Raw genomic sequence first — 142599 nt, forward strand, 5'->3', positions numbered from 1 at the left:
AGGGAAGGACAGTGGTCAGCAACTCAGCAGAAGTAGCATTTCACTTTTTGCCAGTTTGATCCATCCTCCCTTGACAGTGCTGCAAAATTCATCTGTACTTTCACTCAGGCCCTGTTCTGTGTTTCAGTTCAGAATGAATGACCCAAGAATGCTTTCAGGCACTGAATTCTGAGTTTGCTAAGTTGTGAACCCCCATACACAAACTTCCAGTAAGACATTGTCTTTAAACAGTGTGCTAATAATGTATGACTTAAAACTTAGCCAAAACAACTTTGCTCCTAAAAAGGATTTCATGGCCAGGAGTGGTGATTTTAATGCTGTGAGCCCATGATAGTCTTAGCCAATACAACTTTGCTCCTAAAAAGGATTTCACGGCCAGGAGTGGTGATTTTAATGCTGTGAGCTCATGATAGTCTTGGCCAAAACTTAGCCAAAACAACTTTGCTCCTAAAAAGGATTCCATGGCCAGGAGTGGTGATTTTAATGCTGTGAGCCCATGACAGTCTGCATAACATCAACAATTTTGCTTGGTTCAATGAAGAGAAGGTAACAGTTAAAACCCCCACAAAACAAGATTTACAAAGTAATTAATATGTTGTTTTATTTAATTTCACAGGTGCACTGTCAATGCAGCCTTCACCAAGAAAAGGTCCTTTGAGCTCTCACAGCTCCTGAGACAGAAAGTAATTTACTACAACCACTGAGATGACTCCCATAGTAGCTAGCTTTCTGCATACTGAACGTTGTAGGGTTCAGAAATTCCTGTAATTCCTCCAGGACCTTTTACCTGGAATATGATTTTTTTTCTTTATACTTTTGAAAATGGTTGAAAGCTTTACTCCTCTGCAGAAGTATTTTCCTTCTTCTGGTTTCTGCTCTCAGTACAATGGAAAATGTTTTCATAGTTACATGCATTCCCATTTCTTAGCAATACATTTGTATTATCTTAGTTTGGTTTAATTTATTTTGCTGCATTTTGATTCCTGAAAAAATAATGAAGATGGTGGTCTTGAAGATGAGGGCCCTTCATTGGTTATGGAAGCATAGCTCTTTGGCCAGGCTTCATAGATCTATTTGTCTTTTCTATTGCTCTCAGATATTCACCTCTCTTTGTTCCAAAACAGGAGTTATATACTTGATGTGAATTAGGAAAGATAGCAAATTCTATGCAGGTTGTCAGATTCTCACTGCAATCTCTCCAGTGGAGGCAGCCCTGGTTCAGATGGAATGCAATAAATATTAGTGGCTTTGCTGTCACTTGGTGAAATTACTGCAGGTTTGGAATACTTGCATATGTATCATCAGACCAAGAATGCAGACTGGCTGAGATGTGTGAATTACTGCCAGTGAGGGGCTCTTGTCTTTGCAAAATATTGATCATATTTGCCCAAGTACTCTAAAAATTTTCTGACACATTCATAGAGCATCTCTGGTTTACGTCTGATGTGCCAGATTTTCCCCTGGAGCTATTGGGGGTGGGGGGGGGAGGGGGCTTTGCTGCACTTCAGAACCATAAAGTGGCCCAAAAATCTGTCTGCTGGCCAGGTTTGCTATGGATAATAAGAGCTGGCAAAGGGGGTTGTTCCCCAGCTCTGCAACAACTTTATTTAAAGGGATGATTGAGCTCTGTGTTTACATACTCATTAGTTTCTCTTCTTGAGAGTAGTCAGGCTAATTTTACAGAGACTTGTGCAGCTATAAACCACAATCAAGATTTATCTTCAGTAATGTTGGTGTATGACCATATTGCTGCTGTCTGCCCCTGAAAACTGTTTGTGTGATGACAGATGTACAGAAGTGATTTAGCTCCCTCAAATGATTAGCTGCAAGTCTTTTATATGTTTCTGTATGCTTCTTAGGAGTAGTGAATCACTTGGGTGAATTCTTTGTGCTTAATACACATGGTAGAGGCAGGTAGGATGCTGGTCCCTGGCCTATGCTGTTCTAGGAGAAGCTTCTCTCATGGGTGGTGAACCTGCATCCTACATTGTTGACCCTGGGTTGAGTGAGGAACTGAAAATGTTTGTGGCAGTTTGGCAGCAGACAGCAAATAAAGTGCAAACTGTAACAGCCTCCAATGTTTCAAACTCTTGGCAATTTTTTGCCATCAGCTGAAAGTAGGCTTTGTAGCTCTGATATGGTAGGGGAAGTGGAGAGGTGTGTGTGAAGCTACAGACTTCAGTCAGTACTTAATTCATGGGGTTATCATTTTGTGATCCTAGTAATATTGTTTGTCTAAGATTCTTCAGTCCATTTACTGTTTGTTTCTTAGTTGAACCAATTGGATAACCAAGAAGGAAGAAAAATGGAGCAATAAGTGCATGGCAGCTGCATGTTTACAAGCCAGTAACAGCTGCTAAATGCTGCAGTGTGAACTTAAGCCTCTAAGTGAAAACTTATGCCAATGGAGATGTGTGTATGGCAATGCAAAGTGAGGTTTCAGGTAAATAAAACTACCACAGAAGGAAAGTTTGCTCTGAGGCCAGCTGCAGGCTGGAAAAATCCACCTCTGTTCCCTCTTCTGCCAATGCCTGTTGGGAGAACAGCTTTTCAGAGTCGTTCAGCCTCTTCCTGCTGCTGATCCTTGGGGTGTAGCAGTCTGCCCTGGTGTGACTAGAGAGCAAAGTGCATCAGAGACTTCTTTCTCCTGCTCATGCAAAAGCTACAGAATACTTTTGCTGAGCTTCGTTAGTGCTTGTCCACCTAAATATCTTAACTCACTGACTGCATGCTTGGAACAGTATCCTATGTGCATTATTCCCCCCATTTAATTTCTTGGTTGAGAAAAGACTGGAGCTGGGTGAGCAGAGGGAGCCCAGTCCACGGCACCAGGTTCTTTAGCTCTGAGATTATGCTTCAGAGTGCACTGAAATAGTTTAGAGACACCCCTGATTACCAGGTGATAGCACTGTGAGCTTTTGACCATCAAGAGAAGTTCAAAACATCTCAGCTTGTTTTAATGGTTGTGTTTTCAGCAGCAGACCTTTAGTTACAGTATCTACCTGTTTTGTCTTGGGCTTTTGAAGACCAGAGGCTTTGTGATTTTCCTCTGTTGCTCGAAGTCTGTGTTTGGATTAGACACTTCTGCCCTCCAGAGCTGGATGTACTTTTTCCTTGCATGCTCATCTACTGTGGTGCCAATTAAAACAGAATGGTGGGAGAGTGCTTGAATTAGTGGGATGGCCAAATATGCCTAGAGTGGGTGAGTAAAAGATTGTAGAAGGTTGTCCAGCAGCACACAGGATATCTGTTTTTTGCAAGGAGAGCAAACTGGGATCTCCCAGGAGTCACTGTGAATATCACAGTAATAGAAATTACTCTTTCCAATGTGAGTAAGTTAAAGGCAGAATAAAACTAGATTACCTTATACTGGTGAGTGTCAGATTTAGGAGTAAGATTGTCTGATTGGATCGGAGTAGCAGTAGTAAAATCCTCCTTGTATTTGCCAGTGCTTCAACAACTTTCTACTGAATTAGATTAATAGGTGTTATTTTAGAACTGTTTCATTATTATCTGATTCATTAAAACCTTATTATTTATTCCCACAAGCATTTCCTTATACTCCTGGCTTTTTAATAGTGCTGTTGATTGCACAAATTAGCTGCAGCATTGGTATCAGTTTCTGCAGCACATTGGCAGCAGGTGGGACAGAAGCATTGCTGTTCTCTTACAAATAACTTGCAACTATTGTTTCCTGCACCTTCCTATAATTATGCCTGTCTTCATGATTAATTGGTGAGTAATCCTGCCTTTTCTTGCTGCTGTGTATCAGCTTTTCCTCTGTGCCCTCCCTTAAAAGGAAAGTATGACACAGATAAAAAAGGTGGGGCTTTGCAAGCTGAAGTATATCAAAACCTTCTTCTTTGAGTAATGATTTCATTAAGATTGCTGGAGCATATTCTGGAGACTTTGGTAAGTCCACCACAGTGGTACATGATTCGGAGTTGATTTTTCTGTACTTATTTTAACATGCTGAAATTGAGGGAGCTGTGCAGTTTCATATACAGCCAGCTGCTACAATTATCTTAATACAAATAGTGGTTGGATTTATCTGAAAGCTTTCTGAAAATGGAAGCTGGTCTTGCTTTTTCAGTTGCAGGGAAGATTTTTAAAGGCCTATGTATCAAAATCTCTTTAGAACTAGTTATTTTTTGGTCGCTCCTTTTTTTTGTAGTGACTTCTTTGCTTGAAGATTTCCTTGGAATATGATCTTTCAAGTGCCCTGGAAGTCACAGTATTAGTCTTATACTTCAGAGGATTAACCTGGTGTTTATCTAATGGTTATTACTCTCAAAATATGTTAGTTTAAGACAGCCTTAATGTACTAATCTGTGCTTTTAAAATGTTTTCCTATGCATTTAATGGGCTGGAAATGTGATAGAAAATGAACTGCGTTTGCCTGTTATGTAGACTGCAGCTGTGTCACATCTTTTAAAGCATGTGAAATGGCTCTGTTTTTTCTAACACCCATGGAGTTGATGAGCTTTGCTCACAAATATCAGCTAAACACTGTGTTGTCAATGCACTTCTTCAGAACTAAAATTTAAAGGTTCTTGGTTGGTACCAGAACTGGCAATTCACAGTAGCAGGATGACTGCTTTGAGGACGTAGCCATCTAAATTCCTCTGGCATCATGTTTTTGCAGAAGAGTTGCTGCTGGAGTTTTGATAATTGCTTTTCTGCTTGTATCTCATGCCTGGAAACCATTCTTGCACTAAGCAAAATGTGCAAAGCTCATGTCTTCCTTAGGGACATGAATTGTCTTGTAGCTTGCTTGCTTCTTTGGAAATGCGGTGCAAGAGCAACTACTCTTTTATTTACCAGGATTTCCCTGCTCTGCTCTGAAGTGAGGGTCACACAGGGGAGGCAGCTGTTACTTCCAGGACTCTGAACTTGTTTGGAGGGTTTGTAAAAAGCCAGGGAGACCCAGAGACAGACAACAAATGATCACATACCATTTGTAAGGTAAAGCCAGGCTGCATTTGACCAGACTGCATAACCAGACTATATAGCCAGAATCACTGTTCTTGGTCTTGCACCTGCCAGTGATACCAGTAATTCCAGCTAACTCTCTAAATGATTCACAGGTGCTTCCTTAGTCCTCACTTCATGGGTGCCCAGCATGAGGCTCCACTGGCTCTGAAATAGTCTCAGGAATGTAACGAAAAGAAACAGTAGTTTGGCTGCTCTTGACAAGCTGCTAGTGCTTCATATTCCTTTAGTGGAGCCCTTCCCATTGGGCCAGCTGTGACAGGAGGTTACTATTGCAAGCACACACACCATACACTTTGAGGGTTCAGTAGCACACACATATTCAAAGATCCCTCGAGCATCAGTGTGGCTTCTTTTTATTTGGCTTTTGTTCAAGAAAAGACTGGATGAGGCACTTAGTGCCATGGTCATGGTTGATTGGATAGGACTGGGTGATAGGTTGGAGTGGATGATCTTGGAGGTCTCTTCCAACCTGGTCGATTCTATGATTCTCTGTTTTCCCAGCAACCCTGTCTGGAAAGTTAAAAGATAATTTAAGGTAGGAGACTGCAGGGATCCGGGGCAGGGTTTGGACAGACATGCTCATAGCCCCTTTCATACCCCTTTCTGCCTATCCCTCATTCGTTGCTCTCTGCCTGTCTTCCCCTCCTCAGCTAGCAAAGTTCCACTGCCTCCCCTTCTTTGCATGAAGCCTTTTGCTAATCCATCAATGTCTATGACTGACTAAGTTTTTTTCTCTTGTCCTTGTCTCCATGATGCTTGATTGCCACATTTGAGCTTCTGTATATTTTGTGCACGGCTTCCTTCTTTTCCTTAGTATCCCATCTGAGAAGCCCACCCCACATACCCTTACCAATTAGTGTGTTTGCCCAGATTTGGGTTTCATCCCTCCCTCATTGTCTTTCGGCCAGGTTTTTCTCTCTGCATGCTCTTTCCTTATGACTTTCTCTTTTTCTTAGTCCTCTTTGCATTGAAAGGGCCCTTAAGCAGATACCCTTGAAGGAGTAGGTGCTCTCTCCTTCCACACACCCTCGCAGTTTCTGTATAAATAAAGACACATTTCTGGAGATCTGAAGAAGAGCATGACCAGACCAATGGCCTCTTTGGATGTCAGTTACAGTTCTGGAGTTTTGTTGTCATAAACTATATTAATGAGTTTGCCACAAAGTCTTTTCCTAAATCTGGACCAAAGCTTGCCAGGCTTCTATCCTTGCTCTGAAGATGGCAAGAGCTAAGTTTAACACAAAGGAGGTTATGAATATCAAAGCAGGAGTATACTCTCTTTTCTTCTGCTGCTTCTTTTGAGAAACAGCATAGCACCTTTCTGCAATGCTGAAAGAGGAAATAAATTGCTCTGAGGTAGATCTACTGTCTGAAACCTTGAGCAAGTATATACAGTCTGACCTTTATCTGCAGCTGGAAATAATTCCTGTGATGAAGGCTTAGACAAGCACAACTGTAGCTCTTAAAGGCACACATTTTGAGTAGTCAGTTTTGGATCAGAATTTGAGAGAGTGATTGTGACAGTAGATGAGGCACGAAGAGTTGATACACCCGTTTGGTTTCAAAGGAGAGCGGAGTTTTGTTGTTATTTCTCTGGGCTGAGAATCCCAAATACCTGAGGTGGGGGTCTGAGAAAAGTGACGAAGTGCTCAGATGCCTGTGGAGTAGCCATGAAGTGTAACCAAATAGCCAGACTGTGTGCCAGGTTTTCAGGTTTGTGCTGAGTTGCAGTGTTACCTGATTCTCAGATGGCATGTGAATGCACTCAGTGGGGTCTCGGGAGGCCTGAGACGAGGTTTTATCTATTTGCACTGGTTTATGTTTTGTAGAGGCTGCGTAGCCTACTGTTCTTCTTTATCTGCAGGGAGCCATGCCTTTGGAATAGACTTTTTTTCTCTGTGAACAATGATGCCACCTGTCTTTGATATGCTGAGCACTTGGCTAGCTTTGAGAGAGAGCATTGCTGTTTCCTTATTGCACCCACATGCTCTTCAAAGCATCAGAGATGAACACTGATGAACACTGGCTTTCCATGGGTGCTGCTTCTAGGTGGTGGAAGTAAGACCTGTGCCTGCCTTGAGTGCAGGTGCCTGCTTTCATACAACGCTAAAGCAGTGACTTGTCCCCACCTGTAGTTCCACCATCTGCTCCTCAGACTTCTGCTCCAGACCTATCACTGCCTTTGTTATTCTTCGGATGTGCTTCAGTATCTCCAAGTCTTCTTATAGTGAGGGGTCCAAAACTGGACCCAATGTTCAAGGTGAGGCCTCATCAGTGCCGAGTACAGGACAATTGCTTCCCTACACCTGCTGCCCACACTATTCCTGATACAGGTGAGGATGCTACTGGCCTTTGTGGCTATCTGAGCACCCTGCTAGTTCATGTTCAGTCAGCTGTCAGTCAACATCTCCAGGTCCCTTTTTAATGGGCAACTTTTCAGCTGCTCTTCACCAAGCTTGTATGGGACTGTTGCAATTCAAGTGCTGGACCCAGCACTTGATTTTGTTGACCTCATACCGCTGGCCTTGGCCCATCGATCCAGCCTGTCCAGATCCTCCTGTAGAGCCTCCCCACCCTCAAGCAGATCAACATACCTGCCTAACCTAGTGTTATCTGCAAACTAACTGAGGGTGCCCTTGATCTCCTGCTGCAGACTATTGATAAAGATGCTGAACAGAACAGGGCTCAGCACTGAGCCCTGGGGACCTCACTCGTAACTGGTCTCCAGCACTCTTTGGCCCTGACCATACAGCCACGATGAATGCTGTGATGGTTTGGGTGTTACCTGCCCCCCGTACGCTTTGGAAATCACTCAGACTAGGCTCAGCCAGCTCTGGAAATTGAATGAAGCTTGTATTTACATCTTAGCACAAGATACAAGCAGATATTTACAGTATATACAATTATATACAGAAATATACAAGGTATAAGGTAATAGAGAGACACAGCAGCCCTCCCAGAAACATGAGTTCCCAGGAGGGGCTCTCAACTGCCTTTCCACCTTCTCCCACTCCTCTCTACCTTACCCCAGATGTTGCCTTGTGCCCAAGGAAGAATGGAGGGTCAGCCAGGGGGGTTAGGAAGCAGATGGATTAATCAGGTTAGGTTAGAGAGGAAAAGGCAGCCCGCAGCCTGGACAGAGAGCAACTCCTCTATACTCTTGTTCTTATACATCTCAGCAAGCCTATGAGTGACGTAGACATCACTATTGTTTCTCTTTCACAGCCTGTAATCTGTTTCTTCTCACCAAAACATTCTAGCTAGCTTCAAACGAGCACAAATGAACTTTCTCATTTTCTTGGGTTTAAGTCATTCTTTTTTTCAGCAGAAAATGGAAAGTGTGAAAAGGACTTTTCCTTGCTCTTCCATCATCTAACAGTGATAAATACAATGCTAGAGATCTCAGGGATGATGAGGAATTTAGGGGAAATAGCTGTGGACTTCTGCTACACACAATAAACAACACTGAATCAACCTTGCTCACCCTCAACATGAGATGTGTTTCAAAGTATTTTTGAAATGGCTGTGAAGTATAAATATCCATGGATTTTTTGGGGAAAAGTGCCTTTTCCTTCCCTCTTTGGGGGTTGCTTGCATCATGCTCTGTCATTTGTGTACAATTCCCACTGCCTGTGCCATCCTCACTTTGAATGCCTCAGGTAAATTACTTTATACTTGCTAGTTTTTTTACCTTCTAAATTATATATTTACACCAGCATTCTGCATCAGAGCTGGAGCATGAGTGTTGCTGTGACTGGGAAGGATGCTTTTTTGCCATGCAGTGGTGGTGTCACCTGAGAGGCAAGCCCAGTGCATGCATCAGAATGAAAAAGCAGGACAGGTTCAACAAGGTTCATTCAGCTTCACCAAGCTGAAGTGAAAGATCCTGCACCTCTCTTGGGACAATCCTTGATGTCAATACAGAGTGGGGGATGACAAAATTGAGAGCAGCCTTGCAGAAAAGGGGCTGGGGCTGCCAGTGGATGAGAAGCTGGACATGAGTGAACAATGTGTACTCGCAGCCCAGAAGACAAATTGCATCTTGGGCTGAATCAAAAGAAGTGTGGACAGCAAATTGAGAGTGGTGATTCTGCCACTCTGCTCTGGGGAGACTGCACCTGGAGTTCTGTGATCAGCTCTGGGACCTGCAATACAAGAGAGACGTGGAACTCTTGGAGCAGGAGGGCTTTAAACCTGAGCAGGGTATGTTTAAGTTGGACATAAAGAGGAAGATCTTTACAATGAGAATGGTAAAATACTGGAACAAGCTGGCTAGAGATGGCCCCATTTCTGGAAACATTCAAGATATGGCCCTGAGCAGCCTCATCTAGTGGGGGGTATCCTTGTTCACTGTAGTGGGGTTGGACAAGATGACCGTTGAGGGTCTCTTCCAACCCTATACAATCTGTGAATTTGTGAGAAAATGTCATTGGGAAGAGAAGTAGAATTTGAGCTCACCTGATTAGCTAACTCCCAACCTTCCTTTCAGGGAAAGGCCTTTTCCAGTGAGGTTTGGAAAAGTAACATAAAGAGAATTGAAGTAGTGCTGCTACATAAGGAAAATGATCTTCTATTCTTTGGTGCAAAAGAAATGATGCTCCTTCAGAGACAGTGAGGTCAATACAGAGGAAGCCTGAAGTGTGTTTGGTTACGAGAGTGACTTGCTAGCTTTTTGGATCCAATAGAATTTAAATGTGCTTCCTCCTCAGATCTCACACATGGATTATCCTTGTTATAGGAGTGGACAGAGACCTGAGGGATCAGTGTTCAGGTGTTGCACCTACAGTAAGCTACTGATGTGTTGACAGACCAATTGCTTTTTATGCTGCATTTTGTTTTCCCTGTGATTGAAATGTCTCTTCTTAATATCCCTTTAAATTTATTAATACTGGATTAGGAATTTCTTATTACATATAAAAGCTAAACAGTACAAGTCCTAAGCATGCCTGTCAGATGGGAAGGGAAAGAGAGCTAAGATACGACAGTGAATTGAATGGGATGACTCATAAGCTGTGCTCCTTTCTCAAAACATGTTGACATGGAGTTCTTTTTGGAGTGGGGAAAGAAAGAGGAAAGTCTCTGTGGTATGAAATAAGAGAAAATATTTTCTTTGAAAGTTATCTTCACATCTCAGGAATAAATCCACTTCCTAATTATTTGAGCTGGATTTGAATGTCTCTCTGTTGCCTTTCCATGGCACTAAGTCATCTCACTGTTCTTTATCTAGTGAAGAAAATGACCATTGCTTCTCTCCTCCATCTCCTCCTCTGCCATGCTCTTTCAGGTTCCCATGGGCACTATGAGACACCGAAGAAATGGCAATTTTGAGAGTTCCAGACTCCTCTATTCTAGCATGTCTCGAAGCATCGATGTGTCCTGCAGTGATGCTGTGAGTATCTGGTACATCCTTGGTCAGCTCGGGTCTTGTCTTGGGAGTGGGCTACAGTGGTTATATATTGAGTCATGTCAGGAGCAGGATGATTTATTTGTCAGTTTTCCCTTTATGGAGAAGCTTTCCTAGCCAGTGATCCTTGAAGGGGTAGTGGTGTTTTGTTGGCATGGTGGAAGTGTAAAGATGTGTTTCATTCCTTTTGATCTCTGTAAGTTGTTATTGTCTATCCTTAGTCACTCCTGACTTTATATATTTTTAAGTCTCAACCTCTACAGGGAGCTTGATGGCAAAGGTAGACACCATGTAATTATGGCAAACTTCCCTTTAAAAGATCTGTTGATCACAAGAGTTGTCTGGCAGATTTCTTGCTTCTGATGGGCTTCAACAGGCCTAAAAATTAGCTCTTGGGTCTTTAGCAAGTGGTTCCCTCCCGTTATTACTTTTTTGTCTTTCATCACTGTGGCTTTTACTGGTTAATTAAATCCTCTTCCACTTTCTTTTGGACATTACACTTTAAAATGTTTTTCTAATTGGAATAGCTTCCTCTAAGTGCTGTTTAACTACAAGTGTCCTGTCAAAATGCTAAACTATAGCTGTGTATCTTCCCTTTTCATCTCAAGCTAAATCTTGGATTGCAAATACAAGCTGTGCTTAAAACCGAACAAACCCCCCAAGCCCTCAAAACTTTTACCAGCAAGTGAGGCATTTTTTTCATTGTTTGCCTTACCTACTGAGGCAGATTAGGAATTAATCTGCATTCCCCAAGTTTGAAAGCTTCCCCTGCTTGTGGAGTTTCAGGGTTAATACAAAAGTCAATGATTAAACAAGCTGGGGAGATTTTGCATTGCACTGAGCTCACACGAAGCATGACTTTAAGTTGTTTAGGTCTCTTGCTGGGGTCTTTTTTATGTTAAATTAAAGTAGTCTCTGTCAGAGGAGTTTTTGGTTCTATTTCTATGGTTTTTTTTCCCTTGGGAAGAAACATTAATTTGCCCTAGTCTTTTATGCCTTCACCTATTGTGAAAGCTGTAAATTATTGGAAATCTGGGAACACTTTGTAGTCTACACCTCTACCTGTGTTGTGCCACTGAATTCAAGTAAGGTGTTTTCTATGCGAGTCTTTCTGATTAAAAACTGCCATAAAAATACTCTCCAGCAACTTTCATAATCTCACTAGCTGTTTATGTCCATCATAGAATCAACCAGGTTGGAAAAGACTTCCAAGATCATCCAGTCCAACCTATCCCCCAGCCCTATCCAGTCAACTAGACCATGGCACTAAGTGCCTCATCCAGGCTTTTCTTGAACACCTCCAGGGACGGTGCCTCCACCACCTCCCTGAGCAGCCCATTCCAATGGCAAACTCTTGGGGTATCCAATCTATTTTGACATTCAAGATATACTTTTTTCCTGAGAGGGAATCCATACCTTTCATCTCTTTAGTATATATAAAAATAGAGGTATATGGATACCTATTTGTGATTTTAAGTAGTCTTTTCTGTCCTGTCAATGCCCATCAGTGCTTCCTAGCTGCCTCCCATCATTTGCTTTGAGAAAGGAGACTTAGGAATTTGCACTAGGTTTCTTTTCACTTATAAACTGACTATGCTGTTGCTGTTTCTTCTGGTTAATGAGTTTCCAAAAGTAAACTTGTTTTAAATTTATTTTCAAGGACTTGGTCAGCTTCATCCAAGAAAACTTTAAGAAGAGAGAATGTGTTTTTTTTACAAAAGACACCAAGTCAATGTAAGCAGACATTTTTCTCTTGTTTTACAGGTGTGGGAGGCTGGTAGCTGAAGGTATTTCTGTCAGCTGAGCCATGTGGCTGGGATTGGGTGGGGAACAAACTTTGCACTTTTGTTTTGCCTGCTTGGTTTTTGTTTGTTTGTTTGCTAAGAGTCTGAACTTTGCAGTGCGACCTCACCTCAGTCTGTCTTGTACAACTGATAATCAGTGACTGCTAATCGTTCACACGTGCCTGGGGTTTTCTGCACTTGTGGCCAAATAAGATGGAAGTGTTATGGTCTGACAGGCACCCAGACTGCATCTTTGGAGTCCTGGTGGATAACAAGTTAACCATGGCACAGCAATGTGCCCTTGTGGCCAAGAAGGCCAATGGGATCCTGGGGTGTACTAGGAGTGTGTCCAGCAGATCAAGGGAGGTTCTCCTCCCCCTCTACTGTGCCCTGGTGAGACCTCATCTTGAATACTCTGATCAGTTTTGGGCTCTCCAGTTGATGAGGGACAGGGATCTGCTGGAGAGGGTCCAGCAGAAGGCTACAAGGATGATTAGGGGACAGGAGGGCATGGCTTATGAAGAGAGGCTGAAGGACCTGGGGCTTTTTAGACTGGAGAAAAGAAGACTGAGAGGGGATTTGATAAATGCTTATAAGTATCTGAAGCTGGCCAGGAGCCATGAGCGGGGGAACAGGCTCTGCTCACTTGCTCCCTGGGATAGGACAAGGAGCAACAGCTGTAAGTTGCAGCACAAGAGGTTCCACCTCAAGACAAGGGGGAACTTCTTTACTGTAAGGGTCACAGAGCACTGGAACAGGCTCCCCAGGGAGGTTGTGGAGTCTCCTTCTCTGGAGACTTTTAAGGCCTGTCTGGATGTGTTCCTCTGTGATCTGTGTCAGATAGTATTGTCCTGCTCTGGCAGGGGGTGTTGGACTCGATGATCTCTCTGTGTCCCTTCCAACCCCTAACATCCTATGATCCTATGATCTCCCAGCTCTAAGCTAGTGCACTCCAAACTATTTTGATTGCATGCTCCATCAATAAAATTTTTTTGAGCCTACCCCTTAATCTATATTTATGTTTTAATCTATATGCATCTACTACTGTTAATAATTTATACATTACAAAGTGTACACAAAAAAAGCAACTACACAAAGATGAGACCAAAAAAAGGAAATAAACACAACTTCTAATATTTTAAATTAAAAAAATATGCCCCACTTTTGAAACTACTGCTTTATACTGTCTGGAATTCAGGTTAAAACTGGAAATGTAGCACTTCTGAGGTATCCTACACGTAACGTGATGCAAAACTGGGGGCCTGACCCTCATGCTAACTCTGTCAGCATGCTCCCAGCAGCTCTGTTAAATCTTCAGTAACAAATTCCCTATTTGAAACATAATTGTGGCACTACACAGGTGCTTTTAGGGATGTAGAATTGTGACACTACATAGGTGCTTTTAGGGATGCAGAACCTGCACTGTTATTGGTGTGTAAAAATATATGTATCAGAGAGTTGCACACTTGAAATTTTCCTTCTAAACCCACATTACAAATTCCATGCATAAGACTTTGAAGCAGAGACAGGCAGTCGGGAGGTTGTGCTCACACTGATGGTCTCTTTAAGATATGCTTGCTTCATTTTCAGGCACAAGTACCTGTGCAATGCAAGCTTGAGGACCATAACATTGCTCTCGTTTTCTTTTCTATAATCTCCAGAGAAAAGTGATCAAACTAATGCAGCTGCAGAAGTTGTAATGTAAAGCTCTCAGTAACCCCATTCTCCTCTGAAGCTAAGAGGAAAAATACTTTGGAGAGAGGAGGCAGGGAGGGAGGGAAATTAGTCTAATTTCAGAAAGTCTTACTTAGGGTCCTCTTCTGCCATCTAAAATGGGATGTCTGGCAAAGGGCCAGCAAAGAATGGGAGAGCTGGTTCTTATCAGCTTTCTTCCTGCAAGCCCATTGGGAAAGGTTTGCAAGTCATACTCAATACTCGCTGGGGTTTTTTTTGTGTGCCTGTTTTTAAGATAGGTTTAATTCAAAGTTACAGTGGAGTAGAAGAAACCATGTACATTTTCTCTCCTTCTGAGAGGCAAGCTTTGACTTACCTTTAAAATAATCTTTACAGGAGGGCATTACTCAATCTCATGTTTGCAGTCTGCAGACTGACTGTAAAGGTTACTGTAAGCACACAAATTAATGCTCTCATCTTAATCCTTTTGGTCAATGCATTTATTATTTCTATCTCTCTATCTCTCCTCTCCCTATGTTGTTACCCTGCACATTAAGCAATAGCATTGTTCCTCTTATTTTGTCTCCCCACCTACTTTTATTGTGCTGCTATCAAAATGAGTACTGGGCAACTGTTTACCTGCTGTTGCTTGTTAACTTAAGAGTGTAGGGGCCGCATTTGCTCCAGCTTATTGCTGTTGACATTGCTTACTGCACTTGGCTGACTGCAGTCGTCAGTCAGTCCTCCCGTTCATGAATTTTGGCCCCTTCTCCATGCCATTTGAAGAAGCAGGAATATAGGCTATGCAGAAAATTCTGTGGATTGTGCTGCAGCTTGTCCTGGGAAAAGAGTTTTCCTGGCTTCCCTAACTAGCCCTAGATAACCAAAGCACAGATTCTTTCTTCTCTTCATGCTGTGGCACTGTTGGTGAGGAGTGCACTATTAGTGACTGCACACCATGCCCATGTGTGGTGGTGGTGGTGAAAATGTGCTAGGGACATAGCCAACTGCCTGCAAAATCCCAGAGATTCATGGGTTCATAGACTGTCTCCTGAGTTTAGTCAGATCCATTCTCTTTTCAAGTGAATGTCTTGGGTGCAATTAGGCACCAGTCAGGCCCTGGGTTTGGAATGGAAAGTGATTACGCTTGGCAATCATCTTAGTGATCTCTTCACATCTGGTAAAGAGCACAAAAAGGCCAAGAAACCACTTGCATGCATCAAGTTAACAGTAGATAAGGTCACATCTGGTAGCATCTGATGCCACATTCTGGTTAATATTCGTCATTTCTGTGCATAGTTGTAGGGTTTCAGCTTCAGCTGCTGGTGATCTAACTTGATTTGTGATAATGAAATACATTACACAGATAAGGTCCATTCCAGCAGTGTCAGCTCCTCTCTCAGCACAGCCTGGATCCTGAGATGTATGCCATCAGGAGGCATAGAATCAAAGAATTGTTTTGATTGGAAGGGACCTTTAAAGGTCATCTAGTGCAACCTCCCATACAGTAAGCAGGGACATCTTCAGCTTTCTCAGAGCCCAGTCCAATCTGACCTGGAATGTTTCCAGGGATGAGGCATCTACCACCTCTCTCGTCAACCTGTGCCAGTGTTTGACCACATGCCTGATAAAAAATGTCTTCCTTCCATCCAGTCTAAATCTTCCCTCTTTTAGTTTAAAACCATCACCACTTGTCTTGTCACAGCAGGTTTTGCTTAAAAACACTGTCCCCAGCTATCTTATCAGCGCCTTTAACAATTAAAGTGCTACAATAAATTCTTCCAGAGCCTTCTTTCCTATAGGCTGAGCAGCCACAATTCTCAGACTGTAGAGGTGTTATAGTCCCCTGATCATCTTCATAGCCCTCCTCTGGACCCATTTTAACATGAGGAGGTGCTGGTCACAGCTGAGAGTTGGCTCATTTGTCCTGCAGTAAATGCAAGTGTAGCCTTGTCCATCTGTTCCATAGCTCTGTCTGCTGCTTGGCTTGTTGTGTTGGTACAAACCTGCTTCAAGACTTTGCACTTGCTGTGACTGCTGCTGTAGACACCAGGTGTTCTACAAGCTCCAAGCTTGCTGCAGAATAACACTTCTTGGAAATGTCCTTATTGAGCAGAAGTTATTGAGCAGTGACATCAGCACTGAAAAGTTTCTTTTTGTTGTTGATAAATGTATCAGAGTTTGCTGTCCTTGGGATGATAACTGAGTGGTTTCATATCTATTCATTCTTCTTTCAGGGGTAACTTATGCAAATGTGGATACCCTGAAAATCAACACATAGAGGGCACTCAGATTAATACCAATGAGAAATGGAACTACAAGAAGCACACCAAGGAACTTCCCACTGATGCCTTTGGGGACATTCAGTTTGAAAATCTGGGGAAAAGAGGAAAGGTAAGTGACTGTGTGAAAGGTATACCTCAGGTTCCTGTTGGGTGCACTGTATTCAGAGTACTGAACTCAGTGCCCATGGAAGCCCATGAAAAGCAGGCAAGGTGAAACTGAAGTTGATTTTATTCTGATGACAATGGAAGTTCTTAGCCTAAAAAGGAGACAAACTCGTTTCTCAAGCTCTGAAAATAGGTAATAAAAAATAATTTCTGCTGTGTTATTTGTTTCATAGGCTGATGGTGGGAATGAAAAGATGTTGTCTGTTTCCAAGCACGGCAGAAGAATGGGTGAATGAGGGTGATGCTCAATTATAGTTTTTCTTGTTCCATTATAACAAGCCTGTAACACAATTCTGAAACCTTGTGCAAGGAAGAAATCATTTTAAAAGAGGTGCATGATGTCTCATGGGGACTCTGTGCCCTCACTGTGTCAGAGTGCAGTTAGTGGCCATTTTGAGTTCCCTGTTTATATAGAAATGTTATGGTGCTGAGGAGCAGCTTAGTACCCTTTCATCCATCTTTAATGGTGAGCTCAACCTGGTAAGCTTCAGTGCCTGAATAAACAAGATCTTGGTAGAGATTCCTTGTTTCTGATTTTAATGACAAGGCAAGGCTGCTTTTGGAACATTGCATCTTTTCAGTGTGGACTAACTTCTGCTTTGGAAAGAAAATGACGTGAGGATGAGGTCCAGTGCAACTTTTGAGACAGGAGCATGTGTTCCCTGCTTTATCTTTGAAGGTGCAGCAGGATCTACGACGTCATAACTGTAGGGGCTTTGCCTTTGAAGGTGCAGCAGGATCTATGACATCATAACTGTAGGGATTTCATATCTTTTGGGATGAAAGGCCTTTCTTCAGTGCAGAAGCTGCACATTCCTTATCACAATTCCATAAAATCATCACTTGTGCTTTGTAATGTCTTTAACATGTCATCCAGTATCTGCCTACAAAGCTTGCTGACCTACTCTGCCTTCCTCACTAGCTGCTCTGTTTGCAGACCGTTGCAGTTTGTGGATACACACTCTCCTTCACATCCAGTTTTATCTCAGGCTTTAGGCTGAGGATGTTGTGGCATGTGGGAATGAAGCTTTTGTGGCCTACACTCTCAAAGAATAATGTTGTTTGGAAGAGCTCTCCAGAGTTTTCTAGCCAAAACCCTTCCTCAAAGCACATCCACAGAGCTCAGCTTGTTCAGGCCCATAACTAATTGAATATTATTTCCCAAGGAGGAAATCCTACAGTGATAGTAAATTCACTGAGGCTAGAACTTCATAGGGATTATTTTGTATGTTTTCTGCTTTCCTGTGTTTTCCCTTGGTGTGGGGACAGTGGAGGAGTGGAAATAAGCAAATAGTTAGTGTTGCTGTTTCTGATGATTTACACTGACACTATGTGAGGAGTCAGATGTGGCAGAGATTATCTGCCTCTTCTGAATGACTGACATTTACCACCAGAGCAGCTTCCTTGAGACCATCAAAACAAATAAGGAAAACCAGAGCATGCTGTATAAATTAATCTGGCTTTATGCCAAGTAGCAGAAACAAGGCACTTGGGTAGGAAAAAAGACTGAAGGTTTTGAGTAGTGTTTAAATAGATCCAAGTACTCCATCTATTTCTTGAAGCTTCGTACTACTTTGCTGTAAGCTCTTGCACACCTTTACTGAAAGAAGAAATAGTTCACTGTGTTGGAACATAGCTGAGTTCTAAAAGCTTAAATGTTCTTTCCTTAGCCTGTGCCCCACTTCCCATCTCGGAAGTCAGTTTTTGTGCTCGTAGTTGTTTTTTGAGGACTTTCAAGGCCACTATGTGGTTTCAGCATACTGCTTATAAGTCTCCTAATTCATCCCATCAGCACACTAGCTGGAGTTGCATCTCCATTGTGCCTTCTTATTTCCTATACCACAAGGCACTGGCTGATCCTAAATACAGCAAAATATTTCCTCTTGATATCATGCACAACGAGGAAGACTTCAAGCCCAAGGTAACCTAAGAATTGCTGGCTCTTACCAGTGAGAGATGGGAAGTTTTATATCCTGTGTCGTTCTTCTAAGAACAGATGAGTCCTAAAAGGTTTGGTGAAGAAATATTAGATGTGAACAGACCAATAAAATCTCTACGCTTCCTACGTCCTGCTTGCTTATTCTATTTTTTTCCTGCAGTGTTGCTCAGATCTTGTAACATCCAAGAACACTGCAGTTGCTTTATTTTATGTTCTGGTAGCCATCCGCATGAAAAACGCTTCTCTGAATACCTCTCTGAGTTCAGCTGCTGGAACGCCTTGGCGCAGTCGCCTGCGTGGCAGTTGTATGGGTCGCGGCTGTGGTGCACTGCTGGGCTGTACCAGGAGATGGCGCCGTTGTACCTCGCAGACGAGAAAAGGCTGAGCTGGGGCTTCCACCCGCTTGGGTAGAGCTTTGCCAACGACTCGAGGTGGCAATTGCCACTCGTTTTCGCGGCTTGAAACCTAAGTGTTTGGAGTTCTGCACGGCAAGGATGCATGAGCACAAAATGTGCTGTGTGGGTGCTTCAGCATCTTTTGTGCGGTACTTGCTTTACACAGGCAAAACCAACTTGTGTAGATGAAAGCAAGTCATCCAAGTAGAAACCTTGATGGAACAAGGGTTGTCATTCAGGTACAAGGTACTCAGTGTTTAGGGAAAATGAGGGATTTTAGGAGTTTAGGGGTTTAGGAGAAATGCCTTCTAACTGCAGAACTAACAAGATTTGCTGTGGAACAGTTAATTTTGCTGGCAGACTCCCCCTCTTCTATGCAGAACCCACTCAGAAAACCACCCAGGTCTTCACTCATGCGGCTGATGCTTTGGAGCAGAAGCTGTGGGAGATCCTTAGCCCTCCTGCGTAGTGGTTTGAGCTCATTAGACTTGGGTTTGCCCTTCTGAAATACTGGGCAATCTACACAAAGTCACCTATGATTCAGGTCCAAGCTACTCCTTTCTATCCCTGGTATGGGTTGTACAGCCATGACCGTCTTCCAAAAAGTCTGTTAGACTAAACTACTCACAGCAATGCAAAAAGACTATTGAGTAGCACAGCAAGAAAAACCCAGAGAGCCTTTTAGCAGAATGGAGACCTACTGGTTCCACCTGAGGTCACATTATCCATCTAAGGTGTTTTTTTGACATACTCATACAACATTCAAGCTTTACTACATGTTTAATAAGATTATATGTTATGTTTAAGATGCTTTTATGGCTGTGTCTTATGATAGGGACACCATGCCCACAAAGCCTAGACTTTCTAGTTCATCAAGGCTGTAGCAGCCTTATCAAAATACAACTGTACTTGTTATTATGAGTTTCCATACAACAGTGCTATCACTGATCCACGATCTAAGCTATAAATAACATTGTTACCAGAAACTTCTTTGGTGGTGTGTTCATCCTTTCAATGGTCCTCTGAAAACCAAGGTTAGTGCTCTTGTTTTCCTCCAGTGGAAGGGGAGTTGGGTGCCTTGTTGTAGGGGGAGAATAAAGGTGCTTCAGAGGGAGGAAGACTTCATCACTTCATCTTAACAAGGCCAAGTGCAGGGTTCTGCACTTTGGCCACAACAACCCCAAGCAGCGCTACAGGCTGGGGACTGAGTGGCTGGAGAGCAGTCAGGAGGAAAGGGACCTGGGGGTACTGATAGATAGTAAGCTGAAGATGAGCCAGCAGTGTGCCCAGGTGGCCAAGAGAGCCAATGGCATCCTGGCCTGCATCAGGAAAAGTGTGGCCAGTAGGACAAGGGAGGTTATTCTGCCCCTGTACTCAACACTGGTCAGGCCACATCTTGAGTGCTGTGTCCAGTTCTGGGCCCCTCAATTCACGAAAGATGTTGAGGTGCTGGAACATGTCCAGAGAAGGGCAACAAAGCTGGTGAGGGGCCTGGAGCACAAATCCTATGAGGAGAGGTTGAGGGAGCTGGGCCTGTTTAGCCTGGAGAAGAGGAGGCTCAGGGGTGATCTTATTACTGTCTACAACTACCTGAAGGGGCATTGTAGCCAGGTGGGGGGTGGCCTCTTCTCCCAGGTAACCAGCAATAGAACAAGGGGACACAGTCTCAAGTTGTGACAGGGTAGGTATAGGCTGGATGTTAGGAGGAAGTTCTTCCCAGAGAGAGTGATTGGCATTGGAATGGGCTGCCCAGGGAGGTGGTGGAGGCACTGTCCCTGGGGGTCTTCAAGAGAAGACTGGATGAGGCACTTAGTGCCATGGTCTATTTGACTGGCTAGGGCTGGGTGCTAGGTTGGACTGGATGATCTTGGAGGTCTCTTCCAACCTGGTTGATTCTATGATTCTATGACCTTTTGTCTGCTGGCTGTTGGGATAGGACTGAGCGTACCTTAGCAAAAAAGATGAGCTGGCTGAGAGCAGACCTGAACTGCTATTTATCTCTTGCTGCGCTTGTTCTCTCGTTTTCTCTCGCCCAAGTACATCCGTTTGTCGTGCGACACAGACTCCGAAACCCTCTACGACCTGATGACCCAGCACTGGCACCTGAAAACCCCTAACCTTGTCATCTCCGTCACCGGGGGCGCAAAGAACTTTGCGCTCAAGCCCCGCATGCGCAAGATATTCAGCAGGCTCATCTACATTGCCCAGTCCAAAGGTAAAGGCCTGCACACGTGTCTGTACTGCTCAGAACGCTATGGGAGTGGTAGCAGCTCAAAGGGCTGGCAGGGAAGCAGATGATTTGGGTTGTTTCTGCTTCTGGAGTCGTCTCCTTCTCTGGAGACTTTCAAAACCTGCCTGGATGCATTCCTGTGCAAACTACTCTAGGGGGTCCTGCTTTGGCAGGAGCTCGTTGATCTCTGGAGATCTCTTCCAACCTCTGATATTCTGTGATTCTGGCTGGTGCACTTGAGGCAAGTGTGACCTAACAGGTCTGAGAGACAGCCATCAGATGCCAGTGGTAAAGCAAGATAAGCTGTGTAGCATCTTTTGTGCATAGCTGAAGGACATGTGTTTCTTCTGATGTGAGGTCTTGGGAGGGGATTTTGCTGTTTTGTCTTAACAGGAATGCATTAGGAGGATGGATGTTCCATGGCATTCCCCTCAGTTTATTGGATGTTGTCCCCAGGGGCCTGGATTTTCACAGGAGGCACACATTACGGGCTGATGAAGTACATCGGGGAAGTGGTCAGAGACAACACCATCAGTCGGAGCTCAGAGGAGAATGTGGTGGCTATTGGCATAGCAGCCTGGGGCATGGTTTCCAACCGAGAAAGTCTGATTCGCAGTGGAGATAATGATGTAAGAAATATGCATGGGTTTCTGGGGAAGAACAGAGGAGGCTTGGCTGTCAGTTGTACAGGTTATGCCCATGACTGGCTGCTGCTGTGCTACGCTGATGCTGTCAGCCATATGATGACTGAGTGGTCAGCCAAGCTCTGCTTGTATGCCAGGCAAAGCAGACCTCAGCAAAAACTTTGGAGCAATACTAGAAGTGGGTAGATTCAGATTGGATGTTATGAAGAAGTTCTTTACCACAAGGGTGGTGAGACACTGGAAAAGGTTGCCCAAGGAGGTGGTGGAAGCCTGACTTCTGGAAGTCTTTAGGGCCAGGCTGGATGGGGCTCTGAGGAACCTGATCTAGTGTGAGGTGTATTTGCCCATGGCAGGGGGCTTGGAACTAGATGATCCTTGAGGTCCCTTCCAGCCCTGACAATTCTATGAAAATGCTTTCCAATGAAATACTTGCATAGAAGTAAATCTATCTGCTAAGCCTGACGGCAGCTTTTCTCCACCTTACATAGCACTGAAACAAACCACCAGATGCTCTTCCCCAGAACAGGAGGAGGCTGCTCTGGTGTTCAAGATATTCTTACACATCAGGCCTGTTGGGGAAAATTTTGCTTGTGGGGCTAGCATGACTATGTGGAAGTTCAGCTGCTCCAATTTCATACCTGGCAGACCATTAAGGAGTAACTTCTTCCACGATTACTCCAGCTGCTGTGAAATCCCTACATGCTTGTCCATAGTGAGGATTCCTGTGAGTTAAGACATGTCAAACCTGCTGGTGCTGTTATGGATCCTGCTCATTGATATCGTTGTCCCATGTGTCAGATACACTGGCATAGCTCCTCATCTCTCTTTTCCACTACATACTATGTAACATGTCTGAAAGCCATCCTGCTAGATAAATAAAAGCAGTTTTCTGAGGACTAAAGAGGTTTGAAGGTGGAACTAGATGACTTCAGGAGGTTCCTTCCAACCTAAACAATTCTGTGAAGACTTGAAATTAAGCTTGCTACAGATTTCGTGTGGCTGAAGGAAGCATGCACCAGTTAACAGGATTTCTGGAAGGACTAAACTGTTGCAAATAACTTCCACTGTTCCACTGACTGCAGTGAAGTTAAGGGAGGATCGTTGTAAATGAGGCCACTTTTAGAATGCATTCAGTTAGAAGAGACCTTTAAAGGTCATCTACTCCAACCCTGCTGCAGTAAGCAGGGACGCCTTTAACTAGATTGGGTTGCTCAGAGCCCCATCAAGATTGACTGTGAATGTCTCCAGGGATGAGGCCTCCAGCATCCTGCTTCAGTGCCCTCACAGTAAAGAACTTCTGCCTAACATCCAATCTAAGCCTACCCTGCCCTAGTTTAAAGCCATTGCCCCTTGTAAACAGTCCCTCCCCACCTTTCTCATAAGCCCCCTGCAGGTAATGGAAGGCTGTGCTAATGTCTTCCCAGAGCCCTCTCTTCTCCAGGCTGAACAACCCCAACTCTCTCAGCCTGTCTTTGCAAGAGATGTACTTCAGCTCTCTGATCATTTTTGTGGCCTTCCTATGGACCTGCTTCAGCAGGTCTCTGTTCTTCTTGTGCTGAGGGCCTTAAAGCTGGAAAGAAACATTTTCTCTGCAAATAATTATGCTGTGTACAGGATTTCTCTTGCTGTGTTCTGCTGCTGTTGGAACTAAGAATGACTCCTGAGTAACAAGGAGCAGCTGGTGGCAGATGTCATTGGCTTGTCCTTCAAGGCTTGTGCATGCTCTGTCCTTGGACCTCTGTTAAACACTGTGCTTGTGTTTCTAGGGGTATTACTTGGCCCACTACATAATGGATGATCTCAAGAGAGACCCTCTCTATTGTCTGGATAATAACCACACCCATCTCTTGCTGGTTGATAATGGCACCCATGGGCACCCAACAATAGAGGCAAAAGTCCGTACTCAGTTAGAAAAGTACATTTCAGAGCGAGTTATCCCAGGTAGGTGTGGGCATCAGGTGGCACACTGCTTTTCCCTTAGTCCTTACATGTTTTGGGGCTTATGTACAGTGAACAAAAGTGTAGTGGTAGCATCCCCTGGATACTGAACTGGAGAGGAAGTGTTAACTAAGCTGCATCTTGAGAACTTTCAGGAGCAATCAGCCCTCTTTAGAGCAATACCACTCCCTTCTCCTTCTTTTCTTTATATGACAGCAATCCTTTGTCAAACACAGCAAATGATCAGGTTTCAGCCATTCCTCACAGCCCTTCCCTCCCTTCCTGCTGGGCTATCTGTTGGAAACTAACTCTTCTACATACTTCCCTCCTGGCACTGAAGTCCACATAGCTGAAGCACAGCTACACAGGCTTTCACCAAAATAAGGATTTCTGAGGCTAATCAATCCATCTGCAGCCTGATCCAAAACAATTTCTCTTTCAAGCCCCTTCTTTGTCAAAAGGGAAAAAAAATAAAAGCCTTGACAGAAAAGTCTTAGTTAAAGAGGATTTTTTTTGGGGGGGAAGGGGGCTACTGTGGGATTTTGGGTTATTTTATCCATTTGGTTTTTTTCTTTGTTTCTTTCTGTTTTTTTTACTGGTTACTTAAGATGAAACATACTTGCTGTTAGTCATGATGGAGAACCCAGAATCATTACGGAGCTTGATATATCTCTCAAACACTAGCTCTAGGGGTTATGGGATTTTTAAGTCAGAGCTCTGAATCTTCAACTTGTGCTAAGAGCCTTGCACCTGGAGTCAGAGGTCAGGGGAATACAGAAAAATTGCATTTGGGAACTTGGGCACTAGTAAAAATTCTGATTGCTGTGAGGGGAAAAAAGCATCTGTTAGAGAAAGTTGCCTGAAGCCAACTGTGCAGAATGTTTTCATGAAAGCTGATTTTCCACTAAAACCAGGAAGAGCTGGTAATAGATTAAAAAAAAAATCAACAATGAACTAGAGTCAGAAAGTTTGGATGAGCTGTGTGGAAATTCTTTCATTGGACCCAGGAAAAAGTAGTTGTTCAAACTGCTCTAATCAGTTGAATATTTTTCTTCTTTTTTCCCCCCCTTTTTATTTTTTCCTCTTTTATTTTTATTAAACCTTTTGGCATGTTTCACAGAATCTAATTACGGTGGGAAGATTCCAATTGTCTGTTTTGCCCAAGGTGGAGGAAAAGAGACTTTGAAAGTAAGTTTGTTTCTTTTACCTATTTCCAGGAGCAACACTAGGGACGTTTGTCATATTTAAAACAGACTACTCCACGAGCAACTTGACAAAAGTAGCCAGACCTGCAGTCCTATTATTTACTACAGCTTGCCTAGCACTTGCTATGTAGAGACCTTGCTTGCAATTGCATTGAAGCATATAAGTTTTGTTTTGGTTAATGTTTTCCATGCAAAGATTCTACCTCTGACTGACATCCTGAGAAACTGTTGGCTGTAGCAGCTCTGTTATTCCAGTTCTTCTATAACAAATCCAGCACAAAAATGTTTGGTTCTCTTAAGACTCTTAAGTCTTTGCCAGTCATGCAGTTCTTGTTCCTTCTTATACGAATATGCCTAAACTGTGGTTTGGGAAAACTTGTCTTGCCTCTGCTCAGTGAGGATTAGTGCTTTCTTGTAACACAGAGGGATGATCAGCTGTACTGGAGATGCTTTTGCTCAGAGCTTGCTTGAACTGACTTGTGATTGCTTCTCCTGAGAACTGTGGCCTTCAACTTGTTTAAATCTAGGCAGCTGAGCAAGGCAGGAGGGCTCTGCTGATTCTGCTCCTTCAAAGCCTTGAAGGTGAGGGAGCAGGCATCATCTTCAAATAAATGACAAATGGGAAGAGGATGTATAGACTGGAGAGTGCAGAAAGAAATGGGAAGAGGATGTATAGACTAGAGAATGCAGAAAGAAGTTGCTTGAAACAAGATGTTTAAGTGATGCTTAGGGAGGGTCTTCTGGATGTGCCTCAGTGTTAAACCCCAGGATTGTTACTTCCCTGCCCATCTTGCAAGAGTGAAGATGAGTGGCCTGAGTGAGGAGAGCATGACTAAAGAAGCAAAGGGACCTGGCACCAGAGAATTTAAAGTGAGTGGGACGTGCAATCAGGCTGTGTGGAATAGGAACAGTGAGAAAAGAGTGACTTGAACAGCCAGAAGAGCTGATGTAGTCTGGGCTGAAGGACCTTGAGAAAAAGGGGCTGGATTTTGCGAGAGATTCATGTGTGATGAAGTGATTATGTCAGTGTTTGCATCAGTAAAATTGAAGCAGGAAGAAGGATGGTGAAACACTGGCACAGGTTGCCTAAAGAGGTTCTAGAAGCCTCATCCTTGAAAACGTTCATGGTTAGGTAGGATGGGGCTCAGAGCAACCTAATCTGTTTTAAGATGTCCCTGCTTTAAAGGTTCCATCCAACCCAAACCATCACATGATTTCTTTTGAAGAGGTAATCTTGGTGCTACCTGACCAAAACAGTGCTGTTAATAGTGAGGTGAATCAAACAGACTTAGTAGCTATCTCATCAGAATGAAGAAAAACCTTGTTAAATCTAATGCATAACTCCTAGCAAGAGGTTTCTCTGAAAAGTAACTGGATGACAGTTGAGTTAAGGGTCTCTTGGTTATTTATTGGTCTTAGTAGTACATGGAGATGTTCTTGTCTACCTTCCTGCTTAATTATAGGTGAAGCCATTTTCTGAAGAATAAATTGAGTCACTGATCAGCCCAGAGTGACACAGCAGGTTCCATGCTGTGAGCATCTGTCCTTACCATGCCTTGACCTTAACAGTGTTGGTCAGAGAAGACTTTCTCTTTCTCAGCTTCTCTGACTGATGCATGATGACAGAATTCAGTTTTAGTACAGGAGAAGTTAAAATGTTTTTGAGCTTCTGCTTTAAACCCCCTGTGATGTAAAACATGCCCTTTACTTGGACCCCTCTTAAGAAAACCACTTTGATCTAGCTGGTAGGAAAAAACATCTTCTTTTTGTCGTGTACCCACTATCCAATTGACAGCAATAAAATGTGTTTGTGGGTTTGATGGTTCAAGTTGCAGTTTTGTTGCTGCTGCTGCTGTTGCAAAACTTCAGAGAGCAAATAGATGTTCTGTCTTTCCAGTGCTAGAGGGTAACTTGCATTGACTCCTTCTGTACAATTTGTTAGCAGATGGTTTATATTCTGATGACTCTTTTGTCAATGGTCATGAAGCAAATGAAATGAAGGTTGCCTGTTGTGGTCTTTGCTACAAGAGGACTAATGATCATTTTTCCATCATTATTTCAATACCTTTTATTGTTGTTGGTTTTTGTTTAGTTTCCTTACTAATAAGCTATGTATAGCATTGTTGTGTGAGAAATTACATGAGCATCTACTTGGATGTTCAGTAATGTTGGAGTTTGATGCTCTCCTGATACCACAGAACTCATCCCTATATAAAAGGCTGCTGCTTGTGTGTCCAGCAAGTAAAGCTGGAGTCCTTGTTCTCAGCTGTGCTGTTACTTGAGCAATGCTGCACCACAAACCAGAGATGGCTGAGGCTAGGTAGTGCTGGAATGTGTCCTGAATGCCATTTCCTCTTGGCAATTTTCCTGATCTGCTAATCAGCTCTAAAATTTGATGGGTGGTGATTTCTGTCCCTCAGTTTCTGTGAGGCCCTTTGCAGCCTCCTGTCATTAGATGAATGCTGTTTTAAAGTGTCATCATTAGTAAGGTGTCAGTGGGTAGCAATAAAAATATTGCTCTGGACTGTGAGCTTCTGTTTTTCTCACCTAATCAAACCTTCAGTCTCTAGACTTACATACTGAGTAACACAGTCAGGCTTCAAGTGATCACCTCTTCCTCTCTGACTCCTTAGTCTATCAATGTGGCCATCAAGAGTAAGATTCCCTGTGTTGTGGTGGAAGGCTCTGGCCGAATTGCTGATGTTATTGCTAGCTTGGTGGAGGCAGAAGGCACTCTTGCTTCTTCATGCGTCAAGGAGAGCTTGCTCAGGTATCTGCCTCGTACTATTTCAAGGCTCTCAGAAGAGGAGACTGAAAGCTGGATCAAGTGGGTAAGTGTGTGCTACCATAGGGAACTAGCAGGGCTGGGAGGGGGAGAAGGGTGGAGGAAATTGGAGATGAGAAGCAGATAGTGCCTTCCAAATTATGGATGTTGCTGTTAGGTGGTGCATATAGGATGTGCAGTGCTCCTGGACTTCATATATGTGCATCAGGATTTAAAAAGAAAAATCCCAGACTTTTTTGACTTATATGGACTGGAACAAAGGGAGTGGGCAATGACAGTCCCTTAGAAAGGTAGCACATGTCTAGACACAGCAAAGCCAAGACCAGATGTATGGTGTGCTTCCTGTATGCTTGCAGCTCCTCTGGCTGCTGGCTGTGTCTCTTGGATGATGTGCTGGTGTTGATGTTGCAATTCCTTTGCATGCTTTGTGAAATTGCGGAAATTGGAGATTTGCACTTACAGTGCTAAATCCTGCTGAACTGCTTAGAGACAAAGTGTTATTGCTGCTACCCCAAGAACTTTTAGGTTGTAGTGATTTGACTTCAGGATTCCCCCATTCATTCCAAAAGTTCTTGTCTGTCTTCCTTCACCCCTTAAATTATTTCCCTCTGAGTAGATGTAGGAAGTTTAGGACTAGAGGCTCGGTTGGTGTTTCTCAACAGCAGCCTGCAGTCTCCACTGAGATTCTGTGGCTTGAATTACTAATCCTGTGTACATGGGATACAGTTGAAGGTACAACACTGTGTCTACACCAGCAAATTCTGATTGTGTTCTTTTTTGCCTCTTAGACCAGGCATAGAGCCTTCAGAATGTAGTCACTGTTGTGATGCCATAGGTAACCACTTGTTAGAAGAGTGCTCTCTGGAAACTGGGTCAACTGAAGAAGTGAGGAGAGCATCTGATATCTTGGGTTGCTTGGGTCAGTCTTGGAAAATGGTTGTAACTTTCTGGTTACCTGGCCTTCAGCTGGACCTGGTTTTAGATATACCTTGAGTACTGTGTCCAGTTCTGGGCTCCTCAATTCAAGAGAGATATTGAGATACTGGAACATGTCCAGAGAGGGGTAACGAAGCTGGTGAGAGGCCTGGAACACAGCCCTGTGAGGAGAGGCTGAGGGAGCTGGGGTTGTTTAGCCTGGAGAAGAGGAGGCTCAGGGGTGACCTCATTGCTGTCTACAACTACCTGAAGGGAAGCTGTAGCCAGGTGGAGGTCAGTCTCTTCTCCCAGGCAACCAGCAATAGAGCAAGGGGACATAGTCTCGAGTTGTGCCAGGGTAGCTCTAGGCTGGATGTTAGGAGGAAGTTCTTCCCAGAGAGAGAGATTTGCCATTGGAATGGGCTGCCCAGGGAGGTGGTGGAGTTGCTGTCCCTGGAGGTGTTGAAGAAAAACCTGGATGAGGCACTTAGTGCCATGGTCTAGTTGACTGGCTAGGGCTGGGTGCTAGGTTGGCCTGGATGATCTTGGAGGTTTCTTCCAACCTGGTTGATTCTATGATTCTGCTCTTCTAAATAGAATCACCTGCTTGGAAAAGACCATAAGATCATCAAGTCCAACCATTACATAACATCTCTGTGTGCACAGAAAAAAAAAAACAGCTCCAGTCTTAGTGTTCTGTGATTTTTCATAAGCCTTAGTTGCAAGAACACTTCAGTCCAGTGAACAATTCATCAACTTGAGCTAATTCACTTTCTCAGTTAACTGCCCAATGTTTTATCCTAGGATGTGATTTTGTTATCTGCTCTTGGTAAATTAACTCTTACCTGTGCTCATAGTAGGCAGTGATTACAAGTTCAAGACTCAGTTCAAATCCATAATAAAGGATGGAAAATGTTATATGGTTTCTTCTACACATAAAGCCATTTTTCTCAGCCTTCTGCACCTTGCCCCTGACTTCCAAAGTACCCAAAAAAAATTAATAACTGTTGCAAGTTGTTTGCAGGTCCCAGAGAAAGCTCTCAAACTTTTGTATATATTTTCTTTAATATAAACCAAGTAAAGCTTCTGGTATTAAAGTTTAAGCAGCTGTCGTTTCTGGCAAGGCCTGAGTTAAATCTCTTGGTCTCAGAGCTTGGCAAAGCAAGTCCGTAGGTCAATCTGCAAGTTCCCCTGGGCAACCTTCTCTGCTTGACCCTATTTTGAAGAGTGGGCTTGGACTAGATCTCTAGAGCTACATTTCAATCTCAGTGATTATCTGCTTCTGTAATAAGAAGGTTACAGGAAAAGGGACAGCAATAGGACCTTGCCTTTAGCAGAGACAGTCCTGCAGAAGTCATGAGGGAGCTTGCACTTTGAGCATCGAGCCTGTCACATCCACAAGCAGACCACAAGCCTCTGGTTTCCAGAAGGAGCTCTGCACTGGGGAGCATGTTGCTGCTGAAGGCAATTTTACCTGTGTGGTCACTCCTCACAGCTTCTGCTGAGTGGCTTTGGAGTGTATCACCTGCTGCAGTCAAGAATAGCAAAGATTATTTGTCTTCTGTGCTCCTGAATTAAAGGAAATGCACAAATCTTGGCTGTGTGAGAAATAATCTCCAATTTTGATAAAGCACAAGGAGGTAGAAACTGGTCTCCAGTGAACTGCCAGGCAGTTTTTGGAACTTGTGCTGTCAGAATCTGTTTTTACTTTGAATTATTTCTAATTATTGAGATTACATTTTTTGTTATAATGTTCTGCACAGGGGAATCAGTTATTTGCTGTATGTTCATAGGATAATTAATCCTGTGCTTTGGTGACTTTAAAATAAAACTCATTACTTCTATCTAGACTTGATGAAATTTCAACTGCATGTAGAAAGGAGACTGATGATAAGCAGCTTTGCTATGATATGATGGGAAATTTCTTTGAAAGATGCTCTAGGAAATCAGCTACTAAACAGCCTAAGATGGCTTTGAAATTGAACTTTTCATTTTTGTAGATCAAAGAAGTCCTTGAGAGCCCTCATTTACTGACAGTTATCAAAATAGAAGAGGCTGGAGATGAAATTGTGAGCAATGCCATTTCCTTTGCTCTGTACAAAGGCAAGTGATTGTTTCTTCTGGGGTTTTGGTTTATTTTTAATGGGAAAAGATGCTGATCTTGAACAGGCTGCCTTAGAGCAGTGCCATCTCACTAGAGTTAAGCCTCTGTCACAATGGAATCTTGTCTTCACCTCAAGTGATGCAAACAGGCTACAGCAATGTTTTGGGAGCTGTAAGTGCGAGTGAGATCAAAGGCATTTAGCAGAACTTTGGGGATGGTGGGATAGCATCTCTGAGAGCTACAAGTATGCAGTGCAACCAGGAGCCAGGAAACCAAGCAAAGGATCTTTACTGCGGGTTACTGCAATGTAAAATCAAATATATTTTGGTGTATATCTGGATTATTGAAGAAGACTGACTGACATTCAGCAGGGAGAGAAATATCCAGCTAATTAACTTTCAGTATGCAGGGCTGCTCCTAACTCTTAACTCATTCAAATCCCAGTGACTTGTTACTATGAGTAATTCAGACATGGACTCTACTACTCCGCCAGAGCAGTAGTACTGGTACTCAGTAAAGGTTGCTGTCTTGACCTCATTTTACTGTTTGTACTTGGAGAAAGCCTACACATGTTACAGCTGCTTATGACACTTTTTGTGTAGGGCTCCATTGAGAATCCTGTAGAATTTATTTTGTGTAGACAATGCAGGACACTGAGGAGCCTGAAGAAAATGTTGTGTTTATTTTGCTTGATGAGGTGCTCCTGGTAGCTTGTTTATGACCTATGCTGAACCATAAATATGTGTCTGAGCCTCCATCATCCTCTAAAATCCAGTCAGGAAGATGTACATGAGCCTGGGGAAAGACACTTGAGAGGGGTCTTGTCAAGTAGAGTGCAAAAAGCAGAGATGAATAAATATGCCAAGAAGCTCTTCTCTCTCTGGTCTTTTACCTAGAGGATTGTTCCTTCTCTGCAGCTTTCAGCACCAATGAACATGAGAGAGACAACTGGAATGGGCAGCTGAAGCTGCTGCTGGAGTGGAACCAGTTAGACCTGGCCAACGATGAGATCTTCACCAATGACCGCAACTGGGAGGTACAGACCACTTCTGGGCACAGCAATATGGGACAGGGGAGCAGTGGAAAGAGAGACATTGTAAGAACAGCCACTCTCTTAGCACCCCAACCTCTCTGATGATATGCAGGAGTGCCTACTCTTCCTTGTACTGACATCAGTGATTGTAAAGGTTATCTGCCCATTCCAGAAGTACTCTAAGCTAACCAATAAGGGCAATTGCATACACCTGATTCTGGTGCGAATGTGGCAGCATGAAGGAACATGTGGCAGTTACACACATATGTCAAGGCCTTAGGTAAGCTTTACTTGTTTCCTGTGCCCTAATATTCACTTTTCCATTTCTTCCTAGTCTGCTGACCTACAGGACGTCATGTTCACAGCCCTAGTGAAAGACAGGCCTAAATTCGTCCGTCTCTTCCTGGAAAATGGCTTGAATCTGAGGAAGTTCCTTACCACAGAGGTCCTTAGAGAGCTGTACACAAACAACTTCAGCAGCCTGGTGTTCAAAAACCTGCAGATTGCAAAGAACTCCTATAACGATGCACTTCTCACTTTTGTGTGGAAGATGGTCGAAGACTTCCGAAGAGGTCTCAAAAGAGATGACAAAAACAGCAAGGATGAGACGAAAATACATCTTCCAGTAAGCGACGAGCAGTTCGATTGCACTATGTGTCCTCTGAAAGAAAAAAGATAACCATCATGTTTGGTTTCTGGCATAGCAGAACTTGCTTTAACATCCTCCACCTTGTCTTACATTTCACATACTGCCCCATTTTACAAATGCATGTGAGGGCCATTTCACTACACAAAAAATATGGGAGTTTATTTGGGTGTTGAGTTGAAAATTTTCCTATTAGAGCAATAAATACCCTAATTATGCTTGGAGTGTGCTTGTGAAGTTCAGAGTCCAGTACAGAGGTGCATAAAGCATTTGGACTCTTATATTTTGGTACAGACTCTTGTATATTAACCCTTGCTTGCTGCAAGGATGCCGAGCACTTCCTGGACTTTAATTGCAGGTAAAACCTGACTATAAGAGCTTAGCAGGGCAGAACATCAGATCCAAAGTGAGTTTCAAACCTGAAACATGGGCTTCAGATGGGAAGCTTTTTAAATCAATTGTTGACTTCAGAGATGCAAAACATGGCACTTAGGGGAAGCTTGGCTTGAAAATGCTGATTTGCTGTGAGTTTTCAGCAAAGTTTGTTACTCCCTGAAGGTGCATTGCTCAGGAGTCATTTTGCGATGGCTTCGCCATGGGTAGGTGTGAATAGGTCTAATGCAAAAAAAGGCAGTGCTATAGAAATTCTTTGTTTAAGTTCTTGTGAAGCTCAGGGTCTTCCTTAAAGCCATGTTGGTATAAAGCCAATATTCTCTTCAGAAGAACTTCATCTGTGTTCACTAAACCTAAAGTGTCAAGTCTTTGTCAACTTTGACCCAAACGACTTTCAATGCTGACTCCAGGAGAAAAAGGGAGACTGCTTCCTCCACACCACATAGGATAATGTAAGGCCTAACTTATATTAGTGTGTGCCAAATACCAGACAGCTGAGAGATGATTAGTGGGCTGGTTGTAAAAGGAAGAAAACATGAAAACAGGAGCTTGGCAGGCTAGGATTTGTTGCAGTTGAAAACAGTTTATTGACCCTGGGCCTGAAGAGTTGTTGCTCTATATTTCAGGATGAGTGTCCTATCACAAGACACCCATTACAAGCTCTGTTCATTTGGTCAGTTCTTCAGAACAAGAAAGAGTTGTCTAAAGTAATTTGGGAGCAAGTAAGTTGAATTCTCCTTTGTATCTTCTTGCAAACAGCACAATGTTTCTTGTCTGTGACTTGCAGGCCTTTGAAGGCATTGGGTCTATCTTTATACACAAACCCACAAGAGATAATTGCTATATGACTCTGAAGGAGGTTTAATGTCACCCATTTTGGTTTTGGGTGTGGATTTCATACTTTTGTTTCTAACGTCATGTGAGAGTCTGCAGTCCAAGCTAGCTTTTAGCTTTAGTTGTATGTTCTCCTCTGTGTTCAAGACTGGATGCTGAGTTCCCATCCATTGCACACTATGGATATGTTCTGATCCCACATATTTGACAGAAATCTGTTTCTAACTTTTGGTGCAATCACCAAACACATAATTTGCAGGCTAATGTGAGGCTAATGCAAGCACATCTAATGGATGCCTGGATTCCTATTGATCTTTGTGCCTGAAACAGAATGCTTCTTCCCTGCACATGTAGCTTTTTTGAAAGGAATGCACCAACATAGCCTGGGAAGTTCTGGGTACACTCAGCTGGTTTAGACTGATGGACAGTGAAACTGGTAGTGTAGCTCACGACACCACAGGCTCTCTTTTGTGAATCTTCAGCCTGAGAGACAATGCCCTCTCTATATGCCACATATGTAACTATTAAATATCAGAGCTTTTCAAACTGCTCATAATGTTATTATCAAACCAGTACATTGATGGCTACCATTTATTTTGTGGAAGTGGGTCTTCATTTACCAGTCATGACTGAGAATTGAGTAGCTGTTGCAAAAAGGGACATGATTTTTAAAGAAAAGATCACATTCCTTTTCCAGGTAGCTTTCCATGACTTAACTCTCTCTCCACAGACCAGAGGTTGTACATTGGCAGCCCTCGGAGCCAGCAAGCTTCTGAAGAGCATGGCGAAGGTAAAGAATGATATAAATGCTGCTGGTGAGTCTGAGGAACTCGCTAATGAGTACGAGACAAGAGCAGTAGGTAAGTGTCTTCTTGAAGTCCTTTAGAAATTTAATAGGATGGGTTGGAGACCAGGAATTAGTTTCCTTTCCTGGAACATTACATGTTTCAGTGATCTCCAAGGCTGGGGTGTATCAGTGATTGCACAGTGATGTTTTTATTTTGTGTGAAGCCGAACTGATAACCCTTCTGGTTTTGTTCGGCAAAAGGCAAGGCAAAGTAACTCAATCAGTTTGCCTGAAATGCTGCCCAGACATCCAGCTTGAATTTTAAAGAAGAGAAATGACATCTCAAACAGAAGTGGAAAGCAAGCCTTATTTATAAAACTAGATACTCCACATTAAATGCTTCCTCTTAGTGTCAAAATGTGTTTTTTACTGCTTGGAAATTTCTGCTACACCATCTGCTCCCTGTAGGAACTGTATGTCTTGTCTGAACAGGTTGCCTCCAGAGGTGGATGTTGTGGGGTTCTTTTATGGGGGTAGAAAATTCCATTCCTTGGGAAAAAAAGCTACTTAGCTCTAATGACAGGACTGAATGAAAAAGGAGCCCAGAAACAGCAAGGGCAATACAGGGTAAGGGAAGTTTTCTGCATGAGTGCTGGTAGTAATCAGGTTGAGAAAGGCCACCCTTTAAGTTTACAGGCGTACTTTTGGGGCATGAGAATAAATTGCAGGTAAAAAACAGATTGAATTACTAAATTCTGACTGCAAAATCCTTATTCTTTGACAACGAGCATGCAGTTGCTCATTAGGAGTTTTAGATCTAGCTCAGTTATTTTTCTTGCTTTGTATGGCTTTCAGTTTCTCCTATTGCAAGGACTGTCAGCAACACAGAACTGAGTCCTGCAGTGACCAGTGGTTTCATATTTAATGAGGATAATGGCTGATGGGAAGAGTAGAGGCATGTTCTGATTTTTTAGGACTTCATTTCCTGAGTGATGATGCTAACATGTCTCAGTGACTAGTTATCCTGCCATTTATTCAGAGAAGCATGTAAAAGAAACCCAGCACAGCTGGCAGTAATAAAGCAGAAGTCAATTGGTGGCACCCACAGCTTAGAAAGTCAAGCTTATCTGTCGTGCAGGGCTTTGGCTCCTTAAGTTGGAGGGAAATATAACATGGTGTTATTTCTGGGGCTTCTTGTCTTGCTTGATGCAGAGAACTGTGAGTTTGTAACTGCACTGCTGCACAGAAATCTGCTGTCACCAACATAAATCTAGTCAGTGACAGGTAAAGTTCAGTAGCCCTTAGGTTGAATAGGAGCCCACAGAAATGTTGCAGGAAAGGGCTTCTGTAAGTCTCTAGTCCAGTCTTGCCATTGAAGTGAGGTTACCACCAGGAGTAAATCAGTTCAGTCATGGCTTTGTTTAGCCAAATCTTGAAAATCTCCTCAGATGGCTATTGTTTTGGTGCCCCTAAGAGCAGGCCATGTTTGTCCCTTTTCTGGTGCTCATGGAGGCTAGAATGGCCTCTTGAACCTGAGCCTTATTTTTGTTTGTGTATCTATCAGCAAAGGTATTTCACTGCCTACTAAGGAGTGGAACAAAGCCACGTTGTGAAAATATCTTCTCTGTTACCTGACAGTGTCTCCTATTTTACAAAGTGAAAAATGCTTAATAGAGTTTCTTAGAGGTATTCACATCCCTCAGGCCTGACTATACAGCAAGACACTGAGAAATGAATAGGTCCCATTGAAATCTATCAAGATCTACCTGGAAATTGTAGTCTGTGTATAAGAGCAGCCAAAGGTATTGCTGTATGTGCTCATCCTCCTGTTACCGTAACACAGCTGCTAGTGAAACGCCTGGGGAGGGACCTGCTGGACAGAAGAGATTCTAGTGAAGCCTGGTGGGATTTAGAAGAGGCTGACTTGCTCACCAGGGCAGTTGTTCTCTGTCACAGATACACCAACAGAATGGCCTTTGAGTGGGAAGCTTCCAGAGTGTGAAAAATCTTTGGGCAGAATAAGACGCTTGAGAATCTTCTAAAACAACTCTGCTTGCAACACATTTCCTAGTGAAAAGCATCAGGTTCTGCCCTTGTTACTCAGCTCTACTGTTGATATGGGACTACTGAGACTGATTTATAAGTCATCAGATTGGTGCTAAATAAATAAGATGATATATTGAGTCATGTGATTGGGAGAAGTTAATATTTGCCCTGATGTCTTTTTAGTGCAGAACTTATCTTAATGCTACCTCTCTGTGAGCTGGTTTGCTCTTACAGATTCCTATCCAGGCATGAATTCGGCAGGAAAGCTTAATACATGCAAGTGAGGTTGTGAAGCAACACACATATTGTTTTACTATGCTGAAAATGAGGAAAGAGTTCTTGTGTGTGCATGTTTTGCAATCACAAATGTTATACTTTGGAAGTCATTGAAGACAACTGCACTCAAGTTGGTGGGAAATGGAGTTAGAAGCTGGAGCTCAGTGTCAGGCTGCCTCTCTCCTCCAGAGCTGTTCACAGAGTGCTACAGCAACGACGAAGATCTGGCTGAGCAGCTGCTAACTTATTCCTGTGAAGCCTGGGGAGGATGCAATTGTCTGGAACTTGCAGTGGAAGCTAAAGACCAGCAGTTCATTGCACAGCCAGGGGTGCAGGTAAGGTCAGTGAAAATAAAGTGCACAGATTACTGTAACTACTGTAATTGGAGTCACTTAAATAGAAGTGAATATTCTTGCTGTGAAAATACTACATCCACACGAACAGCCTAGGAAAGGTTGATGCTCAAACACTGTCTTCATGGAAATGAGAGCCCCCAGGTGAGGTTTCCCAGCCCCGTGAACATTGAGCTTTGCGTGGCATCAGCATGGCTGTGTCCTGCAAAACTAGAGTCTGCAGTGCTGTGACATGCATCTCAAAGAGCTGGTGCTGGGAACAGGCTGTGCAGCTCTTCTTTCTCAAAATAAGCAGCGGCTGATCTGTCCACAAATGCTAAGTCACAAGGGGAAGACTTGATTTAGAGCTGTAAATCGTAACGAGCCTGGTGATAAAGACTGCCAGAAGTTGACATAGCTCCCATGTAGGCACAGTGTGAATGTAGTGCCTGGTGTAATGTAAACTGCCTCCTAAACCAGGTCAAGTCCTGCTCAGCCTCACACTGAGCTCCTCATCATGTGGACTGTAGGATGGCTGGACCAAGGAACCTGCAGACTGGTGCAGAAAGCCTTTTGTATTGTTGAAATGGAATCTCATTTGAAATCTAATTTTAGGGTGTTGTTTTTTTAACTACATTAAGTGTCATTTAATAGCATTCCTAGGTTATTGTATTGCTGTTAGAACAAATGAGGATGTTTTCTTCTTCCCTGCAGAATTTTCTTTCCAAGCAGTGGTATGGAGAGATTTCAAGAGATACTAAGAACTGGAAGATTATACTATGTCTGTTCTTTTTCCCTTTATTAGGCTGTGGTTTCATCTCATTCAGGTAATCAACTGGCACCTCATTAGCAGAAGCAAATAAGTTAATCATAGGATCAGGTTGGGAGGGACTACTGGAGATTCACAGAATCAGAGAATGTCAGGGACTGGAAGGGACCTTGAAAGATCATCAGTCCAAACCCCCTGCAGAGTAGGATCACCTATATGAGATCACACAGGAACATGTCCAGGGGGGTTTTGAGTATCCCCAGAAAAGAAGACTCCACAACACCCCATGGCAGCCTGTTCCAGTGTTCTGTCACTCTCAGAGTGAAAAAAATTCTCCTCATGTTTACATGAAACTTCCTATGCCTCAACTTCCACTCATTGCCCCTTATCCTGTCCTCGGGCATCACCAAATAGAGCCTGGCTTCCATCCTCCTGGAACTCACTCTTTACATATTTATAAACATAAACGAGGATGAAGAGGGGATTATTGTAACAAAAGATGAGGAAAATGCTGATCTTTGCCTTGATCTTCAATACTAGGACAGGTTGTCTGCAGGACAACTTGCCTCCTCAGCTAGCAGATGGAGTCAAGGACCAGTATAACCTTCCTGTAATCCACAAGGAAGAAGTAAGGGACATGCAGAGCCACTTGGATCCTCACAAGTCCATGGAACCAAATGGGAGCCATCCTAGGGTGCTGACAGAGCTGGCAGCTGAGCTGGCCAAGCCACTCTCCATCTTTTGTCAGCAGTCCTGGTTCACTGGAGAGGTCCCTGAAGAATGGAAGCTGCCAATGTGATGCCCATGCACAAGAAGGGCCAGAAGGGAAGAACTAGGAAATTCCAGACCTGTCAGCCTGACCTCAGTGCCAGGCAAGGTGATGGAACAGGTCATCTTGAGTGCCATCACAAAGCACCTACAGAATGGCCAAGGGATCAGGCCCAGCCAGCATGGGTTTAGGAAGGGCAGGTCCTGCCTGACCAACCTGATCTCCTTTTATGATCAGGTCACCTGCCTGGTGAATGTGGGGAAGGCTGTGGATGTAGTCTACTTGGACTTCAGCAAAGCTTTTGACACTGTCTGCCACAACAAGCTCCTGGCAAAGCTGGCAGCTCATGGCTTGGACAGATTCACTCTGATATGGGTCAAGAACAGGTTTGAGGGGTGGGCCTAGAGAGTGGTGGTGAATGGTGCCACATCCAGTTGGCAGCCAGTCACTAGTGGTGTGCCCCAGGGATCAGTGCTGGGTCCAGTCCTGTTCAATATCTTTACTGATCATCTGGACCAGGGAATTGAGTCCAGCATCAGTAAGTTTGCAGATGACACCAAGCTAGGAGCAGGTGTGGATCTGTTGGAGGGTAGGAGAGTCCTGCAGAGGGACCCTGACAGGCTGGATGGGTGGGCAGAGGCCAATGGGATGAGATTTAACAAGGCCAAGTGCAGGGTTCTGCATTTTGGCCGCAACAACCCCAAGCAGCACTACAGGCTGGGGACAGAGTGGCTGAGAGCAGCCAGGAGGAAAGGGACCTGGGGGTACTGATAGATAGTAGTTGAAGATGAGGCAGCAGTGTGCCCAGGTGGTCAAGAGAGCCAATGGCATCCTGGCCTGCATCAGGAACAGTGTGGCCAGTAGGACAGTGGAGGTTATTCTTCCCCTGTACTCAGCACTGGTCAGGCCACACCTTGAGTGCTGTGTCCAGTTCTGGGCTCCTCAATTCAAGAGAGATGCTGAGGTGCTGGAATGTGTCCAGAGAAGGGAGATGAAGCTGGTGAGGGGTCTGGAACATAAACCCTGTGAGGAGAGGCTGAGGGAGCTGGGGATGTTTGGCCTGGAGAAGAGGAGGCTCAGGGGTGACCTCATTGCTGTCTACAACTACCTGAAGGGAGGCTGTAGCCAGGTGGGGGTTGGTCTCTTCTGCCAGGCAACCAGCAACAGAACAAGGGGACACAGTCTTAAGTTGTACTGGGGGAGGTATAGGCTGGATGTTAGGAGGAAGTTCTTCCCAGAGAGAGTGACTGGCATTGGAATGGGCTGCCCAGGGAGGTGGTGGAGTTGCTGTGTCTGGAGGTGCTCAGGAGAAGACTGGATGAGGCACTTAGTGCCTTGGTCTAGTTGACTGGCTAGGGCTGTGTGATAGGTTGGACTGGATAATCTTGGAGATCTCTTCCAACCTGGTTGATTCTATGATTACCTCTCAGTCAACCTCTCATCTGGATTGCTCAATCCAACCTTCTGCTCAAAGCAGGGTCAGCTACAGTAGGTTGCTCAGGGCTGCATCTGTGTAGAGTTTGAGTCTCTCCAAGGATGGAGACTCACACCTACTCTGAGGAACCTGTTTGAGTGTTCTCGACTCTCAGATAAATCTATTTAATGACTGAACAAGTTTTTGAGCGATCCTGTCCTCAGCGTGTTCTGGAGCTGTGCCAATTCATGTGCCTGAATTCAGTAGATGTAGGACCCTTTAATGTCTCCTTGCTAAACTTTGCCCCTTTCTCATTTTCATTTTGAAGAGCACAAATCTTTCCAGGTATAAAATCTATGCTTTGAGACATTATCTCTCTTTTAATTCCTCAGGAAAAAGCCTGTGGAGAAGAGTAAGAAGCTCTTCCTGTATTATGTGTCTTTCTTCACCTCTCCCTTTGTGGTCTTCTCCTGGAATGTCATCTTCTACATCGCTTTCCTGTTGCTCTTTGCCTACGTGTTGCTTATGGATTTCCAGAAGGAACCTACTGCCCTGGAGATCATCCTTTACGTCCTGGTCTTCATTCTGCTTTGTGATGAAGTGAGACAAGTAGGCAGCGCTTGCAAACCAAAACCGCTTAGTGCTAGGTTAAAAGCCTTGGGGGTTTTCCCCTTGCAGTAGCATAAGTCAGTGCAGGCTGCTTCTAAATTACAAGGGAACCACTTTTTGGGAGATATATTCAGGCAACTCAAGGCACAATAAATTTTATTTCTCCCATCCTACAATGTTTAATTTCTGCTTACATCCCAGTAACTGCAATGCCTATGCACCAAGAGGAATGTGTAGTGACTTTGAGGCTGTGCAGATACGCTGATGTCAGTAGTGGCATTTCTCAGGACTATTCGGCTTGGATTGCCAAAACAGTTTCAAACAGGAAGTTAGACACAAGGAACTTAGACACAACACATTTCTCTAGGTGCATACTTCTAGATTAAATTATTCCTGCCTCTTTTCCACACACTACCCCCATTTTTTTTAACCAATAAGCACTGTATTATGACGTGCTTCTATTTATCTTTCAGTCATGAATAGAATTCTTGCTATTTTCATGTAGTCCTAAGGACTGGATTTGGACTGCTTGCATTCTTTATGCTGGTGTGGTGTGGGAACAGCATGTGGGGCTGTTTTTTTTTAGCCATCCATGTAGTTGATATTCTTCTCACTTCATATCTAAGGAGACATTTGAAATATGTTGGTTTTCAGGCAAGCTGGTCTCTACCAACCAGCCTTCAAAACAGTGGGAGGATGATGGCGAGGTCAGAAGAGAAATGAGTGTGTGGTTTCAATGCAGTGCTGCTTTCTGATTGTCCTGTATGGCATTAGAGTCCTCATGAGTGTTTGTGGGTGATCTGCTGGACCAGCCCACCCTGCAATAACTTTTCTTGCATGAGCTCAAATTACATTGCCAAATGTTGTTACTGTGCTTAACTTGCTGTGTGATCTTTCTCCTTTTTGATAGTCAAGGTGGTACCCTGTTTTAGGCAACTTTATTTGCTAAGGAAAATGAGGGAAAAGTAAAAGACTTTGTTTCAATGAAAACACTAATGGAGTGTTTGTTTCTGCTGATTTAGGTTCTCGTGTCTCTGGACCTGTCCTTGCACTTCCCGTGCGTACCCAGCAAAAGTCCTGGGGAAAATGTTAGGGAGAGAACCTTTTAACCTTACCCCCACCCCCAATCTCACTATTTCTAACCAACTTGAGCAGGCAGAGCAGCTTTTGGATCCCAGTAATCCCCTTAATAGCTGGAGGCCAGACTGTGCCAGTTTGATTGTGGGAGTGGAGGCAGCTAAAAAAGAGCTATTATTGAAGATTTAAAATTCTCTTAAGTCAGTGTCCTGGCTTCAAACCCATTTTGCTAAGAAGCAGAATACAGGGCAGTGTCCCACTCCTCTGAGCTTCTCAGCAAGTTTCTCTCCATCTTCATCCAAGATAGATTTTTGTGTGCACTGGTGCAAATCTGCAGTCAAAATAGTAGTATCTGTGTCCTTAATACCTGTGTAAAAAAGAGGATGCTTTGTTTTTGCATCAAAGGAGAAGTAGAAGTACTGTTGCCTGAGGTCCCACTGTAGTCAGGTAACTAGTTATGAGGAGTGGTCTCTCTAATTGAGGAGTGGTGTGTCTGTGGAAGTGACAGCTACTCCAAATTGCTCCAAACTTAAAACAGATTGTTTCACTGTTCAGAGCTGAACAGTTACTGTCTCTGGACCATAAAAGACTGTTTCACTTCTGATGGTCTTAGAGGTTTTTAACTACCAGGACCTACTTTCTTACATCCTGTTTAGATCTGTCATGGCAGTAGTGAAATTGGAGATGCCTTTTTCCTGTTATCTTCTTAGCCACATGGATGTAGCCTTCAGTCAGGTGAGTGAGTAGACTTATGGGATGTACCAGAGATCCCGTTTTCTCAAATGGAGGAGTCTAGAGAGAACCTCTGAACATTGACTCATAGTACTGAAAGCCACTTGATCTTTGAAGGACTGAGCTGCCCTGAAGTCTTGATTGTTCTCACTTGTTATAATCATCTGCCTCTGTTGTATCTCTGCTTCTGCTGTGGACCAAAATCTGTTTTCTTTCCTCCATCCACAGTTGTGCCCTTAATGGAAGAGGCATCAGGCTTAAACCTGCTGCATTTAGTACAGCTGCAGTGCTGTGACATGTTTCTTGCTTTGGGAAAGACTTTTGGCCCATGTGTGTCCAGCTGTTCACATGAAACACTCCTTCACTCTCACATATAGCAAGACAATTTATGTTTGATCTGGGGAGTTGCTAGAGAGGAACAGGGTGTCAGATATGTTGTCCCCCATTTGGTCCTCAATGCTTGATACCTAAGTCATAAGAAAAGGTGTATGTGTGTTCCCAGAGACTGAAATAGTGTCTGGTAATATCTTGAGCCTGCCACCCTGGTAACTGCAACAACTGTCCATCTTTAGCAATGCATCCCACCATGTGAAAAAATACAACTGTGCATCTGAAATAGCAAAGTGAGGCTTTCTACTTACAGCTTCTTCTGCATTTAGAAGAAATGTCCCCTGACTCTCTGCTTCCCTTAAAAGCACTGAGAGCAGAACTACCTATCTTGGATGTGCCAGTTATAGAGAGATTCACTGATCTACACTAAGCTGCTAACTTCAATGAAAATTAAAAATAATTTTAATCAAAGACTTAAGCTATTTTTGTCAGACCTGGTGAAGGTTTCTTCTGGTCAAACTATGTGTCCTAATGAGTCACCTCTGAATAGGATCTAGCACAGGCCAGTACAGTACCAGTCAGTCTGGGAACAGGCAGATATTCTCACTAGACTTGAAATTCAGAAAGGAAGAGACAGGTACTTAAAATACCAAATCCTATCTGCATCTTTTGATGAAAGATGCACATGTGTATAGCCAAGGAGAGATTACTGAATAAGCTCTAGGAAGAAAAGGAAGACAGAAGAGTTCAACTGCCCCAAAACAGTGCCTCCCCACAGTGTTTCATCTGCTGTTAGTTTCCCCCATACTCCTTTAACCTGTTGGGCAGCAGACCACTGCATGCTCCAGCAGAGCTACCCTGAGGTCCCCTGGCAGCATAGGAGCACTAAGTATATTGATCTTGGCTCTTGCCATAATGGTTCTTTCCTCTCTCCATGCACAAGGACACATGGTGGAGTTAACTCCTTTGAGCACTGTAACCAATGGGCCAATCTGCTTAACTGGTTCTAGTGAAGAGCATTATCATAAAGACCATCTGGGTGACAGGAGAAAATGTCTTTATGGAGCTGTAGACATAGAAACTCTTGACCCATAGTCCTATTAGAAGTTACTGATAAAAACAGGCAGCCAGTGACGTCTGACATTGTTGGACATATGAAGAGCCCTCTTTTTTGGGACAATTAAAAGCAGTCTGAATTTTTGTGTGTCTATTTGTGTGGGAAAAAAAACTCCAAACTGGGCAGGGAAACAATCCTTACTATCTTAGTGGGTGAAATATTTACCCATGAGGACATCCAATGGGGGGAGATGAGGGGAAGGTGAATGAGCTCCCCAGGTCACTAGCCAGTGCTGTGTGAAAGTTACTTTCTCCTCTTCTTCCTTCCCAGTGGTACATGAATGGCAGTAAGTATTTCTCAGATCTATGGAATGTTATGGATACACTAGCAATCTTCTACTTCATAGCTGGGATTGTGTTCAGGTGAGTAGTGTCTTTTCTTGTGGCCATGTAATGGCTCTTCTTCCTTTCTGGGTTCTGACTACAAAATGTTGGGAAATGATTTGTCCATGAAACTCACTGTCTTCTGAGGAGACTGTCAAGACTTTATTTTGCAAATAGTTCTGAAGCAAATAAAGAAATGGAGTGACATGGGATCATCTGCATGCAATAGTTTCTCTTTTTTGTTTCATGGATGTTGAGTCTATCCTTGGAGTCAAAGGTGGCTTCCCCAAACTCAGATCTTCCTGGGCCAGCAGGGCAGCCCTTCTTAGAGCTTTGGATGGGCAGGTAGAGAAGGTGATGATTGAAACAGGCTTAGGTTTCATGACTATGCTTTCAAGACTGGCCTTAGAGACCACATCAGACAAAGCTGCAGGGTGAAGTGATTAATATCTCGGAGATAGAAGTTCCTTGGGATTTTCCCTGGCTCATATTATTAATTATTTCATGTGGTAACTTGGACCCTGAGCTGTAGTGTCTCGTGTTTAAGAGAATACAGTAGTCTAAATAGAATGTCGTTGGCTCACATGAGCTATTTCACATGAATGAGTGAGGTAATAACCGTGACAATGAAATGATGGGAACACATTTTGCAGTGTAATTGTTCGCCCGGCTGTAGCTTAGTGTTTGTTGCCTCAGTGCAGCAGTGCAGTCATGGCACTGATGTTTTTGGAGGGCTGCGGGAACAGCAGATTTCTCTGCTGCAAATAGTTTAGGAGGGGAAGAGGAGACACAGCTGTGATGTAGCTAAAACAGGAAGGGTGTAAAGAAAGTGTGTATTAAGTAGTTCTGCCACCTATCACCCAGTGGGAATGGGTGGGAGAAGGCATGGAGTCCTGGATAGCTCTATTCTGCTTTCCCCTCTTCATTTCAGTCTTTCACTGTATTTGTACCTGGTTTCTGCTTTACCCAACACTTTTCTTCATTTTCTTTTACTGTCTCCATCAGGCTTCACTCATCTGATGAAAGCTCTTGGTATTCTGGGAGAGTCATTTTCTGTTTGGACTACATAGTTTTTACTCTGAGGCTGATCCATATTTTCACAGTTAGCAGGAATTTAGGACCCAAAATTATTATGCTGCAGAGGATGGTAAGATTCTGGCAGCTACTCAAGAGATACATATAAATGATGTGATGTCTTGTTTTTCAAGTGAAATCACCACCATTCTGATGATGGCAGCATGTTCTCTCCTCTTAAATCTGCTAAACAGGGTTAATTGAGCTTTAAATAGCACCTAATTATAAGAGCAAGGCCTCTTTCTCTCCCTCTGCACAGGGAGAGAATAAAGATCAGGATAAAGGGCAGAAGAGGAAGCTCTTTTCCTGGTAGCTTTTGTTTTCCATGTCTTGAATGTTTCAGTGGTGTATTCTATCAATCTTCTTGCTCCCATGAGCATTCCCCAAACAAGACAATGATGATAAATGGTATAGAAGGAGGATTTTTGTCTTCTACTGCATCCATCACACAGCTAACTGGAGAAGTGGATGCTGAGTGGCTTGGCCAATTCTGTTCCATGTAGCTGGAAGAGATATTTGCTAGCAGACTGGCAAAGGTAGTAGGAAGAGAGTAGGGTTCCATATAATACAGATATGGCTTGCTGAAAATATGGGATAAGGAGCATTTGAGAGCTGGACCATGTCTTCTTGAATCTTCCTTCCAGTGATATCTCTGCACACATGCAGATATACTCTAAAGAACAGAAATTCAATGTGAACTCAACTCATGGAGCATTTGGGGAATGGCACTCCACTTGCCATTGCTAGATATTCTGAGGAGAAATTTCCTCCCCTATTTCTGCAGTATTTGGACTGTCCTGTGCCATAGCAAAGGACTGATAAGTAATTTGAAATCCATCTATGTGGTGACTATAGGAGTAACAATATGGTCTGCAGGTTACCCAGAAAGTCTTTATTTTGCCTTGTACCACTGGTGCAGAGCCAAAGTCTAGAGATTACCAGGTCCTAGAGAGCATTATGATATGGAAGTAACCACACAGGGTTGTTTGCTGTACATCTTTTTCTTGTTTGGCCTTCAAAAGTGATAAGTTTTTGAGTAAGTCTAAAAATAAAGGTGCTTGGAGCTAGTGAAAAGGCAGATCTTGGTGGAAGTGGATCTACAAGAGATAGGGAAGCTCAACTGGGATATTGCCAGTCTTCAGCTATCTGTATATTAAGAGCTAGAAATCCATGAAAAACATTATCCAGAGTGTCTGAACTGTAAATGCTGGATTGAAACCATCCAGGGTGGCATTTTCAGAAGTGGTGGCTGCTTTTACCTCGTCTGCAAGATCTGCAGCTGCCTTTGTTGTGTAGCCTTTGTATGTGGACCTGATTTTCTAGGCAGACTTTGTGTGCTGCCAGGGGGATAACCTGTATTCCGAAAGGTGCCTTGGTTTTATGGTTGCATAATCATTTTTGAAGTGTCCTGAATGGCAATGGTCAATTATTTTTGTGTGTGTATGTCAGCACCTGTAAACTCACAGAGTGCTGATCTCAAAACCTGTGTTACAATGGTGCTAACTTGTGTAGGCTTTTCTAATACTTGTTCTCCACCCTGATATCAAATCAGGGAGTAAAAAAGGCATATGGGACTTGTAACCAGTCATGTAGTGGTGCACTGACTCGTTTGCTTGTTGTCCTTTTTCAGATGATAGATGTATTTTTCTTCCTCTTCCTCTTTGCTGTGTGGATGGTGGCCTTTGGTGTGGCCAGGCAAGGCATCTTGAGGAAGAATGAGCACCGCTGGGAGTGGATATTTCGATCTGTCATCTATGAGCCATATCTGGCTATGTTTGGCCAATACCCTGATGATGTTGATGGTACCTATTTCTTGTAGGAAGCTTTGCTGGGTGGGTGTAAGACCCTGTCCTTTCAGTGGTTGTCCAATCCTATGCTGTCCCCTTTTCTCCGAACAGTAACAAAGCAAGCATTTAGGTCTGATGGGCAGGCAGGGAAGGACACCACATATACTGTGGTCAGTGGTAGTATCTGGAACTGCACTCCACAGGAAGTGTGGGGTAGGGCTCATTGTTTGCTTTCCTCTCTCACCCTCTGAGGTACCACCTACAACTTTGATCGCTGCACCTTTTCTGGGAATGAGTCCAAGCCCTTGTGCGTGGAGCTGGATGCCAACAACCAACCTCGCTTCCCAGAGTGGATTACCATTCCCCTTGTTTGTATTTACATGCTCTCAACTAACATCCTGCTTGTGAACCTGCTTGTGGCCATGTTTGGGTATGTACCAAAGAGGCAATCGTTTGCTTCTGACTTCTGTATCAGTATCCTTCCAAGGAGGTGAACGAAGTCCTGGAAAATGGCATTTATTCTGCACTGGGACACAGCCTGTCTTTTTTGCAGAGTAGTCTGGGCAGGGTTCCTGGCTTGAAACAGACCTCTGAAGTGACAGGTGATGTGGGAAGGTGAACCAGAGGTTATTCAGCTTTTCTCATGGCAGTGTAATCAAAACTGATGCAATGTCCTGGTAATGGGTTGTTGCCTTTTTCTGCTTCTCAAGACATCCTTTGCATGGTGAGCTTAGTACTAATGCCTGTGGCTCATACGGGAGTGATGGACGGGTCATCGCTTCACCAGGTGTGAGTCACTGCACAACTGACCTTCCCAGATTGAATAAATGAGTTATCATCACAGTCTTTTCATGACAATTTGGTTTTATTAACCAGAACTACTGCCTGGTGATGAGTGTGTTACTGCTCTGGTTTACCTGCTCTTTATTGTTCTGACTTCCAGCACAGGCAATGAGCTGTATCTCCTTGGCACATAGCAAAGGACTTTATCTTGAAAAATGCCATCACCTCTGCTTTTAGATAGTAAATTGTCTGTAGTTCTTCCAGTCCTGTTCTGGCATCTCATTAGGTGTTAGTCTATGCAGATGGATCAGTAACTGCTGTCAGTGCCACATAGCCGGCACTGATTTGCCAAATAAAAATGATTGCTGTTGTGTTCACTGACTGCATTGGGACCTGCAAGAGCAAACTCTAACTGATCCTCAGGGAAAGGTTTCCTCAGCTTCTTCCAGAAATCTGTTGTTTACACTGCGAGTTTTGATGTCGAGTTTAGTTAATAATTGAAAGTCCCTCATATCAGACTTCTGGAGTGTGTTGCCCTCCCATCTCACTTCTGGCTTGTGAATACAGTTAGATTGGTGCTGTGGCTCTGCTCTCCTTCCTATTCCTGCTTTTCTGCTTTACACCTACTTGCAGCCCCGAAGCATCCTTCTTGAGGTCTTCTGTGTTTGGTTGTGTTGATGGCACTTTGCAGTGAGACTTGACAGGAATTTGCTTTGGCAAGAAGAGCATTTACAGGAACTGCTAAGGACTCCTGGTTTGCCTCAAGAGGATCACCCTTCTGAATGTCAGTGCCAAATTTTACTGGCCTCATACGAGACATATTACTGTGATGAGTTGAGAATGCCTCACCTTTGGCTTCTCCTCTCTCTTCAGCTCCGAATCTTTTTTTCCCATGCTGATTTAGACTCCAAAGACAGTTAGAAATGTGGGTTTTGGCAAGACAACTAGGCCTGGTGTAGCATCCCTATTTATTGTACCTATGACTTTCCAACCAGCCCACGACCTGAGGACAGGAGACAAGACTTATATACACAAGAAAGAGTGAAAGACAGAAGCCTTTGATCCTTGTTAGAAAGTTTGTTTCAGCAGCACTTCTGGTTTATAAAGTAAAAACCTAGATTTTGCCATTTCGACTTATTTTGTGGAAGGACCCAGCATGAATTCTGTAATGACACTGAGCTGTGCATCGTTCATTTTAACAATGAACTGAACAGCAGGAGCACTGGATTGAACTGAAGTCAGGAAGCCCAGTGAGCAAACAGCAATCTCAGAGGGCTTTTCCTTGATGCAGTTAGAAATGTGTGACATCTGTGATGTTCCCCTTAGGACCAGTGTGTGCACAGTGTTTGTCAATCTTTAATAGTGCTGATGTCTGACACTGGTCCCACAAGTCTCTCTCTATGTTGTAATTACAATGATATATAAATTTTAACAGGCCATCCAACTTTTCTCTGGGCATCTGGTAAGCATTAGCTGGAAAGGGTGAATAATACATATTGGACCCTTCTGAAATGCAGGACTGTGTTTGCCTTCTAAACTAATTTCCACCAGATGAAAGTTCTAGCTTCCCATGTAGTGGTCCATTAGGGTCTCAACACAGATATTGTGCAAGCACCTGCCATTTAATGTTGTCAATGAAAGGTCAGGCAGTCTGTGAGCTGTTTGCTCTTGTGAGTTCTTTTATTTTGCTGGGTTCATACAGTGCTTAGTATAGTAGACTCCTTCCATGCCTGGAGCATTCTTACTGCCTCCACCTAAAATCTCAGGAGCTTTTATTTTTTTCTGGTAAATGTTCCATTTTTGAGGGGTGAGAGGTGCTGCATAGAAAAATGTTAGCTGGTGAAGCAATGAGACAGAGCATCTTGTGAAGAAGCATCCTGTTCTCATGTGTCTGGGCTGAATGACATTTGCCTAGAGCTAAGATAGTGAAGGTATTCGGAATATTAGCTCCCTGTTCCTAACTTTCCCAGTTTGTTTGTAACATTAGGGTTTTTTACTTGTTGTTTTTTCCCCACTGTCTTTGATCTTGCCATTTTCAAGTTTGTCTCTAAAAAGGAAGGCAAATTCACTAACCTCAGTAAAAATTAACAGCTCTGGGATGACTTTACAAAACATGCACTGGTATAATATAGAGAAATGCTGCATTATTTGGCTCTGAGATGGAGTTCTTTGATGAATACCTAATGCTGTATGTATTTTCTTTCTCTTTGCCTGATAGTTACACTGTTGGATCAGTACAAGAGAACAACGACCAGGTGTGGAAGTTCCAGCGTTACTTCTTGGTCCAAGAGTATTGCAGTCGCTTGACTATTCCCTTCCCTTTTGTTATCTTTGCCTACATATACATGGTGATGAGGAAATGTTTCAAATGCTGCTGTAGGAATGAAAGTAAAGAACCATCTATTTGTTGTGAGTTGGACATTTGTTAACTCCATACAAGTCAGCTCTTTGGCAGGTGCATTGCAACTCTTCCATGGCGTGCTTCAGGTGGGCAGTTAGTGTTGCAGTGGGAAGTTTTCAAGAGCAATGCAGACTTTAGAAGATGCAGTCATATTGGAAATGAAGAGCAGCTTATTCATGTTCTCTCTCAAATGCAACTCTCCAGTAACATTACTCTTCAGTAACATTCAAATCAAAGCCTCTGGCTGCTTGCTTCTGAACTGCAACCTTCCTTTGGTACTCAGGGTACTCTTTGGCATGTGGGGAATTGTACTCCTAACTCCTTACGCTAAAACTCCAGCTGAGTACTGTTGGGATCCTTGCCTCCCAATAACTTTGGGTTTGATCTGATTAAAAAGCTTTTACATTCTACCATGAGTCCTACAGAACTGTCCAGCACTTTCTTGTCCAAGCTATTTCAAGGCAGAATTACCTCATGTATGCAGAACACTTAAGTCTTCAAATTAAGTCAATCAGTTTATATCTGCCTGTGCTGCTTCCTAGATTTGAAAGGTGGCGGTTTGGTGTGTCTCTCCCCTCCCCCCCCCCCCCCCCCCCCCCCCCCCCCCCCCCCCCCGCCCTCCATTTTTCTGTTTCATTTTATTTTTCTTTTATTAGAGCACTGACTAAATTAATGCAACTTAAAATCATCTTTGTGGTCTGCATGGAAGATATAAACCATCCAATTTATTGTTAATAGCTGGCAGTGCATCCCTCCTACACTTCTACCCCAGGGCGGAGATCCCTGATCTATGTTTTGAGTGTTTAGGTAACTAGTATAAGAGGTGAACTCAGCCTCTGCTTGTCACTCTACCCTCTGAAGCTGCATTTATTTTTGTCCTTCCTTTCCAATCTTCCAGCTAATACAGCTAGTAGCCGTTAGGGCAGCCTAGCAGATCAGTCAAATTCAGAAGCTCTTCTTCCTGCTAGTGAGTGACTGAAAGAGGATAGAGAGGCTCTTGGCCCTCTGAGCATGGCCAAATGGGCAAACCCCTTCAAAAATGCAGGAGTGGTTGAGTCAGGCTTCTAGCTATTTCCCTCTTATTTACTCTGTCAGAGGGCACAGATATGAATTGTTTTAACAAGCTTTTCCCCTGAACAAATGGAGTGCTTTTTCTTTTAAAGTGCCATTCAGAAGCAGACAAGAGAGGATAAGTTGAGTTAATTGACAGACTTACTCCCATCCATCAACAACCTGACTGTTGCCCTGCAGCACAGCCTAGCTTTGTTACCCGTTTAGAAGGAGGATGCCTGCGGTGGGGTATAACATTCCTTAACACTAACTGAATTGTTTTGGCTGTCCAAATCACGGCTTTGTTTTCTTGCTGGGGAGGTTGTTTAAAGGCAGATATTCTTGCCCATGTGATGCACAGCTGATGCTGCATTTCTGAAAGCAGAGAAGAATTAATTAGAGCCATAACATTATTGTGATTGAACTGGTGACAGGAACTGAGAACTGCATGGAGAAGGCATGCTAAGGCATTGAACGTTGCAAAACCCTGGATTCCCCACTTAGCTTTTATGGATACATCTGGGTTTTGGGTGCTTTAAATGCTTTTGGGTGTGTAAGCACACATTTGGCTGTGTGAAGTTAGAGGAGCAATGAATGGAGGAAATGGGACTTCAATCGTTTGCCAATTGTAGGCTTCTTTTGTCTCAGCAAACCTTTTTCTTTTATTTTTTTTTATGCAGCATTGTTCTTAACAACACATATTACTCTTAATGATCCAATATGACATAATGCAGAAACAAATGGAAAGTTCAGACCTAGACAGGAACTGCCTGGAATGCCCTGTGCTTGTTGAGGCAGCCACTGTTTGACAAAGCACTTGTGCTAGAAAGACTTTTGGAGCTTGGTAGGGGTTTTTGTTCATATTTTCTTTTTTAGCCAACTCTGGTTGTTAGAAGTGTAGAGTAAAATGCATTAATGTCAAAGCTCTGTCACAGGTGGGAAGTGGGGCTGCAAATGCTCTGGACACAGAAAAGGGAGTCATTAGTCTCTGGTTGCAAGCACTAACCCAGCTTTTTTTTGCATCTTAGCATTAGAAAGACAAATTAAGTGAAATTCACTGAATTTAGTGACGTCGTTTTTTCTTCCCATGTATTTCTCAGGCTCAAAAAATGAGGACAATGAAATTCTGGCGTGGGAAGCTGTCATGAAGGAGAACTACCTTGTCAAAATCAATACCAAAGCAAATGATTCATCAGAAGAGTAAGTCTGCCATTCTTTGTCTTCACTCTCTTAGACTTGCTATTGAATATTTTTGGTGGAGACAAGTTTTCAGCAGCTCCAATTGTTTACAAACTAAGGAGCAGATAAATAAACCCAGCCTAAATGTGCCTGTTCGTTTTAAGTAAAATGATGGCTTCTTTGTCAGCTGCCACAGCCTCTTCAGAAATAGTTGTTTTGGGCTGGGTAAATGCTAATGGCAGTAGCTGGGTAGACATATTAAGCACACTTGTTCCAAAAAAGACTTCACCTTCCTCTACTTGAGTCTTTCTATTTTACCATCAGATGAGAAAACGTCTTCCTATAGTGTTTTGAGATTTACATCATAGAAAGCTGTGCTGTAGCTGACTGGTTTTGTGACAGTAGAGCTTTAGACCAGGCATTAGGGAAAACATTTTCACCAAAAGGGTTGTCAAGCAATGGAACAGGCTGCCCAGGGAAGTGGTGGAGTCACCATCCCTGAAGGGATTTAAAAGATGTGTACATGTTGTGCTTAGGGATGTGTCTTAGTGGTGGACTCAGCAGTGCTGGGTTAACAATTGGACTCAATGATTTTAAAGGTGTTTTCCAACCTAAACAATTGTATTATTCTATGACTATGCAGTTAACAGAAGATTTACTGTTAGACCTGGAATATCAAGCATTCTAACAGCATCAATCTGTATGGAGGCCTGAACTTAAAAGCATGAGTAGTAAAGCCTCTGAGGAGGGGAAGATGCTATTTGGAATGATGATATTTGAAGTCTGGTGACTGGAACTACTCTTTCACTGCTAAGTCAGGACACTTGGAGATCTAAGTGTTTGCAGAGTAATAGGGTAGGAAGAAAGCTAGAAACCAGAATAGTAACCTACTGCTTTTAATAGCATAATTTTATAGCTAGCTTCAGCAACTTGAGCACTTTCCTTAATCAAATGTAAGGAGAAAGCTGGTAAAAATGGGAATGAAAGACTAAACTTTTCCATGCCCCTTTGTCTGTGCTATGGACAGTGCTGTCCACAAGTGTTTATGTTAAGGCTACCCAGAGGCACTCAACTCAGCATTGGAAAAGAAGCCAAATGAGCAGAGTTTTTTGCTAGAAGCAGAAGTGTCTTGACAAGAAAAATGAATTAGCACAGCACTATCCCTAATCCATATGTTAATATACCTGTAATAAAAGCTGTGCCAAACCACCTACAGCCCTGCCATCTGGGGAGGACGAAACACTGGTGCCCCCAAGCATGGGGCAGCTGCAGAGGATCTGATTTGTATCTGACCTCTGACTACATGGAAAGAGAGCAGTTCTCTGACAGTGTTGGGATGGGGGATTTCTATTCCTTCCTTATTAGGGGAAGGTGAGAAATTAATTTGAGGCGGTATTAATTTTTTATAAAATTATTTATTAAAATTAATAATGACAAATTTGTACCACCCCCAACCACTATGTAATTAAGTTCTATTGCATGGTTATGAAAACAGTTAGGATATGATATATTTATGTACAGGGATTTGATTATTAAATTGAAATATCAAATTATCAACAACTATAGACAGAGAGAAAGATTCCCTTAGGCTTAATGCCTGCTTAGGAGCTATGCTGTTTGCCCAGCAGGGGCTGAAAGTTGTCTGTGCCCTAAGACAGAGGTAACTTATTTTACAAAGGACTTAAAGCTTGCTTAAATGTGTTGCCCTCAAGTATTAATCATTAATCACCCTCCCGGGATTGTGTCACAGCATGCCCAGAGTGTCTGGGTCTTTGTGAAGCTGGAATCTTCCCAGCTTGCAGAGAATGATAAGCGTTCCCAAGTCACTGGGGTAAACAGGATTTCTCTAACCTTCTCTCCTGGCGTGAAGTGGTCTCTGCCTCGATGCTGCTGGTCTTCTGGATGCTGTGTGTCCAGGGATGGTCAGCTGGTAGGATTTCCAGGTGCAGGAGAAGGATTTGTCCGTGCAGCTTCTGGCACAGTCTTCTCACAGCTAGCAGGCTGTGTTCGTGGGTTTGCAGACAATCTGGAAGGTCTGCGGTCCTGATTCTTCAGTCTATGCTATAGCAGTGGGCACGCAGGGTGTGTCAGGCTGCAGGGAGACTTGAGCTCCATAGATAAATGCAAGATAGCAAGCCAGTATGTACAGCTGCTCTAGGCTTAAGGGGGCTCTCGGCTCCCCATATATGTATGAAATGCAGGCGTGAATGTGATCTGCTTCTCAAAGGGTACGCAGACAGCTTAACTGCGCCTTGAGATCAATGCAAGAGGTCTGAGCCTCAGTGAGTATGCAAGTGAGGGCCTGATCCTTTGTCTAGGCCTTGCAAGCAGGTCAGGGCTGCTATATGGATCAGAGAGCTGAGCTTGAACAGCTAAGTCTGAACCTCTGAACACGTGGTGCTCCTTTGCACGCCTCTTTATAGACTCTGAGCCGAGATTCGTGCCTCTTTTGGCCATCTAAAGTGACCAATCAGGCTGGCAGTAAGCCAAACCTTACCTTAATAGACAGGAGCTGTTTGCCTGGACCCTCCCAAACATGGGGATCACCTGGGCGGACCCCAGAGGTACACAGGCTGGGTGTGTGTGTGTTACACAACCTGTTTACTGCCATGGGTCCTGGCAGAAAAAACATGTCCAGGCATGTAGAGGCATAGGGAAGCCTCGGTTTTGAGGCTTCAGCCCTTCCACCACAGACAGCTTCAGATTCCAGTTGCCTTAGGCCCACACTTTGGCCAAAGGTAAGGACAAGACAGACTTATGCTAGGATAGGTTTGCAAACAGGATGTGGTTAGCCGAAGCTTGTATAACACCTGGACTCATCCTTTTCTTCTCTATCATATTTCCATTTTCAGGATACTGCATCGATTTAGACAACTGGATGCAAAGGTATGCATGTTTCACACTGCTCTGGGTAAAGTACTTCTGGCTGGTATAGCAGTTATTGCACCACAAGGAAAATGAACACCACTGAGAGTCACGTACAGGTTTTCCTGTTGTCACCAGGACCTCATTTTAATTGGGCTTTTTCAATGTGCTCCTTCGCTCCTTTGATTCCATAGGTAGCTTCATTTTGTGCAGGGCAACAAAACAGAAAGACGTGTGTCATGGTATTCTTTGTTGGATGGAATAGAAGTGAAAATAACTTTTGTGTGTTAAAACTGCATTATTCTGCTGTGTAGTGGGCCCATGGAACACATTCCATACATACTGAAAGGTGGAAAGACCTTTGATTACAGTCAAAATGACCAACACTCATCTGATTTACAGAAGCATCCTGTGTTGAAGCTATCTAAAGCTACCAATCTTCTAGAGAGCACAGAAATAACAAGTATGCTTTGTATGGCTGTGATACTGACAAGACCTTCACAATGGGTATTTCCTGGGGGCCGATTGGATTGTGTATTTTGCCTATGAAGTGGGGAGTTGCTTTGGTGTGAAGCACAGAGTTTTTAGAAGTCCATATACACTTCAGAATACTTTGGATTGCCGTCAAATAGTTTAGATTGCAAAATAATAGCCTGCTTTCATGTCTGAAATGGAAATTGTGAGTGACAAAATACATGTCTAGTGATGCTTCTCCTGAAGCTGAAAGGAGATAAGATAACCTTAATCCTCCACTGAAAGGTAACACTCAAGTTGTGCTTCGTGTTCTGTGAGGATTTTCCTTACGGTAAACTGTTATGTCTATTCATGACTTCAGCTTTAGTGACAGAGATGTAGTGAGGCTACTGCTTAGGAATAGCGTCCTTGAGAGCAAAACAGTCCAGGGATATCTTGCTGGCTCTCACTTGAGATGGTGTCTTAAAAACATGCCTGAGAACTTAAGTCCTAGGCATGAACCTCAGGTAAGGGGTAAACTTTTCTCTAAGCTTGATACAGATGTGCAGAGGAATAACAGACATCAGTTATGACATGGGGAAGGTTTGAGGGCAGCTCCAAGTGTTGGAATGACTGCTCCACAAAACTCTACTCGTTTGCTGTCTCCACCCTGAAGGGGCAGAAGGAGATGGAGTCTAGTTTGCAGCTTGTAGCTGTCATGATGCCTACCCATTAACTAAGTGAAATACATATACGTTGGTCCTCACTGCACTAATTGCATTGATGAAAAGTATCCTTTGAAGCACTGTTGTGTGGGGTATAATATTCCGTGAGGCAATGACATGTTCCTCATTACTTACTAGCAATTTCTGTCCTGTGAACTGTTACACTGTAACTGTTAACACTACTTGGTTTGCCACCACAATACGACTGCTGAATACAAAAGCAGCTGGTTATTGCTTTTGAAGTAGTGACTGGTGTCCACAGCGTAGCCAGGGAGGCAGGAGCTCAGACAGGGAGGCTTATGCCTGTTGTTGCTCATGTTGTACGGTATTTCCCAGGGGATGTGCGTTCCAGGGGTGTTTTAAGGTAATTATTACTGCTTGTTTTGTTCCTTTTCCTTCATCCTAGGCTGCAATCATCAGTTGGAATGAATTAGACTTACTTTTTAAAAACAAAGCTGCTTTTTTCCCCCCCTTCTCTCCCTTCTCTCCCTTCTCTCCCTTCTCTCCCTTCTCTCCCTTCTCTCCCTTCTCTCCCTTCTCTCCCTTCTCTCCCTTCTCTCCCTTCTCTCCCTTCTCTCCCTTCTCTCCCTTCTCTCCCTTCTCTCCCTTCTCTCCCTTCTCTCCCTTCTCTCCCTTCTCTCCCTTCTCTCCCTTCTCTCCCTTCTCTCCCTTCTCTCCCTTCTCTCCCTTCTCTCCCTTCTCTCCCTTCTCTCCCTTCTCTCCCTTCTCTCCCTTCTCTCCCTTCTCTCCCTTCTCTCCCTTCTCTCCCTTCTCTCCCTTCTCTCCCTTCTCTCCCTTCTCTCCCCTTCTCTCCCCTTCTCTCCCTTCCTCAGCTCTCTGATTTGAAAGGCCTCCTTAAAGAGATTTCCAGCAAAATCAAATAAAACAGCCAAAATCCAAGAGCAGCTACCTGAGCAGGGTAAGCCATCTTTCATCCATTCTCTAACTTGTATAAGTTATCAGCATTTGTGATGTTAAATGAGTGTATCTCTGGAAGAAATGTTAAATTGTTCATGCTTGCATTGACATGGTCTAATATTGGAGAAGAAAAAAGACCTAAATTCTCTTTTTTTGTTTGTTGTTGTAGGGTTTTTTTTTGTGTGTGTTTTTTTCCTTTTTTTTCCTGAAAGAAGACAATTTTCCATCTGGTGTTGCTAACAATTTTTTACATGTTTTTTACATATCTTGTTTTGCTCCCTTGCCTTTTGAAAAATCTGTGAATAACACAAGGTTATTTCAGTTGTCTTTGTGCTGGAGGCTCCCTCGAAAGTTAATTGCTGCTGGATCCTTTACAGTTAGTTAATTTTAACTCTGGAAAACATGAAAACAAATTCTTCTGCAGAAGAATTGGGCTGGGCTACAGGTTCCAGCAGGATGTGAAAGGCAGACAGAATATTGAAGGATGAAGAAAATGCTATCTTTAAAGACAGCAAATTAAGAAATGTGGCTCTTGACAAGGATAATCTGGAATGACTTGATCAGCCTCAACATTTAGAGCCTGGCTCCCTATCCCATAGAGTCTTTTCCTGCAAGACAACTTATAGCTGTGTTGAACATTCCTGAATCAGTTGTCTTGCCATTTTCTAGGCATAACTTCATATTCACATGACCTGAAGTTCAGTTTAGTGATGAACAACTTGCAACCACCTAATAGCATTTACAAGGATTGCCAGTTACTGGGCTTTATCTCAGGTGCAGTAAACTCCAAGTCACCCATGGAATTCGCTGTATAGTTACGAAACTCTGGAGGTCATCTAGTTCAACCTTGCTTCAAACAGCACTGGTTGGTTCTGTGGGGAAGGCTGTGGATGTAGTCTACCTTGACTTCAGCAAAGCCTTTGACACTGTCTGCCACAAGAAGCTCCTAGCCAAGCTGGCAGCTCATGGTTTGGACAGATTCACTCTGCGCTGGATCAAGAACTGGCTGGATTGCAGAGCTCAGAGAGTGGTGGTGAATGGTGCCACATCCAGTTGGCAGCCAGTCACCAGTGGTGTTCCCCAGGGATCAGTGCTGGGCCCAGTCCTGTTCAATATCTTTATTGATGATCTGGACCAGGGAACTGAGTCCAGCATCAGTAAGTTTGCAGATGACATCAAGATAGGAGCAGGTGTGGATCTGTTGGAGAGTAGGAGAGCCCTGCAGAGGGACCTGGACAGGCTGGATAGGTGTGCAGAGGCCAATGGGATGAGATTTAACAAGGCCAAGTGCAGGGTTCTGCACTTTGGCCACAACAACCCCAAGCAGTGCTACAGTCTGGGGACAGAGTGGCTGGATAGCAGCCAGGAGGAAAGGGACCTGGGGGTACTGATAGATAGTAGGCTGAAGATGAGGCAGCAGTGTGCCCAGGTGGCCAAGAGAGCCAATGGCATCTTGGCCTGCATCAGGAACAGTGTGGCCAGTAGGACAATGGAGGTTATTCTGCCCCTGTACTCAGCACAGGTTAGGCCACACCTTGAGTGCTGTGTCCAGTTCTGGGCTCCTCAGTTCAAGAGAGATATTGAGGTGCTGGAACATGTCCAGAGAAGGGCAACAAAGCTGATGAAAGGCCTGGAGCACAAATCCTATGAGGAGAGGCTGAGGGAGCTGGGCCTGTTTTTCACCTGGAGAAGAGGAGGCTCAGGGGGGACCTCATTGCTGTGTACAACTACCTGAAGGGACGTTGTAGCCAGGTGGAGGTTGGCCTCTTCTTCCAGGCAACCAACGATAGAACAAGGGGACACAGTCTCAAGTTGTGCTGGGGAAAGTATAGGCTGGATGTTAGGAGGAAGTTCTTCACAGAGAGAGTGATTGGCATTGGAATGGGCTGCCCAGGGAGGTGGTGGAGTCACTGTCCCTGGAGGTGTTGAAGAACAGACAGGATGAGGCACTTAGTGCCATGGTCTAGATGACTGGCTAGGGCTGGGGGATAAGTTGGACTGGATAATCTTTGAGGTCTCTTCCAACCTGTTTGATTCTATGATTCTATGAACTGGCTATACAGGAACAAAATGGGGGAAAATCTGACAAGACAACAGTTCTGCAGGAAAGTGTCTGAAATGGAGTATTTCACTTTCTGTGAGATGTATGAATTATTCCTCCTGCTGCTTATAGTGCAGTGATTCCTCTGTTGGGTAGAGCATCCAGTGCTAGCACTAAGCTTCAAGGAAGAGGATAGGGTGGCTGAAGAGTGTTCAAAACACTGACAAGAGGAACTGGAAATCTTAACAACACAATCTGTTGAAAGCAATGAATGAATTTCAGTTGGATAGCCTGGGAAAGAAAGTGCCTTTTTATGATGGAGTCGGTGGAAATGACCTCTCATTGTATAAACAATAAGTGCCTTGAAGAGATAGAGTCACTTTCTAGTAAGCTATCTAAATGACACCCCAGTTGTGATCAAACAGGTTTGCATGTGAGCTGTCCTGAATCTGAAACTGAGCCTTGGCAACCCGCAGTGCTAACGTCAGGGTGTGAACAGAGAGATTAGTGTCTCGCAGGAAGCAGATGTGTACATTATGTTGTTCCCTCTGAACGGGGCCACTTGTATCTGCACTGACCACCTTCAATACGAGGCGCTGCATTGGCCATTCCAGGTGCTTTGCATGCAGACGTTTCTTCAGCATTCACTTCCTGACAGCTAGTTTCTCTGCTGCTCTGATAAGACACTTTGTCCTGGATGGGTGCTGCAAAGAGAACCTTGATCCCAAGTGCTGTGCAAGGCATTCACTTTTCCAAGCTGATAGCATGAGGTTAAAAGCAAAAGGCTGAGGAGAGTTAGAAGCTCTACTCTGATAATTCTTTTTCTTTTGCTCGCACAGGTAGCAATTCATCGGAACAAATTCTCTGAGCTGGCAGTAACCACCAAGCAACTGGTAACTGATCTACCAGTGTCTCAGCAGGAATCACTAGGACTTTTTCTTTTTTGGCTTTTGGATAAAATAGACCTTTCTGCTCAATGCACAATGATGGTAAAACATTAAGATGACTGTTTATCTCCTGGCAGGACTCCCATGTTAGCCAAGCGCTCCTTTTAACTCGTCTCCCCTGATGTTCAATGGCAGCAATTAGTTCTTGTCAGCTGCTGTTAAAAAGCACTCCTAATTCCAAGAGTTCTGCTGCTGCTGCCAAAATCCCTTTGCTTTTCAATTTCACTCAAAGGAGCCTGTTCATGAGTTTCCTTTAGCCACTAATTGCTTGTCTTCATGAATCAATCTCTATTCCCTTTGCTTTGTTAGAGTAGCCAGATCTAGCTTGCTTCTTGTCTGTCTGTCAGACCTTCTGAGGTTGGTATATTTCAGCATCGTTCCCTGCTTTTGATCTAATTCTGCACCCAGTGTGGACTTACTTCTGTGCTACCTAGAACTGTGCAGCAATGCAGAAGCTCAGCTATTAACAACTCCACGTGGGTGAAACTTACTTCACTTAGAAAGTGCTTCCAAAGGCTTTGTGTGCTAATCCTTGCTCGTTTCTTTAACTGCAATTTGTATACTGGGAGCATTGCAATTAATTCAACTTTTTCAAACATCTGTTTGTGGATGTTTGCATTTTGAAATGGAAAAGGCATTATTGGCAAGCCTTAAGCATTGTGATGTTTGCTGTGGTGAGGTTGCTCTTTCTGTCTAACACAACAGCTGAATTTTGTGGCATCTTATGTGGTATAACTGGGTGTGCTACCACTACAAATGACATTTACTTACCTTTCAAAGCACTGTATCCATCTTCATCCCTGCTGTCGAGGAGTCGTCTCCCAAAATACTTCATTTTGAAGGTTCAAGTATTTTCTTTTTCCTTGGCAATGGCTACCATAGTCTGTACACTTTACCTGCTCCTGTGCACAAGAGCATGTTCCACTCCATGCCTGCTGTGAAAAGATGGTTGGCCCCAGCTGGTGAAGACAAGACAAGATCGTTTTGTGTATTTTGGTGTTTGCTTCAGTTCAGGGACATATGAAGCCTTGTTCCACGTGGAGAATTGTTTCTACTTTAGGATGCAGCTGACTGAGGAGGCCAGCACATGCACATCTCACTTGCTGAAACCACTGCTCTGGTGTCTTTATAGCTGAAAACGGAACAGCCAAAACTGTGATGAGGCCTAATCAGAATGGTTGTCTCATTCCTTCTTGCTTCACATGACCCAGCTTTGCTGTATGCCATGCATTACGTGATCCTGGGGGATACAGAACTACCAATGGAAGCATTGCTTGTTTACATGGGGACATATTTGTGTATCCTGTTAAAAAGTTTATAAAGGACTTGGGCTTTCATAGACTTCTATGGCAGTTAGCTTGCATCATACATTATTGACTGTTTCCTTTCTAGAAATCTAATGTCTCCTGTATGTCTTGAATGTGAAAATTGTGCTATTGGTTCATTCCTTTCGTATATAAAGCCTGCAGTGTACTTGCCAGCAGCTCTAGTGATCTGTTCTCTTGTAAAATGTTGAATGCAGCTTTGAACTCTGTACTGAAAACTCAAAACCCCAATGTGTGCCCCTGCACACTGCTGCAGCCCATTGCTGCCAGTGCACACTCCACATGTGCTTCCTTCGCTCAGGCATGTGGACTCTTTCTCCAGGCTTCTCTCCTACCTTGAGCCCAGGAGTACCAACAGAGTCCTGCCCCAATGGGGCTTTGGCAGCAGGTTGGCACCATAACTCCCCAGGTAACTCCCCAGGTAACACCCAGCCCTCTGCTCCCTCCAAACCGAGTTTTGTTTGGCTGCTGCCTGAGCATCCTGGGTGTCCTGGCAGGGAAGGGCAGCTCTGGGTGCAGAGGAGACTCTGCACCAACCCTTCCTTCCATCCCCTTGTGCCCTCTCTCGCTGGCACAGCACTGCAACAGAGCAGATGAGCACCTGCAGGAGTTCCTGCCAGACCTGCAGAGCCCACAGAAGGCCACCCATGAGGCAGTCCTTGGGCTCCTTGGTATGCCATAACGCCGGGGTTCCCTCCCTGCCTGCAGGTCGGCCCCAGCACGCCAGGGCATTTGCCCTGTGGCTGTGGAGCTCCTGACCATCTGCTGGCTGGGCCAGCCGCGGGGCTCCTTTCGCCCTCTGCCACCTCTCGGCCTTGGCTGAGCCCTGCCAAGGGGAGGAAGGCTGGAGGGAGCCGGACTGGTGTGAGAAGCCTTGCTGCCGGGACAGCGGGATTTGTGCCGGGCTGTGGGCCTGGGGCTGTCCGGCTGGCAGAGCACGGCAGAAGCTCCAGGGCTTCCATGAGGGTAAGTGAGAGCAGTGGGTGTCAGCGGGGGCTGGCAAGGAAGAGGAAAGGCCAGGCCAGCTGGGGAGGGTTCTGCCAGAGCAGAGGAAAATGTCGGGGGCACACTGGGGGTTTGTGGCCAGCACTTTCCAGCTATTCCTGTTGGCCTCTGTTCTCTTCTGGCCATGGGAAGGGCTGGGGTGGGGGTGAACCTGGCAAGAGGACAGGTCTCCACAGAGCCGGTGTCTGGCTGGGGGTTTGTTCCTGTCATTTCCAGCCCTCCAAGGCTTGCCAAGTGACTTCAGCCTCTCCACCTCAAACATGTCTGAAACCTTAACCCTGCTAAGAGCTGCAGAGAAATCATTCCTCCAGATTTGGGCTGCAGCTGTATGGAGGAGGCTACCTTTTCTCTGAGGCTATGCTGCTGGAGACCTCTGCAGAGTTGATCCTCTGAGCCTGGGGGGAAGGCTGAATGGTTCCTGGTGTCTCCCTCCCTCCTGTCCATCTCCCTCCCTCCTGTCCATCTCCCTCCCTCAACTCTTCTCTAAGGGTGCTGTGTGCACTGTGTGCAGATGCAGAAACTAAGCATTGAATGGAAAAGAAAACAAAAAAAAGAAGAAAAAAAAAGGTCTGATTTCTAGTTGGAAAGACACTTCCATAAGCTGAAAAGACATTTCTGGCCAGCCATAGTATGTGAGTCTTTGCAGTTTCGAGTCAGCCAGATGCTAAAGCCAAGAGAAGCAAAAGCCAGGGCAGCTGACCCAAGCTGGCCAACAGAAGTATTCTGTACTACAAATGTCACACACACATCATAACCAGGGAATTTTGCTGGGGACAGTCTCTTCTGCTGATGACTGGCATCCCTGGAGCGTCCCTGCCATTCTGCTCCCAAGGCCCACTCCTGTTTTGTTGCCTGCGACAGTTTTGCTGGAGATGTGGTGCTTGCAGTGCCTGACATCCAGCATTCACTGCTGGGAGTGTGCTGCTGGTCACTACTGCCTTTGCTGAGTCCAACTTTGTGTAGTTTCTATTATTTTGTAATTATTTTTAATTTTCATCTCCATTTCACCATCCCCTCAATCCCCTCTATGTCTCCTTTCTCTTTCCCAGTTCTGTTTCCCAGAGGTATGAGGCCACTGGGTGGTAGAAACACATTTTCCAATGCAGGATGTGGCCATCCTTTGGTGGTGGTGAGCAGCACATGAATGGCTGTACATGCAAAGCTTGAACTATTTCTCTTCTGTCCCTCTTTCTTGAAACAGTCAGAGGCTGGACTATAGTTTGGTTCCAGCCCAGTGGTGTCAGAGGCTGGACCATAGTTTGGTTCCAGCCCAGTAGTGTCGCGGCCGCACTATAGTTTGGTTCCAGCCCAGTAGTGTCGGGGCCGGACTATAGTTTGGTTCCAGCCCAGTAGTGTCGCGGCCGCACTATAGTTTGGTTCCAGCCCAGTAGTTTCGGGGCCGCACTATAGTTTGGTTCCAGCCCAGTAGTGTCAGGGGCTGGACTATAGTTTGGTTCCAGCCCAGTAGTGTCAGGGGCTGGACTATAGTTTGGTTCCAGCTCAGTAGTGTCGGGGGCTGGACTATAGTTTGGTTCCAGCCCAATAGTGTCAGGGGCCGCACTATAGTTTGGTTCCAGCCCAGTAGTGTCAGGGGCTGGACTATAGTTTGGTTCCAGCCCAGTAGTGTCAGGGGCTGGACTATAGTTTGGTTCCAGCTCAGTAGTGTCAGGGGCTGGACTCTAGTTTGGTTCCAGCCCAGTAGTGTCAGGGGCCGCACTATAGTTTGGTTCCAGCCCAGTAGTGTCAGGGGCTGGACTATAGTTTGGTTCCAGCCCAGCAGTGTCAGGGGCTGGACTCTAGTTTGGTTCCAGCTCAGTAGTGTCAGGGGCTGTGCTATAGTTTGGTTCCAGCCCAGTAGTGTCAGGGGCCGCACTATAGTTTGGTTCCAGCCCAGTAGTGTCAGGGGCTGGACTATAGTTTGGTTCCAGCCCAGTAGTGTCAGGGGCCGCACTATAGTTTGGTTCCAGCTCAGTAGTGTCAGGGGCCACACTATAGTTTGGTTCCAGCCCAGTAGTGTCAGGGACTGGACTCTAGTTTGGTTCCAGCCCAGTAGTGTCAGGGGCTGGACTATAGTTTGGTTCCAGCCCAGTAGTGTCGGGGGCTGGACTATAGTTTGGTTCGAGCCCAGCAGTGTCAGGGGCTGGACTATAGTTTGGTTCCAGCCCAGTAGTGTCAGGGGCTGGACTATAGTTTGGTTCCAGCCCAGTAGTGTCAGGGGCTGGACTCTAGTTTGGTTCCAGCCCAGTAGTGTCAGGGGCCGCACTATAGTTTGGTTCCAGCCCAGTAGTGTCAGGGGCCGCACTATAGTTTGGTTCCAGCTCAGTAGTGTCAGGGGCTGGACTCTAGTTTGGTTCCAGCCCAGTAGTGTCAGGGGCCGCACTATAGTTTGGTTCCAGCCCAGTAGTGTCAGGGGCCGCACTATAGTTTGGTTCCAGCCCAGTAGTGTCAGGGGCCGGACTATAGTTTGGTTCCAGCCCAGTAGTGTCAGGGGCTGGACTATAATTTGGTTCCAGCCCAGTAGTGTCGGGGGCTGGACTCTAGTTTGGTTCCAGCCCAGTAGTGTCGGGGGCCGGACTATAGTTTGGTTCCAGCCCAGTAGTGCCGGGGGCTGGACTATAGTTTGGTTCCAGCCCAGTAGTGTTTGGGGCTGGACTATAGTTTGGTTCCAGCCCAGTAGTGTCAGGGGCCGCACTATAGTTTGGTTCCAGCCCAGTAGTGTCAGGGGCCGGACTATAGTTTGGTTCCAGCCCAGTAGTGTCAGGGGCTGGACTATAGTTTGGTTCCAGCTCAGTAGTGTCAGGGGCTGGACTATAGTTTGGTTCCAGCCCAGTAGTGTCAGGGGCTGTGCTATAGTTTGGTTGCTGCAGAGGGTGGCGAGCGGATTCAGCAGCAGAGGCAGCTGCTTGGTTTCCCCCCAACCCCTGGTGGAGGGGGGTGCGGGGGGAGTTCTGTAAACACCAGCAGGCCACATTGAGGACCCGGGGGGGGCTGTAACCTGCCTGTGGGCCGTAATTTGAGGACCCCTGCTTCAGAATATACCTGTCCAGCCAGGTTTCCCCTAACGTGGTGGATGCCTTCTATGTTTTGTGGCACAAGTTGCTTTCCTACGGAAATGTCCTGCAAGCACGGGTAGGGAATCTGACACAGGATAGAGAACTGCAGAGATGGGAGGCTGCATCATGACCCGCTGCTGGTATTTGAAGTTCCCAGGGGTTAGGAGAAACGCCTGCGCTGCTGGAGCCCACCCTAGGAATCCTGGCACGAAGCGTGCCCGAGTGCTGCAAATAAGCCAGTCTGCATTTCCTCACAGAGAGGGGTGCCTTACATGGTTTTGCCCCTGGCTGTTTCCTGCTTTTCCATTATTAATTTGATTTAAAACATTGATATGATACTGTCTCAAGGCAACTTTGCATCCAGTTATTTCCCTGCACCCTCAGTGTAAGTGGGTAGTAATTCTTGCTTTATGCCATTCCTATTATTTTCTTGTGTGGAGGATGTTAATGTATTTCCAATAACATTGTAAAACTGTCATCTCAGAAACATATAAAACTAATAATCTCCCTCTTAATTTATGAGCTGAATTTTCAGCTATCAGGAAATCTTCCTCATGAAAAGGAATATTAATGAAGTCGTATAAAATGCTTTTAAAATGTTTTTTTAAAGCATTTGCTTAAAAGATATAAATTTGCTCTTCAAGGTAAGTATCTGAAAAACATTGTCTTTTATCTGCAGTGTGGGCTTGGTCAGGGAGACACTGAAATGATACACAGCTAAAAATAGTGGCTGAAGCAAGGATAGATGAGTAGGCGAAGGTTGAAGGTGTTCTGCTCACCTAGGCTGGTGTTTGGTACACAGGTATTGCAAGTAAAGGATTGATGTAATCTAGATATGAATCACAGGCATAATTAAGCATGGGCTGAAATTAATTTGCTTCCTTGGATTCATAAATACAGGATGGTTTCAGCAGAGGCAAAAAAAAATGCAGAGTGAGGTTGTAACCCCGTGGTTCTAGTGACTGCAGCAGAACTGCAAGAGGTGGAGCACTCCTTGGTTTGTACAGCGTGCCCTGTTTCGGTTGGGGTACCTCCAGTTGCTAAAAGAAAAGGCTAATTTGTAATGAATAATTGATTCACGGGCTTCATTTCTTCCTTTCTCACAGAGAGCAAGTAGACATTATTTCTAAGAGTTGGTTTTGGCATTTTTTTTAATATTAGAAATACTTTTTGCTTAGTGGCTGATGCCAGTGTAGAATTTGAGCCATGAGGTACAGAAGACGCTTGTGCTGTGTTTTGTGCCTGGCTTGTATATGTGGGCTGACGGGGTCCTAAGGCTTGTGCTGGAGTGTAGTCGCTTAATCTCTGCCAAGCACTTGTTGATGGGCTTAGATTTGGAACACCTGATAGCTGACTCCCACAGATGTCTTCCTCAGGGAAACTTAAACAAGGGAAGAGATCCTACCTTGCTGGAGATGTACTTATATAGAATTAGTTGCTTTGGATAACTCTTGCCCTAAGATCTGTAGCAGTGTATTTCACTCAAGGCCTTGCCTCTTGCAGATTGGGAAACTCCACTTAACAGCAATAAAAAAACCATCAAAAACTTGCTGCAAACCTTTTAAATGGCCATCAAGACACAAGCTTGAGCTATAAAACCCACAAATCTGATGACAACAGATTATCCATTCAGAACAATTTTTGCAAGCTTTTGGCTTTCTGAGGTTTGATGCACAAGTACTTGAATGCTAAGAATTGCTGGTGCTGGTGGTGACTTTGATGCTGTCCTAGGCACTGAACCTTCAAGAGGCAGAGAAACTCCTGTGCTATGAGACTGTTGAATTGGGAAGTACTGCAGGAAAGGCTTCAGGAGCATTACTGTGTCACTATTGGGGTTGATGTGTGTATCTTTGCGCTTTCTGCCAGCACCATGTGATTGCATTCTGCTAGGGTGAATGCCCTTAGGATATTTGTTCACGTGCTCAGTGGTGATTGTTGTGTTTCCTTGGAGCTAGCCATTGCTAAAAGGTTTGTCTGCTAATAGAGCCACCCAGGGAACAGAGGCAGTGTCACAGAGTTGGTGATGGATTGCAATAAATGTGTGACTGTGATAGGCTGACTGCAGCTGCAGCTAAGCTTCCAGCCAGTCCCTTGCTCATCCTACTCAAGTGGGATGAGGAAGAGAATGAGAAGGGCAAAAGCAAGAAAAACGTCCAACTTCCAGGTTGAGATAAAGAACTTAGTAAGTGAAAAGTTAAAGAAAAGAAAAGAAAAGAAAAGAAAAGAAAAGAAAAGAAAAGAAAAGAAAAGAAAAGAAAAGAAAAGAAAAGAAAAGAAAAGAAAAGAAAAGAAAAGAAAAGAAAAGAAAAGAAAAGAAAAGTTAAGAAAAGAAAAGTTAAGTTTTCTTTTGGTTCAGTGTATGGAACCCATCTCTGCACAGCCTAGTCTCAGGAGCCAGATTGGTCCCTTTCAACCTTAAAGACTATGGTTTCATGTGTACCCTTTTGAGGCTTGTGAATCTCTTGCTGCTGCCGCCATGCAGGATGTAAGTCAAAACAATGCCTGGAGTAGCCTGCTTGATTAATTCTTGTTTTTGCTGCTCATGACTAAAACAGTTACCTGAGTTACGTGCTGATTTAAAGCTTGAGCGTGCCAGTGACTCTTTATCTCATGTCTAAAGCCTTGTGTAACTATTCAGAGACTCTGAAAGCCAGAGAATCACAGAATCAACCAGGTTGGAAGAGACCTCCTTTTCAAGGCAGGTGCCATGGTCTAGCCTTGAGCTCTGTGGTAAAGGGTTGGACTTGATGATCTATGAGGTCTCTTCCAACCTTGGTGATACTGTGATACTGTCATACTGTGATCAGCCAGTCCAACCTAGCACCCAGCCCTATCCAATCAACTGGACTAAAGATTAAAATGACAAGGTTGGCATGTATAAATCTTTCAGACTTGGCCTTTTGATTTTTCTGGTTATGGATCTCAATGCCTTTGGGAAATTACAGAAACATTTGCAGTTTTTCTGTGGAGAGAAAAATTGTAACTGGAGGAAAGAGGTTTCTCAAAAATGAATTCCTGCTAAAAACTCGTGACCTGTATTGGTCTGAAAGTGCATCTTGTCGTGACCTGTAGCCAGATACAGCCCTTTGTGCATCGAATCACACCAGTGCTGAGGGCTGAGTTTGAAATAGCATTAAGAGCAAGTGCTGGCACCAGGACTGAATGGCAGAAAGGCTGCGCCTCCTTCAGCAGCGCCAGATGCTTCCAATAGATGGCAGCGGAAGGCTTACAAGCGGCAGGGTGTGACACTGGCGGCTGCACTTAGCAGCTGATTGCTTCAGAAGCAGGAGGTAAATGTTTCGCTTGGTTTTGACTAGGATCTCAAATTTGATCAGGATTTGATTTGACTGGTGGTTACGAGCAACCTTTGTTACGAGTGCGAAAAATGCAACAGCGGAACTGAGGTGTCCTAGGGATAGAGAGAAATCCTTGTCAATAATAATAATAATAATAATAATAATAATAATAATAATAAAACCCTAAAAATGTGAAAGGAAATATAGCTCTTAGGCTTTGCAGGTAGCAATCACTGTGTCTGGAGGTGATGTTTGCCTTGCATCAGCTACAAAATTGTGCCAATGGCCCTGTAAGAGCTGTTACTGCTGTCCTGGCAGGGATAGGAAATATAAATATTTAAAGTTTCAAAGGCTGAAAGTTAAGAAGGGAGACCTCTGAGACTGTGCTGCAGCCTGTGATGTTTCAGAACAGTCACTCAATGTGTATGTTATGAGGCTTTGTTTGTTGTAATGTGTGCTTTCTGTTGCTTCACTCTCAAAGTTCACCTCCAGCAACGGCAGTAGAAACTGTGTAGGTTTAGATTGCCATGTATGGTACACCTTGGAAGTGCACCGCAGGAGAGGTTAGGATTTGCCTTTATGTGCCTACTAATGTTTCCCTTAGTCTTTGTATAACCACTGTTAAGTTCTGATGGCTTTCAGTATGGACATAGAAGAACTTCTGAGACTGTAGAGTAGGAAACTGCCATGGTATGAACTCTAGACTTATGAAACACACTTGGTTTCATCCTTAGTGTTGCACGTGTAGAAAGCTGAAGTGTCACTCTATTTGGCTGGTTTCACTTTACTCTGGTTTTGACTATCAAATCTTCAAGGGCTTTACAGTGGAAGGTTCCATGCAGAGTTGGGAAATGCAGCTGTCATGGCTACCATCTTGTTGAATAGTCTTGTTCAATTTCCAGTGACCTGGAAGAAGGGACAAAGTGTATCCTCAGCAAGTTTGCTCATTATGCAAACCAGAGAGGAGTGGCTGACACCCCAGAATGGCAATTCAGAGAGGCTGGAAAGCTGAGCAGAGAGGAAGCTCATAAAATTCAAGGGCAAGTGTGGAGTCCAGCACCTAGGGAAGTGTGGCCCCCTGCACCAGTGCAAATTAGGGGCTGACCTGCTGGAAAGCTGTTGTGCAGAGAAGGACATGAGAGTCCTGGTGGACAAGTTATCCGTGAACTAGCAATGTGTCCTTATGGCCAGGAAGACCAAAGGTATTTCAGGGTGCATTGAGTAGTCAGTGGATGTTCTGCTTCCCCTCTGCTCTGCCCTAGTGAGGTCACATCTGGAGCATTGTTCCCACTTCTTGACTCTCCAGTTCAAGAGAGGCAGTGAACTGGTGGAAACAGTCTAGTGTAGGGATAATAAGACGGTGAAGGGACTGGAGCTTCTCTCTTACGAGGAGAGGCTGACAAACCCAGGGCTGTTTAGTGTGGAGAAGACTGACAGTGGGTCTTATTAATGCTTGTCAAGATATCAAGGGTGGGTGTCAAAAGGTTGGGATCAGATTTCTTTGAGTGGTGCCCAGCAACAGGACAAGGTGCAATAGGCACAAACAGGAACACAGGAGGTTCCATCTGAACACAAGGAAAAACTACTTCGAGGGTGACAGAGTACTAGAACAGGCTGCCCAGAGAGCTTGCAGAGACTTCTCTGGAGATACTCAAAACCTACCTGGACATATTCCTGTGTAAGCTGTTCCAGATAAACCAGCTTTGGTAGGAGTATTGCACTAGGCCATTTCTAGAGGTCACTTCCAATCCCTACCTACCATTGTGTGTTTCTGTGATCTTACACAAGCATGACAGCAGTTAGAGAAACTGGAAGAGGAAAAACTTATTCTCCATCCCAGAACATTCAACAGCCCATGGGCAATGTCTGCACTGGCTGCACAATTGCCTACTAGTTTTTCAACAGGCCTGCTGACAAGATCTGAAGGAAATAAAAGCTGAGCCTTTGCTGGTCTTTATGAACTATGGATCAGGTCTCAAAGCCTCTGTTAACTGAGCAAAATGTAGAAGCCTTTGTATTTGTGAGTTGATGCCAATATACCAGTCGTAGAATCGTAGAATCACAGGATGTTTTGAGTTGGAAGAGACTTTTAAAGATCATCTAGTCCAACACCTCTTGCTATGAGCAGGGAGGTCTTCATCTAGATCAGGTTACTAAGAGCCATTTCCAACCTTTCGTATTTCCAGGAACGTGGCTTCTATGCCTCTCTGGGCAACCTGTTTCAGGTCGTCTGCACTTCTGATGAGGAAGTTACCCACGGAGACAAACTTTTAGGGAGGCTTTTGGTTTTCCAATGTCATGCTGTGAGAGCTAGGGGAAAAAAAGAAGATGATGCTCTGTTGAATTTTATTTTGTTTACTTTTATCTGTGAGGGCATTGTTAATTTTCATCTCTTTTCTGAGTGTCTGGGAAACAAGGGATCAGGAATAGCTTCTCTGTGCCTGGGATGCTGTTTAGACTGTTTTCAGTGTGTAATGATGCTGGAGGATTTACAGCGAAAACTCATCTTGCAATTATCAAACTTTCACTCAAAAAGAGAAATTATTGTTCTCCCAGTTGTCTGGGAACAGAGTTGACTTGATTGCTGGGAGTGAAAGTGATCTCAAAATAGTAAACTAACAGAAGCTTGTTAATTTCCCCTTAAATAGCACAGATCCGTTTGCTGCAGAGATTAATTTGAACACAGCTCCCTCCCTCTGCTCCTTGGTCCTTGGAATCGGGAACTTGCTGATAGTAGAGTAGAAGTCTAGCCAAGTTATGAAGAGTCTTTCTCCATCTCATCCTCTCTCAAGTTTCAAGAGGTTTTGCATTCATATGCTGGTTTGAGGCTAACTGGAATATTTTAATGAGAAAAATTAGATTATAGGCTGTGAAAAAGGAAAAAAATGGTGATGTCTGCTTCACTCATAGGCTTGCTGAGATGTATAAAAGTGTACAGGGTTAACCCTCCTGGGGGGAGTTACCTTGAACCTGACCCCAGGTGGTTTTGACCCCTCCCCAGGAGTGGGTCTGAACACTATCAAGTGATGGTAAGCCCACTCCCCCTTCTTGTCTAAGAACCATAAAAGCAGGGGGACTTCCTATCTGTCTCTCTCTCTCTCCCCTACCTTCCTGCTCACCAGAAATCACCATTCCTGTTTCCTGTTGCTCTTTGTCTTACCACGTGGCCATCACCCACACAGAGACAAACCCATTGCCATCAAATCTGGTTGTATCTTGTTTCCCCTCCCTATATCTTTGTAACTTCCCTACCTCATATACCTTTTATTGTTAAATTTTTCTTCTTTTAACTTCCAAATCACAGTGAGATAATTTATTTGGGTCTGCATACCTCTCCTCTCTCTCCAACTGATTCCTTTTTTCTTTTGGGAAAGAAGGGGGAAGAGGGAAAGGCATCTTATTAAATTGTTATTGGTTCTATCAAATATATTTGAGTCTCTGGGAAATTTAAATTAGAACTGAGGCAAAAATCAAAAACACAAACACAGATGAGACAGAGTGTCTCTGTCTGTCAGAGCGTGTGTTTCTCTTCTGCTTGGATCTGTGTAACCTGACTAATCATTCTCCTTCTAACCTCCCCTTGCCAGTACTCCAAACACAACTTTACATGTAAGGCAGACTCTGGGATAAGGTAAAGGGGTGGAAAGAAGGTGGAAGGGTGATTGGGAGCCACTCCTGGGGACTCTGATTTCTGGGAGGACTGTTGTGTTTCTGTATTACCTTTTAACTTGTATATTTCTGTATATAGCTGTAGATATTTATATTGTATTGTAAATATCTGCTTGTACATTGTGCTAAGCTGTGAATATAAAGCATTGCTCCTTAACTTCCAGCCAGCTGAGTCTAGTCTGGGTGGTTTCATAAGACTTAGGGGGGTGGGTAACTCTCAAACCATCACAATTCATTTGTCCTTTCTAGAAAGACATAGAGGTATGTGCCCATATGCTTTTTCTGTTTGCTCTGCAAACTCTCTCTAGAAGTCTTCTCCAGCTTCTCCAGTCTGGTTAATTGGGAGGGGGGGAATGCTCTGCTGCTGCCCCCAGAAGCCTTCATAAAGCTGCAGATGAAATCTGTAGCTTCTCCACAGTTCTAAGTGGCACAAGAGTTGTCTTCCCATGGAATAGGAAGGGGGTGAGAAAGAAGATCAGGGATGAGAAAGGTGGCAGCAGTAGGGCAGCAGGAACTGTGCCTTAAAGTCTTATTGTTGGGGGTTTTTTTGTGCCTTCTCCATTTTGTTCTGCCCTGGTTTTGATCTGCAGTGAAGGCTTCACCTTTTCATCGCTCTTCCATGTGCCATGCCACTGCTTGGCACAGTAGTACATAGTAATTTGTGTCAGGGTGCTCATTGGCAAATGCCAGGAGACGGTCTCTATGGGAAGGGAAGGATGCTTTGCTCTCACAAGAGCGTGTTTCCCTCTGTCTCTGTGACCATGACTGTTGTTTATTTAGCACAGCTGAAACAACAACTTTCTGTTTTGAATATGCTAGTAACTGAACAGTCTCTTGGGTTCATGAATTTGACCTTGGAGGCCTTCTGCAAACTGTTGAATTTCAGGTTGAATTCCATTTGCTCCTCAGGTTTCTTAACCTGATGCTTCAGTTACAGTCTCCAGTGAAAAGAGAATGTGGAAAGAACCTCAGAAATTAGGAATTCAAGTCACTTTGAGTGGGAAGAACACTCTGCTAGGGTCACAGCTGTCTTTCCTCCCTCCTGCAAAGACTGATCTCTCAACATATCCTCCCTTCTCCCATTCCCCATTCTGCCTACTCCCAGTTTCTACCTCTTCCTGGCTCTTGTCTCTGTTTGGGTTGAGGACCCTCAACCCAAATATGTCCCTGACATAGATGGTGGCTGAAACCAATTTTGTTGTAATAGGAATCTGCTGGAATCTATAACTTATCTGTGGAGAGATAGGAGAAATATTTACCAAGTTGGTTACAGACTTAACAAGCCAGGAATCAGATAGATGCAATACCAAACATCTCTGTTGTCTGGATGCCATAAAGTGAAGCCAGGGCTCTGCAGTGCACCTTAATTTCATGAAATAATTTTATCTTCAAGCCCCACTCAGCATTACTACAGTCCTGCTGGCAGCATGTCCTGGTAGCTGTGCTGAGAGGAAAACTTTCAAACACAGTGTTTGGTTCAATAGTTAAAATCACTACTGGACTGGTTACAATGCTGTGCCTTGGCATTTAAGAAGCAGTTTCAGGTTTGGGTGGAACATTAACTGGTGCTGGCATACAAGAAGCAGATGGTTCCTTTTCTAGGGATGAAGTCAGAAGCTAAATGTTATCCAAACTACTGCAGCAAGCTGGTGCTGAAGCAATAAGGGAAATGATAAGGACCTTGGGGTTTCACCTGCCAAGTTCAAGTGGTTTGAGTGGTCTTGTTTCTTGTGCTTCATTACTGCAACAGCAGCACAATTGATTGCAGAGAAGCCACCATAGGTGCAGGTCAAACAGCATTTCAGAAGATTTTCTCCTTGATCTGAAAGAGTGTAATCTTGGCTCTGGTGGCAGAAAACTTGGGCATGGTGCAACAGATTTTGAGAATCACCAGCTCCTTTTAAATCCTCCCCATTGTGGTGCTCTGGCATGGGCATAGCTGCAGAAGTATATTATTGGCCTCCCAGTGGCACAAGTGGCATTTAAGAAGAACTGAGAAGCAGGAAGGGCAGACCCTGCTACATAGAAGCATATCCAAGAGCCAGGAGAGAGTGTCTTCAACTGCAGCGAACAGGGAGAATGGAGGCACAGAACAGACTCTGGCTTTTGACAGGGCAAAGTTTCAATCAGCATTTTTGATCATGTTCCCAATGCTGAAATCCAAATTGGCTGGTAAAAAGTTCCCACCCCTTTTTTGGAATAGGTACCCACATCCACCACTCTCAAAGCAGTTATTGGGTGTGAATGGCACACACGTGGTGTGGCACCAGCCAGTAATGTGGCCCTGGTGAGGCTTCTGTTTGGGACCATGTTTGCTTGTCCCCTTCAGGCACAGCTTGTTCTTAGCACCGTGTGCTCCTGTACAACTCTACCAGCTGGCTCAGAAACTCTTTCCTGGGGTGTACCATGGCTCAGCAGGTTCCTTTTCTAGAATCTTGCAGCAATGATGGGGAATGAATCCAGTGACCATCAAGGCTCACACCTGGGCAGTTGTTTCTTTTGTCTTGAAGTACTTTTCCTCTATGAGTCTTTGCCTTAAAGTGCTTGCAGCATGAGGGGTGCTCCATCTGTCGTCAGATGGCCCTAGTGTGCAGCCTGCTATCGTGCAATTGGACAGCATAACAATTGAAAGCAACTTTTTCCTCTTCTTTATTAAACAAGAACCCTGTTATTTTGCATGCTTGTCGTTTGGGAAGTCCTTAAAACCTACCCTTCCTACTTCAAGTGAAACTGTGGTTTGAAGAGTATTGGAGGAATTCACAGAGGAGATCCTCAAAATGAACATGGTTAGACACATCTGTGCCTTGTGAATGGTCAGCAATGAGTGAACTTGTTTGAAGGCAACAGTTGCCCTTCCAACTCTTGTTGGAAAAGCAACAAGCACTTAAAAGCCCAGTGCATCTCTGAATCTTACTGGAAGTATTTCAGTGGCTCTGTTGTGGAGTGGCTGTGTTAGAGTGATAACATACATTGCCTCTATCTGGAAAACAAGACTAGCAAGTGGCTTCAGCTTAGCTGAGCTGAGGTGTCGTGTCCAACTCATCGCTGTCATTCCTTATGGTGTTTCCAGTACTGAAGTCAGGCCTAGGTCAAAAAGCCTGTTAATTTCTCTACTTAAAGTGAAGCCTGAACATCAGGGACATCTGACGGGAAATCAAATGTCCACTGCCCCTCACTTTCTTGGTTATGTGAGCTCATGCTTGGTAAGAGTCAGAGCAATGTGAGCACTCTCCTGACATGTGCTGAATCACCGAGGTCCCAGGAGCTTGAATGGCAACCAGAGCAGAGGTGTCCCAAGAGTCTGCTGTGTGTCTGAGAGGCTTCTGTTGAATGCTTTGGCCTGCAGAGTGGTGGTATTTGAAAATCTGCATGGGTGGATTCCCATTCCATGGTGTGGAATCATCTCCTCCTCTGAGAATGCCACCTTCTAAGTGCTTCCAGTTGTTGCTGAGGCACGGTGGTGCTGAGTCTGGTGCCAAGGGAAGAGTTTACTCACCAGCTTTGAAGGGACAACTAATGGCTAAAAGTGAGCAAAAGAGTTAGCTGGTGCCTTTGCCTATGGAGCTATCAAGAATTCATTGCTCTCTTGTTAGTCACAGTGTTGCAAAAAAGACACAGTGGCCCATCTTGTGTCTGGGAATTACTGCTGGATGGAGAAAAGCTGACAGCAAATATTTACTCTGGGATCAATTCTGTTTAAAGTGCAATGTTAGTAGCAGAACATGCGCACAGGAAGGTCAGCTGTAGGATCAAGGCTGCGTTTATATAAAGACAGAGGAACATGCGCTGGAAACTCGTGCTTGGAACGGGAAAAGACGAGAAGAGTTTGAAAGTCACACTATGAGCATCTTAATTTTCTTCCTCATATTGAGTGTTTTCTCATGTTCAGGTAAGTTGCTTAGAATGGAACAATGTCCTTTTTCTTACGGTGGTTTTGGGAGGAAAAGCACAATACCTCCCTGAACTTCTAATGCAACTAAATGCCTCCACCTCAGGCTTTCCAGTGTACGACTATGAACTCCCTGTCATAGAAGAGGCTCTCAATGCTTCCATTGCAAGGATCAATTCTCAGTCATGGGGCACAAACCTGTACGGTGTTGTCACAAGCCACGTCACAAGAGTAAGTGAGCAAACAATGGAGATCATATACCTGAAATATGCTTTGCTGTGATGAAAAGCTCATCTTCACTCAATCCTAGAAACACAGATTTAGGTAGAGTTTTCTGATGCTGCTTGAAACAGGGTGGCTTTGGGGATTAGCTGCAGTTATAGCCTTACAAATCTAAATATTCCTCTGTATTGTTTTGTAATTTAAAATACTTTAGTTCAGATTTTCCACCCCTAGAATAGAAAACTTTGAGGTGTGTCTTGTAAAGTGTTGTTTGGAACCGGTATTTTTAAATCCCTCCAGCTAACTGCTTTGCTTTGGGCATAAGAAACCCTCTGCAGTGAGTTCTCAGCTGAATGTCTTCATTGCTAATTAAATGGCAACACAAAGACATTCAGGATTCTTTCTCCATTCTGTAGTGATGGCATCTGTCTCTACACCCTGATTCTGGTTTAAATCTGATGGTGTCTAAATGCAAGCAGGAAACCTGCATCGGTTTTAATCTGCGTTGCTAAGAATGATGTTGGAGTTATAACCAGAGTTATGGAGTTAAAGCTTCCTAATTTAAAGTTAGCATGTCTGTGTTCCTGAACATCCTTAGAACCATTCTGTTTCTATAGATGGCATGTACTGAGTCTTCTGCAAGAATAAATGACAAGACGACTGATCTAGTTTGGAGGGACAAAAGTAATTTAAAGCAGTGGGAATTTGTTGTGGTTTTGTGTTGGTTTTTTTTTGGGGGCCGGGGGAGGGTTGGTTTTGGTTGGGGCTTTTTTCAGCTTCGCATCTTGAGCTAAAATGCTGATTAGACTGTGAGAAGGAGGAAAGAAAGACCTAATGTGTCAACAAAAGTAACCAAACTTTTTGAGGCTTGCAGTGTTGCGTGCACACTGCCCATTAAAGTACTTGAAGTGACAAGAAGCAAGTCTATAAAACTACATTAATTCAGTTGCTTGCAGTTGTTGATTTACTTTCCAAGTCATGTATTTGCAGCAGACTTCCCAGCAGTCTGGATATCCAAAACAGACCTGTTAGCACCTAGTTCCCACAGAAAAGGAAGTAGCATGCAGGGGTAATGCTATGCTTATCTACCTTTGACAGCTATAAACCCTCCAGGTGACTCTGTGGAGCAGAAAAGTCCTACAATGGCTGTGGGGGTTCAAGTAAAATCCCCATAGAAAGCTGTACTGTGTTGCTGTCACCAAGTCTGATTAAGAGTGCAACTCCTGTGGTCAATAACATAGCCTTTTCATGCACTATAAACTGCTCTAAATTGGCCACTGACCCATACTGCCCTTATGTCTCTTTTCTGCTTTGAGAAAGAAGCAAGACTGCCTTGTAGTGGGCATAGAAACCTGACAGACACTAATTACATGTTGTGTTGACCTTCCTTTTACCAGGTTGACACATGGAACAGTGATGACTATAGACTAGAGCTGCAGTTCAGCATTCGTGAAACTGTGTGCACGAAAGCTTCAGGCAGAGACCCATCCACATGTGACTTCAAAATTGGTCTTTTTGTGGTAAGTGCCTCTGCTGTGAATGTGAATCTCCTGACTCATGCAGGATGTTCTCAGGACATATTGAAGCACTGCTGAAGCTGTAGAATGAGTGGTGTTCTGGAAACAAAACCAAACCCAAACAAGTATAACCTGCAGGTTGGAGTGAGTGTGAGGTGGAAAGGATCAGTGCTGGAAGACACTTCTGCCTGGTCAGTGAGGAACTACTGTGAGCTGAAAAGAGGATGTGCGTCTTAGAGCAGCACTACCTGAAAGCACATTGTATCCAGGTGGGGGGTGGCCTCTTCTCTCAGGCAACCAGCAATAGAACAAGGGGACACAGTCTCAAGTTGTGCCAGGGTAGGTATAGGCTGGATGTTAGGAGGAAGTTCTTCACAGAGAGAGTGATTTCCCATTGGAATGGGCTGCCCAGGGAGGTGGTGGAGGCACCGTCCCTGGGGGTCTTCAAGAAAAGACTGGCTGAGGCACTTAGTGCCATGGTCTGGTTGACTGGCTAGGGCTGGGTGCTAGGTTGGACTGGATGATGTTGGAGGTCTCTTCCAACCTGGTTGATTTTATGATTCTATGCAGTGAAAGTGTCTGTGTGCTTTGGGACAAAATCCTGTAAGGAAGATATGGTTGCCTTTCTAAGGCAAGAGAATAGAAAAAAATAGATGTTTGACCTGCTTTGGTCTATCATGCATCTAGGAACTGTATTAAGGCTTATCACAGAATCACAGGATGTTGGGGCTGGAAGGGACCTTGAAAGATCATTGAGTCCAACTCCCCTGCCAAAGCAGGATCACCTGTACCAGATCACACACAAACATGTCCAGGTGGGTTTTGGATATCTCCAGAGAGGAAGACTCCACAACCCTCCTGGGCAGCCTGTTCCGGTGTTCTGTCACCCTCACAGTGAAAGAATTCCTCCTCATGTTTACATGAAACTTCCTATGTGGTGCAGATTCCCTCTGTGCTGACAGTGCTGAGCATAGAAATGGTTTGGGTTAGAACAGCCTTTTAAACGTTGTCTAGTCCAACCTCCACGTAGTGAGCAGTGAGCAGGGACATCTATTAGATCAGGCTGCTCAGGGCACCATCCAGCCTGACCTGGAGTGTTTCCAAGTATGGGGCTTCTACCACCTCTCTAGGCAACCTGTGACAGTGTTTCACCACCTTCATGATAAAAATGTCTTCTTTTTATCTAGTCTAAATCTCCCCTAAGTTTAATACCATCACCATCTGTCCTGTTGCAACAGGTCATGCTAAAAAGACTGTCCCCATCTTTCTCATAAGCCTGATTAAGTACTGAAAGAAAGACCACAGTAAGGTTTCCCTAGAGCTGCCTTCTCTCCCGGCTGAACAACCCCAATTCCCTCAGCCTGTCCTCATAGGAGAGGTTGGAAGTAGTTTTCAAATTTTCAACTCTCCCTTCACCCTGAAGGGAGATTCTCACCCATTTAGATTCTCTTCTCTCAGTGAAACTGCCGTGGGAGGGTTTACGCAGCAGCTGGCTCAGTGACATTTGCTCTGTTTTGATCTGTTACAGCCAACTGCTCTCTGCAGAAGTGTTGTGGAAGTCTCTGGTGAGCTGATCTCGAATGTTACTGTGCAGTGCCATCGTGGCACATCCAGTTCTGAATCCATGAGCAGCGAGGAGGTAAGGAAGGCGAAAATTGATTTTCACTGCCAAGGGGGACAAATATTCTGCTCACCTTCTTTTAAGAAGTGTGTATGTGTGAGCTGCAACTCCTGTTGCAGTTGGAGTTTTTGATGAGAAAACTCAATGTGTCTGGAAACCCAGCTGTCTCCTGTAATGCTTCACTTTCCATCAGCAGAGAAATTTGACCTCTCATGAGGGATGCCTGGGGAAAGTGTGAATCTCTGTGGCAGTCTGGCACGTCCACCAACTCTTTCCTCGTTGGTGAATTGAGTGCATGTCTGCAGAACAGTGATTAGTGAATCTTGTGCAGAAACAAATACCAAAGACCCTGGCTCTGTTACCAAACCTGGCTCTCAGCTGAGCATGTAAGCACAGTGTAGCTGAAGAACATTTGCCTTGCTGAGATTTGTATTCCCTTTTTGAGAATCATAGAATCAACCAGGTTGGAAGAGACCTCCAAGATCAGCCAGTCCAACCTAGCACCCAGCCCTAGCCAGTCAACTAGACCATGGCACTAAGTGCCTCATCCAGTCTGTTCTTGAACACCTCCAGGGATGGTGACTCCACCACCTCCCTGGGCAGCCCATTCCAATGGCAGATCACTCTCTCTGGCAAGAACTTCCTCCTACATCCAGCCTATAAATCCCCCGGCACAACTTGAGACTGTGTCCTCTTGTTCTACTGCTGGTTGCCTCGGAGAAGAAGCCAACCTCACCTGGCTACAACGTCCCTTCAGGTAGTTGTAGACAGCAATGAGATCACCCCTGAGCCTCCTCTTCTCCAAGCTAAACACCCCCAGCTCCCTCAGCCTCTCCTCATAGGGTTTGTGTTCCAGGCCTTTCACCAGCTTTGTCACCCTTCTCTGGACATGTTCCAGCAAAGCTCTTGTTTGATCTTTTATGGTGTGACTCGATGCCAGCACAGGCCATGAATACCTGCTAGCTGTTTTAAAATTATGCCATTGTCTACTTTTACTGTGAACTGACACTAGAACCTGGGTGCCTGCACTTACAAGGCAGATCTGCAGTGGGTGTTGTGCTTGAGGATCTTATGCAGGGAATAAGCAAAGTGCCAGAGGATTTGGACAGCTTTTATTTTTGGAAAGTGCAGGTGACTAAAGGAATAACTTAAAGCAAAGAGAATTCTGTGTCACTTTCTCTTGATTGGAATTGACAAAACATCTTGTAATTTTTAGTTAAAAAAAAAACAAACATTTTTTGGGGGTTCAGAATCTCTATGTGGAACTAGCTACTGACTGCATCACAGGAGGACTTGATTTGCAGAGCAGAAAGAGCGCATGTGAAGTACTCAGATTCATAATGTTGTCTTGGATGTTCAGTCTGTCCTCTGAGGGTTAAGCATAACTTTTGTTTAACAGCACACTTAGTATAAACACTTGCTTTTACAAGCAGACTTCCTCCTGCAAGTCTTCTCTAACCATCAGTTAAAATTCAGTACTGCTGCCAATATTCCTGCTGGGGAATATATTTTCTGCAATCTTAATAAGGAGTAAATGCCACAGGGAATTATTGCACATGAAAAGGGAAGTATTTCTTTCCACAGAGAGCTGCAGCAAGTGCACTATAGCTCTTGCTCTAGAGCTGTAACTCAATTCAGGGCATTTCAGCCTGGCTAAGATGCTGTGGTTGATGTAGATCACATAGTGCTGGTGGCATTTGGACAGAAGAACAAATTGTGGTTAGCTGAGGCAGGGATCACATCACTTGCATAGAGATCAACAAAAGAAGAGTGTAGAGAACTTTTTAAAAAGTGATTTGGGATTAATGAGTCAATGAGGTGCCCTCTGTGACTGCAACAGGCTTAACACTGCTCTCCTGGCTGTATCTGCGCTACAGGAAGGTCAAGTAGGGTATGAAGTACGAAAGATTTTGACTTGATGGGCTACCTGCAACTGCAGACATCCTTAGCTACATCACAGAATCACTGAATTGTTCTGGTTGGGAAAACCTTCATGGTCATTGAGTCCAACCATCAACCTGGCACTGCTAGGTCATCATTATACCATGTCCCTCAGCACCATAACTACATGCCTTTAAATACCTCCAGGAATGGTGACTCCACTACTTCCCTGGACAGCCTTTTCTAGTGCTTGACAAACCTTTCAGCAAAGATTTTTTTCCTAACATTCAGCTTAAACCTCCCCTGGTGTGACTTGAGGCTATTTCCCAGCCTCTGCCAAAATTCTATGTGTCCTATGACTTGATATTGAGAGAAGAGATTGACCTCCACCTCACTGCAATCTCCTTTCAAGTAGTCATAGAAAGTGATAAAATCTCCCCTCAGCCCACTTTTCTTCAGGCTAAACAACCCTGATTCTTTCAACTGCTCTTCCAAAGACTTGTGCTCTCAACCCTTCACCACCTTTGCTGCCCTACTTTCAGCATGGTCCAACACCCTGGTGTCCTTGCACTGTGGGCCCCAAAATTGAACACAGAATCGGAGGTGCATCCTCAACAGTGCTGAGTACAGAGAGACAATGCCTCCCCTAGTCATGTTGGCTACACTGCTTCTGATACAAGCCAGGATCCTGCTGGGCACCTGAGCACACTGCTGGCTCATGCTCAGCTGGCTGCTCACCAACGCTTCCAGGTCCATTTCTGCTGGGCAGCATTTCAGGCACTCTTCCCCAAGCCTGTAGCATTGTGTGGAGTAGTTGTGATACAAGTGCAAGACCTGACACTTGGCCTTATTGACCCTCATACCACTGGCCTTAGCCCATTCATCCAGCCTGTCTAGAGCCTCTCCATCCTTACACAGATCGAGACTCCCACCAAATTTTGTGTTGCCTGCAAACTTACTGAGGATGCCTTCTATCCTCTCATCCAGATCACTGATAAAGAAACCAGAGGAAAGAATGTGACTGGCTGCCAAGTGGCTTTGCAATAGCATTGGCAGTAGTCTTGTTTTCAAAGAAATTGATAATGTAGTTTGGAATTATTTCAGTGATCTTGCAGTACCTGAGGAAATGAAGGAGAAGTGGACTTCTTGACAGCTGGGCTATTTCAAGAAACATTTTTAACTTACAGATGATGCATCTGCCAGTAATAAATCCCAGCAGGCGAGGGAGCAGTCGCTTGGAAGGTAAGCCATGTCTGACCGTGCTCAGCTGTCCTGTCTACCTTTTGAACCATCTCTCTGAGGGAAAATGGGGAAGCCCAGCAGTTTGCTCATGCCATGGACAGCTACTATTTCCTTTGCAGAGGAGTATCCCATTGAAGAAAGAGTGAGGCCATTAGGTTGCAAAGTAGGGCATGGTTGAGGTTTGTATGCTCTGCATACACATTTTTTGGATTGCCAGAGTGGTGCTCTCCTAACCCATACTTGTGTGCACAGAATCATAGACTGGTAAGTGTTGGAAGGGATCTCTTGAGGTCATCTTGTCCAACCTCCCTGCTAATGCAGGTATTCCTAGATCAGGTGAGGTTGTCTTGATGTTGTGCAGAATGTTGACTGAACATGTTTGAAAGCATACCACACTCATGTATGTCTCCATGTTCTTTTTTTTTAAAGATATGTTCACTCCTGAAGCCTTCCCTTCAAGGAGAAGAGGTAGCAGCCGTGGGGATTGGTATAAACCCAGTTATTTCAGCTCTGACAAGGTTGAGTAATATGGTTTGGGTGAGTACAATTGAAATTGTAGTTTTCGACCTGCAGATTTTATGGCAAGGTGGACTGTTAAGGGTGAAAAACCTCTTTGGGAATGTGGTTCTTGCCTGCAAACATGTTAACAGCCTTTTTACTTTAGGCATTTGTAGGACCTGTATATGAGAAAATTTAGTGGCAGAAGCAGCACTGTTAGCACCACGGAGAAGTGTTGATCGAGTAGCAATCTCTGGTGGCTTTTGCTCTCTCTTGAGTAGTTCATCCCAAATACTCACACAGCCCTGGTGTACAGATAGTGTGAATGGCATGCAAGAAAGCTGGTTTGCTGGCCTGAGTTTAGTCTAAGGCTCAAGCCTTGAGCTACAGTTCTGCCTTTTTGCCTCCACCTCTCTTGCCTGGCAGAGACATGTTTCTGTCTAACACGGCATTGATAGTCTGGACTTTATTCAAGCTGGTTGCCCACAGCATGGCTGTGTCACTTGGCTGTGTGATCTAGAACATTCCCTGGTTGTGTATTGGCAAAGATCTAGATGAGCTGTTGGGTGCCCCAGTCCTTCCAGCATCTCTGCACGGGTGCTCTCCTCTGACCTGTGGCTTCCTGTGTCTATCTATACTGCAAATTCTTGAAGGAATGGCCATGCTAAATCTAATGCAACAGGACCTTGAGGCTGCACAGCTCAGCAGACAAAAAGTGGACATGGTTCTTGGGACAGCCAAGATGCAGTTAACCTTGGGCTAGCTTGTTGCAGAAAAGCTGTGAAGGAAATGTTTGGAACTCTATTAATGAAATGTGGGAGCAACTCTAATTGCCTCTGATATTTTACCATCTTATGGAGTTAATCCAAAGGGAAGTGATTTTAAAAGAGGTTTAGAAACACAGGGTGAAGAGAATTCTTTGGCACACCAAACAGTTTTAAGTAAGTTGAGAAAGGCAGAGGAAATCACTTAACACTATGTCTTTGTGATGAAAAAGGTTTTGCACACTCGCTCGGGGTACATCTCATTAGCAGCTCCCTGTCCCTGAAGAGTGTGCCAGAACTGAATGCTCCATGTGTGTGCATTGGAGAGGAGACAATTTTAGATGTAATTTAGCACTGATGACTCACCAAAAACTAACACGTTTCTCATAAGCATACCCATGGTAAGCCTATATGTGCTGCAGGAGACACACTCCCCACTCTCCTAGAAACTAGATATGAAAGGAAAATCCAGTCATCATGTGAGGTCAGGTCTTTGTTTTAAATATGATTTCATTAAACCCATATGCTATTTAATTTACCCATGAGCCAGTAAAGGTGATAGACTGTTTTAATCATTACTTTTCCTCCTACAGGAATCTCTGACTTTTCTAAATGTCTTTGAACTTCCTTAAGCATATTGCAGTGGCTTTCTGATGTGCACTCTGTGTCCCTCTGGGTTCCTTTAATCCAAAGAAATGGGGTGGACAGACCAAGGCTTACTGGAGAGTCGCATAAGGTTGAATTTCTGTTCCAGAGAAGAGATGGACAAATTTTGTAAATGCCTGACCAGTGCTGTCTTGAGAACCAAATTGTCTGAACTCTGTTCGGATGAATTCAGACTGAGCTTCAGACAGTTTTCCAGAAGAGTTGTGGGGAAGGAGATCTCTGTGCTCAAAGGGGGAGACATCACTTTTGTTGGAAAATGCCAGATATCTTAAATGAATTCTTTGGCTTTCAAGAGGAGCTACCCCCTATTAAGCAGCCATCACAAATGTTTTGTGTTCTTGTATCTAATGCCTAACCAGAAGCAAGCTGTAAAATCTTCTTGAACATGTACATGAAACAAATGGGGAGAAGTTATAGTTGCTGAAGTCTTGTGCATTTTGAGTTTTCATACTTCCTGCTTGCAGTTAAAGATGGATTGCAAGTATCATTTACAGACCCATGTTTCAGAGCAGTGTCCTAGATTTTGAACATCTCAGACACAAATAGATTAAGAGATTAAGGGAGAGTTTCATCCCCGCTTCAAACTCCTCATTTGTCTTGGTTTAATTGTTTTGACTTATTATAAGTCTGGAGAGAAGTCTTCTTAATTTAACTTGCATTTGGAATCACAGAGCTTCATCTGTGGGTCTAATTTGGCATCATAAGTTTCCAAATTATTCCATGTGTTTGAGGCCAGGGAAAGTAATTCATGGCTTTTTATCCCCCTGTGTTTTGGCACCTGTGTGATGATGACTGGCATTATTACAAGCTGTACTGCAATGACTGTGTTTGATGGGGCATGAGAAATATGTGCCAGGCTTTGAGATGGAAGTACCTCAGCTAGCTTATCTTTGTTGAGAATATTTTGGGGGAGGCTGGGGAAACAGCTACTTAATAAAAGAAGGCTTTCATCTCTTACTCAACTTGTTGTTGGCAGGCAAATCTAGACAAGTTCAGGTAAGAAATGAAATGTAGTTCTTTTTTATTTTACTCAACAGTGTGGGTAACTGCTGCAAAAATCACTAAGGTTTTTCATGCTGGAGTTTACATTTTCTAAACTGAAACGTCTTATCTTTTTGGCTACAAAAATGATTTCAGGGGAATTCCATGCCTGACTTTATGCAAGCAGCTAGGCTAAATTATCTCTCTGGTGCTTTGTAGCTTTTTTTTATTATTATTATTTATTTATCAGAATGTGCTAAATATTCAAGAGGAAAAAATACCAATGCAATTGTTACATAAAAAACTTTTTCAAGTCTGCAGTCTTCAGACCTACCAGTCTGCTGGTGCCTGCAGGAGTTGGCAAACTGCATATGAAAGAACCACATCAATGATTAATGGGCTTACTTCAGTGACATGTCCTAATCAGATTTTCTGGATTTATTTCCTAGTGCATCTCCAGAGCTGGGGAGATTGCAAAACTCACATGGTGTGCCAGGCTTTCCAACAAACAGCTCAGGCACATGAGTGAGTGACAGCAGGGGAGTCAGCTGCTGTACAGCAGCTGATCACTGCTTAACAACCTTAGCCTGGAAGAAGCATTAAGGGCATTAGTTAGCTTGGCCTGCCAGGTACATGCAGAGCTTGTTGGAGCTGTTTCTGTTGCCAAAGTGTCATCAAAGGCCATGGTAGCAATGCAGTTGATCCCCTATTGTACCTCTAGGGAAGGAGGGACTCCTGCTCTGAAAGGATGCTGTTTAGCACACACACAGTATGAAAGGCTCATTGAGTGTGCACAGGTATAAGGAACTATGAATTCCATTAGGCTGAAATCTGCTTAATGGTGTTTGTGTCTCTGAACTGCAAAGAAGAGCCTAAAAAATGGCTCAAACTCACCTAATGTCTTGAACCTCAGAAAGCACAAACAATGGGCTCCCACACTCTGCTCTTCCAAAATCAATTGCCTGAGGCAGGTTTTCTTTTTTGTGCAGGGTGGAGTCCAACATATGACTTATATCTGGAGACTCACCAGCAATGCTTCATTTCCTTGGGCAGGAAAATTAAGAAAACTCCTGCCTTTACTTGCAATACACATGTAGATTGTGAATGCTGATTTTCTTTACCGTCATAAATCACACAAGGAAAGCTTTTTTAAACAAATAATCAAATTCCTTCTGCATTAAGCCAAGGGGATGTGATTTCCTCCCTGAGATATCCACATTTTTCTTTAAATTACTTTCTGGCTAAATTCTTACCTGGCACAGATCACTGCTGGCAAGGACATGGTTGATGGCAGTTCTTACAAGCTGATTAGCAGCCTTGCAGAAGCAGAAGTAAGTAAAATGGCATCCTTGAATAGTAAGGATTTTTTTAATGGAGGAATGACTTGCAACATTGAGCCTCTTGCAATACCCAAGAAGTCCAGGGTCTAAGCCATCAGAGTGAGATGGGTGCTTGTTTGTCTGTCTTTAAAAATAATAATGAAGCAGGGTGCATAACCCTCCTGAGGCATGGAATGAAGAGCTTTTATCCCCAGTGCCCTCATTAAGGAGCTGCTTTATTTTAATCCCAGTTTTGTATTTTCACAGCTTTATGTATTCATTTGTTTTTTTTTGCTATCCTTTTGCCCATCTCACTTTCTACAGTTCTCAGAAAGTAACTTATTGCTTCCTGGGGGGAAATGTGAAGCATCAGAGGGAAAGAAAATCCCTGCAGAATGGGATCTGCTGCATAGTGCATGAGGTCCATATCAGATCACTTTTGAGAATGAGAGCTAGAGCCGTTTATTGCTTAGGCAACACAGAGGAAATGGCAGGCTGCAGTTGTGTTCCTCCTGCCTTGAAGCCTATCTGTGATAGATAAGTTCTTGGTGTTGTGTAGTATCAGTGCTAGCATGCAGTATCAGTGATAGCATGCCTTCATCTGTCCAGAGGTGAAGGACAGAAATTGGAACAGACCCAGGTAAGGTTCAGGCGAGATCGTGGTGCAAGGATAAAGCAGAGGTGTTGCAGCAGAGAGGAGAATTGCCATGACAATTTCTTGTTGCAGTTCTAAATGGCAGTGATTTTACCTTGCCCCTTGTCGACATCTTCTGGATCTGTTTTGAAGGATTAGACTCAGTCTCGTTCTTGCTTCTGGAGGGCACAGAGCTTGGATGATTCCTCAGACTTCACTGTGTCTGTAAGGCCTGATTGCAAGCTTCTTAATCTCACTCCTGAAGAAAATAACCAGAGCTTTGATGGAGGAACAGAAAAGAAGGAGCTCTCAGCTGCTTTCCAGAATGATGCACCATGTTCTGTGTTTCACGCTCTACAAATGAGTTTACCAAAGGATCACAGAGATAGGGAAGGATCTCTGAAAGCCCATCCCTGGCTCAAAACATGACCAGGTTCATGAGGCTATGTAGTTGAGATCTGGATATCCTTGGATATAGACACTTCATCCTCTCTGAACTCCAGGTTCAGTGTTGGAGCACTATTGGGGGATGATTTTTCCTTAAACTGAGATAGAATTCCCTATGTTTTCATTTGTTCATATCTCTTTTCCTGTCTCTTGATCCCGAGTAGCAGCCAGTCCAGGTTCTTTAGCTTTCACTCTCTCTCTCTGGAGCTGTGCAAGTCTCAGGTACTCCTGGGCAAGCTACTCCCAGAGGTTTGGTATATCTGTCATTACCACGTGTGGTCACAGCTTTCTGGCATAAACCTATGCCTAAAATTTTACTAACAAAATTGTCTTGCAGGAAAATTTCAAGTTGCCATGGTGACAAACTTACTGAAGACACATTGCAGGCTACAGACTGCTGTAGAAGTAGTCACATGTCCCTCAGAAAAACAGTTCTCAGATTTCTTTTGCATACTGTAGCTCTTAATTCAGACACATTTCTCAGAACACCATACATCAGCTTATGCTCTCAACAATCTCAGCTTTTGAGGCTTTACAATATGTGCTGATTTGTGCCCCATGTTACTTCTTTCACTGTTGTTAATTTTTCTTGCAGTCTGGCTTGTTGGGGTTTTTTTTAACACTAATTAGCAATTGACATGACATTTGTGCAAATGTGAAGTGTTTTGCATGTGCAGGTTTCTTTTGGCAGATTCCTCGTGGTGTGATTCTCATGCTAAACAAATTAATAAGCAGCTCAGTGAAGCATAATACAGTTTTTTCTTAGGCCATGGATATTTGTTGGTTAGTTCTGTGAAGTATGAGACAAATTTTGAGCTGTGATATTTCTCCTTCTCTATCTTTTTTTTTTGTGTGTGTGAAGTAGATTGGAGAATCAGAAGAATCACGACTCAACAATTCAGCATGGGAAGAAAGAACATGATGTCAGGCTCCTGATCAAGATCCTCATTTCTTTTTCATGCACAACTCTTCTGTAACGAAGTCTTTCCTTAAACTCACTTTCTACTGCAGTGTCAAATGACCATTGGGTGAGCTCATGAAAGCTCATGGTAACTGTGTGCACTTGTCACAAAATCATAGGATGCATTGTGTTGGAAGTGACCTTTAAAGGTCATCTAGTCCAATGCCTTGCAGTAATCAGGGACGTCTTTAACTAGATCAGATTGCTCAGAGGCCTGACCTCAAATGTCTCCAGCAATGGGGCCTCCACTGCCACCCTGGATAACCTGTTCCAGTGTTCCATCAGTTAGTTGACAGTTGCCTTCCAATGTCTTGGAACTCACTGGGAGAACTGTCTCAGACACCTGGCATTAACTGCATCTAGTATGTGTTGTGCTGTCTCATAATGATGCTATTAAAGGATTGTTCTTCCATCTGTTTATTCTGCATTGCTCTGTGGTTTCTTGTCATTTTCTGTAATGCTTGTAGCTGATTATTTATGCTTCTTGTTTGGCTTAACCACCAACTCTGCTCTTTGGTTATTGTTAGGGCTATGCACACCTAAATCAGCTAGTGATGATATGATCCCACATGGGCAAATCATCTGTAAATAGGCACCAGAAGCTGTTCCTGCAGAAGTTGTCATGTACTTAGGGAAGGCACTGAAGGGGTGCTCTTGGTGTGGTTGAGATAACAGCAATGGTTCTCATATGCTGGGTTGGTCATGCAGATGTCTGTATCAGCAAGGTTATAAGGACTGAGCAGCCCTCATGAAGCAGGGACTCAACCCTGATGGAGCAGCAGACCTTGCTTTCAACTGTGCACCAGAGGGCTCTTGTTGCAGCTGACAATTGCTTGGGCAATTTGATTTCCTTCATGTTACCAGATGCTGAGATCCCAAATGAAGAGTTTTCCTCCTACCAAGCACTCTGTGAAGCATGCTTTCCCTCTGCTTCTGGCTGCAATGGAAAGAAACCGTGTGAGGAGTCTGCAGTTCTGGGCACAGATGTGTCTTTCTCTATGTCTTTCCTTCCCTTTTTCCAGCTCAATTTTTCTGGTATGGGAAGGAAGAGTCCTCTGGGGAAAATGACTGTTGTCAGAGTACTGGAAGCTGAGACAGGTCTTTTATGTCATGCTCTTGATGGCTTTATGCCAAACTGGATCAGAATAGCAGGTGAATTTCCTGACACAGGAACAGTCATGTAGTTGGATGTCTTGTGGAATACAACAGTGCCATTTAGTGCCAAAGACATCTTTGAAAGATTTGGACATAACAAAGCTGGGTTTTAAGATGTACTTGCATCCATGTTCACACCCAGCACACAGAACACTGGCCTGGTTTGCAGTTTTGCTGCTGCACTCCCTAGTACTCAGATGTCTTTCTTGGTAAGTGGCAGTCATGGGAGCTGGAAATTGATCCTTGGCTCCTTATCAATTATGCTGTCTCATCTTTCAAAATCAACTGATTTTTCTCTCTAAAGTAACTCTCCTATCCAGTTTGACTCTTGGGTAATTGTTCTTACTTAATGCAGCCAGGCAATCTGGTTCGTAGGGATTTCTGTCTCGTAAACATGACGCCATGTAGCTGGAGAAATCCTTGATGATTACCTCTAGCAGCAGCAGGGGGTAGAAGGGGAAGGTAAATGTGCTGATAAGATGTACAGTGGAGATCCAGCAGAGGTAGGTCTATCTCCTTTTCTCATGGTGGTTTTGCTTTGTCTGTGTCAACAGGACAGGGAACATCAGCCCTTACTTTGTTGTGAATGCACAGCTCAAGTTTTCTTGCATAATCTGTTTCTCAGATGCAGCTGAGTAATTTTTGCATCTTCTCTCTAATAGGGATGACATCACACCTTTGTGCTGATATTAGGTAGAGCTAAGACTCTTCTTTTTAAAATCTCATCTGCTTTCTGAAACTCTTGATCTAAAGTGGTTGTGACCTTTGTCTTCTCATGTAGACATGTATGACTTCCTATCCTAGGCAGAGGCATGGGCAAACAAGAGAACTTCCTGGACTGTTCCTCTAACACCTGACTTTGTCTCCTGGAAAGGATGAGGTGGATTTACATGAGCCAGCTTCAGTTGTATCACAGTATCACAGTATCATCAGGGTTGGAAGAGACCTCACAGATCATCAAGTCCAACCCTTTACCACAGAGCTCAAGGCTAGACCATGGCACCAAGTGTTGTACTTCTACTTTTCCTTATTTCACTCTTCTCAGTTTCAAACTGACATTTTTTCACAGCCTAAAAGCAGTTAAATTTTTCTGTTTGAGAATAGTGGCAAGCCTCTGCATCAATGGAAGAGGAAAAGAGCATGGTTGTTACAAATCCTTGTAACGTAGTTCTGTATGGCAGGGAAAAGAGACAGAAGAGACTGAGAAGTTTGACAGTGAGTCTTTCAAGACCTGGAGTAGAAAGATAAGTGTGCTTGAGCTGATGCAGGAGTGATGAATAGAGTCTGTCCATTGCTCTTTTTGATGCAGTATGTTTGGGGAAGCAATCTTGTGTAAGAAAACAAGAGTGGAGTACTACTTTTCTTCAGGAAGCTACTTCCAGCATCATCGATTGCTCTTTTCTGCCCGCTGTGGGCAGAAGTTCAGTGGCAGGGATCTCTCCCTGCAGTGATTTCCATCACTCGTGGGATAAACTGCCAGAACTTTGCCACTGATTCTGTGTGGGTATTTAGATTATTATACATTCACAGTTACAGTCTGAACTAAAAAGTCTTACTACTGCTCAAGAATGAAAACTGGGGGTGCCTCTGACCTCCAGATCTGGCCATTCTAGGAAAAGATCTTCTGATCTCTTAGCATAGCTAATATAGGTGTTCCACAAACAGAAACTTCTGAGAAGGCAGGACTTTATAGTTGTGTCCCTTGGGAGCCTGCACCATTGTAGCACGTACATAGGCTATAACATCTCCTTTTGGTAACATCTGATCACAATAAAGACATGGACCCACTGGATAGGGTCTAGAAGAGGCCACACACACGAAAAAAGATCTGAGGGTTGGCACACCTCTGCTATGAGGAAAGACTGAGAGAGTTGGGGTTGTTCAGCCTGGAGAAGAGAATGCTCTAGGGAGACCCTGTCGTGGTCTGTCTGTATTTAAAGGAGGCCTATAAGAAAGAAGGAACAGTCTTTCTCACAGAGCCTTGTGACAGGACAAAAGGTGATGGTCTTTAAACTCAGAGAGGAGAGATTTAGGCTAGATCTAAGGAAGATATTTTTTTATTGTGAGGGTGGCGAAACTGTCACAGATTGCCCAGGAGGGTGGTAGAGAGTGGTAGAAGCTGCATCTCTGGAAACATTCCAGGTCAAGTTGGATGGGGCTCTGAGCAACCTGATTTAGTTGAATATGTCTCTGCTTATTATAAGGGTTTTGGACCAGACTGGCCTTCTGACTTGAAATATTTTGTGACAGATTAACGAAAGGCCAGTACAGCTAGAACACCTATATGCTAATCATATGTGCACTTCTCTTAATAAGTTAAACAAATTTCCCCTCCAGAAAAATGGATTACAGGTGCTTCAAGCTCTTTGCTGTGTGTATGCAAATACCTTCACACCTAGAAGCTGATGTGGCATCTGTTGTGCAGATGTTTATCTGGCACTAGAGAGCAATATTTTCTTTGTCTGCATTATTCAAGTCTTTCAGAGTCTCAAATCGCTGACTCAAGCACTTGTTGCTCCAACATACCAGTGATAGTTTCTATGGATGTTCCCTTCCAACTCCCATGTCTGAGAGTTTGGTCTGAAATACCGCAACTGCATCCAAGAGCAAATCTCTCCTTGCTGTGATGGAAGCATGAAATCTTTCTGGGGTTCTGGTTTTGCTCATAGTCAGCCACGTCCTCACACTGAGGCACTTCCAGCCTCCAAGTACACTGAGAGGCTTCAAAACTACCTGTCTCTGAGGGGACAGACTCAAATGGAGAGCTTTATCAGCAAGCTCTTTTTGCACTCCTCTGTCAAGGAGTATTTCCATGGCCATGCTCTCCAAGCTATTAATTACAGCAGCTTTTCTAAGTTAGGACCAAGGGTTCATTAGGTAAGGTGCATTAGGAGGTGGTGGAGGCACTGTCCCTGGGGGTCTTCAAGAAAAGCCTGGATGAGGCACTTAGTGCCGTGGTCTAGTTGACTGGCTAGGGCTGGGTGCTAGGTTGGCCTGGATGATCTTGGAGGTCTCTTCCAACCTGGTTGATTCTATGATTCTATCTTTCTTCTAGGTCATAGAAGTGACATGGACATTCTGCATTTATCATAGAAAGGAGGAATGCTGCAAATACAAGATGCAAAGTACACTGTGAAGGAGACAGACTTTGTGTAAGCAGACCACTGGACTTGTTGGATTTTTCTTGGAGACTAAAGATTCATGCAGCAGCAGGAACAGAGAGGAGGGAGCTTTACCTGCACTCCTCAAGAAATGCTTGCAGAGAGAGGAACATGCAGAGTAGAAATTCCTGTCTTGTGAGCTTTGAGATGGTTCAGAAACTGAGACAACAAAAAAGGGAGTGATTTCTGAAAGGAGACAGCAAAACCATGGGTATTATTCTGGGGCTTGCTCCATACGGGGGCTTTGTGGCAGTTCATCTGAGCTTTGCCTCAGCAGAAGGTAAACCCACAGAACATTTTTCAATGCTCCACTGAATGTAGAGCACCTGCAGCAGTTATAAGACAAGGAGAGAGGAGGACTTACGTTCATTTGGACTCCTGCTACAATTTCAGGAACGAGTAGGAGCAACTGCAGCTACCTTCTACATCTGGGGCAGTGTCAGGGGATCCATCTTTGTGCACAGCAAGTGTGTGCTCTGCAGAGCTCCAGTGCTGCAGTTTGTTCCTGTGGAAGAGGGAAACTGCTGAGCTTTTATTCTCTGTCAAAAGGTAGTAAAACCTGCATTCATGGCAGAATCAATCCTTTTATAGCATTTTCTCTCTTTTCTGTGCACTCCAATGCTTTTTTTTTGCTGACAGTGTTTGAGTAGGAATTCCTATGGTGTGGTATGGATTAAGGGCAACACTATATAGTAGCGTGGCTGAAAAACCAGGCTCAGTTTCCATCTTGCCCTTCAGTCAACACTTGGGAAAACATGGCAGCATTTGGGGTCCAGGGTGCTATGGCATTTTATTTCCCAGACCCTCTCTTTTGGACTTTTTGGGAATGGGCAGAGTTGCCAGCAACTAAGAGAGGTTCAGTGCTGTGTGAAACTAATGTAAGAAAGATGAGGACAATCTGTTTAGCAGGGCCTATTGTGACAGGACAAGGTGTGGTGATTTTAAACTACAAGAAGGAAGATTTTGACTGGATAGAAGGAAAAAGGTATTTACAGTGAAGGTGGTAAAAAAGTGGCAGAGATTACCCAGAGAGGTAGTAGATGTCCCATCCTTGGAAATATTCCAGGTCAGATTGGACAGGTCTCTGAGCAACCTGATCAAATTGGAGAAGTCTCTGCTTACTATAGGGTGGTTGAAGTATATGGCCTTTGAAAATCCCTTCCAACCCAAACTATTCCATGATCCTGTGAAATTTCTTAAAAGGCAGAGATCACCTCAAGTGAAAGCTGGATGAAGCCTAGCCTATGTTAGAAAGAAGGCTATTGCTCATCCTGAAGGAATGTGGAGATTTCCTTGCCTGTGGTCTACTGTCAGCAACCTAATCTCAGGTGGTTGACAAACCAGACTGACCTTTGGATGATCTCTCTGGAATGAAGGATAGGACTTAATTGCCAATCCTGTGTCCCGATTCAGAGCAATGAGATGCTGGGATCAGGACCTGAGCATTTTCCAACCTTAACTCTTCTGCAGAATGTGCAATTGTCAGTACATCTGCAAGTACAAGTTCAACACAGAGGCTTGGGAGGGTTTAAGGAGACACAGCTGTGCTATGGATAGAGCACATCCCTCATGGAGCTAATGCCGAGCATCGGCACTACTGCTAAGGCTGGTTTTGAGCCGGGCTGGCCACTTCTGCTCCTGCTTCCTACTGGTCGTGATGCCCACTAGGTGTCAGAATTGAATAAATGCGAGGCAGACATGATCCTAGGTTGCAAGTAATTATGATTTTGTTGTTTATTCCCCCCCTGGTGATTTCTGTTTTGCAGTGAAATAAAATGACCTTTGGGGAAGAAGGATCTGTTTGTTTAAATGGTAAAGAGAACAGAGGATGAGGAAGAGAAGTGACTGTGACAAAACATATTGGCGAGTTTAGAGAGCTTGCTTTGCATGTGAGAGCCCAGAGCTTAAATTCTGCTCCAGGCACAAAGATGGTTTTGCTTGTTGCTCCTGGAGATAGTGGAGTTTTTCCTCTCTGGCATGACAAACCTGTCCTTATTGATATGGTGTCTGCTTGATGACATCCTTTGCCTCAGACTGCAGGCTGTAAGGGGCCTTTGTTAAGAGGAAAGGTAGAGAAATGCTGGCTGTGGAGAAGTTTTATTTTTAGAGTTGAAGTTTTCTACCTGTTCCACTCAGCCCTGCTTCTACCTCCCTCTCTCCTTTTATTCAAGATCCCAGCTCATTCACTGCAGCTGGTTAATGTTAGCAAGAGCATCATAATGGTTTTGAAGATTGGGCATGCTAATAAATGCTGGCAAAACCAGCAGGAAATTTGCAGCTGACACTTCACAGATTCCCCCATGTTTCTTCCTTTCTGACATTCTACTGTCTTTAACATCCTGCTTTCCCCTCATTTTCCCAGGACAATTTGTTCCTTGAGTCTCATGGTGCAGGATGTAGAGCACCAGCAAATCACTGGAACCTCAGACCAGTTTTCTTGAATGAGTGTGTGTGCCTATTGCTGGCAGGCTTTGGTGGTTCAGCTGTAGAGCTGCAACAGCATGTCCTTAGAAGGTCTTACAGCTGTTCTTGGCCAAGGTGATGTGTTCTTGTAGTTTCCTTCCTGCAGTGCTGGTGGGAGAAGCTCTTTCCCTTTTATATTGTTCTCAGATGCCTTGCTGTCTGGTGGTCTCAGTCAAGTGTTACTCAAAACACCTCTCCGGAATGGAAGCACTATGTTGTGTGACTTGTTGAATCCGCTTGCCCTGGCTTTAGCTGGTTCTTCTTCTCCAAAAATGTGGTGTCCCTTTCCCACCTACTTTGGGTTTTCTTCATGTTATCTCTGTGTCACTTGCTCGATGAAACAAGAAAACACTGGTGAACTTGCAGCATTTCAGAGTACAGTCCTGACTTTGTTCCTATTTCCCAACCAAGATGCGAGTCTGAATCTTTAGCAGCAGCAGGCAAACAAAACAATTTTCCTAGCATGAAGAAGAAGCAAAGCAGCAGTCAATCCTCTATCCTCATTCTCTTATGATCTTTTTTTTCTCAGTTTCTTGCTCTAATCCTGTGTAATTCCTTAAGCACTAAAATGCCTCAGGACTTATCAGATTCATTGATCATGGAGTACCTAGACACGTGCTCTTGCCCATCTTCCAAATACTCTCTGTATTTCAGACTGATACCAAAGCCAACTCCATCTGTGCATATCTGCCTTGACTGTTAACATGTACGACACTTGTTGAAAAGACCAGCAGTGGATTTCTCTCTCAGCTTCAGTCCAGGTGACATCAGATGGCTGATAGCACACTTGGCAATCCTGCACGTGGTGAAGGCTTCTGGAAAGTTGGTGCTGATATGTCTGTGGGCATTGCTTGCTCTTTGTGACAAGCAGAAAGTCTGTGATAGAAAGCCACTGCTAGACCAGTGCTAGAAAAGGAGGCTTAAAATATAGGCCTTAACTCTTTCAAGGAAGTCAAGCTCCTAGAAGCTGTCTGGGATGTTCACTGCAGATTAAGTTGGGAGGAACTTAAGCTGGAAGAAACAGAGCCCAAGAAGGAAATTGAGATTTCTTTTTTGTCCCCAGAGACTAAACTGGCTTAGGGCATTAGTTATCTTAAGAGTTGAAGGAGACCACCAGGAAGACTGCAGAGCTTGGCAGGATCCCAGGGATTAAGGCCATGATTAATGAGAACTTAAAAAGAATCTTATGTGCTTTTGGAGACTGAATCTTTCTTTTCTGAGCAGTGGGGAGGTGCTGCTTCTGGCTGAACCTCCTGATCTGGAAAGAATAATGGAGAGAAAAAAACCAAACATCCTCCTCAACTGAAAGCTGTTCATTTAAATGAAAGAAAAAAGGCCATCATCTCATCAGAAAGAGGGACTGTACAGAATAGTTGAGGGGCCAGAAACGTTTAAACCTGGAAATTAAAGCAGTAAACCTCGTGTCCACCCCAAGCACATAAATTGAAATGATCTTAAAAGTATACCTGCAGTATAGCAATGTAGGGAAATATTACTAGGGCTGTTGTGCAGAGGAAAGCCTGATAGTCTTTGGGGTGGATCAGGAGAACAGATGTCTGAGTTAGACTTCCCAAAAGCCTTCCAACAAGCCATCCTGTAGAGAACGTTACAGATGTAAAATAGGCATGATACAAGGTGAAGAAGTGTCACAGCTCAAAAACTGGCCTGGACAAAATTCCAGAGGGAGTGGATGCACTTGGCAAGTGCAGCTGGTGCAAAGCTGGTTGTTGCAGACAGTTTTGTTGATGCCCTTGCAGGCATTATGCTTCTAAAGGGCTACATGACACCTGTGGGTGCAGGCACCATGGAAGTCCACCTGTTTTTTCTCTGTCCATTTTAAAGGTCTTAAATTTTCTTTCATGTTTGAATACTAAAATCAGCGTTGTTCAACAGCCACAAATATCCATTAAGCAGGTTGGTCAGGTGCTTTGTAAGATGTGGAGAGGAAAAAACCCAAACACAACAGAAATCCTGGGACAGTCTCTGATGCAGGGGCTACTGAGGAATACTTCTGTATCTTTCCTGTTTAGTTATTCTATTTGCAGAGTATTTTGTGAGGAAGAAGCACTGACTATTGGAAATGCTAAAAATAATTGTAAGAGGCTTTGACTTGTTTATGTTTCCAAGCTGCTTGTTAATTAGAAACTTTTTATCAACTTGGCACAAACTGAAATAATCACTTGTCCATGATGGTCAATAAGTCAAAGGGCAAGGACCTGCACCTAAGGTGGGTCCAGCCTCCATATCAATAGAAGCCAGGGGATGATGAAATCAAGAACAGCTCTGCAGAAAAGGATTTGGGGATACTGGTGGATGAGAAGCTGGGCATGAGCCAGCAATGTGCACTTGGAGCCCAAAGGGCAAATTGCATCCTGGGCTGCATCAAAAGAAGCATGTTCAGCAGGTTAAGAGAGGTGATTCTGCTACTCCGCTCTGGTAAGATCTCGTCTGGAGCACTGTGTCCAGCTACACTATGGGATCCCCAACACAAGGGAGACATGGACCTTCTGGAGCAAGTCCAGAGGAGGGCCACAAAGATGATCAGAGGGCTGGAGCACCTCTCCTATGAAGACGGTCTGAAAGAATTTGGGATGTTAAGCCTGGAAAAGAGAAAGCTTTGGGGAGACCTTATGGTTACATTTCAATGACTGAAGGGCACCTATAGTAAGGCTGAAGAAGGATTGTTTATAAGGGCTGTAATGATAGAATGAGGGGCGATGGTTTAAAACCGGAGCAGGATTCATTTAGATTGGACATAAGGAGGAAGTTCTTTACAATGAGAGTGGTAAAATACTGGAACAGGTTTCCCAGGGATGTGGTTGAGGCCCTGTCCCTGGAGATATTCAAGACTTGATGTGGCACTGGGCAGCCCAATCTAGTCAGAGGTGCCCCTGTTCACTACAGTCGGGTTGGACAAGAAAACCTTTGAGGGCCTTTTCTAACCTCATGCAATCTGTGAACTGTTTTCATCTTCTTGAGCTCCTACAGGTTTTCAAAGGTTTCAGAAGCCCTGTTTTTCTGGATTTTCTGAAACAGGCAGTGTCAAAAGATAGCCCATGCCCCACACCATCTTTCCTAGGAGAAAGAAAATGTTCCATATAGATGAGGTTATTGCATTGAGAAAGAATGTCAGAAGAATAGGAGCGGCATTTGAAGTCTGCCTCTTTCAAAGTGCCACAGCAGCGGATCTGTGCATCCCCAAAGCACTCAGTGAACCAGAACACAGCCTTTTGTCCAGAAAGCTTATGTGCCAAAGCCTGCAAATGCACCTACTGAAGTGGGAGTGTGTGGGGAAAGACCAGCAGTGAATGGCTGGGTGCTGGTGCCATTTGCCTAGAGTTTAAAGAGTGTCCCAGATTTAGTTCTCTCACTGACAGAGGATAGAACAGAAGCCTGAAGCTGAAATATTAGATGTTGGCTTTCTGCTTCAATTGCATGACTGAATATTCTTTAAAATGGCTATTCATTAGGGCTACTTCATAAGGAAATTACTATTTTGTTGCTATCTGCACAATAAGCTGTGTTCTGGCGCTTCTGAACTTCTCATCCTTCCCTGGATGAAACAATTATGCAAAAAGTTGCCAATAATCTATTTTCCCTAAAAATCCTATTTTTAGGAGAGCTCACTCTTTATTGAAAATGTTGCGTGGTCCCACTGGGAACAAAACTGCAGATACTTAGCATGGAGCTCATGTCTCTCATCGATTGACATTTGTGGTGTTGGCGCTGCTGAAGAAGAGCAACTTGGAGCAGAGGGTTGGAGTTCCACAGGGACTTACTTGTGGGCTAGAGTCAGACATGGTTTGAATGCAGAGATACAGGCTGGGGTCGGAGTGGCTGGAGAGCAGCCAGACAGAGAGGGATCTGGGGGTGCTGATTGATACCCGCCTGAACATGAGCCAGCAGTGTGCCCAGGTGGCCAAGAGAGCCAGTGGCATCCTGGCCTGCATCAGGAATGGTGTGGTCAGCAGGAGCAGGGAGGTCATTCTGCCCCTGTACTCTGCACTGGTTAGACCACACCTTGAGTACTGTGTTCAGTTCTGGGCCCCCCAGTTTAGGAGGGACATTGAGATGCTTGAGCGTGTCCAGAGAAGGGCGACGAGGCTGGTGAGAGGCCTTGAGCACAGCCCTATGAGGAGAGGCTGAGGGAGCTGGGATTGTTTAGCCTGGAGAAGAGGAGGCTCAGGGGTGACCTTATTGCTGTCTACAACTACCTGAGGGGTGGTTGTGGCCAGGAGGAGGTTGCTCTCTTCTCTCAGGTGGCCAGCACCAGAACGAGAGGACACAGCCTCAGGCTGCGCCAGGGGAGATTTAGGCTGGAGGTGAGGAGAAAGTTCTTCACTGAGAGAGTCATTGGACACTGGAATGGGCTGCCCGGGGAGGTGGTGGAGTCGCCGTCCCTGGGGCTGTTCAAGGCAGGATTGGACGTGGCACTTGGTGCCATGGTCTAGCCTTGAGCTCTGTGGTAAAGGGTTGGACTTGATGATCTGTGAGGTCTTTTCCACCCCTGATGATACTGTGATACTGTGAATGTGAATGTTGCTGGTAATTGTTGTGGTAGGCCTTGTAGGCCTCATAGGCCCAAAATAGGCTTATCCATGTCCTGCCTTGCCTAGGCATGTTTTTCTGCTCCACCAGAGAGGCAAGCGCGGGATATGGACACAAAAGAACCTGGAGCCACTGAGCCTGGCCTGCCCAGGGTCTTGTGATGTAAGGTGCACACACTTAGCTTGTGCCTGCCTAGTGCAAGGCCTGTGCTTTTCCCAAACTAGGGAAAAGCGAGCCTGTGGCTTTGCCTAACATGGTAAGGTTTGGCTAACTGTTGGGGTATGGAGGCTGGCGAGAGGCGAGATCGGGGCACTGACGACTCGAGACAGCAGCTTCTAGGCATCTGTGCATCAGTATGCTTTATTAAGGCAATATAGCGATTTATATAGCCCCCAGAGAGGGTGTGCACAACCAGCCTGGGGCTGGCAGAAGTGGACAGTACAGATTGGCCCCAAGTTATGTGTAAGGCAGAGATAGGTTAGCTGTGGTAAACAACCTGTGGCTCCCACCCAGGGGGCTGGTAGGGGTCAGCCCCCTGGAGATCTGCCTGCCTCAAGGGTGGGCAGATTCCACCTCCTGGCAGCTGTGCGTGGGTTGCTCACTGTTCTCAGCCTAGGCCTCTGGGAATCTGTAAGACTCCAAGGACACTTTCCATCACAGGGTCTGGTGTTTACATTCCATATCTCGTTGCAGGAGAAAGCTTCCCACAGCTAACTGCCATCCTGATTGGCTACTCTGTGTCCAAAGGGCAATTCATCTCGGCCCACAGTAATAAAAGGAGATACACAGGTGCACAGCATGCTTTGCTCCCCTGCTCTTTGCCTGCTCTCTCTGCTGTGCCCAGCTGTGCTGCTATTGCACACTGCCTTATTGCTTGCCTGCTAAACTCCACTGCTGCGAGTTACCAGGAGCAGACCCTGGAGGCCTGCATGCGATTGGTCTGTGTGGCCAGCGTGACATCGTGCTGAGACTGCACCACATCTGCCTCTGCACCTGAAGGTCCTGCTTAGAATCCCGGGACGTATACACAGATCATCCAGAAGAAGCCAGGAGAACAAGGTGAGAGACTGTCTGTGTCCTTTCCCCAGAAGCCAGGAAGATGCATGCCTCAATGTCCAACAAGACAGAGTCCCCTGAAAGCGTTTGGGCACCGTCTGGACTGTGGCTAGGTCCCACGAGGGTAATAATAATAGTAATAATCTGTGAGTAAATGCTCAATGCCTCTTTGTAATTCTCCACTGCCTTCTGCCATAGAACAGAAAGAGCTTGGGCCCATCTACTGGGCATCTACTGGCCGTAAGCGGAATTTGGCTGCGGAACCTTCTCTTCCAGTTCAATTAATGTTTCAATATTCTGCTGGTTATTACTAGAGCTAGATATTATCCATAGAACATTGCCATGACTGTGTAAGAACCGAAATATTATTAAAATGAGTGGTAGGGGTGGCGAGAGCTCTGAATAGCAAAATTAATGAACATTATTAACTTTGGAAAATATCATCTCGCATCAATTAATTTCCCCTCTGCAACAGTAATGCAGAAGGCTCCATCTGTTTTGTATTTGCACCCATGCTTTGGTAACTCTGCAGGGCTCTAGGCTTGGCCTTGTAGGGTCTTGAAAGGCCAATGTGCCAATGAACCTGTTTTTTTAAGAATGCAGTGTGATCTCTGCAATGTGTACCTCCAGATAAAGTGAAAGGCCTCAGGTCTGGGTTTTAAAACTCTTTGACTTGGGTACTTGATGCTAGAGCTATTAATTTAAGGATAAAGCACCTGTGGGATTTGGGGATAGTAGTTTTACTTCCAGCCCTGAGGCCTCTCAGATCAGTCCCAGTATGTGCAGTGCTGAAAGGAAGTGGGCTTGCTTCATCTAGTGGCTACCAGAACCAATCTGGCAAAAGAGGAGATTTGTCCTGCTTTTGTCTCCTCTGTCCTTCTAGAAAGAGGGAGAAACAGAAGAGATAACATGATCACAGGATCTCTTTCTGGACGTAAGTTGATGGATGTGATCTGTGATCACACGGAAGAGCTCCTTTTTAGTTTCCAGTCGAAGGGATATATGAAGACTTTCTTTGCCCATATGCATAACTTGCCAAAAGTGAGAAATGTACTCTGTAGCAGCCCATGACATATGGCAGAGTTCAGTAAAGTCTAAGCAGAAAGTCTTGTAAGCATCTTCTCACACCCTTCTCCAAATGTCTTACCTCTTGCCTGCTGTCCCTGTGAGCGCAGAGTATGATGTGACTATTGTACTCCTGGTGGCCTGAAAATATACCTCCCCAGTCCCTAATGTGTTAAAAAATATTGCAACTGCTCATTACGGGGTTGGGAAATGATGTTCTGAATGGCTGGGTCTGGCACAGCCCAATATTCTTAGCCAGTTTCCCTTGCGCTAATCCCAATTACCGTAACCACAGGACATGCCATTGCATGCAGATACAATGAACAAGTGCTCTGCAGTTGTTAAGGACTTGTAGGTACTTGCTAGCATGGAGTGCTGCCCAGTTTGAAGTTACTTGCTCTTTTGAGTCCACTTCTAGAGTAAAATTAAACAAGTCAGCCACCATCTGGTTCCAAGACACTGAGTTTAGTAAAAACAATAATAAAAGTCTGGCTCCCCTCTTTTCTCCCCCCTCATCCTGCTCGTCACTGATCAGGGACAGCCAGTTTGAATGTGTGAGTAAAATGTGATCTGAAAACATGAAAGGCAGGGAGACAAGGCAGCTCTGAAACTAGGTTATAGATGAAACGAGTCTGGAGTTTGGCAGCTGTAGGCAAGGTTGGGTGGCCCCAGGGAAACAGCTCAAAATGATTGATGAAATAAATGATTAATGAAATGGCATGATTAGCCTATCACGGGATTGCATTACTGTTTGGATCCCAAAGACAGAAACCGAGAGCAGCCAAGTGGGTGTGAATGATGTAAAGAAAAGGCTGCAAGAGCAGCATCTCCCAGAAGGCAAGCAGATCCCTCACACCAACCTCACATTGGTTTTATTGCACCCTGCAGGGTCTAAAATATGCCCCTCATTGCTGTCCCATTCAGGGGATTGATGCATCATTTGATACCAGGATTTACCATCTGCACAGCCATCCTTTCTCTGTTTTGGCAGCTCAAAAAGAAGGCATTTTACTTTAGGCATTGGTATTTGCTCCTACCTTCACTGCCATCCACTCAACACCTAGGCAGAGCAGGTTTTTTGGTCTATCAGCAATATTTGGTCTTCTGGACTTTCAGTGACTTTCTCTATAGGGAGAGTAGCAACCTCGTAGGTTCAGATCTCGTTCTGCTTCTTCCCGGCAGATATTTATTTCAGGAAGGCAGAATATTGATGTGAGTTGTTAAAATAACAGCTAATCTGTCATGCTGATAGCTGTGTCAGTGTAGCCTAAAGAAGAGATCAATCTGTGTTTACACCCCCCACCGATTTCTTGGAGAGGGAAGATTTCAGAACGTGGAGACTGGCTTATGGGAACTGGTTGCATCTGCCATTAGATTAATAGAGTCAGGCTTTGGGATGACATAAGTATGCCCTCAAGGATTTTCTTTTGCCAGTTAAAAACACAAATACATCACTTGCTCAAGTCCAAGTGTTTACAGTGAAAAATACTGCTAATCAAACCCTTGTTCTGCAGGAGTTAGCATGAGAAACCGGTCTCTGTGGGATGACCAGATGACTTATTTCCAGAACTACAGACACATGTGTTGGCTTTCCATGGCTAGCACATCCTAACAAGTGACTGCCTCCTTCTGTAGAATCTTATAGAAAAAGCCACACCAGGAAGATGTCATTTTCCCCAGAAATTGCAGCACCTTCTGGTTATTTAATGCTGACTGGTTGGCATAGCTGGAGACTAAATATGCTTGTGTATGTCCACAGCTGCACATATATACGTATAGATGCACATGGCTGTCTTTAATATCTGCTAGAGTTTCTTCTGCTGCTTCACCCTGCAGTTCTTCAGCTGTTATTGACTAGAAGGACAGTGTTGTATAGAAACTGTGCAGTATGGAAATACCAGATTTCTTCACTTTTTCATTTCTGATGTGAGCAACTTGCTCAGCATGGCCTGGTAGATGAGGCGGAATTCTGAGCAACACTAGCCTGGGCTCTATTCCTGGGTTTGCTGCTAAACAGAGAAGTAGCTGGGTTTGCAGCCCTGTATTGACTGTAAGAGATGCACAGGGGAAAACAGTTCTGTGTGCAGCTTATTATTTCCTCAAGGGCAAAAGACCTACATGAATGGCTTGCCAAAAGACTAGAAGTTGGATTTTCCAGCAGCCCCAAATTTAGTTCTGGGTGCCCATGCTGTGGGAATGGGGTGTGCTCAGTCATTCACAGCTGTGTGGGTGGAGAGTTTGTAGTGTTGGTTATGAGTTAGAGTTGGTGTCAGCTCTGGTCTGGCTTGGAGAAAGGTTAAGGGAAAATAAAACTTCTCCTTTGTGTCTGTCACTTGCTCATTCTTCCCTGAAGCACCTCTCTCATGAGGACAGGCTGATAGAGTTGGACTTTCTCAGCCTCCAGAATAAAATTCTCTGGAGAGACCTTATTGTGGCCTTCCAGTACTTAAAGAGGAGCTATAAGACAGATGGGGAGAATTTTTTATCAGGGCCTGTTACAGCAGGACTCAAAGGGTAGTGTTTTTAAAGGAAAAGTGGGGGGAAATAGTAACCAGGAAGAAGGAATACACTTCTATAGTATGAGTGGTGAAATACTGGCACAGATTGCTCAGAGAGATGTCATTTCTGGAAACATTCCAGGTCAGGTTGGATGGGGCTCTGAGAAATTTGCTTTGCTCAAAGGTTCGTAGAAGTCCCTGCTCACTGCTTGAGGGACTATGTGACCTGTAAAGGTATGTTTCAACCCAAACTATTTTATGATTCTGACTGTCTGGGGAAGTGCATCCTCTTTCAAGGGCTTGGATGGGATTCTTGGGCTGAGTTACATCACTGTTTAAATGTTGAGGTGGATTTTAGGTACTTGTTAATCCAGTGAACACCAAGTTGTGAGTCATGAATTTGGCTGACCCTCTGCAAGGTACTGACACCAGGAGATAAGGGCATCTTATGAAGCCATTGAGATGTTACACAAGAACCATTTCCTTCTCTTGCTTCTGCTGACAGCAAGGCTATTTGCATGGCTCCACTGTAAAACTTCATGGTGCTTGTGTGAGCAATTACCCATAATAGTTTGCCTCTGAGGAAAGCTGCTGTGACTCCTGCCATGCACCTTGGCTCTGTTAAATGTCGGTGGGACACTGGGGCTATGCCTCTTTTTGGCTTCACATCAAGAGGCATGTGTCCAATTGTCAAGGTTGTTTTTTTTTTCCCCTGTACACAATGTAAATACTTTTAAGATGGAGGGATTGAAACAAGGAGATGTAGAGATGAGATATCTGTGTGATTACTCTGCATAATCTGTGCTGTGCTTGAGGCTGTAGAGGAGTTGTGGGGATTTCTTGGGTCCTCTGGAAAGCCACACCTTGCAGCCTTTCATTTGCTGCAAAGGTCTCTTGCTGGAATAGCCAAGTAAGTGCCTTCACCTGAAGCATTAAGAGATACTAAGCGTCATGTCATCAGAGCCAGTCATCTGGATTGCTGCTGAGTAGGCTTGGAAAGCCATTGAAACCAAAGGTCTCAAGATATGTCATCTTCAGGAGAAAGAGAAAAAAAGTGTAGCAGAGAAAGCAGGAATACTGATATCTCTTTAGAGATTATGTGACACCAGGAAGCTGTTTTGCTTGGTTTCCTACAGGACTGCTTTCTTGTAAGGTCTTGGGAGCCAAGAAGCCTTAGGAGAAATGTCACTGCCTCATGTCTTTCTCTCTGAATCCTCTGCCACCATTCCTTGGCTTCTGCAAGGGGATGTCTTGCAGTCTTTCTGGGCAACTCTCATCTGCTCTTCACTTCTCCCTCCCTGTCCTTTTTTTTTTTGCATTCTGCTGGATTGGAAATGTACATCTCGGGGCACTGGGGACTCTGACAGTGCCAAATTCAGTTTCATAAGCCAGGCTGTATGTGTGATTTGAATTTGGAGTGAGAAAAGTGAAGGTGGGAAGCAATATTTTTTTAAAATGGGATATAAGAAGAAAATGGTGCAGAGTAAAATAAAACAGTGTGCTGAAAGAGATTGACAGGGTGGTTTCAGCAGCTGCTTGCTCTCACGATAACCATATACTTTTTTATCCCCCCAAACAAACCCCACAACACATTTTCTGAGTGAAAGGTATCCTCACTACAGCATGCTGCACCTTGCTTTCTCTTGGTGTAAGTGATGACTGCTTCCCTGAAAGTGGCAGTGAATAAGCCAGTTCTGCTACCTGCAAACTCCCAGGTAAAATCCATTGTGCAAATGTTGTGAAAGTACCTCAAGACCTGACAAATTGGATGTAATTGCCTTCTTCTTAGTGAAGTGATATGTAGGGGGTGGGAAGAGGATATAGGACAGGCAAAAACTGAACTCCAAGCCTCAAGCAGGTCTACCTCGGAACACACCATAGACTTGGGCAGTGACAAAGGCAAAATTCAAAACACCATGTTATCACCCCACCCACATTTTCTCAAGCTCATCTTCTGTCCTTCATTCCTGACTCCTCTACCTACCTTGTTCACTGAAGGACTGAAAATGGTTCCTTTTGGCTCCTAACACCTCTTCCCTTCTCACACTTTTCTTTTGCTTCAGTGTTGATCCTTCCCATAGGCTAGTGTTCTTCAGGATGAACTTGCCTCTGAGTGAGTTCTCCATTAGCTTCAGTTCATCAGGAAACATCCAGCTGCTCTGGCATGGGCCCCTTCATGGGCTGGGTATGGACATCTCCACTGTGGTCCTTTCTATAGACTGCAGAGAAATATATATTCCTCTTCAATCTCTCCATGGGCTGCACCTCTGCCTGCTCCTTATTCTCTGGCCTCAGTGTTCAGCTACCTTTTTTCTCCTCACTCCTCACTGTCCTCTGATCTTTTTTGCCCGTTCTTAAATGTGTTATCCTAGAGGCACCACCAGCTTTGCCAGTGGGCTCCACTGTGTCCCATGGTGGGTAAAGTGCCTTGCCTTTACACCCAATATGTATCATAGCATCGCCTGGTTAGAGAAGACCTTAAGATCATCAGATCCAAACATCTCTCTGGACACAATCATTAGAACACGTCCCTAATCAAATCATCCATCTGTCTTTTAAACATCTCCAGGGATGGTGACTCCATTTCCTTGAGTAAATATCTGCAATAACCATAGAATCACAGAATACCTAGTTGGAAACGACCTCAAGGATTATCTGGTTCAATATGCATTGCTTCAAAGCAATATTCCCCACTGCACCTGCCTCAGTGGCAGCTTCTCAGCCCCTGTTGCTTTGTTGATCCAGGCAATGCACTTTCACAAGTGCACTCTTTGCATCCAGCACCTCCATGGTACTGGGCAGAGGCAGTAGAGCAGCTACAGCACTGGAGAACATGGTCTGAGACATGTGGATTCTGTAACTGTAGGAAAATGAATTTATCCTTAGGGCTTTACTTTCTAAGTCCAATGCAGGAAACAATGATGGCCTTTTGTGAAATATCTGGGGTTCAATTAATAACTGTTCTAACTGAGGGCGTAGTGAGATTGCCATCATTTTAAATTCCTATTTCCCTCTTTCTTCTGGCCTAATAAAAGCTCTACAACCTTGGGAACTAAAGACAATTTAACAGCTTGTTGCTTCCAGTTTATTTTAGCATTTGCATAACAGTATTCATAATTTAGGCACTTAACCCAAAGCCACCACAGAAGTTCTAGCTTCTTGGCTCACCTAGCGACAGAAAGCAGCGTTGGGGGTAGATTGCAAGGCTTGATTTGCCTTGTGAGGTGGGCAGGAATGTTCTCCATGCTGGTAAAAATAGGCTGCTTCTAGTTCAGCTGGGCTAGCATTTCTGAAGCAAACTCGAGACTGCAGTCCTCCCACTTCTCTTCTTTACTGGCTGCTACTGCAGCAGGAACAGCTGCTTGTGGGCCTTAGCTGTATGAGCTGCTTCTTCAGCCCAGGCAGCTGAAATCTCGTTCCAGAAGAGAAAAATTTGGACTCTGTTCATCATCTGTGCTAAATGCCCCCATGTCATGAGCTGAGCTAGATGGCTCACTGACTAAAATCTACAAGCCCTGGAGACTTACCAGTACTTCAGCTGGGCATTTGGAGTATAGAACTTTCTTACCTCTCTTGGTCTTGTTTTCTCTGGTGAGCTATCATCCACGTCTTCTCAGGAAAATGTGTTTTAAGAGCAAGTCTGCAGTACATCAGATATAAACCCAGCTTCTTTTTTGAAGGACATTTTTGGGTATGCCAGTTAGAACAAGCTGAGGTTCTTTTTCCAGAAGATCTGTAAACATTTAGAGTAACTTAGAGTAATGCTGGATGAGGCTCTGGCCAGCCTGATCTAGGGTAGGGTGTCCCTGTCCATGGCAGGGGGATTGGAGCTAGATGATCCTTGTAGTCCCTTCCAACCCTGACTGATTCTATGATTCTATTTTATGTTAATTACAATTTAGAATCAGAAAATGTGCAGAGCAAAAATAAAAAACAGGTGCATGCAATACAAGATGCACATTCCTAGTATCTTATACTGCACAAAGGTCTCAAAAGCATATTAGCAGGGGGAAAAAATGGCTTATAATTGCTTCCTGATGATGTCTGGATGAGACAATAGAGTGGTCAGCATTGCTGAAATAATGGGGAGCAAAGTACCTGGACAATGCTGGTCAGAAATTGAGCCAGGCACTTCCATTGCTATACTCCAAAAGAAGGTGAACTGCAAACAATGATGCAGGTCTGTCCCACCAGGCTCAAGATGCTTTCTACATGCCAGAAGATGATGAAAAAGAACCTTTATTATTGAATTGATATTGAACTCTTGTTTATGCAGATTTTCTTCTCTGTGATTGTCCTGAGCTCGCCTTCATAAGCCAGTTTCTAAACACTGGAGAAGGACTCCTTCCCCAGACCTACCTGTCTGTGAGCTTTAGAAACACACAGCACTGTTTCCCCTTGTCTTTGGTACCTCTTATTGCTATTGATGTACTAGCTGTGTCTAGATTGTTCTGAAATCTACAGTAAACACTTTAATTTGGTCTATGAGTGTGGCTGTGCATGCACTTGTCTTACTATAAGACAGATTCCTTATGCTTTTCTAGTTCCTGGCTTAGAGTAGAAAACAGCAGGTTTCCAGTCAGAAAAGCACTGCTGATAGAGCCCATTTGCAATCTTGTTTTCTGACAATTTTCTCACCTTTGAAAAATCTTTCAGAGAGCTCTTTTAAAACCAGTTTTGCTATTTTGGGAGTCACTTTAGTTTAATCTTGACCTCAAAATATCTGACTGAACCAGTATCGGATTCAATACTCTCCACTCTTTGAGTGTTACTGTTTTTTGCTGTGTGGAAATCTGACACTTCCACTTTGCACCAGCTGTGATGAAGGAGATTTCTTGGGATTTCTGTAGGAAAAGGGTCCCTTGCTAATGTGTTGGGAGGATGGTAACAGCTGCTGTGAGTTCGCAGTGCCCCAGGAGGCTCCGGGAGTTCAGACAGCAAGGGCAGAGCTAGACAAGAGAAGGTGAAGCCAGCAGCTGGAGGAATGTGGAGAACTAAAACAAAGGAAGAACAGCCTTTGGCCATGCCAAGTGTAAATGTGAACACTCTGTATCATTGGCATCCAGCTAAAAAGCATAAACAAATGAGCTAATGAGATGCTGAAATTAATGCAGCGTGCAAGAATGGCGCCGAGCCAGAGCCGCTCACTGAGTAGCGATGGGAAGTGGGTGAAAGTTGAAGCGAAGTGACAGTTCCAGAGACAGATCCCACCATATCTTTTCAGCATGCTTGCAAAGCCTTTGCTGAGCTAGAGAGGCTTGAAGTCTGTATCTTGTAAGTGCATGTTTGCTGCTGTTTGTGTTCTCTAATTTTAAATGAATCAGGCTGAATGAAATAGTGAAACCTGTGCTTGGAAGGAGACAGAGAGGAATGGTGGAGACGTGGTGGCTCCTTTCAGTGGCTTTGATTCTAACCTTGATACAAAGATGTGGGATGGAAACGTCTAGGCTGCACCCCTGGAGGAGTCAGTTCCTTTCCCACAGAAGGAACCACTGCTTTTGCAGTGTTACCATTCCTGCACATCCAGAAAGGGCTCCTGCTTCATTACCCTGAGAGTGACTAAAGTAGATACTAAAATGTGACCTATGGCTCACAAACTTGAGAAGTAGATGAGCCTAAATGTGTATTTTTAACTTGCTCTGCCTTTATCAAATTTGAAAGCTGAACATTCTCTATATGAAAGCAGAAATTTTGTTGATTGCTTGAATCAGAAAAGGAGGAAAAAAGGATGGCTCTTCACTTTATCCTTCCTTAACTGTCAATGATAGATTCTAATTCTAACAGTGTGAAAGCTGGCATCTACTGCTGCATAGCAATCTCTTTCTCTAGTATTTAATTGCTACCTATTTAGGTTACATCTGAGGCTATGACCTTAGACAGGATTTGCTGTGCTTGCAGGAGAAGCTGGGCTATGCATAAGGTGTCTCTATCCTTCATTAGGATAGATTCAACCTTGGTTGCACATGGATGTGGGATGTGTCTTTGGAGATGTGGAAGTCCTGTGCTTGGAAAACTGCTGTTTGCCATCTTGGTGAGACTCAATGGCAGATGGCAGTAAGCACCTCCTACTGCACAGTAACAACTTCTTTTGTTTCTAGTCTTTTCATATCAAATGTGTGCACTAATGGATGGGTTTAGGCCTGACCTAGTACAGTCCTCAAAAGTTTCCTGCAGTAGTTAATTTTCTCCAAATTCTTCATAATGAACCACCTGAGGGGTGGTTGTGGCCAGGGGGAGGTTGCTCTCTTCTCTCGGGTGGCCAGCACCAGAATGAGAGGACACAGCCTCAGGCTGCGCCAGGGGAGATTTAGGCTGGAGGTGAGGAGAAAGTTCTTCACTGAGAGAGTCATTGGACACTGGAATGGGCTGCCTAGGGAGGCTGGTGGAGTCGCCGTCCCTGGGGCTGTTCAAGGCAAGATTGGACGTGGCACTTGGTGCCATGGTGTAGCCTTGAGGTCTGTGGTAAAGGGTTGGACTTGATGATCTGTGAGGTCTCTTCCAACCCTGATAATACTGTGATACTGTGATAATGTTAACAGTCCATTTAACTAGTGGTTATACCTCAGACTTTTGGGAGTGGGAGATAGAGGCTGCTGTAAGTGGTGTGACTATAGTGAACAGATGAGACAGAGTTGATCCCAATGAAGAAATGCCACTAGAGCTTTCAAGTATAAGGCTTGTCTGTTTTCAGCAATCTTCAGAACTTTTCTTCACCAAGATAAATTTGAATCTTGTACTATGAAACAGTTGTGTCCTTAGAAAAGCAAGCAAAGCCACAAAATCTGAGGCACAGCTCTTTGCCTTCAGCTGTATTCTGGTAAGAGCAATACAAATGGTTGCCGAATAGGGAGAAACACCACTCGCATCTACCACTCCCTCTATACACTTCAGTTATGCTGGCAAGTTCAGGGAACCACCCTTAGCCAGGGCTTGCTGTCCTCCTGGCAAGAGTCTTTCTGTGCAGTGTTAAGATCATATGGAGGGTGACCCTGCATACATCATTTCCTGGTAATTTCAGTTTCACTGTTTAATTACCTTGGTTCCCAGCAGTGTTTTTACTACCCAGTCAGGTACAAGTTAAAATTTACCCTTGCAAACCAAACTTATCTCCCTGTATATAAACAAATGTGAGGACATTTGATTGCAAGTTGGTGATGCTGTTGGGGTGATAAAGATGCTGATTCTCACAGAGAAACAAAACACCATTGTGTGCTGACACTTACAGCTCATGTCTGACAGTGAAGAATGAGTCAAGCCAAGCTCGAACAAGCTGTAAAACCTATCATTACTCTTATCTGCAAATGGTGGTGGTGAGGAGCTGCTGTCAAATACCCCATCACACATACAGTCCTAATTCCACTTCAGCTTTCTGAAAGCAAACCACTTTGTGTCACATGCAAACTCTCTATTTTGGGTCACTGACCTGTATGCTGCTTTTCAGTAAGCCACAGGAAAATGGGGGGGGGGAAAACTCCCTGAAGTTTTATGCTTCAAACTCTACTAATAGTTCCAAAGCAGAGTCAGCTTTTGTCAAGAGCTAGGGCTGGGCTGGCCACTAAATGAGTGGTAAACACTCTATTAATCCCTCTCTCTTCCCAAAGGGAAGAGAAAGGGAATAAGGGAAGGAGACTCATAAATTGAAAAAGAAAACTAAAACTACTTTAATGAAAATAACAATAGAATCAAATATATACAAATGTCTACAAAACCATCTTTGAATCCAGCCCCTCTGATGACAAGTATGTTGCAATGACCACTGATGCTGTGGCAAGGCACTGGGAAAGTCTCAAACTGTACTTGTGGGTAGACAGGAACAGGTTTCTGGAGCTGGATTAAGGAACTCATGGATTGGGATAGAAGGCAGAATGAACAGAGTTTTCATTGGATGCTGGTCGTTGAAGAAGAGACTTGATCCTTGTGACCTGGATGTGGTCCCATGCAACCAGATCTAGGCATACCTCTGTTAGCAGGTGAGTTGGACTGGATGATTTCCAGAAGTCTCTTCCAACCCTGAGGTGCTCAAAAAATGTGTAGAGACTACACTCTGGGACATGGTTTAGTGGGCATGGTGGTGTTGGGCTGATGATTGAACTCGATGATCCAACCTTAATGATTCTATGATCTTATGATCCCTCAGCACTGGAATACCTCTCAGTTCAGGGTCACCTGTCCTGTCCACTGCTCCCGGTAGGTGCAGCCTTTTATGCCAAACCCCCAGTGCACCACGCAAGATTTAGCAGTGACCTTGCTCTGTACACCAATCCTTGGCACTGGATATAAACATCAAGTGTTGTCACAGCTAGAGGCAGAAACTGTGAAAATATGTAGTTAACTTCAGAAAGTGCAGTTAGAAGAGATGGAGCTGAAAAGTAAAGTCACTGAACACAATTTGTCCTGTTTTAACTCAAACCAGGACAGCTTTTCCTGCTTGTCACTTTCCAGCCAAGGTGATAAAATGCACTTAGGGATTTCAAAAGCTTTCTTTGCAGCCATAATTGTAGGAACTTGGATTCTTCAGGATCCAAATGCCAACCAGCCTGCAAATAGTCTTGAAACCACCTCTGATATGCCAGGGCTCCTTTTACATGAAAGGTTGTAAACTCTGCAGGTTTTCCAAAAGGAACTGGGAAGGCAGGAAGGATGCTCTATGCTCCTATCACCTCTCTTAGGCTGTAATGAATGCTGGTGGGAGTTACAGATCCCCAAAGAGCATTGAACAAAGTCAACTAATGGTCCACAATCCTTTCCTGTCTAGGAAAAACACTTTCTGAGTAGAATGCTCTGGATGACAAGCCTAACTCCAGTCTTTCTCACAATTTTCATCAAGAATTTTTTGACATCCTTGTTCTTTCCTTCATTTTGCTCAATACTGAGACCTTTGCCTTCTCCAATTGTCTTCTAGTGTGGTATCTTGCAGTTGGTGGGGAAGATATTTTGTGTGTCTTGTGGGTGTTTTGGCAGAGGGTAGCCAGGGTTTTGATAGTTTGCAGCAGGTTTCTGACCACATGACTAATGAAGGAGCAAAATTCCACATCTCTGGCACTCTTTCAAATTAATTTAACACCAGAACTGAAATTGTCTCCTGAGGATCTAGAATGAATGAGACTAACTTGACTACCAATTTGTGTATCTGGAGAATGACCCCGCTGTCAATGCATGTAGCTAGAGATGCTTTCCCACTTGCCAAATGATCATTTAATTCTCTGACTAGCTACTCAAATTAGAGCATTATATTAAGTACACTACTAATTATTGAACGGCAATAACCAGTTGCACTCTAAGAAATTCATTTTGCCTGACAACAAAATACTTTCCAGCAACTCTCAACTTTTCCATCGACTCTGGATTGCCCTTGGCTTTTCTGCTGCTTTCTTTCAAACCTGACAGCTATCAGAAGCTCTGTAGAGGTTTTTTCATGGGAATGTTTATTGTCAGGCTTCTTCGATGATTGCTCCTCTGAGCTAACAAACTGAGAATGTTCCCTGAAGGTCTTACCCAGACCTGTTCACAAAGCTTAGACCCTGTAGCTGTTGGGCATTTCAAATATGCATAAGCTGTTGCTGTACTTCTGGGCCATTGGCTTCTGACTCAATTATCTGTTTTGAGGGGATTTTTTTTCTTCATTCTCTTTTTTATTTCTTTGGGGTTGGTGGTGATGTGTATGTGTGAAATTCCCACTGGAAAAGTGCTAGTAGAGAGTATAGCTGAATATTAATTCTGCCTATTATTGCCTTAATGTAAGGGCTTGAACAAGTCATCCAACCTGGCTGGGCTTGAGGCTGTGTCAACAAATCCAGTGCTGTGTCAACAAATTAAAAAGCACTAATTGAAAGCATTGCAATTAGAAAAGTATATCCCAGGAGATTTTCCAGGATCTTTCGTGTATTTTAACAGCAGTGCCAAAGATACCTTATAGGCATAGCTGCAAGGAATCCTAGATGGAAAATTAGAGGCACAACCTTTATAAACTTACCAAAATAGCAGTAGTGAGCATTGCCGAGAGCTGTCTGTGAGGGAGGATCCAACCCATTCAGATCTTTGCTGCAAGCTGACAGACAGCTGAGTTCTATCCGTTCTTGCCTTTCCCTGCTTTTTTCTTCAGTGTCCTACGTGGTGGCAAGTCTGCTGAGCTTCCCTTCAGTGTAGAGAGGTTTGCCAAATGGACACTTTTGGTTTTGTTTTTATTAAAGAAGTAGGAAGAGGATTTCTTATTTATATATTTATTTATTTATCTGTAGTGTACTTTTCCTGTACCTTCCAGTGATCCAGCTTATGCTGTAGACATTGAAATGCAAACTTGGAGCCTTATGCAAGCTTTTGAACTGTTAGGGACATCTGTTGTTAGTGCCATGGGCAGGCTCTGGAACAGACAGCACTGCTGACAGCAGACAGGAGAGAAGATCTGTCCGCACAGCGTTAATCACAGCCTTTGGCAGGCTGGGTGTTTGAAGCCAGGCACAGATGGTTGCCCATTCTGCAGGCTCTTCTTTCAAATGTGAACTTGCCATTATTTGTAGCTTGACGATATTTTGTGAATCTATCTCATTTTAGCACATTTTATGTCTTATGCTCTCATTAGGCAAGGACTGTCTTAGTTCTCTACAGTGACACTGAACTGGCAGCTCAGATTTTACTCTCTGCTGCACTTCTCTCCCATGTTAGAGCAGGATGTCCATCCTTGTGGCTGGTACCTCATGCCGTTTAAATATCTTCTATTTGAAGGTGCTTTGCTTAACACATCTCTTTCAGCTCGGAGTAATACTTCTGCATCCTCTTTCATCCCAATCAAAATATCAGTGGGAACTTGATTAGGAGGAAATGCAATGTAGATCACTGGTGAAAATACTCTTTAACAGCTTTACATCTGGAAATGATTCTAGAAATGTCATTGTTCATTGACAAGTGATTAACTGAAACCTTTTACATAGTCATTAACATACCTGCCTGGGGCCTCTCTGTAATCAGCTGTGTTAATGCTTTTATTAGAGTAATAAAGGAGGCAAGACAAATCTCAGGGCACATTTTCAGCATCTCTGCCTAATAGAAATGTATCACAGTATCACAGTATCACAGTATCACCAAGGTTGGAAGAGACCTCACAGATCATCAAGTCCAACCCTTTACCACAGTGCCCAAGGCTAGACCATGGCACCAAGTGCCACATACAACCTTGCCTTGAAGTGCCCCAGGGACGACGACTCCACCACCTCCCCAGGCAGCCCATTCCAGTGTCCAATGACTCTCTCAGTGAAGAACTTTCTCCTCACCTCGAGCCGAAATTTCCCCTGGCGCAGCCTGAGGCTGTGTCCTCTCGTTCTGGTGCTGGCCACCTGAGAGAAGAGAGCAACCTCCTCCTGGCCACAACCACCCTTCAGGTAGTTGTAGACAGCAATAAGGTCTCCCCTGAGCCTCCTCTTCTCCAGGCTAAACAACCCCAGCTCCCTAAGCCTCTCCTCGTAGGGCTTGTGCTCAAGGCCTCTCACCAGCCTCGTCGCCCTTCTCTGGACACGCTCAAGCATCTCAGTGTCCTTCCTAAACTGGGGGGCCCAGAACTGAACGCAGTACTCGAGGTGTGGTCTGACCAGTGCAGAGTACAGGGGCAGAATGACCTCCCTGCTGGTGAAGGTCATTCTCTCAGTTGCCTAATCTTAATGGTGATATCACAACATCTTTTTTTTTCCACTTAGAGCTTTTCTGGTGTTGAAACTAAGCAGACAATGAAGATTTCAGTCATCTCCTTCAGAATTCTCATATCATTGGTACCCAAGTTAGTTTTAAATCACTAGCACCTGCTGGGACATCACTTAATATCCTTTTTTAATTTGAGGTGGAAGTTGGTTTACACCAACAGCTTCTCTTTGAATACAGATGAATCTTTTTTGTTCTGTTTGTGACAAGTGAATTGTACTGGGTGCAGGTCCCCAGGAGGTGACCTCTGTGAAAGTGCCAGCTGTCTTCAGTGAGCCCACTGAAGGGCAGACCTAAGCCCACCAGCCACAAATGGGGTACCCCTAGGAAAATGGTATTTAAGGGAGGGCAAGCAGACTACAAGGCATGTAGTAGTGGAGAGAAAAGGTGAAAAGTGAATTGCCTGGAAAGATGGTACTAGGCAGACTCTGTGTAAGAGGCAAGCTATCAGTGACAGAGCTTTAGTGCAGAATTTTTAGGTGCTGATTAAACTGGCTGGTAACTTGTTCAACCAAAGCTACCCAAAGAGAGAGTATGTTTGCAGCTCTATACTTGCGTGTTCACAGTGTCTAAAGATCATAGAATCATAGAATCAACCAAGGTGGAAGTGTCTAATGTAAAGATCATAGAATCATAGAATCGACCATGTTGGAAGAGACCTCCAAGATCATCCAGTCCAACCTAGCACCCAGCTCTAGCCAGTCAACTAGACCATGGCACTAAGTGCCTCATCCAGGCTTTTCCTGAGCACCTCCAGGGACAGCAACTCCACCACCTCCCTGGGCAGCCCATTCCAATGGCAAATCACTCTTTCTGGGAAGAACTTCCTCCTAACATCCAGCCTAGACCTCCCGTGATACAACTTGAGACTGTGTTCCCTTGTTCTATTGCTGGTTGCCTGACAGAAGAGACCAACCCCCACCTGGCTACAATGCCCCTTCAGGTAGTTGTAGACAGCAATGAGGTCACCCCTGAGCCTCCTCTTCTCCAGGCTAAACCTCATCTCCCTCAGCCTCTCCTCATAGGGTTTGTGTTCCAGGTCTTTTACCAGCTTCATCTCCCTTCTCTGGACACGTTCCAGTATCTCAGCATCTCTCTTGAATTGAGGAGCCCAGAATCAGAGGCAGAACTCAAGGTGTGGCCTGCCCAGTGCTGAGTACAGAGGCAGAATAACCTCCCTTGTCCTACTGGCCACATTGTTTCTGATACAGGCCAGGTTGCCATTGGCTCTCCTGACCACCTGGGCACACTGCTCCTCATCTTCAGCTCCTCTCTACCAGCACCCCCAGGTCCCTCTCTGCCTGGCTGCTCTCAGCCACTCTGTCCCCAGCCTGTAGTGCTGCTTGGGGTTGTTGTGGCCAAAGTGCAGAACCCTGCACTTGGCCTTGTTAAATCTTATCCCATTGATCTCTGCCCACTCATCCAGCCTGTCATGGTCCCTCTGCAGGGCTCTCCTACCTTCCAACAGATCCACACCTGCTCCTAGCTTGGTGTCATCTGCAAACGTACTGATGGTGGACTCAATCCCCTTGTCCAGGTCATCAATAAAGATGTTGAACAGGACTGGGCCCAGCACTGATCCTTGGGGCACACCACTAGTGCCTGGCTGCCAACTGGATGTGGCACCATTCACCACCACTCTCTGGGCCCCGCCCTCAAGCCTGTTCTTGACCCATATCAGAGTGAATCTGTCCAAGCCATGAGCTGCCACATTTGCCAGATGCTGTTCTGTTGATCCTGTTTATCACTGTCAAAATACTGATCTCCTTTTGTAAAGGTAACTCTGCCTCTCTGTGTGTGTATGCACCTCTGTGTGTGCATGTAAAATCAAATCAAGCAGAGAGTTTGCTAGCTGATTGGAGCCAGTGTCTATAAATAATTCTTACATTAAATGCTACCTGTGTTCTGCAGAGTTGTTGGCTGATGCTTTCCGTTAGTTCAACACTTTAGCAGGAGTTTTGTGAGTGAGTGTAATGTTATGTTGGATCAATGGCTAGCACACTGCCCAAAGCCTGGGAAGGGTTAAGGTCCTTGTATAATAATTGAGCCATGGTAGAATAGCAGAAAAGCTCCCTCCTGCTTCAAATCTAGGAAAATTCAGTGCCCAGAATCTTGCTGGAGTGCTGTGTTTGTGTGAAACTGCATTCCCACACTGAGCTGCCTGCTGGGACCTTGGCTCTCTGCAGCATCCAAGTGTGGCACATCTGTGCACAGTAGTTTCCGTGCAACCAGGAAAGCTCATTTCAGTGCTCCACATTCATGCTTTGCCAAATCATGCTCTTCAGTGCTTCTTGTTGCAGTGATTACTCTGATAAGATGCTTAAAGAACCTCAAGGATTCTCTCAGTGTTGTAATTGTGGAACATATATGGGCTATCTACTGAAAAAGGAAGGCTGTGGGTTATTTTGTGGCATGGTATTTCTTCATTCAAAAGCATTGCTTTTGCAGGCAATTACACTGTGCTAGCAGAACAAATTTCAGTAAACAGTTGATAAAATTAATAATTAATGAGTTTTGGCTACCACAGTGCTGATTCTGTTCAAAATAAGCTCGCATTCCACACTTGCTTTTCTAAATATTAATGAGTCTGCCATTAGTAGAATCAAATGTCATTTAGACATATATAGCCTAAGGAAAAAATACATACTTCAGCTGTTTAGCACCCAACCTAGACTGCCTTCAGGGACAGGCTGATTTTAGCTTTTTGAGCACAAAGTATTATGAAGGAAAACTTTCTGCTCTCACTGGAATGGTATGCATTTTCCTTGCCCGACAGACAGCACATGAATACCTAAAGCATGAAATGGATGGAGATGCCAATGTGAGCTGGTTGTCTTCTATGATATTGGTGTCTTCTTCCCATTGCTTTCTTCTCTCCTGGAGAAAATATCTACAGGCTTTTGTTGTGGCTTCTCTGGGGACATACCACTTTCTGTGTTGGAGTCATCATTAGCTGTGTCTTGCAATGAGTGTCTTGGTAATCGAAGCTGATAACTGCAGGACAAAATATTCTCTGGCCTGTGGGGTTTCCTTGGCAGTTCTTGCTTAAGAATATATTTTGTTTGAGACTGACCAGATAATAAAGCCATAATACAGAAAACTTGATAAGCTTCAGGTAGTGGTAGCAATGAGTCCTGTCAAGAGTGACAACAGCTGAAGCGGCTGAAGGTGTTGATTTTAAGCAGTCTGGTCCTGCAAAGCACCTAGGAGATTACAGGTATTTGTAAAGCTAGTAGTGTACCTTGTCTATTGCTGTGATTCTGTGTTGCTGCCTTACCCCCATAGCAACCTTATTTTGTCCCCATAAATATGCACAAGAAAACTGCTGGGCTGGGAAAGAAAAGTTTGAAATGGATCTGCAAATGCTCTCATGTTTGAGCCTTTTTACAGGCAGCTTGACCTGTAATAGCACTCTCTAAGCTAGAAGACACTTGTCAGAAACTTGGTTAAACTCCTTGTGCTGTGCTTTTCTGAGAGCCCCATGCAGCACCTTGCAAAAGGCAAACTCAGACACTGGTGCAAAGCTCGTGGATGCATGGAGAGCTCTTACTGCTTCACCACGTGGAAGTATCAATTTCTCTTGTTTGGCTCACACTTCATAGAGCAAAGAAAATGTTATCTGGGCTTTGAAATGCAACAGGAAAGGTTTTGACCATGTCTTGGCAGAGTAGACAGGATCATTTGTGCAGACCTGGGAGAATGAGACTAATAGTAACTGAATCAAAGCTGTAAAGGTGATTTAACACTAATTTTTAAAGGACTTTTCTCCCTAATGTCTTCCAGTTGAAGACTTGAGATGAGCCCTACCTATGACTGCTTGTTTTTTGGCTAGGCAAGAGGTACCTGTGAGGCAGTCTCCCACTCCATTTCTCAGTGTGGAAGTAGTGCCATTCTGGCCAGTGGAAGAAGGGGAGGCTGCAATCACAAAAAGGGTGTTGAGACACTGGAGGAAGAAGAAAAAGATCCTTGTGAGTGTAGAGTCTGTTGTGGGGAGTTTGGTTTATTTTTTTTTCCTGTTTCTACTAGCACTGATATAGGTGTTCCAGCTCACTGAAGTTGCTGGGCTAGCAAAGACAACCTTTGGCTTTATCAAACTTAAGGTTGTCAAAGAACTGATTTCTTGAGGGATACCCCTTTACAGACAGCACTTTGGTAGAAGGTAATTCTTTGCTGGCAGGTTCAGTGATCTGAGGGAGTACATTTGGAGGATGAGCAGTAGTCAGTGATTTACTGGCCAAGTCTCTTACAGGGCTGTCAAGATTTTGGCTTTCTTGATTCTTCAGGCTAGCATCAGTGGATTAATTGCTTTGCAGAAACCTGCAGAATACTAAAAATTAGCCCTGGCTGCTCAGGTAACAATCAAATCTGAGAAAATGTGAGCAGAGAAAGTTTAATTGGTAAAATTGATGGAAAAGGAAGCAGCCAGCTTAAGTAGGGTTGAGAATCACAGTGTGATGCTCGCAATCTGTCAAGTCAAAGTAGAAGTTGTAATCTTCAAACCAACCTTCAGATTAGCTCTGCCAAGGCAAAGATGCTATAATTTATAATTTCTCATCTAATTGAGTGAGGTGGTTGTCTTGAGTGTGGGGAGGATGTATCACTCAGGAACCTTCTGGGGAGGGCAGAGCGTATTCTCTTCTTTCAGATCTTGTAGGAAATTACTGTATGTCTAAGGAGGGTCATTTTTTTTCCCCAGTAAAAACTAGTTCTTCTCCACTGTATCTACTGCAAACATTTATCTTTGACCTATTGTTGGTGAGGGAAGCTGATTGTGCAATTCTGTGCAGCTGCATTAGGAGCCAAATAAATTCAGATGCTGGACCATGTCCTGCATGAGCACACATACCAACCTATGTCAAGAATATATACATGGTCACTTAATGCTGTGGACTTCCCTTTACCAGTGATCTGTGGTGGGGTCAGGCCAGGACAGAGACACTCCCCCACCATGCTTGGGACTGCCTTCTCATAAGTTGGAGACATTTGGCGTGGAATAGGAAAGTGGGGATGGATTAGAAGCTGCCAGTTGAAGATAAGAAACCCGGCTCTGGATGAGAGCAGAACTGGAAGAATCATGCTGATTTGGGTCTTGACAAGCTTTTCAGAAGTTTGGGTTTCATAGAATCATAGAAACAACCAGGTTGGAAGAGACCTCCAAGATCATCCAGTCCAACCTAGCACCCAGCCCTAGCCAGTCAACTAGACCATGGCACTAAGTGCCTCATCCAGGCTTTTCTTGAACACCTCCAGGATCAGTGACTCCACCACCTCCCTGGGCAGCCCATTCCAATGCCAATCACTCTCTCTGTGAAGAACTTCCTCCTAACATCCAGCCTGTACTTTCCCCGGCACAACTTGAGACTGTGTTTGGTTTCTTTGGTTGTGGTTTGTTTGTTGGTTGGTTTTTTTGTTTAACATTTTGGCATCTTGTTTAGTACAAGCAAAACCCATGGGCCTGAAGCTTGTACGAGGAAACATCTCTATTCACTTGCTTTTTAAAACAAAAGCCAAAACCAACCAACCTTATTCACCTGCTTTTTCAGTTTTAAGAGCTTTAAACAATCTTTCAGGTGGAATGGAGCAGGCAGTGTGGGACTAAGCACCTGGTGCCTCCCACAGATTTTTGTATGCTGGCAAAGGGTTTAATATTCCTTTGGTATCCCAGTCCCTTTCTAGTCTAATGCAGTTTGAAGGGCATGAAAGAAACCCCAGCTGCATAGCAGGATTCAAAGGCAAAATAATGAATCGTGCTCTGTTTCTAATAATTAAAATACACAGATATTTAGTGGTCTATCAAGGGGCATGAGAGAGTAATATGACACTCTGCTCGATTTGTTTTGGAGCTAGAGTCTGAGTTCTCCAGTATAAAATTAAATGTACAAATTAATCACAGGAAAGTTAACTGTATCTAGGTCAAATCCACATGTGTACCTCCACAAAACTTTTGCTTCATTCATTTTTTTTTTGGTGATTATCTCTAATTTCTGGTGCCTCCAGGGAGAAACCCCCCTGTGATTTACAAGGATTAAAAAAAAAGAGGGGGTAAGGAGAAGGCTGGATTTTTTTTTCCCAGTTTCTCTTTATCTTCCCTGCTTCATTTTTAAAGTAGAAAGCTTTTTCCTTTAAAAAGGAGACAAAAGAAGGGTTTGTTTTATGTATTTTTTTTTCACTGAAGGTTGCTCAGATTCAACCATTGTGCCTGTAAAGGAGCCATAAAATTTCATTATTACTTTTCCACAGAAACTAATTCAAGTGTCCAGGGCTTAGTCTTGCAGTTTAAAGATCTCTCTCTCTCTAGAACTGCTGTGTGCCTCTTTTCTATCCCTGTGTGGCTGCCAGGTTCAGTTCACGCTTACTGAAGTATTTCTTTTGGGACTGAAACCAATTAAAACTACCAAGAATTAGAGGCTCTGCTTTTGCATTAGCTCTAAATTTTGCCTTCATGTTCATGAGCATCTCACTTTGCCGGTTACCACGATGCTGGAGGTATCCTTTCTCATGTTGATTTTTAGACACTAAAGAGAGACGGTGGTTTTAATTGAAGATCTGAGGGGTTGCTCTATTGTATTTAACAGCATGTAAATGCTGTTGGTGTGTCATCTTTTGCTGATGCTTCCTTGGTGAGGTCCAGCCTTTAGGCACTTTTCAACAGACTGAAATACCGGGCTGCAATTAGTCTTACATTTTTCTTCAGGGAGGTTATTTTAACTGGATTCCTGCGTCAGCAAATGGATCTATTTGTGTGAAATAATGTAGCTTGTTTTAAGTATTTGCACTTGCTTCTCCCCTCAACCTCTTTCCCCTTTCTGATGTCTGCAGTTGGTTGTCAGTCCATGATGACTGTGGACATGTGGAGAAAAAAGAGTTGTACCTGCACCGATTGCTGCAGTGTACATGTTTCTGCTTGACCTTGGATCTGCTGCTTGTGCATCACCGGGGCTTTGCTGGAGATGCAGTCCCTGGCTGCCCGTGTGCAGCTGCAGAAGTCTCTAGCCTGGCCCTCTTAGCCTAGGACACCTTTGAGAATATGCATTGTCTTTTTATGGTGACATTTTGTGACTGTAGAAACAAAGAGGTTAATGCAAGTCTCTAACACTATATCTAACAGCATATGTCTATGAGGAAAGCGTGTCAAAACTCATGTGGAGACCGGATGCCTGGTACTGCCTGTTTTGGGGTCTACTCCTGCACTAAAATCTGTCCCTACACGATCTTGGATCAGGCTGTGAACAAACTGACTTAGTTGAAGGTGTTCCTGCTCACTGCAAGGCAGTTGGACAAGCTGACCTTCAAAGATCTCTTCCAGCCAAAACCATTCTATGATCTCCAGTGAAGCCAGAGGGCAGAAGCAGATGCTTCCATAGGGCTGGAACAAGATCATTTTCTCCTCACTAGGAATAGAGTGCAGGGAGGTTTTCATTTTGTTTATTTTTTGTGGTAGCCCTTGCCTTCCCTTCCCCAGCTATACTGCAGGCACAGCAATTCACCAAGCCTGTCTGTACTAGGCAACAATGGGATGAACTATGTGGGATGTGGTAAATGATACAGAGAAATCACATTCCACTCATATACTGGTAATTGCTCTGCATTTGTAGCCCTTCAAAGAGCTTTAAAGATAAAATGGCCATAAACAGAAGAAACAAAGCATTCAATTTTAGCTCCTCTTTTTGCCTTTCATGTTAAAGTTCTTAACATCTGGGAATGTAACATCTCTTCAGGTTTGGGCCACTAAGAATAGTTCCCATAAATCTTCTACCTCTAGAGGACACACATAAAGAAAACCGTAGAGGAGAAGTATGTTTAGAATATTTTAAGTCATTCTCTTGGGAAAATGATGTCTAGAATGTGCCAAGGTGAGAAGGTGAACTCCTGGGCCCATGTAGCTGGGATAAGATCCAGCACACACCAATTACATTCATTACTGTGAGAGAAAAAAACGATGTTTCTTGGTTTGAGCATCACTATATCAATGTGAGTTGCAATGCAGCTTGCATATTGCTACCCCAAAATTGTGGAAGGACACACGGTCCTAGGCTGAAACTTGTTTATGGCTGCTCTTTTGCAGAACCAGTCTAGAATTTGTGCCACATACCTATCAAATATGCACAGCTGAGCTGGCATCATCCCAGAATGTGCATCTGCTTTCCCCAGCCCTTCCAGATTGCATGAGTAATGCATAAGAGCTACTTGGTTCTGATCAACTTCACCTACTTCTGCAGCTCCTTTCAGCCTGGTCTCAACCTGCATTTTTTCAAACTCCTGCTTTCCAGCTGGGCTGAAGAGGAGAATGAAACATAACCACCATCCTCTGGAAAGCTTTCGCCCATGTTGCAAGAATTACTAGCACTAGCTTGACCATTTTCCTCTTTCTCCCTTCTTGTCCTGAGATTTGCCTTTTGACTCAAATGTGCAGCAAAGCTTGAGAAAATGCCATCGATTTTTCCTTTCTAGGGCTGCTACTGCCTTGCAGAAAGAGGCACTTCTGCTCCATTGGTCACATACTCACCTCTTGAATGGTGCTGCATGGTATAGACTGATCTGTGCCTTTGCTCTGGCTCTTTGCATTTGCCAGGAACAATTAAGCTTCTGCTTTCCCCCCTTCTCTCATGGCTCAGGGTTTTCTCCCCAGTTTGATGTGTGCAGGTTCTAATTTTTTTAGCAATAATGCTAGGAAAAAAAGAAGGTTAAACGAGTCACCACACCACCCTCTCAAACAACCCCAAGCTGAAACCAAACCTTGGGCAGGGAAGTGGGAGGCACTGTTATCCTGACTCTTGATGATCTGATGTTATCCTTACAACTGGTCACAAGAAAGCACTACTTAAAATGTCTCTTCTCTGCTTACATGTCTCTTCTCATCCTGACTGTTCTACTTTGTCTTAATCACTGTGCTGGGAATTGCTTCAATTGCTTACAAGTGCAATGAAGCCTGATCCTTTCTCTCTAGGAACATCCTATTCTAGAGTCCCTGTATGATTATCTGTCTACTCTGCATCACTTCCCCTGGAGCAGCAACGTGAGAGCAGCAGGAGTGTGGCAGGATGGCTGCCACCACTTCATTTATCCACTGAAGGCTCGATTAAACTTGAGAGGACTCCAGTGAAACTGCTGCTTGTTCCCTCATGTAATTACACAGCAAACAGCTCATTGGGAGCTCAGACACAGGCCTTGTCCTTAGAGGCTGTTAGCAAGTGCTGCTCTACCTTAGAACCATAAAATCACTTAGATTGGAAAAGACCTTTGAGATCCAGTCATTGACCCAACACCACCATGTCACTCAGCACCGTGTCTACACATCTTTTAGATCCCTCCGGAGATTGTAATTCCACCACTCCTTGGACAGCCTGTTCCAGTACTTGACAACCTTTTTGGTGAAGAAATTTTCCCCTAATGTCCAGTCTAAACCTCCCCTGGCAGAACTTGAAGTATTTGCTCTTCTCATATTGCTTGCTACTTGGGAGAAGAGATTGATCCAACACTTATTATAACTTCCTTTGAGGTAGTTTGTAGAAAGCCCTAAAGTCTCATCTGAGCCTCCCTTCTCCAGGCTAAACAACCTCGTTTCCCTCAACTACTACTGTGAATTGCACAAGTGGATATTTATGCCTGGGTATCCTGTACATGCTAAAAGGGAGCTGTCACTGCACAGTTCCTTCACTTGACCAGTGATGAGGAGCCTCTGCACTTTTTCCAGTGCCCCTGGTAGCTGCAGACAATGCCTCTCATGTTTCTGAGCTGGCCAATGGGCAATAGTGCAGCCTTTAATCAGAATAGACCCTTCTGGCAGCCATAGCCTGAATAAGCAGCTCTTCCTTGCCAGCTTTCCATTCTGATTTTGCTTTCCCTGGTGATTTGCGCTCTCTCACCACCACTAGGAAAACAGATTTATTTTTGAATGTGTAGCTAAGCTGGCAGCAATGTAACACCTTTTCAGCTCTCACTTGGTGTAACTGGAGGAATAAATAACTGCTTTCTCTTTCTAGTCTCAGGAATATTTGAGTCTCTCGTGACTTTTCACTAGAATTTGATTTATAAATAGTTGTAGTCATGTGTTGTTCACATCTGACCAGAGGAGATGTTTGTTGCTTTGGAGTGATAATTACAACCCTCAGAATACAAGTTATAGCTGGTGTCTGGTTTTAGACACAATGGCAAGGCAGAGAGGTTTGCTCCTACAGAGAAACCACAAACTAAGGAAACCTTGATGGACACAAGGGCTTCATGAAGTCCAAGAGGTGAACGAGGGAGCTCAGAGTGATGTATAGCAGGCAAGGATGCCCACAGCTGCTGCTCTGGTCAGACGTCAGCATGTAGGAGATGCTGGGCCAGTCATAGAGGCACTTGTGGTAGCCATGTATTAATGGAAGTAAAAAAAGAGGTTGGACTTGCCATCTAGGAACCGTGACAGGCACTTAATCAGGCTGTGGTAGCTGAAGCTTTGTGCAACAGTGGTAAACAGGGTGAAAAACATGCAATTTGGGTTTAAACAGAGATGGAAAGGTGTTTCTTGCTTACAGGAAGATAGTTTTGAGTTAAAAAGTAAATACTGAAGCAATGGAGAGATCTAGCAGTTGTCCCTTTGTGTTGAATGAAGGGATTTCAGCCAGAATGTTTGGTCTCTGCATCCCTGACCCTTGCATTTAGGGCACTTAATCTTGAAACAGTGTCTCAAGAAAAGAACAGCTGAATGTTTGCTGGTTTATATACACTCTCTGCTCTTTGAAGATGCTAGGCAAGCTATCCCTTTTTGCCTCTCTGCCACTGCCTGTATCTGCTTCCAGTTTGGGCACTTCTAGGTCTGTAAGTTCCTTGGAGTGACTGTTGGAGAGCACAGCTTCTACTGAGAGGTTCTGCATTCTATTTAGTAGCACTTATTGTTTTTCAGATCAGTTCCTAGATGGCAAGTCCAACCTCTTTTTTTTACTTCCATTAATACATGGCTACCACAAGGGCCTCTATGACTGGCCCAGCATCTCCTACATGCTGATGTCTGACCAGAGCAGCAGCTGTGGGCATCCTTGCCTGCTACACATCACTCCAAACTCGCTCGTTCACCTCTTGGACTTCATGAAGCCCTTGTGTCCATCAAGATTTCCTTAGTTTGTGGTTCTCTGTAGGAGCAAACCTCTCTGCCTTGCCACTGTGAAACCAGACACACAGGTGTTTGGTGTGTCCTTGGCCAACAGCAGGAAATGTACCTTAGAGTGTGGTTAAACTGGAGCTGGGTGTGCACCGTCCCCCCCTCTCTTTCTGCACTGCACAACTCATGAGGATGCTGTCAAGAAGTCACTGGAGTGTGTGAAGGGGCAAGATTCTGGTGACAACTGCATGAGTTGGTGAGAGGGAAAGCTTTATTCCCATTTGGCTCCTTGCCTTGCAATGGATGGTGAATGGTATAAGGCTGGAAAGTCAGCAATTCCCTCTGGCAGACTCCTTGGTAAGAGCCATTCTGTACGGACCACCTCTGCATGCTGAAACAGGAGACAGCCTACCCTTTTGACTACATTTACTAGCAGGCTTCTGGGATTTTTTTTCCCTCTGGCCTCCCACGTGGGAAATAATCCTTTCAACGTGCAGATGGCAGCTCCCTTCACAGAGGGGCAGGCGTATGCAGAAGACTGCATTTCTACTTTATTCATAGAACATGTGTGCGTGTCACTTGCAGAGTGTTACTCTCAGCATTGTATTAAAAATAGCTACTGTGTTAAGCTTCTCACTCTCACCTTTGTGCTCATCCTCCTGATTTCGGAGCAATTTGTGACTTACAGTGTAAAATTTCTCTGCAGTTACCAGCGCTAAGCTAGCTTTCTATGAAATGTCAGAGGCTTTCTTTTAAGACCACATTCAGTGTTCCCAGGAGCTGGTCATTAGAAATATGAGAAGATTTGGCTTACTCTGTTGGGGTGGACACGAGACATCTATGCCCTGGGATGAACACTGGTGCCTAAAACCACCGAGTTAGCCAGGAGTGAAGGGCAGTGCTGTTGCTGCAGAACTGGACACCGGTTTTAAGTGGGAGAATTGGCAAAATCTCCCAGTGGATTGCCAAACTGCTAAAAGATTGGCATCAGAAAAAAAAATAACGTGGGTAGGATTTTGAGTTTTCTTTCTTTCTTTCTAGACCTTCTCCCCTAATTTGAGCAACACAAATAGCCTTCTGTTCAGCATGTGACACCATTTGGATGTGCTGTGTATCTGGGCTGCTGCTCTGCAGGGAGAAGAGATGAAATGGGAGGGAAAATAGAAAGAAAAATGGGGTTTGGGTTGGGTTTTTTTTTAGACCTTTAACTCTCCTTTTCCTCATGCATTTTGCCCCACTGTATTTCTTTGTTATTAGGACCCTCCTGACCCCGATTTACTTTCACCAGAAACTTGACGTGGAAAAAAAAACAAATCAAAAAGAAAACAAACAAAACACTGCTGTATCAGAAATTAATAATTGTTGTGAATTATTACTATTAATTTCTGCATTCATATTAATTTTTATTATTAATATTAAAAAATCAGGAAAATTCCCTGAGGTTCTTTGGGTTTTTGGTCGACAGGAAGCAAATTGCACAGAATCAACCAGTTTAAACAATCAGAACTTGGAAAATAGGAATGAGGACACAGGAAGAATTCTAACTATGCCTATGGAGTCTTGCCATTCACTCCAGCATATGTACTCATGATGCTTTTGGTCCCTGAGTGAGCCTCCTGTATCAAAGACACTTCCAAACTCACGATGATGATCCCAGAGTAGCATATAAAGTATTTCAGGTAGAGGGGAGAGATGCTGCTAAGCTGGCCAGTGTGAGATGCATACACGTGGCCACCTTTAACGAGCCACAAACGAGGAGAGGCAGGAAGGCTCCATGCAAACAAAGGCTGATGTAGAAAAGCTGGTGCAGAAAGGCACTGTTTCTAAATCATCCCCTTTTATATACTTCATTTTGAATCTCAAACTGGCCAATAGGCACTAGCACCGTTGTTCTGGCCAACGAATTCAAAGCTTCATGCTTCCTTTGACCACACAGGCTTTTTGAGGGCAGCACAAAACACCTGACATGTGGTGCTAAGCCCCCTAGCCCTCAAAGCTTTGCTCATCTAACTCAACTTCCTGGGGATTACACATACCTCCCCGTGCCCCCCAATAGAAGGAGGAGAGCAAGGGTTAAACTGGCCTAGCAGGATTTATGCCCTACCAGGACAACCACAGCTGCCACACTTGGAAAAACAAACCAAACAAAAAAAAAAATCCAAACCAAACAAACCCAAACCAAATAAACCCAAACCCAATGCACTCATGTGAAGGATGCTGCTTCTACACAGGACTAGCAGCAAGGTACTAATCCCTTAACCTAGCAGACTAAAACCAATCTGCACACCCTTGGGACTAAGTGTGCCTGGAAACCTCATGGGCAATGAGCAAGCTGCCAGTACTTGGTCCAAGGCACTTCTCAGCCTATACCTTGCGATCTGCAGCAAGACCTCATGGTAATAGCATCTTGTATGTCCTGACACTCTGGTTAGCTAGGGTAATGACTTTGGGATAGAGGAGCTAACAAGACACCCAGGAGCTGTTGCTGTGGCTATCATGTCAGTGTATGTGTAAATTTTGGCATCATCCTTACCGTGAAGTTATTATTGGAAATCATCATCCTCGTTTAGTAGCTGCCATCACTTAGTAGATTAACCTTTATCAGGCAACTTTGCTATGCCAGCTGCACAGCAAAGTAATTACTTTTAATAGAATCTACCCCTGGTCTAAAGCCACAGGGGAAGCAATTAAATTTAACAAAAGGCAAAAGCCATGACTTATAAATGAAGATGGATGGTTTTGTTATCCATTTCACAATTTTTAATGTGTGCCAGTGTTAGAAAATATGCAGTCATCTCGTTTTGGGGGGGTTAAAATGTGGTATTAGATCCTTTTACTCTAAGGATGAATTGAATGTCATCAGTGCTAGCTCTGTGATGTGGCTCACAGCTTAATGTCATTTACATGCAAGTCACAAATGACTTGCAGGGGGCTTAGAACTTGAGCTGCCACTGGCTTCTCAAACCTTTGACACTTGTGTTCAGAATGAACAGTATACTTAACAATGACTTGGCTCGCCTGAACTCTTCCCTGTGCCTAACTGATTCCTCAGGATTTTCCTTTAAACCAAGATGCCCTTTATACTGCTCTCTCTGTAGACTTCTTGAACTAAGATTGCACCAGTGAAAGAGAGCTGGTCAGTGTATATCATAGGTACTTTTATGGTGGCCTTGAGTATGTCAGTTTGCAAACAGCTCATGAGCAAGACCTGCTCTGTTCAGGTCTGCTCCTGTTCCAAAGTTATGGTGATGTCTTAGTTCTTCGGGAGAAAAATCTTCCTTTGACCATCTACTTTTGCTTAGAAAGCTTGGCATGTGTATGGGTTGGGATTGGGCCTGTTCAGAGATGTGCAAGAGAGGATTTATAATTTTTAATTGAAGTGGAGTCAAATGCACCTCTCTGCTGGGGAATATGTTCTTCGGTGTGGGAGATGGAGATTGCAGTTGTAGGAGTTTTCATGGTGGATCTCTAGTGTCAGTCATGTTGAACTTGATCTAAAGGAACTTCTTACACTATTTGGTTGTTTCTGGGGGATCTTAAAAGTTGGTGTGGATTGGTTATTTTTGAAGTTTTTGTGACAGATGCCATTAATGTATAACCATCCATATTTCAGGGACTGGACAATGGAAAACTATCTGTGAGTAGATGTGGAGAGTCCCTGCATGTGGAATGAGCGTGGTGGTGGTATCCTGTCATGGCAGTCACGCTGTAGCATCTGTGGCTAGCCTTCTGTGCCTTTGGTTCAGCTTGATTTGGCTGCAAGGGAATCCAGAAGCTTCAACAACACAGATCAGGCTGCTAAACACAGTTCAAAATCTGGAGGATGAAAAACAGTACAGAGAGTGTGGTACTAGAACAATTCCTTGAGAATTTTTGGCAATACTGCAGTGGAAGGCTTTGGAAGGACCTTTAGGAGAACCATTTACCAGGAATCTTTGAAGTGGAAGGCGTCCTGATGTGGGGCACGTACATGCTGGGTAGCATCATGTGGTCTCTTCTAAACCTTGATGTCAGGAACCAAAACCAAAAATGTCATATTTTTTCATCAGTTTAACCCTACTAGATTCATCTTGGATTAGGTGTAGATAGAGGCACATGTCCTGCCCAGGTCTCCAGCCAGACTTCTCTCCCTTCTCCACCACCTTGCTCCAGAGCCAGCAGCACCCTTCTGCCTATATGAGCACTTAACCTCAACCTAATGTAAATAATGCTCCCTAGATGTCTGTCTTCTTGACAGCTGCTTCCAGGGGACTAGGACTTAAAAAGGCTTCTCAGCAGATCCTTTGAACAGCTGTGTGTCAGGATCCTTCAGGAGACCTATGGAGCCATGTTGATACATGCTTAGTTACCAGGAATGCTGACTCTCCGGAGCGTTACTGGAAATGCTTTGGCTCGGTGAGTGGTGGGGTGTGCTTAGCAAACAGAGACAGAAAAACTGAGGACTGCAGCCCAGACTTTCTCATAGCTGTCATCTGTGAGGAGAAATCCTCTTTGTCCTCGTTTGTCTGTCAGAGTAGCTTCTCTTCACTTTGCAATCCACTGTAGCAAAGCTTCCTGGGCTCAGAGCCCTGGCTTGGCTTCGGTCCTTCAGTTCAGCTACTATCTGCTTTGCAATCAAATAGCTTTGTCTGACTTTGAAGTTTCTGTTGCTTTTGAAAAGTGGAATAAGGCTGTGGCTTCTGACAGGTGTAGATTAGCATCCAATGTCCCTGCTCTGTCATAAATCTCTCTATTGATACAAGTCTTCTACTTCTTGGGGTTGCTTGAGGTCACTGCCTCGGTGCTTTCATCCCTTGTGAAGCTCTGGAGTGGTTTCTGCATCCTTAAATGGCTGGTATGCAGAAGTGCACATGTGGCATCACAGCCTCTGCACCAACATATTGCTCTCCATGAACTGTCAGCAAAAAAATCAGGCTGCTTGGCCTGAAAGAAGCAAAACCTTCACTGCTGTAAACTTCAATCCGAGGGTGAGTGGCTTCCATGGAATGAAAGGAAGTCTAGAGCTGAAGTGGTGTGCTTTGGGCACCTCAATACAAGAGAGATGTGGAGGTGCTGGATTGAGTGCAGAGGAGGGCAACAAAGCTGGTAAAGGGCACAGAGAATAAATCTTACAAAGGGCAGCTGAAGGAACTCGAGCTGTTTAGTTTGAAAAAGAGGAGGCTGAGAGAAGACCTCATCATTGTCTACAGCTCCCTGGATGGATGTTGTGAAGAGGCTGCTGGTGGTCTCTTGTCACAGTAAATAGTGATAGAACAAGAGAGAATTGCCTCAAGCTGCAACTGGCCAGGTTTAGACTGGACATTAGGAGTCATTGTTTTTCACAGAAAGCATGGTCAGGCATTGGAATGGGCTGCCCAAGGACGTGATTGAGTCACCAACCCCGGATGCATTTACATGTGGTGTCTGGGGATATGGTTTAGGGTGAACCTTGTAGAGTAGGGATATCAGTTGGACTTGGTGGTCCTGAGGGTCTTTTCCAGCCTGAATATTTCTGTGATTCTGAGAGTGTCTCTCTGCCACTGAGTTTCCAGAAAGATTTGTGGAAGTCTTTAACACAGCACTGCTTTATTTTTAGTCTGTAAGAAAGTAGGAAAAAATATCTCCCATTATGTCTTCTTTATATAATTCCACAGAGCTGACCCTTGACATTTTCCTTCAGTGCTAGGAGCAAGGCATGAGGCCAGGAAGCAAGGCATGAGCTGGGAGCCTCCTCAAGGGCTACTTTCTGCATTTGCATCCCAGAACATCTCTGGCAAAAGCTCAGGAGCACAAAGTTCTTACTGTGAGATGACCAGTGTCCTGAGTGGCCTGTCCCACACCTCTGCAGCCATGTTGCATACTGTGGGAAGTACAGACACCTGTGTGAGTTACAGAGCTGGACAAAGCCCTTGGTAATCAATGGGTTCTTGATCCTGAATTTTCAGCATCTCAATGGTGTTGTAAATCACTGCTAAGGCGCAAATAGTCTCAGTTGTCCTAGGAAACCAGGAGTGAGAAGGCTGAGCATGCACAAGATGGAGATTGAGGTAAGATGAACCTTGAGGGTGCAGTTGCAGATATGGTGGCTTATCAAAACTCCTCTGCCACACCTGTGTTCTGGAAAAATCTTGGTTTCCTCTCAAGATGATTTTTAGGTAGTGCAGCTAGTGCAGGAAAAAGTGTAAGAGCTCTTGGGAATAGAGCAGCTCATTAAAGAGGAAATGGGTTTCATCCTGTGCTAGGCAGCTTTGATTGCTGTTCTGGGAGCTTTGCACCACCTCTCCTCTGATGCTGCTGGCAGACCAAAACCTGGGTCTACACTAACTGCATTTTCTTTACTTGACACTGAGCCTCACTGGGAAGACACAGTTCCTGAGATTGGATACAACACACGTGGCTATAACATTTCTCCATGTCTGATATCCAGTTTGTTAGTCTCTCCTGGAGACGAGGAACGGGGTGAAGCTTTGCGTTACTTTGTTTTTGTCTCTGCTGCTGGTTTAGTGCCTGTCCTTACTTTTGATTGAGTGGGCTTGTTCTCTTTTAGAGAGATTGATTGCAATGGAAGGAGTGCTGGAGTGGACTGGTGGAGTTGTTTTGAAGTAATGAAAAAAGGCATTTAAGGTTGTTTAAACTATATTTGCAGAAAAGGCTGTATGCAGATTTCTGAGCAGCTCCCCAGAGGAGATAGAGTCTGGCAATGAGCAGCTGCCTGTGCACGTGCAACGCTGATTATGATTCAGTGCTGCTTCAAAGCTTTCATTAAGGCTCAAAACAGACTTCTAAGAATCAGGAGGAGGAAAACTACACTAAAAAGCATCTTCCAAATTAGAATTGTTTGTCCCTCTTGGAAGAATTGCATTTCTAATCCTGCTGCAAGCCTATGCTGTCCTGCAGCCAGCCTCATAGGTGCCTGCGAGGGGGCTTGGTCTGCTGCTAAGCTTCTGGTTGATGCTGGGTGAAACAGAGGTTTTTCTTGCATTTCTACACCGGGTAGAGTTGAAGGTGAATTTCACACCTAAAGGCAAGCAAACCTGCTCAATCTGGTCTCTGTGTGTGTTAGTGCAAGTAAAACAGCCCCTTGTTTGTTGATTAAGACATAGGTGGCTGCTGGGACACCAGGTCCTTTTGTATGATTTGAAAGTAAACAGCAGGTAGAGGTTATGAAGAGGATGGACCTTATGTCTCTGAGCTGAGTGGATGTTTAGTTTGGAAGGAGTAGGAGTCTATTTACAGCCTGTCTGCAAGTTCCCAGCACCCAGGAAAGGGTTAAATGGTTATATGGATGTAAGGGGGAAAAAAGAGCTTTACTACAAACATGTTAATAAACATTTTTTTACTAGCTGAGGCAACATATTGATGCAACAATACTTTGTCTTATGTATACAGTGGAAATTGATCTGGATTAATTTGAGAAACTAAACATGATTAAAGTCACTCTTTTGGAACCAGAGTTGCTTTTTATTTGAATTAGTTTAATTGGCTTACAGAGCTAAGTGGCTGGTCTCAAAAGGATCTTCATCCCCATGCTATCTGTGGAAGGAAGGCACAGGCTCTGTTCAAACCCTTCCCTGTATGGCCTTTGGACTTGCCTGTGAACAGGGTAGCTGCCTTGACAAGATTATACCCTGTAAATAAAGAGAGCTGCCCTCCAGGCTTGCTCTCCTCTGTGATGCGCAAGAGGTAAATGCTGCAGATCACACCTTCCTCTGCAGCAAAACTGGGGAGAGCAGGAGTTGTTCTCAGTACTCTAACAAAGAGACATCATCTCCTCTGTGCCCTCAGTTTAATAAGCAGGGGGAAAAGGGTATAATACCATCAATGGCAGAGAGGAAGGAAAGAGAATCCTGCATTTATCTTCCTTTCTGCCAGGAGAAGAGAGACAAAACCACCATGGCATACAGGCGTTTCCCCATGATCAAAAGTGTTTCTGCATTTCATAACTGGCTCCAGGGATTTAGTGCTATAAGAATCTCTGGCAAGCCAGGGCTCAAGGATTCCCAAGAGGATTATATGCATAAATGACAATATCCCCCAGAGTAAATATTGAAGTAAGCTGGAATTTTGAAAAGGATATAAGCCTTCACATCAGGGGCATTGCCACCTATACCCAGGCTTGAGCAATCTGATGGGAACTCTCCATCCATGGACACCAGCCTACCAGCCTCTTCAAATGAGAATGGTGGGGACAGACTGGCTGCAGGTGGTGCAGACTGCTTCTTCAAGTCCAGATGGCAGTGTCCCTGTGTCAGCTAAGTCTCTGCTGGATCTCGCCCTGAACAGTCACTTCCAGCCTGATGGGCTCTGCAGTTCACAAGGAAATCAAGGATACCCCTGCGTCTGCATCATGTTAGCCATGGGGCAGTTTCTCTTCTGTGTCTGAAACGTGATGCTTGTCCTTCAACATCAGCATGTCACAGAAGGCTTGATTCTTTCCAGCAGGTGAATGTTGCTGCTCTAAGGCTGGATGACTAGGCTGACTTTGTCTCAAGAGAGAAGGGCATGACTCTGGAAACTCAAACCTGTGGCTCTTGCAGCTACCCAAGTAGAGAAAGGTGTTTGCCATGGATGGAAGGGGCTGTTCTGCATTGCACATCTGCAATCTTTCTGCACATTTGCTGTATGTGCAGCAATGCCCTTAGCCACACAACACATCTTAAAAGCACATTAGCTCAGAGCAGGGGCTGAGGCTTTCTGTAAATTGCAGAATGTTTTGAGTTGGAAGAAAGCTCGTCTAGTCCATCCCCCCTTCAGTAAGCAGGGATGTCTTCAATTACAGTGAGCTGCTCAAAGTCCTGTCCAACCTGACCTTCAGTTTTCCAGGGATGGGGCTTCTACTGTCTCTCTGGGCAACTTGTACCAGTGTTTCATCACTCTTGTAAACAACATTTTCCTTCAATCTAGTCTAAGTCTCCCCATTTTTACATTAAAGCCATCACCCCCTGTCTGATCACAACAGGCCCTGCCTGAAAGACTGTTCCCATCTTTCTTACACATACCCTTTAAGTACTGGAAGGCCACAATAAGGTCTCCTTGGAGCCTTCTCTGCTCCAAGCTGAACAACTGTTGTGATTTGACCCCAGTCAGAAAAATAAGCCTCACACAGACACTTTCTCACTCCTCTAAAGTGGGATGAAGAAAGAATCATATGGGTAGAAGTGAGAGAACTCGTGGGTTGAGATAAAGACCGTTTAATAGGTAAAGCAAAAGCCACACAAACAAGTGGAGCAAAACAAGGAATTTACTCTCTACTTCCCATTGCCAGGCAGGTGTTCAGCCATCTCCAGCAAAAAAAACAGGGATCCATCACACAACAGTTACTGGGGAAGAGGGGTGTCTGTCATGGAGGCAGGCAATTAATGTGGCTGAGTCAGGAATTATAAAAATAGAATCATTTGCCCCTGAACTATAGACAAAAATTAGTTTAGTTTATTTACAGATTCAATTTGATCAGGAATTTCTTTCAAAAAAGGATATTATAGATAGATATTTAGGAAGTCAGAAAATGGAAAAGGCTAAGCTATAAACACAGCTTTACCCCACTATCAATCAGGCTGAGCAGAAGATTAAGGGAACAGCAGGCATTACTCATGGGGGTGAGATAGGCATTCGGCAATGATCCCTTACTGGATTCCTCTGTGGAAGCAGCCTTCTGATGCTGCAGGCAATATCCAGTAGTGTATGTCCACACAGCAGAAGCCCAAGGTGAGTGGCAGAGCCACCAAACTCAGAAATGTCTCAAGCACTTCTTCAGTGAATGGGGTGATCATGGAACGATGCTCCCTTCACAGCGGCAGGGGAGAGCCAAAGCTGCTAGCGTCTCCTAGTCCAGGAGGCAGCCAGGGAGTTGGCTGCTGATACGGTCTGAGAGGGGCTGGTCTGGATGTTGCTGGTGGCTCCCTCAAAGGACCTCAGGGGTAGCCGAGCCTGCAAGTTTGCACAGAAGGGTGCAAAACTGGGGAGAACCATCCAAAGGCAGGGATGGGGTAAAACCAAGAGCCGTATCAAAGGTAGAAGCCATCCAAAAGCAGGGGCGGTCCAGTCACGGCAGGAGCCTGTCCTGTTGGGCACTCTGTAAAGATGGGGAACTCTCAAGGTGGGAACCTTTTCCCATTCTCCCTTGCTCTATTTATCCTTTTCTAGACAAAGTGTCTGTGGCCGTTTGAGCTGATCCTCTAGCTCAGACATAGGGGAGAGATGAACATTCCAGGGATAGGCCACATAAATGGCAACAATAGATAAATTAATATAATTTCATTGGAGCATCAAGAGCTTAATGTCTAGAAGCACAGTTTGTTCTCCCCCTTCTCCCGCTGGCTTCTGCTGCTGCAGCTTCGCCTATCTTCCCCGGCTGCTGTTTTGGCTGCTGCTGCTTCTGCTGCTTCGCCGCTGCTTGGCCCCTCCCCCAACCCGTGGCTCATTGGTATCTCCTCAGGGTTCTCTGTTGTATAATCTCCATAGATTAGCTCTCTTACGGCCATCTCTCACAAGCACTGAACCCCCTGTTCAATTGTATTCCAGCGTAAGGGTCTCCAGAGTAAATCATCCCTGTTAGGGTACCGCAGTACCACAGCTGTCAATACACGTGACCAGAGGTTAGAGTTGCCACCGAGATGTCCTAAGTGCCATTGTCTCTTGAGAAAACTCCCAACTGCCTCACTGTCTGAGGGTTTATTTTTATGGTGTCCATGCCTCCATGCCAGCATCTGTTCAGCCAACTCATCAGCAGTTCTCGCTCTTTCCAGGCATAGTCTTGCCTAATATGCCTGACTTCCTTCCTTGGCAACGGGGCTCCCTCCTCATCATCACTATCGTCACTACCATCCATCTCCTGAATATGTTTTTCCTTTGCTTTAGCCTTTCCACTCCTTGTGCCCACAAGGGTACTGGCCTTCACACCAGCCAATGTACCTTCTCCTGGATCCTCTTCCTTTTGTTCACCCTGCTCTGGTTTATCCCCATTGTCATCTGAGCTATCTCGACCCCCAAGGCTAGCTGCCATTTTCCTCCTCGTTTTAACCGGGGCAAGGGGGACCCTATCTAAGGTAAACTCTGTCTTACTCTGGGAGGTGATTTTCACTGAATCATCTGAGTTTTGTCTGTTTGCCTGGCTCTGGGTCTCCCTGGGTCTCCCACATGGCAGGCGAGAATTCTACCACTGCACCACAACAGTGTCCACTGACCATTTATACTGGGTGTGAAAACCCAGCCAACCACCAGCCCGACTACAGTGTGGGCTTCCACATGGGTCAGCCCACATGCAGAAAGATGCCTTCTGCTGTTCCTCCATCAAGCCTGGGGGGGCGGGGGGGTGGGGGTGGAGGGGAAGCAGTTTTTGTGCTGATTTCTCCCATTCAAACCTGCGGAAGGGGAAGGAGAAGAAAGGAATTTGGGGTACTCCAGGACAATGCCATCACCTTTTTTGGTGTGTGTATAGTATGTAATGTTCCTTTGGTCAGTTAGGGTCACCTGTCCTGTCCCCTTCTCCCTGCAGGTGCCACATTTTACTTTTTGCACCCTTTAAAGTGGCACATAAGATTTAGCGGTGACTTCAGCCTGCACAGGAGGAAGTGTAAGCAAGAGTCTTTCTGCACACCAATCCTTGTTAGTAACTGTAGACCTCATATAAGCACTTCTAGAGCAGATGCTGTCTGAAAAAATATGGCATCAACTTCAGAAGGTGCCATCACTTAGAAGAGACTGAGATGAAAAGTAGAAGTACCAAATAGAATTTGTCCTGTTCTGGCTCAAACCAGGACAATTCCAACTCTCTTTCAGCCTGTCCTCATCAAAGAGATGTTCCAGCCTTCTGATCACTTTTGTGGCCTGCCAGCACTCTATTCTCCTTTCCCTACAACTGCTTGCAAGGGGGGCAGTCCACCTGACAACTTCATTTGCAACAGAGAGGCAGCCAGCCCTTGGAAATTGCTGTAGTGCAGAGTTCTTGGTAGAGAGTGCAGAAGGACAGGCAAATCGTTTTGGTTATGCTGTAAGTCACAAGCTCTCATGTGCTGGTTATCTGCAGAGCAGCTTATAAAGGCAGGATCCTTTCTAGGGAGAGAATTCACAGGCATCTCCCAGAACAGGGAAGAGTAATCACAGAATCATAGAATGGCTTGAGTTGGAAGGGACCTTAAAGATCATCTAATTCTCAATTCCCTTCATGGGAGGTGGGGGTGGGGTGAGGTGTGTGTCCTGGTTTAGGTCCCTCTAGATCAGATTGCTCAAAGTCTCATCTATTCTAGTCTTAAATGAGTCCAGAGATGATGTGTCCACAATTTCTCTGGGCAACCCATTCCAGTGTCTCACCAGTCTCATAGTAAGGAACTTCTTCCTAATGTCCAATCTAAATCTACCTTGCTCTAATTGACAGAATCAACCAGGTTGGAAGAGACCTCCAAGATCACCCAGTCCAACCCTATCCAATTGATTAGACCATGGCACTAAGTGCCTCATCCAGTCTTTTCTCAAACACCTCCGGGGATGGTAACTCCACCATCTCCTGGGCACCTGATTTAGTTGGGCAATTAATGAGGCAGGAGTTCCAGCACCGCTTCCCCTTTTCCACCACACCTGCCCCTTCTCCACCCTACATCTAATTTTCCCCTGTTTACCCCAAACCCAGAACACCTGGCTTCAGTTGGAGTCTCCTCCCACCCCAGGTGTGAGCACTTTGTCCTCCCTGCCTACTCACCTTTATAATCCCCCTCAGGAAAGGCAGAAGCCCTAAGCTTGCCCAATTGGGCAGAGGATCTTCCTCCCATCATGACTGGTGAGTGCCCATGGTGCACACTGGGTGAGTGGTGGAGGTGATCTAAAGGCCGGGGGGCCTGGTGGCCCCCCGGTTAGCTAGGCTAGAGACTCAATGATCGCTCTGACATCCCCCACGGGTGCTGGCTGGGTCTCCTTACTCTTCTATGTTTACCTACTGCTTTCTGCTCACTTATGATGAGTTGAAGTGGTTGGCTGAACTGGAAGCCCAGGTTGGATGAGGCCTTGAGTGATCTGTTCTAGTGGGAGGTGCCCCTGCCTATGGCATGGGGTTGGAACTGGATGAGCTTTGAGGTCCCCTCCAAACTGAACCATCCAATGTCCCAGCCTTTATTTATAAATATTAATGAGGTCACTCCTCAGTCTCCTATTCTCCAAGCTAAAGAGCCCCAGCTCTCCTCAGAAGGAAGATGTTCCATTTCCTTAATAATTTTTGTCTCTGCACTGGGATGTCAAGCAGCTCCCTGCCTTTCTTGAGCTGAGGGGTCCAGAACTGGACACAATATTCTGAATGTGGCCTCACCAGGGCAGAGTAGAGAGAACCTTCTTGTAGTTAATTATACCACTTGTCCACTAGATAGAATAGAATCAACCAGGTTGGAAGAGACCTCCAAGATCAGCCAGTCCAACCTAGCACCCAGCCCTAGCCATGGCACTAAGTGCCTCATCTAGTCTTTTCTTGAACACCTCCAGGGACAGTGACTCCACCACCTCCCTGGGCATTGCCCCTTGTCCTAACACCACACACCCTTATAAACAGTCCCTCTCCAGCTTTCCTGTAAGTCCCATTCAGGTACTTCAGTCCTTCATGGTGTTTGACAGCAGAACTTCGGAGATCATAGAATTATAGAATGGGTTAGGTTGGAAGAGACCTTGAAGATCGTCCAGTTCCACACCCCTGCCACAGGCAGGGGCACCTCATACTAGAACAGGTTGCTCAAGGTCTCATCCAACCTGGCCTTGAACACATTCAGGGAGGGAACAGCCACAATCATCCTGGGCAATCTGTGCCAGTGTCTCACCACTCTCACTGTAAAGAACCCTTTCCTAGCACCTACTTTGAATCTTCCCTCTTCCAGTTTAAACCCATTACCTCTTGTCCTGTCATTACAAGACCTTGTAAATAGTCTTTTCCCAGCCTTGCTGTAGGCTCCCTTCAGACACTGGAAGGGTACTATAGGGTCTTCTTGAAGCCTTCTCTTCTCTAGGTTGAAGAGCCTTAACTCTTGTAGCCTGTCCTCGTAGCAGAGCTGCTCCAGCCCTCTGAGCATCTTTGCCACTCCCTACTGAAAATCTTCTCCCCAAGGAGTGCAGGTGAAAAGGTTTGCTTTTAAAAATCATTTTGGTAGGGCCACACTAGCAGTGACATGTTCTGTCTTCATGCCATCCCTCACTCTAAGTTACTTGAAGTTTTGTTTCTTTTTACCCTCCTTTGTTTCTTTTTGTAGAAAAGCTTTAAATGGGTCTACATGTAGAGCTGGCTGCACACTGCCTGAAGATCTTCTGACAGCAAATAATAATCTTAACAGAGCCCCCGATACATAGATATATATAAGGTTTGTTTCATTTCAGGTTTGACACTCAAAGAATGTTTGTGGGGTTGACTCCCTTCCTCTCACCCCAGACAAGGACCAATCTTGGTGTAGGGTAGCTGAATTTCAGCCAGGCAGGGTCTGACACTGAAAGCTGGGCAGCAATGGAATTTAACCCTTCTCCCTCCCCAGGTCTTTGCCAGGTAGAAGCTGCGTCACTTCACAGAACTGAAGATGGTTCTTTGCCATCAGTATCAAGAGCTGTTTGCCTGATCTGGCTGAGATAAAAATCAAGTGTTGTATGAAATGCTATGGAGGAACAGAGCTGTGGCCTGCTGTCCTTGGAGCTTGCTGTATATAATGAGGGAGGTAGGAGCTCATGGAGCAGAGCAGCAGTTCTGTGCCTGGGAGCCTGCAGCTCTGCAGGATACTGCTTTAAAG

General features: G+C 44.4%; 2 protein-coding genes across 13 annotated transcripts; both read left to right on the forward strand.

Annotated features, from left to right (window-relative positions):
• The first annotated feature begins 2991 nt into the window (after positions 1-2991).
• On the forward strand, positions 2992-61655 carry TRPM8 (transient receptor potential cation channel subfamily M member 8). Of its 12 annotated transcripts, XM_064159752.1 has the most exons (26): positions 3776-3912; positions 10280-10384; positions 12060-12133; positions 16095-16251; positions 20679-20856; positions 21328-21500; positions 23282-23456; positions 24574-24641; positions 27292-27489; positions 30359-30461; positions 31380-31498; positions 31830-32120; positions 33161-33256; positions 34099-34228; positions 36667-36812; positions 37524-37636; positions 40154-40370; positions 43897-43988; positions 44955-45096; positions 46654-46825; positions 47063-47240; positions 49812-50002; positions 52145-52244; positions 55076-55109; positions 57100-57185; positions 60065-61655. In XM_064159752.1, exons 1-25 carry the CDS (start codon positions 3871-3873, stop codon positions 57148-57150), a joined length of 3345 nt encoding a protein of 1114 aa, XP_064015822.1. In that variant the 5' UTR covers positions 3776-3870; the 3' UTR covers positions 57151-57185; positions 60065-61655. The 12 variants fall into 12 exon arrangements, with proteins under 12 accessions (XP_064015783.1, XP_064015763.1, XP_064015774.1 ...); XM_064159704.1 differs by lacking the exons at positions 3776-3912; positions 43897-43988; positions 44955-45096; ... (5 more) ...; positions 57100-57185; positions 60065-61655 and adding exons at positions 3704-3735; positions 9705-9766 and having other exon boundaries at positions 40154-40861; XM_064159674.1 differs by lacking the exons at positions 3776-3912; positions 43897-43988; positions 44955-45096; ... (5 more) ...; positions 57100-57185; positions 60065-61655 and adding exons at positions 3716-3735; positions 9705-9780 and having other exon boundaries at positions 40154-40861.
• Positions 61656-76327: 14672 nt separating this feature from the next.
• Positions 76328-89574, forward strand: SPP2 (secreted phosphoprotein 2). The gene is made up of 7 exons (XM_064166906.1): positions 76328-76409; positions 76516-76640; positions 78029-78151; positions 79677-79787; positions 82838-82892; positions 83322-83429; positions 89067-89574. The coding sequence occupies exons 1-6, from the start codon at positions 76361-76363 to the stop codon at positions 83417-83419; spliced, it is 561 nt and encodes a 186-aa protein (XP_064022976.1). The 5' UTR covers positions 76328-76360; the 3' UTR covers positions 83420-83429; positions 89067-89574.
• Positions 89575-142599: the final 53025 nt, after the last annotated feature.

This window comes from Pogoniulus pusillus, chromosome 2 (genome assembly GCF_015220805.1).
Source record: "Pogoniulus pusillus isolate bPogPus1 chromosome 2, bPogPus1.pri, whole genome shotgun sequence".
NCBI lineage: Eukaryota > Metazoa > Chordata > Aves > Piciformes > Lybiidae > Pogoniulus > Pogoniulus pusillus.

Excerpts from the sequence above, each read along its gene's own strand:
- TRPM8 (XM_064159752.1), top strand. The coding sequence starts at position 3,871 with ATGATTTCATTAAGATTGCTGGAGCATATTCTGGAGACTTTG. Across the intron at positions 20,857-21,327 it reads CTACATTGCCCAGTCCAAAG|GGGCCTGGATTTTCACAGGA; the intron begins GTAAAGGCCTGC and ends TGTTGTCCCCAG. Across the intron at positions 37,637-40,153 it reads TGTGGTTTCATCTCATTCAG|GAAAAAGCCTGTGGAGAAGA; the intron begins GTAATCAACTGG and ends TTAATTCCTCAG.
- SPP2 (XM_064166906.1), top strand. The coding sequence starts at position 76,361 with ATGAGCATCTTAATTTTCTTCCTCATATTGAGTGTTTTCTCATGTTCA. Across the intron at positions 79,788-82,837 it reads AATCCATGAGCAGCGAGGAG|ATGATGCATCTGCCAGTAAT; the intron begins GTAAGGAAGGCG and ends TTTAACTTACAG. Across the intron at positions 82,893-83,321 it reads AGGGAGCAGTCGCTTGGAAG|ATATGTTCACTCCTGAAGCC; the intron begins GTAAGCCATGTC and ends TTTTTTTTAAAG.